General features: G+C 31.8%; 3 protein-coding genes across 11 annotated transcripts; 2 read left to right on the top strand and 1 right to left on the bottom strand.

Annotated features, from left to right (window-relative positions):
- The first annotated feature begins 4,427 nt into the window (after positions 1-4,427).
- LOC127715434 (ankyrin-3-like) lies at positions 4,428-18,755 on the top strand. The gene is made up of 2 exons (XM_052221477.1): positions 4,428-4,500; positions 16,552-18,755. Exon 2 carries the CDS (start codon positions 16,566-16,568, stop codon positions 18,306-18,308), a length of 1,743 nt encoding a protein of 580 aa, XP_052077437.1. The 5' UTR covers positions 4,428-4,500; positions 16,552-16,565; the 3' UTR covers positions 18,309-18,755.
- A 2,060-nt stretch (positions 18,756-20,815) lies between these two features.
- On the bottom strand, positions 20,816-22,891 carry LOC127715433 (uncharacterized). The gene has a single exon (XM_052221476.1). It carries the CDS (start codon positions 22,800-22,802, stop codon positions 20,940-20,942), a length of 1,863 nt encoding a protein of 620 aa, XP_052077436.1. The 5' UTR covers positions 22,803-22,891; the 3' UTR covers positions 20,816-20,939.
- Positions 22,892-50,919: 28,028 nt separating this feature from the next.
- Positions 50,920-128,545, top strand: LOC127715428 (transient receptor potential cation channel subfamily M member 1-like). Of its 9 annotated transcripts, XM_052221463.1 has the most exons (35): positions 50,920-50,985; positions 57,097-57,245; positions 58,201-58,255; positions 60,860-61,025; positions 61,922-62,055; positions 64,966-65,176; positions 67,043-67,268; positions 67,952-68,105; positions 70,071-70,149; positions 71,695-71,861; positions 72,172-72,306; positions 76,333-76,476; positions 78,637-78,780; positions 81,054-81,188; positions 82,235-82,366; positions 84,204-84,326; positions 85,747-85,935; positions 97,076-97,216; positions 97,931-97,975; positions 98,316-98,357; positions 101,159-101,191; positions 103,419-103,533; positions 104,007-104,063; positions 104,792-104,920; positions 106,388-106,487; positions 110,121-110,343; positions 110,715-110,948; positions 112,815-112,955; positions 113,698-113,952; positions 114,573-114,750; positions 117,280-117,436; positions 117,874-118,055; positions 118,980-119,109; positions 122,005-122,188; positions 128,429-128,545. In XM_052221463.1, the coding sequence occupies exons 2-34, from the start codon at positions 57,145-57,147 to the stop codon at positions 122,153-122,155; spliced, it is 4,608 nt and encodes a 1,535-aa protein (XP_052077423.1). In that variant the 5' UTR covers positions 50,920-50,985; positions 57,097-57,144; the 3' UTR covers positions 122,156-122,188; positions 128,429-128,545. The 9 variants fall into 9 exon arrangements, with proteins under 9 accessions (XP_052077423.1, XP_052077421.1, XP_052077425.1 ...); XM_052221461.1 differs by lacking the exon at positions 128,429-128,545 and having other exon boundaries at positions 122,005-122,844; XM_052221462.1 differs by lacking the exons at positions 50,920-50,985; positions 128,429-128,545 and adding an exon at positions 54,290-54,370 and having other exon boundaries at positions 122,005-122,844.
- Positions 128,546-128,887: the final 342 nt, after the last annotated feature.

Here is a 128,887-nt window from a genome sequence, read left to right as displayed (position 1 = left end):
TTTCTTTAATACTATAATAGATAGAGAGAAAGTATAAATGGCAATAAATGTTCAGCTAAATAAGATCTACAAATAAGTCAACATGATCAAAATAGTCAATTGACCCCTTAAGGAGTTATTGCCCTTAAAACGTTTTTTTTTTTCAATTTTTTGTGAAAGTCTAATTATTTTTTCAAAAATCTTCTTCTCTGAAACTACTTGGTCAAATAATTAAAAACTTTAATTGAATGTTCCTTAGAGTATCTAGTTTATGGATTTTATTCGGGGATTTGCATGATCCTTTCAAAAACATGGCGGCAGTTTTTTAAAAATAGAACATAGGGGTCAAATGAAGTTTTTGGCTTTCATCTCAAAAACTAAAGCAGTAAGAGCAAAACTGACATAGGGGAAAGTGTTAAACCGGTTTAGATCTACCTGTCAAGTAATCTTCAGACCAATAGGACAACTTATTGTTGGTTTACTGTCCAGAAATAGTTATTTTTTTGGAAATTTGACAGTTTTGGGTTATTTATTATCTTTAATATTATTATAGAAAGAGAGTAAGTGTAAATGACAAAATTGTTCAGCAAAGTAAGATCTACAAATAAGTCAAATGCCTGAAACTGAAATTACAGGTGAGCGATATCAGGCTCTCATGAGCCTCTTGTTTATGGCCCCGCAACAAAGTTGTCAGCACGAAGGCCATATAGGTTTACCCTTATCCGTCATTCTGCAACGAACAGTTACACAGACTTTTTTCTAAAGACCTTTACATATTGAGCTGGTTTTTAGCATTTGAGTCATCTATGATGAGGTACAGATTCGAGTTCACGTTTGGTTCGGCTCCGCTGATTTTATCCGAAAATACAGGCTTTGGACTTTGAAAATTTCATGAAAATAGCAGTTACACAGACTTTTTTTTCTAAAAGCCTTCTCATATTGTGCTGATTTTTTTTTATGATGAGTTACATATCAAGTTAACGTTTGGTTCCGCTCCACTGATTTTTGCTGACATTCGTGAAAGGCTTTGGACTTAGAAAATTTTGTGAAAATAACAGTTGTACGGACTTTTTTCTATAAAACACCTTCACATAGTAAAAGTTTGTTACACTTCAGTTACTTTGTCAAACCTTCAAAGAGTTTTATTAAACTATTGCAGAAGCTTTTTAATGATTAAGAGATACTGTCTGAAGCAAACCTTTGAAATTTTTTTTTTTTTTTTTTTCATTTTTAGTATTTTCTGATAGATGGACCACGTTTTTAGTTAACATTTATAGAGTCTGGGATAAAATATTTTTGACATGATTAATTTGTAAACCTTCATAGATTGTTATGAAACTTTGACAGAAGATAATCTTCAAGACCAAGAAATAGCATCTTAAGAAAAAGTTTGAATTTTTTTAAAATTCTGTATCTTACTGATAAATGGACTCACTTTTTAAGTCAGCATTACACTTTAACAATGACAGCAGCAATTGCAAGAGAGACACATGGTTCCGCGGAACCCCTTACAAATTTTTAATATGTGGGACTATTATGATAAGTAACAGATCAAGTTTATGTTTGGTTCAGCTCCATTGGTTTTTGCTGAAATTACAGGCTTTGGGCATTGAAATTTCGTGAAGAATAACAGTTGTACAGACTTTCATTCTTAAATTATCGTTAAAAAAAAATAACTTTGGCGGACCGGACCATTCGTGTTGTTTCGACACATCTAGTTTCTTAGATGATTCTGCTGCCTGTAAATTAAGTAAGATATGTTGAAAATTCATTAGTAATCTTCTAAAGAATCAGTTAAACGGTTAAATTAAATATGGCTGGAATTTTCTTTGTCTTAATTGTTGGAAATGATTATTCTGATTCATTTTTAAAGTGTTGCGCAATTTTTAAAAACGTCAATGAAAGAAAAAAAAAACAAAAACAAAAATAAAACAACAGAAATACACCTTTTGTATTTGTTTTTGTCATTTAGAGTGTCTTAGTTATAATTAAATACCCCCCTTTTTACATATTGGAATAATTTAACTGATATTAATGGATGACTATTAAACATTCGGCGGCAATTTAAATGCATAATCGTGACGAAAACATGCTATTGTAATATGACTTCTAACCCTGCTTTGTACAAGAAGGTCACACTGAGTCTGATTTTTAACGTGCTAGTTCACAAGGCAAAAAATATACCACACCAAGATATCAGGTTTATTTTTTTAACGTCAGACTCGCATTTCGTTCTTAAAGGACTCATCAGGGAAGCTCGAACCGAAAAAAGGCAATATAGTACGAAGCTGAAGAGCATCGAGGACCAAAATTCTGAGAGGTTTTGCCAAATACAGCTAGTTATAGATAAACTATTCCTGGGTAGAAAACAGTCGGCAGGAGACATGTCAACTTACTCGGACACATTATACTGACTCTGAGCTGATCAGTCTTTGCTGTTACTCCTTAATGCCGCGTGATTAGCTAGCCCCATGAAGCAGCAATACCAATTTTAAAGTCTGGTTTGATCAGGCCGGGATTCAAACACACGACCTCCCGAATACGATACCACCGAGGTAATCTGTTTAACACAGGCAATTTCTTAATTATCAGTGTCATTAAAACACTCCCAGCCTACACACAGTAAAATATATGTCTACAAACTCCCGAGAAGAAGAGAGTAAGAGGTCATTGCACCTAAAAAGTAAAATAACAAAAATACCAAACTCCAAGGAAAATTCAAAACGGAAAGTCCATTATCAAATGGCAAAAACAAAAACTCAAATACATCAAACGAATAGAAAACAACTGTCATATTCCTGACTTGGTACAGGCATGTCCTTATGTAAATAATGGTGGATTAAACCTGGTTTTATAGCTAGCTAAACCTCTCACGTGTATTACAGTAGATTTGAATCCCGATATAATATATATACTATATTCAAAGCTGTTCTTCTTTGCTCGTGTTTACCTATATCTTAACCTTTTTTGTGTTATCAGCCCTACAATACTTCGCTATTTGCTATTTTGGCGGCTTTGATCAGGAACATATATATTGTTAGATAAACTTTTCCCAGCCTTGATTAAAATGTCTTAATTAAAGCCGGTAAAATAACATATTTCTATAGCAATGGCTATTTTGCCGGCGCCGGCAATATGGTGAATTTGTTATTTTGTCGGTTCTTTGTTAAGAGTGAATTTGATTATATACTTTTAAAAAGTACTACGAAAATGTGCATTACCAACATAAAAGAATCAAATTATCACTCATATAGTTAAATAAGATAACAGCAACAGTATTTAAGATACATATTACCGTTTACAAACATTTATCAATTTTGAAAGTGAAAATAAAAAATTGTAAGAAAAAATAAAAATATTGAGTTTCCATTTCTAGCAATGAAGTCATATCAAAATATGTTGTAGAAATTACTTCTGAAATCAGTCAAATTCTTATCCTACATGTATTCATAAGAATAAAATCTCAGATTTTTTTAACTGTATCATGGTGTTGTAAAAAAATAAAAGTTAAAAATCTCATTGCATATAAATTTGATAAAACATTATACAATCTAACAAAATCAAAAATGTTTAAATCAAATCTGCCTTTGAAATAAGACTCAGTTTTTTAAATTGAATATATCTGTAAAATAAATCATTTTTCCTGGCAAAATTCGCTTCCGCTCACTTAGGCAAAATTGCCACTGCCAACATAAATTGTCGAAATGGGCATCTGGTGCAATAAAGTTTGTATCGTTGATGTTATTGAAAGAAAAAAAAGTCATTTTATTCAGTCTACATTAAATACAATAACTTATGCAATGTAAACATTGGAAAAACAAGTCTCTTTCCCATGTTATGATTAAAGAATTGTTCAGTTTTTTTTATCTCGCCTTGAAGGATTCAAGAAACGAGACTTAAGTATGCTGTTTCCGGCGGCGACGTCACCAATTTGTTAAAATTTTGTGATTAGGTCAGTTTACGGGGAATAAGTAATGGTACTTTGAAGTATACAGTTGTAGCAGTATTCGTGGTATTGGCACGTCATATTCCATGGAGATTATTTGGCCCTGCCCCCTCATGCATGGTTTATTGACTGAAATTTTGCAGAGTTGACATGTTAAAATATTACTATTTTAATTTCAACATTTGCATGTTATCAAAATTGCAGACATATTTCTGTGTCAACAGTTTTTTTGTTGTTGTTGTTGCATTTCATGTCATAAACATTAATTGATTATGTGTTAGCGGTAATAAATACTGTTTAGTTTTCTATTTACTTGTTTTGGGAAAATCTTTACAAAACGTCTTTAAAATCTTTAAACATATCAACATATTTAAGCCTTTACATGCATAATATTTACAGATCGAGATAAATGGTGTTCTCCATAAGTATTAGTTTTAAATATAGTAAATAGGACGAAGGTCATTTATAAATATTTATATTGATCATTTTGAATTGAATACGTCATGATTTTAAATAACTCTGTTTAGGTAATCCCGCACCGGGATAACTTTGACTTCCTTGACATACTATTTGAGGTAAGTAAATATGTAGGAATAGATATATATATATATATATATATATATATAAAGTGCCTAGAAAATCAACCTAACAATGTTAGAGTAGATTTGATTCTTTACTTCCTCCCCAAGCGGGGCTGGAACCTGTACTTTTCACTTCATACTTCTACGGCAACACCGCCTAGCATTGCGCAGACGCCTTATCCCCTCCTCTAACTATAGCTGATATAAAATCAGCTTTCGTTTCGGGAGGTGTTACCTTCTCGTAGGAATTAAACAAGGACATCTAGACGCAATACACAAAGTATTTTAAGTGTACAGAAATGATCATCTACTCATCTCTTTAGTATAATTACAGGATGCTGTTCTATTTTTAGAAGCATACAATCACTGTAAATTTATATATATATATATATATATATATATAATCCGATTTGATATATGCGACTTCATTTAATGTACATACAAACCTGACATTTAGAAATGAATGATAAGAGATGTGGAGAATACGTCGATAAGGCAACAACGATACAAAAAAGACTTACTAGAGGTCAACCTACTGTTTACTGTGGGTATTATATGATAAAACATATTCATTTCAAAACTCTAACACATATATCATGTATATCTATGATATAAAAATAAGGAGATGTGGTATGACTGCCAATGAGACAACTAGTCAGTTAAAATGACGTGGATTTAAGTAATTATATATAGGTCGCCGTGTCACGGAATAGAAGTTCCTTCATAATATAAGTTCCAAATGGAAACAATATTCTGGAATATTATTTCCACTGGAATAAATATTACAGTAAATGTTCCTTACGGAATAAATGGTATAGAATATTTGTTCAAACAGGAACAGATATCATGACATTGTTTATAACAAAGTTTCCAGTGGAACTTCTGTAATGCGGAACAAATATACGTTGACAGCCGTACAGCCTAATAGTTTACCCATTTCAATGTAATGACTATCTTCTATGGGTAGATTTAACCATAACCTCGCAGTATTATGGAGCAGTAACAGTCAATATAACTAAGAACAGGAAATTCACAAATGTTCAACGTTTACCTATTTTTTGTAGCTTCCGATTATTTATGTTTCATATATTATTTGTCGTACATCTAAAACTTTAACAAGATGACCCTAAGGGGGCAATACTAATCGTTATTTGTATGTACACAGCTGACGAACACCAATGCAACGACAAACGTCGAAAGGACAAACAATAAACTACAAAAAAACTGCGGGGGGGGGGGGGGGGACTTATTTGTCCAAGTAGAGTTAGTAGCTCCTGCTTCACATGTACATTCCGTCGCGTTTAGATAATTGATGAATGTAATTGCATGGATATATTACTAAAAAAGATTATAATTCTTTCCCAATAATGCATTCCCATCTTTTATGGAGTTGGGACGACGAATGGCTGGATATATTGTATAGACACGTGAAAAATGTTGGAAGAAACACGTCAAAGAAAACTACTGTTGTTATTTTTTCGTTTGCTTGTTGACGTTTACCTAAACCATCTTCAGATGAAGGTTATGAAAATAGGCAGGCCTAAATGCACTTGTTAATGTTTATGAAAAATTCTGAAACAAAAATAATAAAAGATTTTTTACACAAATTTTGCGGGAGGTCTCATGCTTGTCCTTATCAATAAATATTGATAGCGTGTGTGGAAAAACTGTTTTTTTTTTTTTTTCAAAATCAATGTATATTATTTAACACGTTAAAAATTACGATGGTCATCTATGAATATCTATTTAAAAATAAAAAGATGTGGAATAATTACTAGTTGCTTTATTTAGTCGAGCTTGTACCCGGTCATCTGTTGTTCGATAATTTCTATCTTTTTTATTCTTACTACTCAAAAGGTATAACGCTAATACGTATACAGAACTCCAAGGTAAATTAATAAACAGCTGCGCCATGAGCGCATGATACGCCCGTCGTCTGATACGGTGCTTTTTGTCCGCAATTTGCCTTTTGTCCGCTTTTGCTTTTTGTCCGATAATTTTGCTTTTTGTCCGACACTTTTGCTTTTTGTCCGTTGCTTTTTGTCCGTTTTGCTTTTTGTCCGATAATTTTGCTTTTTGTCCGACACTTTTGCTTTTTGTCCGTTGCTTTTTGTCCGTTTTGCTTTTTGTCCGATAATTTTGCTTTTTGTCCCACACTTTTGCTTTTTGTCCGTTGCTTTTGGTCCGTTTTGCTTTTTGTCCGCTGAATTTGCTTTATGTCCGATATAAAAATGTGTATATTTTTTGCAGGTTTCATTTTGAACTTCGAAACACCATGCCCTTTTTGGAGTTAAATACAGACCATACTCACTTTATGAATGGAGGGGAAGGGGCCTCGGAGAATTTGAAAATGAATGATATAATACATGGTAATAACTTGAAAAGGAAAATTTGCAAAAAAAAAAAAACAATGAATATTCCATCCGAAAATAAATTCGCATGGCCCATACACCCACCTACCACGACCCGAAAATGAAATGATCGATCACAATATATATAACGTTACAATTATCCCACTGAAACTACCAGCCCAATATCATAGTAAATTTGGCCACATTATCCTTTAGTAATGAGAATCTGGAAGCAAGAAGGATTCCGATGAACTCACCGGTCGCCAAATATGACTGCAATGGTTAACATAGAATACAAAGTCGTAAAATACAATTTAAACTTATTTGTATATCAAAACCCTTAAAATTAGAAATTTTGATTAAGAATATCTGACAGAGATTAAGTGTTAAGAATGTGAAGAACGTCTTACTTAAACTACCGCACGACTCCTTTAATATTAGACCTATTGCCCATAACTGAAACTATTTTGATTTGTGTTTGGTTTTTTTGTTGTTTTTTTTTATTGTTGCTAATCTTGAAAACATAAATGGTCAGAAAGAAACTTCGAAAATGTTTTAAAAAGCGTACTATCAAGACGATAACAAAAAAAAGAAGACATTTCTACCTTGGTCGGTTTAGCTCAAGTTGACGTCCTTTATGGCTCAGCTATTCAACATTTTTATCAGATTTTGTTTAGGTCTCCAACATCACTGAAGAGATATTAATTGCTAAAATGGCTGGTGCAATAACATTGGTACCGTTAATGTTATTAGAGACGACCTTAGGATTATTGAGAAGGGGTGTGGTTGTTTGGATAATTTTCATCCTATTTCATAACTAAATCCTGAATTGCCCTGTAGTTTGGAGGACAGACTAGTTATCTTAATGTTGACATGAAGATGGGCTCATTAAGGACATACAAATCCATCCATTTTTAAAATTCTTTTCACCAAAAATGTAAAAAAAGAAAACAGTTGTCATTCCCTTACTGACTTTAATTACGACATTTGAGGGGAGGGGTAATTATCTTAGATAGTATTCATGTAAGTATTCTGGTGAAGATGAAATTCATTTTTGTTTCATTCAACGCCCAAGCTGTTCACTGCACGTAAACATTACTGTGCTGATGAAAAAGATATTGTTTTCTGTTAAGTAATGACGATATAATATATGACAAACAATATGTTAAAGCAACTGTCAAAAGAAATAAATCAATAACTGACGAATGACAAGAGCTGTCTCTCTCTATCATATATATTTTTTTATGTTCCAAATGAAATCCATACTGCAGATTTTTGTTTTATTCAGCAGTATATTATATGAAGTTCTTAAAAACTTAAAACTCTGTGTTAGTACAACATGTATATGCGTGCAGAATTGAGACTGGTACTTTATGTCTTCTTTGATTTTTTTGTGCTATTTACTGACGAGGCGAACCCCTGTTACACTGATTTTAAAAGTTCGTTCAGTGGTTGTTATGTTGTAATACTGTCCCGATTTTTGGGGCAAATTGGACTGATTGAAATGAAAGGCTGTGTCATCTTTATGATGCTGCTGATATCGGTGACGAATTTCACTATACATGTATCTTATATCATGTAGTGCTCTCACTCAAGAGTGGAAAAAGCTGTTGCTACATCAATGCGTGAGTCTTAAATTTAACAAATTCAAGCAATAAATGAGCTGAAATAACCATAATTATCATTCTTGAAAAACTTATTAGATTATAGGAATTATAACAGTGGGAGTCAGTCCTCCTTCTTAGTCTACACAGTTATGTTTGCATTTGTACTTTTGTAGTACTTCTCATTTGAAATACTGAAATCGACCCATAATAATGAAGCAATTTTCACAAATCAAGTACTATAAAATAATGGTACAATGTTATGCATTACCGTTCCTCCATTTTTTTATCATTACAAAAGTAAACATACAAAAGTGATTGTGCATATTGTCAACATAGGCAGAAATGTTTAGTGTTATCGTGCATATTTATAATAAATTTTGCGTTTCTATATTTAAAAGTTTGTAAGAAATAGTTCAAAGCTGAAATTTTAAATTATGCATATAACATAATCTATTACATATACTGAATGCCATAGAAAATGCAATGCTATTATTTTTTTTTCTCCAAAAAAACATACTGATTTATTTTCAGCTCACCTAGCTCTATTGACCAAATGGTTTTTTCTCATCACTTGGCGTCCGTCGTCCGTCGTCGTCGTCGTCGTCCGTTAACTTTTACAAAAAAGAATTCCTCTAAAACTGCTGGGACAAATTTAAACAAACTTGGCAACAATCATCATTAGGGTATATGATTTTTAAAAAATATGTCTGATTAACTCGCCTACCAACCAAGATGGCTAACATGGCTGAAATAGAACATACGGGGTAAAATTAAAGTTTTGTCTATTATTTGGAAAACCATTAAAAAGAGAGAAAATCTGACAACAGCAGGATGTTGAGCTCTACCAATTGTCTTGCATGTCAAAACTGTCAGATGATGTCCCAAAATTGGTTTCCATTCGCTAACTATAGTTTGCTTCAACCCAATTTAACTTAAACTTAAACACAATGCTTAATACCACATAACCCAGATCAAGTTTGAATTTTGGTGGCGTCACTTTTACTGTTCTTGAGTTATGCCCCTTTGCAAATGAAAAAAACTGCTGAATTTTTTATTCCCGTTCTTTAACTTTAGTTTGCTTTGAAAAAATGGTATGAAACTTATGTGCAATGTGTATTACCACAAAACACAAGTCACGTGTGAATTTTGGTGGCCTCACTTTTCCTGTTATGCCCCTTTATAAATGGGGAAAATGCTGACTTTATCGTTTTTGTTTTCTAACTTAAGTTTGCCTCAAGCAAATGTTATGAAACTTATACACAATGCTTATTACAACAGAAGTCAGATCAAGTACAAATTTGGGTAGTGTCACTTTTGCCGTCTTAAGTTGTGTCCCTTTATGAAGTTTTATGCAAACGGGGGCATTATCTGTGTCCCATGGACTCATTTCCCATTTATTATAGGATTTATTGTCCTTAAATGAAAAATTTTACCGTTTATTTTCTTTTTTGCCTACTATCTTGAAAATTATAATAGATACAGAAAAAAACTTTATGATGATCAGCCACATGGTCGAAATCGCTAATCGACTCCTTATTACAGTTAATGTCCTTTGATGATGATTTTGACCATTTTGTTTGGCATTTTTTGCCTTATATCTTAAATCTACAATAAAGACAATACGAAGTCGACTTCTTATTGGAGTTATTGTCCTTTAATGTAGTGTCTTTCGCATTCTTGGATTGTAATTAACAGAGCACCAATTTTTAATCAATGTAGCAAAATTTGATGCAGAAATGCAGATAACTTATGCGAATTTCATTTAAAAAAACATATTTATGAGATTTGAACATATAAATATTAATATTTTTACAAGCGTAGATTTTATTTTCTTTTATTTTTAATGCTTTTAAATTGGCATTTTTAGGGGAGATAACTCTGAAATATTGCATTTTCTGAAAGAGTCTACATAAACTTTTGCTAATTTAAATTTTAGCAGGAAAAAACGCACGGTGACCCTATCTTATCTTTTGATATTCTCAGTGCATTTTCTAAAAGCTATCTTCTCGCATTTTGTTTTCAATTCTATCATTTAGTTTAGCTTCTGATCACATAATGCTGTTTTTTTCCGTATAATCCATACAAAATGTGTCATTTTGTCACAACCTGTAGCTTGAGAAAATGCTCGGTGGCCTATCATATTTATTATATTTTTTAACATTTCACAATATATACTACGTTTTGGCAAAGACTGAACAAATTCTGTCATTTTTAATCTATACTCCCATACCACCTTAAAGACGATTTTCACCTGTTTTTTTAGCGTTTGATCAGCAAGTCAAGATCTACTAACAAGTCAAATTTTGCCGACATAGTTAAGAAGACTGTGACCCTTTATAGGAGTTATTGCCCTTAAATGAGGATTTTTATCCTCTTTTGTGTTTTGAGCAAAACTAAAGAAGATAGAAGAAAACTAAACAGCACATGATCAGCAATACAAGATCAATAAAACAGATTTTGTCATGAGTTCTATTCTTGTTTACAATGTTGGAGAGTGTCCTTTGTTGAATATGCACATAGACCAAGGTAATCACGAAGGCTCTTTAGAGCCTCTAGTTTATTATTATTAGAACTATGTATAGTTGGTTAAAAATGACTTTTAAGACCAATGTCGAATACTTTTCGCTTGATAGATTTTTGGAACAGATGTGGAGTGCCGGGTTATTTGAACGGACGTAATTCGAGTTCGAACGTTTTCTAACTCAAGTATAACTTTCTTGCTTTTACTTTCGACATGTAAAGTTTAGCTTATGTCATGAATTTAACGCCCTTATTTTAAAGAAAACTTCAATAAACAGCAGAATATATGCCAGGTCTTTTTGACAACAAGTGGCAAACAATTTGGGGCGTAATTTAAGGAGGCTTTTCCCAGGGTGCAATTGCTCGTAGACTGTATTAACCCTCTACAGTAGACCAAATTATCCACAAATTCCGCAAAAGGGATCTTTTAATGATAAACCATGTCCAGGGAGACATAAAGCAACAAACGTCCAGCAGGACCGATGCATTTGTCTTAAACATCTCTGATATTGATTCCGCGTGGATTTCTAATTGGCACGAGTATCCATTGGTGTTCCTGGTAAAACCTTTGGAGCTATATCAGTTTGCGTGGAAATTAATAAAGAGCACGGCAACCTTTCCTTGGTGATATTTTAATGGCCGTCCGGTGTACAAAAATATCTGTTAACCAAAAACCATCTTATGTGTACCAAAGTCGTCAGTGATGGTCACACAGACAATTTGCTACCTTCGCGGACCAAAGTCTAGCTTTTCGCGGGATCCTATTAAACATATAGTGTTGTCGCTACCATGTGCTGTAGAGATTTCGTTGCACAACATGACAGAAACATTCTTTGTTAGGACTCTATTTTATAATTCGACATTGCATGTTTCATATACCCATTGTAGCCGAAAAATGATAAAGAAACATTTTTGTTTGATATCTACGGAGCCCCTTAAGTGCCAAAGATGAAATTTAGAATATTTGTGCGCGCGACTTTAAATCTTGTGCGCACAACGTTTTCACAATTGTGTACACAACTTTTTAAAACTTGTGCGCACAATTTTCAAAATTGCGCGCACAACTTTTTTAATCTTGTGCGCACAACTTTAAATCTTTCATGGTTAAATTGAACTAGACTGAGTTATGTTTTAAGAAGCAATGTTTGGTTAAGTAAAACCAGATATCATGGATATCTTTTTAGTACCGGACTCCATGTGAGAATGAAGATGTGGTGTGTGCTTTGGAAAACTTTGCAGAGATTGACAAAATAAACCTTGCAGATTTTCTTGATAGCCACTCTTGTAAAAAATGGGAAAACCTGACAATTTCAACCGAATCATAAAGGAAATTCCTCATTAAGAACTAGTTCAGCAACCAAAGTGCATTGTCCGGACTTGGGAACCTTGATCAATCCAACGAATTAACAACAGCTTTACAATACGTAACAAACGACTGTTAAGAACGTTTTGAGAAGCCTTATCTTTCTTGAAAACATTTCTTCTACTGATAGAGATGCCATGCAGCACTTGAGAAAATGCAACAAAGAAATAGTCCAAGCCAAATTAAAATTGTTTTTATGCTTTTGTACAGCGTCTGACTTAATGTTGATAGAACAGGCAGATATTCCATTCAGTTTCTTTCACAAGATGGTCTGGGTCATGTGGGAAACTTTTGGAGGTAACAAAGAGCTACGAAAATTATCCCTCATTTAGATCAGAATTTAACTGTTTCTTTTCTATTTTGGTAATGAACATCATTTAATTACCAAATTGAAGTCTTGATGAATACATGTTTGTTTGCATATCAAAACGTATTTTTTATTTTTTTTTTATTTATGTTGATCATAATTGACTCTTTTTATTCATAGCCTAGTTAACTTGTACCAGAAACAAATATAACAAATAAATTCATTATGTGTAGAAAATAATTAAAAAAACTACCCTCAACTTTTATATCTTGCACACATATTTCCGAAATGGCTATACTGATGCAAATATTTGATTTATCATAGTATTAATGTGTAGGTCTGTCGTCAATAATTGTTTGGGTGATAAGAAACAATGAATATGGTGTATAAATGCATGACACAAAATTTCTACATACACTTGACAAAGCCCAAAGCAACGGAACAGCAGTTTTATTGCTGTTCTTCATCTCAAAGTCACAGTGATGCTTTCAACGGTCTCACCGCAATGTAAGTTTAAGACGGAATTCTTTGCTGTATGTCTATAACGATACGGGACTATGTTAGGGTTTTTGATTGCATGATTACAAGGGCATTTTGAGGCTTATTATTTTATCACAATGTGTTATTTCTAATGAATAATTGGCTGCGTTATTTCATTGGTGTGATAATTTTATAACTGAAGGAAATGGTTTAATGACAACCAAAGCACAACAATGAGTTATTACATGATTACGCGCACCCCCTTAACAGAGACTCGATAAATCTGCATCTGTGTAAAGTAGTTGGGGCGATAAAGATTAATTTTGGTCCAAACATATAACATACCATCTGGGTATAAAGCAATGGCACACCACAACTAAATATTTTAACATGTTATAAAAAAGAAGATGTGGTATGATTGCCAATGAGACAACTCTCCACAAGAGACCAAATGACACAGAAATTGACAACTATAGGTCACCGTACGGCCTTCAACAATGAGCAAAGCCCATACCGCATAGTCAGCTATAAAAGGCCCCGAAATGACAAAGTAAAACAATTCAAACGAGAAAACTAACGGCCTAATTTATGTACAAAAAATGAACGAAAAACAAATATGTAACACATAAACAAACGACAACCACTGAATTACAGGCTCCTGACTTGGGACAGGCACATACATACAGAATGTGGCGGGGTTAAACATGTTAGCGGGATCCCAACCCTCCCTCTAACCTGGGACAGTGGTGTAACAGTACAACATAAGTATCATAAGTTACATACATTTCTTTTGAATACGAAGTTGTATTTGTTGTGCGCTCGAAGTTTACCGGATCAAGGTATGTCAAACAATGAAGTAAAAGCAGACAAAAATGGACTTTTAATCTGATTCCTTCATTTAAAAGTTTAGTTATAGTCTTGGTTCTTTAAGACATCTACACAAATATGTCCTTTTCATGATAATTTATGTTTAAGCCCTGTCAATATATCTCTAGCACCTTGGAAAGATGAGCTTCAAATGTTTGTAAAATGCTAGGACGAAAAAGGTCCTCTAATGACCCCTATTCTTTGAGGTTTCAGTGGATTGATTTACTTGATGTATAGGAAATTGTTACCAGGACCAAATGCAGATGAGAGTTTGATATTTGATTTTTTTCTTCAATTCTGAAAATAAAGGCACCAAAAAGGGTGGAAAGTCATCATTGTTAACAGCAGAGCAGGTTGTTACTTATCGGTTCGAAGTTAGTTGAACGTATATGTCAGTCTAATTTTAAATAAGACATCCCCTATCTGCCACCTGATAACGTGATGGTTAGATTGATCTGAGAAGGGTGGGTAGCTATATTCTGACAGTCCACAAGTCATACTTCCCTATTTGTCAAACAGCCTTTTTTTCCAACACTTCCTTTAGTCGACAGTCTTTCAGTCAAACAGGGTTTTTTTTTGCTTCATTAACCCTTTTTTCCAGAATATTTTTGGACGACAGGTTAAAACATTGTGTCTGTTTCATTCTTATCTTTAAATGAAAAATGCACGCATTGATTTCTGTATTTACAATAAAAGTAGTTTTTAAGTAAACAAGTTAGTTAAGTTGTTTAAACGAGTTAGTTAAGTCGTTAAAACAAGTTAGCTAAGTTGTTAGCTAAGTCGTTATAACAAGTAAGCTAAGTCGTTATAACTAGTAAGCTTAGTCGTTACAACGACTTAAAAATAAAACTCCAATAAAATAAAAACTAAAAAACTGCTAATTTTCCTTAAAATTACCAATTCAGGGGCAGCAACCCCAAAACGCGTTGTCTGATGTGTCTGAAAAATTTCGGGCAGATAGACCTTGACCTGATGAACATTTTGACCCCCTGTCAGATTGGCCCTACATGCTTTAGTTTCAGAGATATAAGCCAAAATCTACATTTTACCCCAATGTTCTATTTGTATACAAGGCGACCATCTTGATTATTGGGCGGGGTCATCGGATACTTTTTTTAAACTAGATACCCTAAGGATGATTTTAGCCATATCCGCTTTAATTTTGCCAAGAATTTCAGAGGAGAAGATTTTTGTAAAAGTTAACGACGACGACGGATGCCAAGTGATGAGAAAAGTTCACTTAGCCCCCTGGTCCAGGTGAGCTAAAAAAGCAAAACGAACAAAAAGCAACGGACAAAAAGCAAAAGTGTCGGACAAAAAGCAAAATTATCGGACAAATAGCAAAACGGACAAAAAGCAACGGACAAAAAGCAAAAGTGTCGGACAAAAAGCAAAATTATCGGACAAAAAGCAAAACGGACAAAAAGCAACGGACAAAAAGCAAAAGTGTCGGACAAAAAGCAAAATTATCGGACAAAAAACAAAAGCGGACAAAATGCAAATTGCGGACAAAAAGCACCGTATCAGTCGTCTAATGTGTGAATTTTTATGCAATATGCCTAAATAGTTTCTGACAAACGGCGTGACATGCGAAACCCCCCCCCCCTTTTTTTTTACAAAAAACTCAATATCTCTAAAATAAAATTTTGAATCAAAACCAAAAAGTATACAGATCTTTAGATTAATATAACTAAGAAGTGTGTAAAATTTTAAGCAATAATCATAAATCGTTTTTGAGATACGGCTCGACATGTGAAAAACCCCTCCCCTTGTTTTACAAAATACTCAATAACTCAAAAATAAAATTTTGAATCATCACCAAAAAGTATACAGATCTTAAGATTAATATAACCAAGAAGTGTGTAAACTTTTAAGCAATAATCATAAACTGTTTTTGAGATACGGCGCGACATGTGAAAAACCCTTCCCCCTTTTTTAACAAAATACTCAATATCTCTGAAATAAAATTTTGAATCATCACAAAAAAGTATACAGATCTTAAGATTAATATAACAAAGAAGTGTGTAAAGTTTAGCAATAATCATAAATTGTTTTTGAGATACGGCGCGACATGTGAAAAAAAACACACACCTGTTTTAGTTACTAAGTCCCGTAACTCAAAAAGTTTAAATCTTGTTTTCACCAAAAAGTATACAGATTGTTTGACTATCATAAGAAACAACTATGTTAAGTTTCATGAAATTTGGATAAGTCAATCTCAAGTTACGGTGCGAAATGTTTACGCCGGACAGACAGACGGACAGACGGACAGACAGACGGACGGACGCCGGACATTTGTATACCATAATACGTCCCGTTTAAAGTTTGACGGGCATATAAAAACGAGGAAAGTCCATTTAATTGACAAAATCAAAGGTAAGACTTTATCAACCAACGAACGAATGAAAAAACAACGAATTAATACATTAAATAGGGTTTTAATTTTATATTGTAATTAGCTTCTATCTTAGAGGTCTATACAAAGAAACGGTTATCTTTTCGATAACTAATAAATAAATAATCAGTAAGTTTGTAAACTATTTTCTGCAGCATATATCCCTAACATGAATACAGATCTTTTTGAAGAATCAATGCATGGAAACATTAGTGAAGTGGAATCGCTACTACAGAACGGTGCAAATCCAAATCATTTCTCTGCAAATGGCTTTACAGCGCTTCACACTGCTTCTGAACATAATCATGGAGATGTTGTCCAAATGCTTCTTGAAAACGGTGCCGAACCAAATGTTGTGTCAACCGATGCAAACAAAATAACCCCGCTTGGGTTTGCCTGTAACAAGGGAAATATTGACATTGTTTCAAGACTTCTTAGATACTCGGCTGATGTCAATCTTTGCGATGAAAAAAGTATCAGTCCTTTATATGCAGCCTCTCGTAGTGGTTATTTTGAAATAGCAAAACTTCTTATTCAAAGTCGAGCCGACGTACACACAGCCACGATAGAGGGATTTAAAGCCCTACATACAGCTTCAGAATTTGGTCATGTTGACATTGTCAATTTGCTGTTGAATAACGGAGCTGCAGCGAATGAAAGTTTAAACAACAATGTATCACCGCTTTATTTTTCCTCAGCAAATGGACATTTTGAAACAGCGAAGCTTCTTATACAGTTCGGTGCTAATGTAAATGAACGTTCGTCTAAATTATTTACCGCTCTTCACACTGCATCAGCAAAAGGTCACATTGCTATCGTAAGAATTCTACTAGAAAATGGAGCGAACCCAAATATACTGTCCGCATGTACAAATAGAACATCACCACTTCATTTAGCTTGCAGTAATGGCCACAAAAACATCGTTGAAGTTTTGTTAAAATACGAAGCTAATATAAACACTTCAACCGCACAGTGTGTATCGCCTTTATATACGGCTTCCCAAAATGGTCACGCAGAAATAGTTGAATATCTTTTGCAAAATAGAGCAGACGTTAAAAGACGTTGTGTAAATGGAAATACTGCTCTTCATACAGCTTCTGAAAGGGGTCATTTGAGTATTGTAAATACTCTTCTGGAAAACGGTAGCGAAATAAACTTTCAATCAAGTTCTGGATCCACACCACTTTATTATGCGTCGTCCAACGGAAGACTTGAAACCGTCAGTCGACTCATTCAGCTTGGTGCTGACATAAATAAATCCACTGTGACAGGATGCAGTCCTTTTCATGGCGCAGCTGACCACGGACATGAGGCTGTTATTTCTATTCTTCTCACTAATGGTGCAGATGTAAATCTACAGGATGAGGCTGGACTAACTGCATTGTTCTTTGCTGCTCGTAAACCTCACATCGAAATCGTTAACATTTTACTTCGATACAATGCAGACGTCAATTTGTGCACTATCCAAGATTTTAGTCCTTTGCATACTGCATCGGAACTTGGTCATTTAAACGTTGTTCGAGCTCTTATCCAAAAAGGGGCAAATGTGAATCATCAATCAAACACAGGTATCACTTCATTATACTTTGCATCATCAAAAGGACGGAGTAATATTGCCAAGTATTTACTTAGGAATGGGGCCGACCTTAATATTTACACAGTACAGGGATTCAGTCCACTGCATACTGCCTGCGAACAAGGTCAAATAGAAGTAGTGAAAGTTCTATTAAAACACAGCGCAGACCCATTTCATTGTACAAATGGAGGTGAAAATGCCTTCACCTTTACATTAAGGAAACAACATTTTCTTGTATTACTGCCATTAATACAAAACTGTGCTTTGAGTAGAAAATTTATTTTCCTTGCGTTAGCTGGATTTATTTCGTTGATACTGGCCTTTTTGTATGAATAGACGAATAAGTATATCATACACATATTATCAAAATCAAAAACATTGTAAATGTTTATATTTATGTTTACTGGTATTCTTATGTTTTATTTGATAACTGTTTTATCGTGTAGGGAAAGCAGTAGTACTTATTCATCCCTTGGCTCAATACTAACACTTTCTAAATTTTACACGTTTCATGATAAAAAGCAGTACAAAACAGTTATGCAGACTATTAGTACTTTATCATTCTGTTTTGGAGTTAAAGTCAGATAATGGTATGGTAATTTTCAAACGGACATTGTTAATAGTATCCTTAACATTTTTCATTTTACATCACATTTATGAATATTTATAAGCCTTTTATAAAGATTCTCATGATTTGTTTTTTTTCTTGCGTTTAAAATTCGTATTGTAAATATGAACATTGCAGTTATTTATTGAAGAATAAATATTCACATGATACCAATATATCAAATAACAGCGCTCTAAAGATGACTTCCTTCGTCTGCCTTGGGTACACAAAAGACCAACCTTATGTCAAGAAAATAAAATACTTTTATTATACCGGAAGCAGTTAGAAAAGGACAATAAATAGCACGCTATCGAACTTTGCATGTTGTTTGCAAATTAAACAATGTTTCAACTACACTGGCCATAAATTCATGCAATGATTTAATCTGCTACCAGTATGAGAAATGTTAACTAGTTTTAGATGTTATCACTTGTAATTGGAGAAATAATTGATTGGTTGGTGTTTAATGCCATTTTCAGTGGTGGTAAGTTTGTATTTGTGGCGGAAGACGGAGTGCTCGGAGTGACCCACCGACCTTCGACACGAAAACTGATAATCCCAGTCAATTGTAGTCGAGCACACCTCCCACGAGCGGGATTCGAACTCGTAACTTCAGTGATGAAAGGCTAGTTATTCAGTTGTTGGACGACTTTGACCACTTAGCCGAGGAGAAGTGACTTTCACGTTGAAGACACTAAGGACAATACGACTTTAATTCCTGTTGTTTTTTTATTTGATAAAAAGAAATGTGCTGAAGTCATAACACTGCTACAGTTAACATCAACTCTCGTTGAAAAATTTTCCATCATTTGTAAGTGATATCTGATTTTGAGATTGTCAGCAATTACTTCGATCTGATTTTGAGATTGTCAGCAATTACTTCGAAACAACAACAGGGAGCAAGATAACGAAACATACTGTAAACCAACTAATTTTCGTGTGCGATTTAATTTCGCGATTTTCGCGAGTAGGAAAAACCGCGATTATAAATAGATGCGAATATATAAAACTTGGAACTTTCTTATTTAATTACATCAAGTAAATGTGAAAATCGCGAAATTAAATCGACGCGGAGTGGGATTGAAAGGACTAAACACGAAATAATATCTCCGCGAAAATAAGTTGGTTTATAGTATTTCAGTTTAACGTTATATGTCTTTGATTTGTATCTTTATGATGAATTTATGGCAATTAAAGCTACTGTTTACCTCGTATATTAGTTAACAAACCCAAATAAAATACTAGTAGCCAAGAAAAAAAAAACGTTTTAGTATTCATGCTTGGAAAACATAAAAGGGAGGCGAAAGATACCAAAGAAACATTCAGACCAGAAGACAAACAACAGGTAACAGAACACAACCGAAAAAACTAAAGACCGTTTAACACGAACTCTATCAAAAACTGGGGGGGGGGGGGGGGGGGGGAGGGGGGGGGGTGATGTCAGGTGCATCGGAAGGAAATGTAGACACTACTCCACATGTTGGTCATACATCTTACATGTACATTATGTACGATTTTTAAAAAATTCTACAAGTTGTTTAGATAAGTTTTTGGCTGAATAAATGTTGAATGTTTTTCATATTTTTGTTACATTAGAGAGTTTAGACAAATTTCTTTTTATGGTAACTCTGTCGGTTATGATACAATTAATTTGTAGTTGATTCGGTCAAAATAGTCATTGTTATCTCCTGTTTAACGAGAAATGTTGACCATATGTTTGGAAAAAAAGAAGAAGAAAACAGAATTTTTATCTTATTGTCTCCTTGTCGAGAAAACGGTTTTGTTTATGTAACAGATAGAGGACAATAGTGAGAGCGGGACTAATGACCTACTTAAGCCTGGGAAAAATGAAAACATTTACTTTAATGGATTAAGAACATGACAAAACAATGACTACCTTCATGAACAGGGGCAATTCAAAACAACAAACAATAGAACATCATGAACATAGTGCATTACGATTTCTAAAACAAAAGGGATATGCTAGCACATGTACACATATTGCAAGATTTAGATTGAGCAAATCTCTTTAATTAAGCCAACAGAAAAACAAAAAAACTTGACAGAAATAAACGAGTAACACATATGGCATAGAGGAACAAAAGACCACTGAAATACAAGCTTATGACTTGGAACATGCACTTGTGAGGTTTTTGCTAGGGCGCACCCTCCCCCAACTTTTGACAGTGATAGAACAGCATAACATATCTGAATGTTTTAAAAGAATACCAACATAAAAATTATTAAGTTAATCCAAAGAAATACATAACTACAAATAAAGCTGAAATAAAACAAGAAATGTAAGAGCTAAGTCTGACAATCAGTAGAGTCTGTATTTCAATAAACCAATAGTAATGCCTTCACCATATCAATGACAATCTCTGAAACGCAGCATTACAGTATTCATCCGGATCATTTACTATTGAGTTGATAAATCCTAGTCTCGCTGAATCCATGTCTCCTGTCATTTCAAAAGATACCCCTAACATGTTGTAGCATGCTGCCCGCTCAATGTTAAGTGATAAGAAATAGTCGTCCTGTATTGTTCGTTGTAAATTTCGAATAGACTCCAGTAATTTTGTCGTATTATGAAAATTATAATGACATAGGAAACGCAGAAAATAAGCAAATTGTACTGGTGGTATCAGGTATTCTGTCTTTTTTACATCGATTTGCAATTCGGTGGCTATAATTTCAGAGTTCTTAGCAAATATCACATAATCTAATATAAGACATTTCCACAATTTAACAATATTCATTTTCTTAAACAAATGCAAACTGAGAAATTCACTATGAACACGTGACAAATGTTTGTATTGGAAAAGTTTTTCCGGCGAACATTTCAATAGAGAATGCTCGATGATATTAAGAGCTTTGTCGTACTGGTTAGTTCTGTAGAAAAACGAAGCTAACATCAACCATCCAGACACGGCATCATGTCCCATTCCCCGGAGGAGAGTACTGACACAGGCATTGTACTGTCTATACATATTTTTATTGCCGGATTTGTCATTGAATTGAACAAAATGTTTACTTTTGTAACAAAATTTAGACAAATAATATGAGTATAGATATTTAATCTTAGAACTTTTTGACGAGAAAATTCTGTGTATTCCTTTCTCAAAATTACAAGTCAGAAGTACACCATCTGCAGTTTGAATCATTGAAAACAATAATTTTTTAACAGAGTCGACTTGTGAATAAGTTAGTTCTCTACTAAAGTGAAATTGAAAATTATGGAAATTCTTTAATTGGTTTGACAATAAGATACATTGCCAATCACAACATTTTAGACTACGCAACTGATCTAGAATTATTTTCTGTGAAAGTCCTTTTATTTTATTTCCAAACAAATTGTTATCGGGCACAAAGAAATGCGGACAAATGGAGTACTCAACACAGTATGTTAGTCTGTTGAAACATCTCATGAAGCAAGATATCAGTCTTTCCGCCTTCCATATTGATGGTGGTAATTCTTCAGATATCCAGAATACAATAGTTTTCAAGAAGTATGAACACACTAATTCTTCACAATCTTTGTCAATTTTTAATAATAACGGGTTTATCACATCCTTTAACATAATTTTCATGAGAGCATAACATAGCAGTTGCGTATGTGTAAATGTGTACATCAGCAGTTTTTCTCCAACGGAAAAAGAAATTCGCCATTCTAGGTCTCCTAGGTCTTCTTTCATGGATCCTATTGGAACAAAAAGAACTCCATGCTTAAAAATAGCCTGTTTAACATCGTATCCTGGCCATGAGTTATTTGGTCTTGTTATCCATTGTTTAGCCTGTGTCACCCATGATTTACTATGTAAACAGTATGCCATGTCATATAATCCTGCTTTGTCGGATAAACACGGTCCATGCATATTTGACCAAAGATTACCTGAAAACTGGTATTTGAATTTAGAGTTTGAAAAGTAATATTCATCTCCTATCATGTCACACTGTTCAAGGATTTTCAAAGATTTACCATGACCAATGTACGCTAAACGTAATTGAGTGAAACCTGGCTGCGTATCTTCTGTTACAATGGTAAAATATGTTTTATCAGGATCTACACGAATGTTCGTGTTTTCACACACCTCAATATATCTGATGGGTCGCATAACATCTAGATCACTTCCTTTCATCTCGATTCCCTCCCCTCGACTTCCGCTGGTGATTGTTGCCATGTCGTTGTCGTATGACAAATTGTCTCTGACAGTGTTCAACATTCTTAACGTTTTCACGTGCTCCTCAGTTCCAACAATATGCCGATAAAGGTACCGATACAGGGATATTGATTCATCTTGACGTGTGATTGAGTCTGTAAGTATAGTTAATTTAAAAGATAAACAAAGTCTGTTGTAACCAATGTGTAAGTGTGAACTAGTATTATTCATTTATTTATTTAATATTAATTTTATCAGTAATCAAAGCCAGACTTCAAAGTTATTGTGAAACTAACTATTATAGAGTTGCCGTGAATCAGATGTAGATACTAAATAACTCCAAAGATCGTTTAGAGTACATAAAATCTACTACTCTTTCATCTTGCAATAGTATTAAAACATTTGACTTTTTAACACTTTACACGAGTATTCCCTGTCCAAACTAAAAGACAAATTGAAAGAGTTGGTCCTGCTTTCATCAAAAGGAATAACCAACGTAGATACAAGTATCTCGTGTTAGGGAGGGATAAATGATACTTTTAAAAAAAATTACTTTGATTCAAACAAAAAATCTCTAAATATGACATTGTCAAAATTCTTGATTTCTTGATTGACAACATATTTGTTACGTTTGGAGGACGTGTTTTTCAACACACAATCTGTCTTTCCATGGAAACCAACTGTGCTCCTCTTCTCTCCGACTTGTTCCTTGTTCCGGTGTCCTTTAACTTTACTTCCCGCTATATAGATGGTGTTCTGATTACAGCTTCTCAAATGTGACCTTTCCATTTCCATGGAGGAAACATTCTGAAAACGCCTGCATACGGAGTGTATATCTCTCATTTGATACGATATTCGAGGGCTTTTATTTCATATCATGATTTCCTTGATAGAGGTTTGCTCCTTATAATGAAGGTATTTAACCAAGAGTTTCCAGTCTTGAAGTTGAAGTCATCCCTTCGTAAATTTTACAGATGCCATGAACAGTTAGTTGAACGTTTTGGAATAGCCGTTTCATACAGACGACAGCGGATATGTTCCTATTGTAGTACCTTTCTCCCGAATGTTACCCACCGAATTAGACTTAATACTGTTTTTGTACTAATATGAGCAACACGACGGGTGCCACATGTAAAGCAGGATCTACATTTCCTTCCAGAAACACCAGAGAGAGATCACCCCAAGTTTTTGATGGGGTGCGTGTTGCTCAATCTTTAGTTTTTTATGTTTAGTGTACTGCTGTTTGACTGTTGTTATTTTTCTTTTTCAGCCATGGCGTTTTAAGTTTAAATTTGTCTGATGAGGTCGAATGTCCCTTTGGTATCTTTCGCCTGTTTTTTTTAATTCGAATTGATACCAGATATGGGCATGATCCTCGTTTCAAAGGTGAATTGAGTGTATTCTGCTATGTTAGACTGTAAAATAACAGAACACATTTGGTCTAAATCTTCAATCTTAAATATTTAAATTTTGAGACATGAATCCAAATCATGTGCAAGTCTTTTCATTTACAAGAAGGCCTATGTACTTTATCGTATTACCAAAACTATTGTCACAGATACAGGTTATTTATTGTTTGATTCACACGTTTTTGAACTTAGCCTTATAAGAGGCACCTCTGACGATTTTAATTTAAGACAGAAATTTTCAGTAAATTTCCCTTTTTTGTTTCCATAGCAAGAAAACTGGTTCGGTGATCCATTTTTTTATTATTTATTTTCAGAAAGCAAATTATATGAGCTATCTTCCAACTTTCTAGGAACCCGAAATGTGTTTTGTTTTGTTATGCATAAACTGTACAAAATCTGAAAATTGGGAACGACTTATACATTCTAATACATTGTATATGTTTGAGATAAAATTGTTGTTTCAAATAACTAGAAAATTATACCGTTTTTACTATAGACCTCACATACCTTAACTTTCACTTTTATATTTTGTATACCGTGAAAACGTTTGCTATCTAAAACATGATAACATAGAAACATATTTGCTGTAATCGACACAGAAGCAAACGTTTTAGATGTACATTGTTTTTGTAATTATTAAGCTATGTATCTAAAACTAACGAAACAAAATGTTTTCCAACAATACAAATACGTAACAAAAATATAGAGTATTTCCTGGGAAATCGCTATACTATACACTGGCTTAATTCGTAGTAGCATATTTAAATTGGTTGATACTCTTGATTCGAGAAATTACAATGCAGTGAGATACAAATATCATGAACAATGCGTGAGTCCGTTAACATGCACAGTATTTCTCATTTTTTGTGTAAACAAATCGAACTTGTTGTAAATATTCTTTCAAGAATCCTATCGGTATTGAAGATAAAACTGAAATATCTTATGGAATAGTTTTTACCTGCCATTTTATTGTAGGTCTTGAATGCATTTCAATGGGTACTTAACGGGAATTCACCTAAATCAGATTCAGTTTTAAGAAACTAAATATTTAAAATAAAAAGGTTCATCAGACCATGAATGTTTTAAAAGGTTGATTTTGTTTGCTTTTAATATATGAAAACATTTAATTATGCATTAAATGTTTGACAATTTACTAAAACAATACGATTAAAGTTTAAATGTTAAACAGGTACCGTGAATGTATTGTATTTGTTTAATGGTTAATCGTTGTCTTTTGTCCAACAGTTAAAATAATCACAATAGTTTTTTGTTAGCATCACTTCCTTTTCATATTTAATAAACCATTTTTTTCCCCTCGTCACCTCATAATGCATGTAATATTTGGAGCTGTAAATGTGAGAAGAATATAGAAAAGGAATAAGAAATAACATCTACGTATACATCATATATAAAGGTATTTGATATTGCACCTTCATGCAGTAGCCATGCGATTATACATTATCATTTTTATGATAAATAAAAAAAATCAATAAAATCTTAATCAATTCACGATCTACTTAATATTTTCATACTTTTTTCCTGTTCTGCTTAAATTTATTTTTAACTGTCACATTCTCCCAAGATGTCTACGGAGATTTCATTATTTTGATGAAAATAGTAACGAAGAATGAAAAGGGCAACCAATGAATGCTTTATTTTAACGTTCTTATAGGGCAACCCAGTGTATCACCTGGCATTTATACTCTTATGCAGACACAAAGTTTTTTCATCATACTGGTTAGTATTATCAACATAAGGGAAACCTAACACGTACAGTGGAAGAGAGGTTAAAGATACCAACGGTACATTCAAAATAACTTATCCTAATGATTTTGATGCCTGTATATCGAAAATATAACCAGTTCATTTTCTGCGTAAAACGTACAGAGATGATTTATTTCTCTTTGTATTCTACATCATGGGTCTAACTGAATTCTTGCACCATAACTCTTTAAATTCACTGCTGTTCTGTACTCTAAAAAAGAGATAGTAAATAACATAGAGTTCGATATTTATATTAACGATCTCTCTTGTAAATGAATAAATAGAAAAAAACTCCACTTATTTTATACTGATTTGGAATAATTGTTACCTAAAAATTCCAAAGATCTGTTAGAGTACATTCAATATAAGACCCATGTTCATCTTGCAGTAGTATTTGACTTTTCTACCAATCATTGCCCATTCCAAACCAAAACGACAACTTACAAGTTGGTCCTGCTTTATTTCATCAAAAAGAAAGTCAACCGCAGAAAAACGTATTTTGTGTAAAGGGAGGGATAACTCGTACTTTGTAAAAAAATTCTCTTATTTAGACAAAACATTCTCTGATTTCTTGATTATAATTATATTTGTGACGTTTTGAGGACGTTTTCCTTAACAAGCAATTGGCCTCCAATGGAAGCCAACTGTGCTACCCGTTTTATCGACGTATTTCTTTAATCATATGAGGCTAACTTTATACAAACGCTTCTTGGGAATAATGCAAAGAAGCTAGAATTTTTCTTTAATCTACTTTCCGCTATATATATACAGATAAATTCCTCTCACTAAATAATTCAAAGTTTGGTGACTATGTTTAACGCATCTATTTCATCGAACTAGAAAGGATACTGCAAATAAAGTCTGACTCACATCTTGACTTACATCCAAAATTGACAATGAGGGTCGGTTGAGAACTTAACATTACTAGAAATTAGAAAATTTCGGCTTCCCAATTGTGAACTTTTCATTTCTATGTAGCAACATTCTGGCAGCGCTTGCAAATAGAGCATATATATCCCAGTTAATACGATATTCCAGGACTTAAATTTCCTTTTTGGTTATTTTCTTTTCTTTCACAATATCCGATCTACATTCAATGAAATATATTCCTTTGAATTAATGCTTATAAATGTGTTAATCCAAAGCCGTGACAGGAGGATATCGGATCTCTTTGGATCGATTTAGAAAGCATAGTTGGAATTTTAGAAGTATTTAGTTCTTTTCGCTAATTTATGTTCTTCTCTTATCATAAACTTTAACAAACTAGAAAACTGACTGAAATTAGATACCTCAGAAGAATGAACGTATTCTGCTTTTTAAGCATCATGTTAAGATTTAAATCATCCCGATTTTATAAATTAACAAAGAGTTAAAAGATCTGCCATTTATATCCGATTCAAGAATCGACAATACAAATGTGCAGATATAACTATAAAAGAACCAATGATGAATTTTCTCACCTGGGAGAGCCATATAAACGTGTGACATGGTTATAGTCTTTTTAAAAGATACACCTACCTGATACGACTAACAGATTTGTAATGTCATTCAGATAAAAAAAAAATTATACAAACAATTGTATGGGTTTACAATTAAACATTGAAATTAAGTGAAGTCCTATTATTTATAGTGTCATTTAATGCCAAAGTGTACACAACAATTACAGAAATTACATTGTTTAATTCAAATAATGAATTGAACGTATCCCCACTTGCTTTATAAATATAACGCTCAGAGCTAACTGTTCACGAAAACCTAAAATCACCGATAAGGTGACAAATATAAAGTTTCTCAAAAATCCAAATAAAGTGTACATCGAAGATATAGTATGCTACTATGCTACTATTGAATTCGGTCAGGGACATGATACGTGTTTATGGAATAACGTTCATCAGATTAAAACCGATTCTACATATTACATGTAAATATATAATATTTCGTTGTAAACTATACAGACGACATTCTGATATATATATGTGTGTGTAAGAAAATGACAACCCCTTTCTTCATGATTAAGTTCGAGCGTTAGCATTTCATTGGTCGAGGACACTTTGCTACTAATAACAAATCCACAGTACATGTAACATATCATTCATTTTAGTGGTTGTTATTAGTTCATGTCTGTCATAGATATAAGAAGATGTGGTATGAGTACCAATGAGACATCTCTCAATCCAAGTCACAATTTATAATAAGTAATCATTGTAGGTCAAATTACGGCCTTCAACACGGAGCCTTGGCTCACAGCGAACAGCAAGCTATACAGGGCCCCAAAACGACTAGTGAAAAGCAATTCAATATAAGAAAACCAACGGTCAAATCTATATAAAATACGAGAAACGAGAAACACTTATGAACCACATCAACAAATGACAACCACTGAACACCATGTTCCTGACTTAGGACAGGTGCATATTTGTTTTTCTTTTGAATTGTAATAATTTAGATCGTTAGTGTTCTCGTTTGAATTGTTTCACATTTTTCATGTCTGAATCTTTTGTTGAAGGCCGTACGGTGACCTATGCTAGTATATCCATTTGACCTCTGGTAGAATTTTTTTTCTTCATTTAATTGTAATTATGCTACATCTTTTAGATAGTCAAAGCAACTAACGATCAAGTTATATACAATCATGAACATTTTAAGTTGCTGAGAGGTTTCAATTTTTATGTATCTGTGTATACTGTGAAAACACGTCGTTTTATCATTAGGGAACCATTGTTTAAACACAATTACCTGTAGGCATTAATCATAAAACGATATTCCATAGCTTATATAAACTAAGGACTTATTACACAGTGGTGTTCTCCTCACAACTAACTACACCAACACAGTTAGGAGGAAGAACGACTGGAATCGACACTACATAAGTTTTGCGGTCATCATTACTAATCAAATTACCAATATGATGCGTAGGTGTATTATCTAACTAACGGCATCTGTTTGCAGTCTTAGATTGAACTTATGATACCAGTATAGTCAACTGATCTGTAATATTTCTGATTTTGTACTATTCCTGATTGTGACATTTTCACTGAGTATGAATTCGTATGGCTGGTATTGCATGTATAGAAAGGAATGTTTCCCTGTCAATCCACTCGATCTCTCTCCTTTTGGAGTTCATACGATTCCATCATGCATTGTTTATAAATAAGAAGATGTGGTATGAGTGCCAATGAGACAACTCTCCATCCATGTCACAATGTATAAAAAGTTATCAATTATAGGTCAAAGTACGGCCTTCAACACAGAGCCTTGGCTCACACCGAACAGCAAGCTATAAAGGGTCCCAAACTGACTAATGTAAAGCAATTCAAACAGGAAAACCAACGGTCTAATCTATATAAAAAAACGAAAAACGAGAAACACACCAAGAAACGACAACCACTGAACAACGGGCTCCTGACTTTGTTTGTTATCATGATTTACAATATCTTAACATTGGTTAACTTATGTCGCCTTAATTCACAATATCTGCAACGATGATGGACACAATGAAATTTTATAAATTTTGAATAATATACGCAGCAGGTGTAAGAAAAATAAAATGTCCAATGTGCATATCATCAAACAAATTGTATATAAAACACCAGAACTACAGAATAATATTTTCTAATGAGTAAAATTATTTTTATTCTTTTATATTTTTTTCAAGAAAATATAAATTGTGTGAATGTCAGGCAACACTAAACCAGAAACCACTGTCGCTAAAATTAGAATTCCAAATGATCCAATAGCTTTCGATGATGGACGTTGATCCTCTGCGCATGTCAGTTTTCGTTTTTTCTCAGACAAGTCTTCCTTTGCTATTGATAGGTTTTTCTTTATCTTAGCTATAATCATGATAATATCTTCAACGTTGTTCATGTTGACTGTACTGTACTTTGGAGTAGTACAAGTACACGTGTTGAGATTAATATTTGTACCTAAAACATTCTTAAAATGATTATATTCCTTTATAAAACTTTAAGGAACAGCAATAACGAATAATAAAAACGAAAATGTTATACCAATGCTGCATGTTCGTTGTTAAAAATAGTCGTAAAAACTGTAATCGTAACCACATTCATTTTTAGACGTTCTGGTTATTTCATTATTTTTAATAATGGCTTTGTCTACTGTTATCGGACTTCTGATTTTCGATTCCCCCCTGGGTATCTTACTTCACTTTTTGTACAACTTCATTGTACTTATGTCGATTAAAGCCTGCCATAGAGTTTCGTAGGGTCTAATGTCCACCTCTAGAGATCGTCTGGTTGCCTCGACAGAAACTTTGTTGTTATAAACGGCGTTTTTGAGTGTATAGCCTCATTGTCCTCACATCCCTTTAAGGACACTAGTAGTCAAAACTAGAGTAATAATACCAAAGGCCGCAATTTTGAAGAGTACTCAAATATTTAAATACCTGTATACTAGATAGTATATATATTGGTCATGTATTTGTGAACATTAATTTAGTTTGCATAATATTTGTTTCGTTCTAGGTAATATTGGCCACCGACTGAAAAGTCTTTTATATAATAAAAGCTATGTATGACAAATGGTAAATACAATCTTATCGTAAGACCTGACAAACTCCGTAACAATTGCGACATCGCTGCTCTAAACTTACAGAAGAGACGAAGTTACCATTTTTAAAGACCAGCCTATATAATGTATACCATCATGAATGTAGTTTCTAAAATTTAAATGTCTCGTTAACAAACTTCTCAACTTATCAACTTATTTGAAAATTATCGAAAGGTGTTCACATACATTTACATACATTTACTTATGTTAATTAATACTTACTTTGCTTTTCAGTTGTAAAATCGTCAAAGCCTACAATAAATGTATATGCGTATATGTATCCTTATCTTAGAAACATGCGACAAATGATATTGCATTGTCAATACAATTTTCTTGTAAGAACCAACAAGGCGTTGTCGTTTCAAACTCAATTTAACTTAATATGTTCATGATGTAGAACAACTATAATTGTCACTGAATAACAAACAAACAGCTATACATATAATTTTTATTGTATAACACATAAGAAAACTTCAGTATATGCAGAAGGAACACACTCAAATATCATTACAGGACATAGTTCAGCTAATTTTAATAATATTACTTTTATACAATTTTTTTGCATCATGTTTATACTGCAATTCTACATGTTCTAGTATTATGTGCGTTTTGTTATGTTTTGACATAGAATGAAGGGGGAATAATGTTTCATAAATATGTTCTTGAAACCTCTATACTTGTACTATTTTGTGAAACAATTTCATTGATTACGCAAACGAGTGCAATTGAAAGTATCAATAAGGGGGGTTGATGGATTGCTTGATGTTTAACGCCACTTTCACATTTTGGCTATATCGCTGCAATCGTGGTGGAGGAAGAAGAAATAGGGTAAAGTAAGCAATAGTATTACATTTTCTTATCTTATCCACCAGGTTTAACAATAAAGCAGAGAAAGAAATAGTTTTATATAGTCCACAATTGTTTTATCAATATATTGTAAATGAACTAGCTTTCAGTACTTCCGATTACTCTAACATCGATATTTTGTGTCGTTTATCTTTTTGTCAATGTGGTTTTGCTTTGTGGCTATTTGTTGAGTCTAGTGCTTTCCAACTATTTTTTATAGTTTGTATTATTACACCACTGTCCCGTATCAGGGTGTCTGATGAACGCTCACAATCAAGTTTAATAGTCTGTATATGCTTGTCGCAAATCAGGAGATTGCAATTCAGTGGTTGTAGTTCATTGCTGTCTGTCATTTCTACTTTGCGTTTCGTTTATTATTTTGAGCAAAAAACAGTCGTTTTAATTGTTTAACATTTTGTCATGTCTATGATGACAATATATAGCTTTTAGTGTTATATAAATACTGGTTGTATGTGGAGTGTTTGTCAAGTTTCAATATCGTGTAGCAATAGACAAATGTATACTTCAGTAAAAAAGAGGCGAAAGATACCAAACGAACATTCGAACTCATAAGTCGAAAATAAACTGACAACGCCATGGCAAAAAAAAAAAAAGAAAAGGACCAAAGACAAACAATAGTATACAAAACACAACAGAGAAAACTAAAGACTGAGCAACACGAACCCCGCTAAAACAACATTGGTGATGTTAGGTGCTCCGGAAATATAAGCAGATCCTGCTTCATATGTGGCACCCGGTGTGTAAGTTCAAACCCGGTGATTTTGTCATATGACAGTGACGTCATCGATGTTTTTTTTCATGATCTACTTCTTAAGAATATTATTTAGAACTAAATTATAAGGAAAACGACATGAACGACACAATTGCTCACACTTTTCTACAGTTTTTATTTTTCTTTATGCAAATTTTTGAACTATTCCAAATACGCCATTGTGTTGTTGAAAAAATAAAATAAATACATGAATATGTGTTACCCATGACAAGGAATAAGCCCGTATATACAATTGAAACAATCTCAGAAACCGTACCATGCAGATGCATACAAAATTTAACACATTTCGATAACAAAAGCATGTTAGACTTTTTCGAAATTCAATACTTTGACGTTGATACAGTGGTAAATCTTGAAATTCCCGTTTCCAAATGTGTATCTCTTCAGTAAACTTACATTAAGGTAGGTTTTGGGTGAAATGTGTTGCATGCAAAGTTTTTTGTTAATATGTATTTTGCTTCAAAACATTAAAAAACTAAAACATAAACACATAAATAAACACATTTTAACAAACGTTTTCATAGATTTAACTTACCTCTTGAAATGCATATATATGGATGTTTATCTAAACAGTTTCCATATGAAAAGACTCTTAACGATATATCATATAAAAGACATTCTCTGTTTCCTGAGACAGCCGGTAAATTTATTTTATTTACAATGTAGTCCTTCACAGGTTCACATGTGTCCGAGTAATACAGCAAACCAGTGTGCTCTGATTTGATTGCTCCAAGCCAGATCAAGGTATCGTTTAAACTAAATTCGGAAAAAAAAAATATGAAACACAGATATTTCAGTATGAAATGTAGCTGACAAAATATGCTTTTGTTTAAATATGTATAAACTTATTCGTTTCTCATGCAACCCTATTGTAACGCTCACGCCACAAATTGCAGAACAACAATTCGTTCTGCGATTGTTGGTCTACAATTGTTCTCGTTAAGCTACATTTATATTGAGACAGCGAAGTTAAAAAGGGGTTAGCAGGAAACTAACTTTATTAATATTAATTTGAAAATCGATGATTATAACTCTTTTTTCAAAATGATGTTGGTTCCAAAATGATAAAATGTTCCAGTAATCAATGACTTTATTCTCTTTCTTTTTTCCCATCATATATAAGCAAAGCACAACTACAACCTACAAAACACTACATAAAAAGCTAAAAAATAAACAATACGAATCCAGTAAAAAACCGGAGCTGATTTTAGCTGGTCACGAAGGTAAAGCGTATCCTGTTCCACATGGTCCGGTGACACAGTTATCGTCCTTTGATTTTTGTTGTCTACAAATAGAGTCCCTAGGGTGGACAGTATATAACTTGCAAATGTTTTCATACATCTTCAAAATTTATTTCTTTATATCTCATGCAGAAGATGGTAAGTAGTTGGATGAAATTACATGTAAAACAAATTGGGGCATGAATTTTTTGGTGAAGTAGTGATTTGGTACAGTTCGAAAAGGTAAAAAAATTACTATATCTGTAGCTGTCAAACTGAATTACAGACACCCTTAACTTAAAATTGTCCATATTTTGAATTAGAGACGATAGACTTACTATAATTTTGATATAATTTGTCCCAAAAGTAGAACACTGCACTGTAAAAATCTGTTTTGGATAGAGCAGGTGCTATAGTTGTATTTTGCGTCTTTTTTCACTTCGAAATAACTGTGTTTGCGGGCCACATGTGGCACCTATTGCGTTGCTCAATGTAAGTATTCGATAATAAGTCTTCTTCCTTGATATCACAATCGGAGAAAAGAGGTCAAGATTGTTGCTAAAAACTGTGTTTACAAACTAGGTAAGTGATCACTTTAGATGAATTACTCTGATCACTCGATCATAGACATTTCTGTACCACATTTTGTAATGTATTGGACCACTCGGGCACATACTTATCTGTAGCACATATTGTGATATGGAAAGTGAAATATGGAAAACTACCACTTGACTTACAACAGTACAGACCGTTGGTTTTCCTGTTTGAATAGTTTTACACTAGTCATTTTTGGAACCCTTTATAGCTTGCTGTTCGGTGTGAGCCACGGCTCCGTGTTGAAGGCCGTTCTTTGACCTATAATGGTTTACTTTTTACTAGTTGTGACTTGGATAAAGAGTTGTCTCATTGGCACTCATACCACATCCTCTTATATCTAAGCCAAATAGCTCAATATCAAATCTCGTCAATCGAAAACTATAAACTTGTATATCTGTTTTAGTGCTTTTGTTATATCTTGGTCATGCATGCCAATCTGAATGTTCTAAAATAACGATTTGACTCCTCTGTTTATGATTTTAAGACAGGTAACCTACCCTGCGGTAGACATTCTGGTAATCGGCCAAGTAAGAGCAAATAAAAGAAGTAAAATCAAGCTTACAATCGTTGCACTTTGTGGAAAAAAATAACTGTTTTATGTGTTCTATACATGACAAAATCAAAAGAAAACAGGCATCTATAAAAAAAAAATTGTACCGATGGTAAGCTTGATGTTACTTCTTTTCGTTGCTCTTAATTGACCGAGTACCAGAATGTTACAATAGAGTAGATAACCTTTCGAAAAATTATAAACTCCGGAGCCAAAAGTCGGTAATAAAAAAGAAGTATGTTGATAAAATATATTTGTATTATGATATTTTTTAGTTTATACTCTGTGCTAAAATATTTATTATCAATCCGTTAAATCTTAAAAGTAATCCGTTATGTTTTAAGTAATTTTCATGCAGTTATCTCCCCTCTTTTCCTACCCTAAGATTTCTTACCTGTATGCTGAATCAAGGTATATTGCAACATTCATAATGAGGTTTCGTCGGTTGACCACGGTCTTTCCAAATAAACAATCCCTATTGTGCGCCTGTTTAGCAGAATACCACGTTACTGATTCATTTATGTAAAATACTGTACTATTTTCATCCCATCCATCTCCAGCTGCATAGTAAAAATGAGATTTGAATTTTAAAAATTAAATTGGCAACCATTCTAATTAAAATACCTTGTATCGATTAGATATCCTTATAACAATGGCTGAAGACATTCGAAAAGTTTGAATAAGTCGAATTTGGACAAGGAAAGATGATAATGAAAATTAAAAATAATCGTTAAGAAGTGTAAGAAAAGCTAACTTAATATCTTTATCAAGGTAAAGAAAGGCAACAGTAGTATACCGCTGTTCAAAAGTCATCAATCGATTAAGAGAAATCAAATCTGTGTTCCAAACTAAAACCTAGGGAAACACATTAACTATAAGAGGAAAAAAAAACGGAACAACAGAAACACTGAAATGCAACAAAAACCATAGAAACGGACTATTGGATAACAACTGCCTTATTCCTGACTAGGTACTGGACATTTTAAGAAAAAATGGTGTGTTGAACCTGGTTTTATGGCTAGCCAAACCTACCGCTTATATGGCAATGTTAACAAATATCGCTAAAATGACAACACTACGTGACAGGAATACAGTACAAACAAATACAAGAACACTCAGCACAGAGACATGCATAAATAAATAATATATTAATACATTACACCATGTAAACCGCAGAATAACAATGGACATTCCCATTAACGACAGCACAGGACACCACAAACTGCGCGTCACATGAATGGATCAACGCCACAAATAGTGATGAATTTTTGTGACGTATATATAAATCTTGAAATTCATATAAATATATGAAACAAGATCCAAAAAATTCACAATTTTTTTCGCAATACTAGTCCAAATAATTATCATGATTTTAACCATCTTGGGAGGCTATTTTGAATTAATGCTGTGACGAAGTCATGATTATTTGGACTCACACAATACTGTATTCATGAAAAATGGAAATTAACTCGAATATACTGACAAATAAGACACATCTGAAGCACTATGATTGGCGTAAAGAAAATCACATACGCATGTCTGATAAAAATGGACTCAAGCAAAGACATTTTAAGGTTACGATTCTGCGACAGTGTCACTAAATTCCTGTTAGGGGTTTAAGAGAAGTGGACACGAACATGTAGGAACTTGTATTTTAGTGTGCGAAAAGGCCATATAAGAAAACTCCAAAGTATAATTCTGATCATACAATTACGCAAAGCGGTCCAGGAGCATTTGCGGCTACATAAATGAGACAGAAGTTGGGACGAATGGACTATATATACTACTAGTTTCAGAAAGAGATTTGGGTAAAACATATTACAATAGTCATTATTTTTGTTGTCGTTGACATGGATAGTGTCAATCTATCTTTTAATTGGACAAAAACTCGAACAAGATTCACTTGTTCACTACGTTTTAACAAATATTCTTTGTTATTAATCTTTAAAAATACATAATCATGATGGTTAAATCTTGAACTTTATCAGTTTTGTCCTTATCACAATTAATAATTCAAAAATATATGAAAAACATAATAAATAGGGTTTTGAATAAGTCATATGAAACTTCAAATTTAAAAAAAAATATAGTTGAATATGTTTAATATACTTGATTGGCTAAGTTTTACTATAAAACAAGTGAACGAGAACGTTCTTAGAACGGAATAATCCTTTATATTATCAAAATCTTCATAAATATACTTCTGTTGAATTATTGTCTTCCCATACACTAATTCGCCGATATTTCCCCGTATGCAGTAATTTTGACTACGAGACCTTTTGTTAAAACTTCTGCCACCGCACAGCGCAAGGGCTAGGGGAAAACCGTGATGTAAAAAAAAAAAAAAAACAAAAAAAAAAAAAACATGCACTAGAAGGTATTAACTGATTCCTAAAGAACAAACTTAATGCCACAAATCATAGAACAACTGTTAAGGACAAGTTTAACATGTTTAATTAACTAATTTGAACGCATGGAAAGATAAACAAAACATGGCTCTACGAATTAACTTATTTGTCACATGCTCCACTTGCTCTGTGTTGATTGCTTATCAACGACACGATCTGGTAAACTTCGGCAACAAACTCGAAAGTTAATTAGCTTGCAACGAACAATCACTGACTGAAATATTACGTAAGCTTGTTGATTAAACGTTTTAGATTTGTAATAAATATAAAAAAAAAACGTGCATCCAGGACTAACTTTAGTATATATGGATGCCTTTGTTCAATAATTCCGATAACATTAAATTAGAAGAAACTTGTTTCATATGACTTAAATGTGTCAACTCATCACTAGCCTGTCAAGACTGAGGTTGTGAGTTCAAATCCCGCACGTGGTAGGTGAGCTCGACTCCAATCTTAATTGACTACAAATATTTGTTTTCCTACCGAAGATCAGTGTTTTTTTTCGGGCACTCCACCGGCTTCTTCCACCAAAAAAAAAACAAAAAAACTGACCGCCACGAATTAGAACAATTGTGCTGAAAGTGGCGTAAAATACAAATTAATCAATCAATCAATAAAAGATTAACCCTAATACCACAATAATTACACTGATTACATTAATAATAAACTTTTACAAAAGAAGTTTGTTTACTCCAGTGATAACTTAACAAATATTGAATTTAGTTCAAACAATTATTTGTCCATCTGTTCTATATACCTCTTCGTCTAAGTTATTTTTCATAATATAATAAAACATACCACCCGACTCCTCCTTAAGATCAACAAAAAAAAATCAAAACAACAACAAGTAATACTTGGTTCAGATACAGGCACAACACGTGATGCAGTTTTACAGTTTGATGTAAAGCGTAGGTCTAAATTATAAACATTTTCATGCAGACATTAAAGTTCTTTCAGTGACCCGATGTCAGAGTGTTTCTCGTAGTTATTTGTATTATATAATTATTTTATATTCACCCTTTTCACCAGGTTTATAAGCACATCACACTTGTAGTAATTTTAACAAGAACTTTTAATATTAAAGTAATTTGTTCAGCGTAAGATAAAACAATATATTTAGAAAAAAAAAACATTGTTCTAAATGTTTTTCACTATTATATCTTATTTTATGCTACATACGACCGTGTCTCGATGTTTGCACATGCAATCTTTTCAATTTTTATCACATTACATGTGTATATCTAAATACGATCATTTACACTCGCCTAGTGATTAAAATTCAAAATAATTATTTTTTGCTGTATATCAATACATTTTGGTTTTTGTTTTATTTGTGATACACTGACGTTGATACGTTCGAAATTTATTCCTTTTTGCAATATTTTAAACTAGTTTCTCAGAATTGTGTTCTCATCGTTCGCTTTATTCAGAGGACAGTTGACTTTTGCTTTCAAACTTAGATTCAATATCGTATTTGCAGTAAAAAAAATGCACATTTAAAATGAACAAAATGCCCTCACAAAATTGTATATATATTTTTTTCCGTAATGATTTTAAAACTTGTTATGCTCATGATATTTCTAAAAGGTTCTTGTTTTAAATGTCTGATTATTGATTCGTTTACATTTGACTTTAATGTTTCTAGACAATGAATCGATGATCCAATCACACTGATTACGCGCTACGTGAACGATGAAATTGACACCGAAATATTCTTTTCGTTCATTCGTTAACTTATTTACACAAATAAACAATTAATCATTTACCCTGAAGTAGGTTAGGTATAAAGGATTTAAATGCATACACATTAGAAATTTAAGCTACCATCATTTAAAGGTATACATGACATTGACACATTCTTACGCATAATTTGTTTGGTCGTTTTTCTTTGGCATTCAATGTGACTTTCAGTAATGGGTATATTTTTGTTGGTTGAGAAAACAGCCATCATCCTTTGGCAGCACATGCAAAATTGCTTTAAGTTAGAAAATAGAATAAGCACTGTACGATTTTAATGAGACTGTCAAAAAGCAATTTATGACAATAAAAAGTGAAGCAACCCAATAATCACTCTAGAAAAAGAAGTATGTTGAATGAGGACAAGAACTTTGCCATAAAAATGGTTTCTAAAAGACCCCTCACTGGGTTTTTGTTTGCTTTTTTAACGTGCAAAAAGCGTTATACCCTTCTTATACGATTGGATGCAATATCCTCTTTCAAAACGGATGTGACTATATACATCCTGCACACATAACTGGATATCCTCCTTCTGACGAATGTTATGTAATATATATTTGTTTTTTAAATTATTTTTGTATCCCAACGCGCGGGTTATATACTTATATTCAAAGTATTCCTCCGTCGGTTTTTATGTCCGTCTTTTCGTCTGTCTGTCAGTCCGTCCAAACTTAAACAATACTCGGTTTTGCAGAAAATTTGGTTAATTGGTATGATTATTTGTCTTTACATTCTACTGATCTCACTATACCGTCAGTTAAATTGGACATTTCTTTCTGGAGTTATGGGACTTTGACCATATTTTGCCTATTGAAATACAATTCTTCTAAGATAAATATCTACATGGTAGGTATCTTGTCATCAAAACTCGTTAACTGTGATTGAATGAAAATGTAGACACCAAACTGATATTTTATCCGATACATTCTGTCTTTTTTTTTGTCGCTTTCCTTTTGGCTATGGTGTTGAATACTGTTTCAAGTTGTTAATGCCACCTAGATACTGTCTCATTCTTTTATAAGCTATCAAGTTATATAACCGACTCGGCCAGTGGTCTATATCACAGAAATGTATATTTCATTCAATATGTCGTGGAACGTTAAGCAATAATAAAGCAATCACTAACCAAATAAATATGATATTTGTGATCCGAATATCAACACTTGATTGTAAAGATGACATCCTAAATTTTGATAGCATTATTTTGTATGCAGCATTTTCTGATATGGACAAAAAATCAATATCGATTTTAGAATAACATAATTAAAGGGTTTAACTACTACTATGTTGCTGTATAAAGGCTGTAAATTATAGGTCGAAAGCACAATTATTTAGGATAATGTTATTACATTCCGATAAAAAATGCACGTGTAAAATATACTTGATGTATACCTTAAAATGTATAAAAAGCTGAAAACATGGATATGCATGGTAACGCAATATGAGAAGGAAAACGTTTATAAAAAAAATGCTAAGACACAGATCTTATGTGGGGAGGGCAGCATGTATTGTTTTTATTTTTTAGATAAACTGTTTTATTCTAAATTTCTCGTCAAAAGAATGTCTCTGAAAGAAAGAGTTGCACATAGTTTTTTCCATTTGAAATTAGAATCGGAATGGGTTTAGGGGATGGGTAAATACATTCAAAAGAAAAACTGTTTGTCAAAAGACAAAAAAAAAACAAAAAAAAACAACACAACAAGCCCGTTCCACAACAGATAAATGATATGTGACTTTCGCATATGTACTTACCATACACTGTTTCTGTTGTTGTAGCATCGATTGCACCGACGAGTGTATTAAACAACGCTAAAAGGAAAACATTTGATGTATCTAACATATTTTTTAGAAAAACTGTGTTCACACAACAAAAACGTTTATTAAATGTACAAGTTGCATGATTATTTACTAACAATATTTTTTTGTATTTCATCAGAGTCTACCTTCTGTTCAAATCACTATGGGATTTAACCATGATATCTCCAACCTATACCTGTTTCCAGGGAAATCAATTAGTATGATGTTGTAAAATTTGTCTTCCGGAAATAAGTCTAGAATATTTTTGGAATATTGATAATCCACTTATCTCATGCGTGCTTGATAAATGTAAAGGTAAGAAGACCAATATAGAATTAAGGACACTATCTTGAATTATATAATAATAAAATGATTTATTTTAATCGAGATTGCAAATGGAAATGTGGTATTTGTTTTAATTGCAGGTAGTGTGATGTCCAGTGGTACTTTATTCATTCATGGCCACAACGACCTTCGATAGGAAAACTAACAATCCTAGTCATAAAGATTGGAGTGGCCTTTTGATGTCTTCAGCTTCTTTGCGTATATGGGTTGTTGTTATGTTAAGGTCAACTCCACATCTTTTTTTATCAATGCCATGTCGTCTACAGATAACGTGTGATAAATTCATTTGTTCTTCCTCAAACTAACCATAGTTTTATAGAAAAAAAGTCACTATCAATTAAATGTAATGTTATCCTCATTCAGTTTAGATATCAAATAAAGTAACACAATATAAGGTATATTGGACTCTGTGATGTTTATTTATCTTATTATAGTTCCTATTGTTATCCGTAATTATTTCTCATGTCCATTATGATGATAGCAAATGCAATACATCGATCGCTAAGATTTTATAACCTTGATTTAAAATTTGTACATTGTATTAAATGAAACAATAATGATGTATTTGAAGAGTTGCTGTTGTTATTAGCGATACCCTGGATACGGAACCGCCTTGAAATTCCCGATAACATCGTAGAATCTTTAAATAGCATATGGGGGAACATCGAAATTTATCACGTCATCCCTTGTGTTCGTCCGTTCGATCTTTTTAGCACGCTCAGTCGTACAATTATTTCTAGAATTAAAAAAAATCACATCAGAGGTTTATATCGACAAGTGTGAAATTCAGTTCCAATCAACTATTGTTAAAGGAGTAATGCAACCAACGTGCGTCGTTCAGTTCGGTCTTGAAAGCGTCTTCACGCGTAAAAATTCCCCAATTTTGTTTTGCAATTTAAATCATATGTTATATCAGCAATGTCATGGACGACTTCGAAAATCTTACAGCTCTGATCGTTTGCTTTTACAGATATAATGTATCTTGGAAATGTAAATTGTATGGAAAATTGCATTTAAGGTGCCATAAAGGTTTCATTTAGTATTAGATTAGTATTAAATTTATATTAAAGGTTTATATCAGCAATAAGTTTGACTTGCTTGATTAATTGCTTATCATGAGTGTTTAATGGAGTTAAACCCCTCAGAAGATATACATTGCATCAACAGTTACATAACAAGCGCTCTGAAGCCATTTCTTCAAAGACTTTTAGGAAATCTATATCAAAGTTATGCATCAGCAATGTAGTGGACGACTTTGACAACCAGCGTTGATCAATTGCAGACCTGGGGTCAATTGCATTCCAAAGTGATTAAATACAATAGAATAACATGTATAATTACATTATTTTTTTAATGTGATTAATTACATGACAATTACATTGTCAATGTAATTAATCACATTTTGATTTTTTTTTTTTTGGTGCTTAGAACTTTATCATAAAGGATTAATCGTAATTCTAAAATAAAAAAAGGTATACACCCAGAAGCAAAGGGTGCATATATTTGTTGCCTAAAAATAAGTTTTGATTTATGGTAGGATAAAAAAAACATACTGGTTCTTCTAAGCCGGATCAACCAGGTTATGCATTAATTTTGTTACTTGAAAACATAAATCGGTTTTGGAAACTTCTCAAACCTTCTCATGTGGTTTTAACAGTCACCAAAAGCAATATTGAGTCTACATTTTGTTACATATATATTTTTTTCGGGGTACTTTAGACACATTAGGCAGGGCAGGCACGAAACAAACATGTATACGACTACATTTTGTGTTGAATCCTTTTTAGTTGTATATCATTCGTACCAGGAAACAAAAATATGTTATTATGTTTACTGATTTAGATTTTCATGTTTTATAAAATATTCAACATCAGCTATTGTCGCTCCTCGAGCTCTGTATGATTGAACTTTCAAGCCAGTTACATTTTCCTCGTATTTAGCCATAGAGTCTGAAATCAGGATTGCATTCAATTAACCTGTAAATGTACTCAAGAAGACAAAGAATCTAATATTAAAAACTGTTCCACTCAGAATATCTTATCTTCTAGAGAAAACTAAAATAAAGTATGTATGCGTCACTAAACCAAACACCGTGCAGTTTGATTAATTCTGAAGATATATTAACTTGCAACTAAAGGTTACAACTTCGTATCATGATATCTGCGTCGAATATAAAAAGGCACCTCCGAAAAGAGCTCTTAAAATGGTTATAAGTTACTGGTATGCGTCCATGTTAACCCTGAGATAAGAGAATGCTGGAGAATCCACCAAAGGCGGTACTATTCAACACATGTTTCTGAAAGCTGCCAAAGGACACACACACAAGATCTCCTATATTCACGGAGTATATATCTCCCAATTGATACGATATTCACGGGCTTGTGTTTCCTATCATGATTTCCTTGATAGAGGATTGCTGCTCACAAGGAAGCTATTAAACCAAGAGTTCCAAATGGTGAAGTTGAAGTCATCCCTTCGTAAATTTTACGGACGCCATCACGAGTTGGTTGACCGTTATGGAATAACCGTTTCACAGATGATATCGGATATGTTCCTTATGTCGTATTTACAATACCCTTCCCTTTTCACGAATGTGACTTACCGAATTAGACTATTTACCGGATTTGTAATAACATAAGCAACTCGACGGGTGCCACATGTGGAGCAGGTTCTGCTTACCCTTCTGGAGCACCTGAGATCACCCCCAGTTTTTGGTGGGGTTCGTGTTGCTTATTCTTTAGTTTTCTATGTTGTGTCATCTGTACTATTATTTGTCTGATTGTCTTTTTATTTTTGGCCATGACGTTGTCAGTTTGTTTTCGATCTATGAGTTTGACTGTCCCTCTGGTATCTTTCGTCCCTCTTTTTCAATTATAAGCATGATTTTACGAATTCCACCTTAAAGCAGAGTGGTGAACTGTAATGCCACGGCACAGTGGGTAGTTCCGGCTGCACTATTAAATTGTAATAGCAAACTTAAAACAATTAAGTTAAGTAAGTATTTGTGATTAGAAGTTTGAGATAACCATATATTACCTTGACTTGTAAAGTTTAATATATACACTTAAAGTGATTTGATAACAAAACACGAGTACAATCCATGTTCTACATATCAAGGCATGAATGAAAAATCACAGAACAAACACGTTACAAAACTTTTTTATTCATCCGGATCTTTGGAGAACGGACAAGTTTTTTTTTCGAGTTGCGTTTAGGTTTCATCAACTGAAACGACAAAAACATGTGGGTTAAAATGTGATCTGTAATATTTCATGTAATTATGTTTAGAAAAAAAAATGAAAAGGCTCATATCATGTACTTTTAAAATCCCACAGACATAGGATACACCAAACCAATTGCTTAAAAAGATTTTAACTATTCTGCTTCAACACCCTTTTTATATAAAAGCAGATTTGTTCATTTGTATAGATAGGTTGGATAGTTTGTCGGGTGTGTCTTATCTAACGTGTATATGTGTTACCTCTGACATAATACACATAATACACAGTTTTATTTAATTTTAAGATAGAAAGTATCATAACATGTAATTATTACCACCCTATTCACCAAAATGTCAAGTAAACTTCCGTACAAAAAGTGTGCCTTGTAAACGTTATTTTTAGTTACAACAAAGCAACGATATTAGAGTCCTTGTGAAATATTTTCTTAAAAAGATTGTATACAAATAAAATCGATTCTTTCAGTTTACAAATAATTTTTTTTTAACAAAATAAAGAAATTTTAACAAAAAAACAAGTGATAAACAAATGCTGACAGATCAATTATTTACAATATGCACGATATTTTACAATTGATTTCGTTTGTTTTCTAAAAGAACAAATGTATCAATTAAAATGTTTTCATGACAATACCATTTCTCATATCTACAAATATCGGAAATTTAAATAAAACGTATATATAAAAACGTTGATTCAAATTTTCTCCTTTGTAGTGAAATGCGTCTTGATTTAGGTGAGATTTTGATATAGTTTTAAGACTCGGTTTATTGTATGGAATATTTAATTTTTTTAAGAATGATGATTGAATTTCTTTGGTACAAGCATTATCTTTACCGGATTTTTAAGTATGTAACTGTGATATTAATATTTCATCGAATCATTTTATTTCAATGCAAAAACAGGGGCGTAGCTAGGTATCCAATAAACTGTAGGCACAATTTCAGTGCGGCAGGGGGTCTGGGCCGCTTAAGGCCTCCAACAAGTCCAGGGCGGAGCCCTGGTATGGGGTTGAGGGGGGCCAAGCCCCCCCCCCCCCGACGGAAGACGGTTTTCAGCATTTTTGTTGCAAAATTTTGTGTACAGAAAACATAAAATTTACTGGTAATTTTATCATAATACACATGAAGAAAACATCTGACTGATGAATTTACGCAGTACAATCGGAAATCTAAAAAAAAAATTATTTACAATATGCATTAACCAGCGTAGATCAGCGTAGCCCTTTAATTAAGCAGTACATCCTGTTTAGTATTTTCATATCTATTCCTTTCTGATTGAGGATAATTGATATATATACGTCAATCGATAGTACATTTTGACGATCCTTCATTAAAAAAATAGACACGTAAACACTGACACTACTATATAATAATACTATCCTTTGCATTCATCTTTTGATTCTTAAATATCACCCTCCCCGGCCACACATACACATACAAACACACAGTCGATGTCTAATGAAGCCAGAAGTTTGGTTCTGTTCATACTAACTAAAAAAATTCAAGAAATTCATATTTTCTGATATCCTGTACTGTTAAATTCCTACCTAAGGAATTTGAATGATTATGGTAATTACACGTTAATCTGAGAGTATTCGAAGTTACTGAAAGCTAGCTGATTGGTTAATTGATTGCTAAACGTCCAGCGGCAAATAGTTCATGAATGTTCAGGACAAAAACAAATTTACAATAAATACAACAGGTAGGTCCTGTAATAGGTGTCGTCCAGGATGAAGGTCTAGAAATTTGGAAATGCCATTGGAAAATGAGGGTTTATTGGATATATAGGGACAGAAATTTTGCCTTTCAGCAGACGACCTACGGACCCCTCAATGAGTTGTTGCAAGTGTTCTTAACGCGCAGAGAGCGTGGCGTTTTCTCTACACTATAGGCATCGGATTTAACGTCCCCATTCTGACCAGACGTGACTGCGTATTTATACATCCCGCACAGCCAAACGGACGCCCCACTTTGGCAAGAGTTTTCATGATTGTAGGTCGGATGAAGACCAGGTGGAAAGCTAGTTGAAAGCCAACAACAACTAATAAAAAAATCATGCATCTAAGAATAACATTTCATGGTTTTGACCATGTTGAGGTTCATTCATGTATTTGTTGATAAAATTGAAATAATCTGAACCAAAGTAATATAATGTTCATACAATTATTCTATCCAATACTCCATTCACTAAGGATGATAGACTAGTGTACAAATGACATTTGATAATTAAAGAGTTTTGACGACTACACGTGCATCTACAAGATAACATTGTTTGTGAAAAATTTATGTGTAGGCACGTGCATAAAGTGCCTAACGGCAGCTACGCCCCTGAGAATATTAAGAATTTTGCACATCAATGTAAACACGCATATAACATTCTGAAAATATTTTTGTTTCTTTGAATTCACCATTTTCGATCCCCTACAAACCAATTGTCATACGTATCCATTCTAAATAAATTAAACTATCAGTTTTAACAAATACTCTCGTATCCAATAAATAAAGGTATTAGCAGTATACCGCTGTTCAATAGTCATAAATCGATAAAGCGAAAACAAATCCTTATTCCCAGTGGTAGACCGAATTTCCCGCCCTTTGTCACAGTTGGACTACCTATAGTATTATTTGATTATGGTTTCTCGTTTTTCTAAATATGCATGAAATAGTTGACCCTCCGGACGTTGAGAAAAAACTCAACGTCTTGAATGTTATATTTAATTGCTTAATATTTTGTTATTATCTTTGTTATTTTGTTTTTTTATATATTTATTAAAGTTCTGCCTCATAAAAAATAAAGAAAAAAAACCGAATATAACTAAATACACTTAACAAACATATGCATGCCCTAGATTGGATGTTGTTTAATTCGAAGCGCTTCTCTTGATTGATCTGCATAAAAAATGAAAACAACACGTTATAAATTATATGCGTCCGATGCGCTTTTCTGGATGTACCTTCAACAGGAACGCTTATAGCCGAATATTTGAAAGCCAAGGACGTACAAGAACCGAAACAGTTGAAGGGCTATATTACATAAAAGGACCTAAACAAAATTGGCAAAAGCCATCATAAGCAACGCTCAAACCCCTAAATTGAAAGGTGAGAATGTTTTAATACTCGATGAACTTAACGACAAAAGGGAACTTGAAATGAAAATTATATCCTGTAAACCGGACCGTGTGTTTTTCCTAAGAAGACCTAGATGATCACAATTCACTGTAATAAAAAATGGTGATTTATGACAATGTTTCAATCAGGATGGAATGTTTGCTATTGAATCGGCTGTTACGTCGTTGGATTTGTACGATGGACAATTCAAACATCGCGCGGATTTGAACGCTAATTGAATGTGCAAGTGAGAATGACGAGCTTGTATCTGATGATACAAGAACCGATTTTACAAACGAGGATATAAAAAAGTCAGATATACGATTATATCAAAATCTATAATGCAGAGTACATTGGAGTACGAGCAAGAAGGAATTGACAATTCCCTGTCACAAAATTTTACACACACCAAGACACAGCGTTTAATATATTTTTCACCATTTTTATATTAAGTTTTTGTTCACATTGAGAAAGAGCAATTGCATGCAAATAATTTTACACCACAAGTCATTGACTTTCCTCCAATCTACAATCTGCAAACCTGTCCAAATCGGTCCTTTTTAATAGTCTCATATCCCACCGTCTTATGCAGGTGCAAAACATACATCAAATCTATCGCGTCTATAGAAAGAAATCAAATATTTGAAACAGAGCAAATAATTTGTTTTTCGTTATGTGTATATTCTAAAGATTATTTTTGTAATCGATGTATGATCAGATAAATTTTTTTTATTAGTTCAACACCGACGAGCTTTGTTTAAATGGTGTGTACATATCTACGAGTATAGAAATATGAAAGGTATCTAATCAAATTCACTATAAAGGGAAAACATGAATTGGAATCTGCTTTAACTCCACAGAAAAAGTGTAACAATGAAGAGTTTCCCACAATTTATGATAGACGCAAATTCTTTTATTCACAAGTTGACAAAATATTTTGAAGCATATAATAAAATCTTTAAAAAGGGAACAAGTATTATGCTAACGAAAGAAGGGTTGATTAATAATATATCAAAAACCTTTTTATTAAAAAAAAAAAAATATCTGATAACGAAAAATGAAATATTATCGCCTGTTGAAATAGTGGTTAATACAAAAAACTAAGCTTAAGGACAGTATACCCAATCACAGATATTTTAATTCTTCTTAACAAGAACTTGTTCATTGCTTTGTTTTCCATGTTAAATAGTGCCGGAAGGAATATTTTCCTTATAAGTTCTTTTTATCAATATCCGAATATGAAAAAAACAATATAAAAACCCAAAAGACACGACCATGTTTTTGTCTTTACAAGAAACCACATATATATTTAACTAGTTCGGTGGTCAACTCTGATTAGTTGTCCAACTACTAGCCTGTCAACACTGAATTTGTGAGTTCGTACCCCGCACGTGGCAGTTACACACGACTCCTATTTTAATTGATTAAGATAGAAAGCTTTCCTGCCGAAGGTCAGTGGTTTTCTCCGAGCATTTTAGCTTCCTCTTCAAATAAAATCTGACCGACAATAGTGCTGAAAGTGGCATTAAACACCAATTTATCTATTAATCATTTATCAATTTTAATCAGTTCGTATTCATATTAAGCGTTTGAGAAACGATGAATGCAAATAAGGTTGATAAATAAAAAAGAAAATCGTTTAATTGAGACGATACTAATGACATATACTGCCTTATAAAACTCCCAAACAAATTTAGTTAAGCATATATTGAAAAATGATATAACCTGAGTAAAAAAGTAAAAAAAAAAAAAAAAAACAGTTGACTTCTGCACATACAATGCTTTCGATATTTTACTTATTTTATTGATAAATGAATTAGACGGTATACATTTTAGATTGATATTTTCAGTATGTAATTTTTATCATTATTGTCATTATTATTAAACGCATTAAAACTTATTAAACCATGAGAAGGTTCTTTCGCATTTGAACATTTTACGAAAGTGTAAATGATTGCCCTGCACACGATCTTCCGTGACAACATTCTAAAATATTTATAATTTCAACAATTTTACATATTCACAGTAATTAGATAACATGACTGTAAAATATCGTCCTTGCAAATACTTTTCCATTGTATAACGTTAATTGGACATTTAACAAAAAATAAGTATTTAACTGTCTTGATTTAAAATCTGTTCATATTTGCAGAAACGTGCTTCTTGATTGAAGCAAGTTTCTACAAAGCTTTTTGTTTCTATAACCTCTCCTGTATAACATATATTACTTTGCATGTTTAAAAATCAAGAACAAAGATAATTGCTGAAGGATAATACAAAATTATAAATCATTTGCGTCAAATCTGCATTGAAGGTGCTTTGTATTTCATCGTGTCTTTTGTTTCTTTTCTCTGAATCCATATCCTTTCAATTTGATGCAACACTGTAGACATTCAATCATTATGAACTGTAAAAAAAATCTTTCTATTACTTATTTAATGTTATAAAAGACAATAACAAAATCAACTCCAAATGACAAATGTCTGCACAGTGGATTCATTTATTTTCTTGGGTACCAAGTTTTATGCATTCAGGAAAAACTGTACTTTCGTGAATAGTTGATTTCGTGATTTTACCAACCTTTCTATAGAAATTTATATTTTGTTTAACACTCAAATGATTGGTTTAACCTTCACCTGGGATTTAGAAGATTAAAATGACCGTTTCAGACTAAAATTAATTTACTAGTATATTTTTTAATATACCTTACTTAAATTGACAAAAAAAAAAAAAGAAAAAAAAAGAACACAGTGTACGAAATCTTAGTTTCAGCTCCATTATGCAAAATTGACTAAGTATAGGAGAAAGTAGGTATTCATTGTTAGTCCCTTTTAGTCATAAAGCTCATGACGTATTCAGGTATTTTTACATCCTTTGCTTTTAATTTTTGATATTGAGCGTTTTTGATGAAATAATAATATTACTATTTGGGACAGAGAATGTAAATGTGCGACATGATTGATTTCAATTAGCTTTTATAAAGATTATGGTGATTTGTATGAATTTACTATTGTGATAAATTCCGATAATCTCAAATTTGAAATAACTCGTTTAGTTTACCTCTAGAGACTTTCACTGCTATTTACCCATGTTACCAGATCCTCACTTGAGACTTCCAAATTGAAGATTTTTATATGAAATCGCCAATAGATAAAGTGAGTCGAACTATAAGCCAGTAACACCGAAAATAATGTTGATTGTATGTTTTTATATTAAAAAAAAAATATAACTTATTCCAGTTTTGTTTAATACACCAAAATAAGACCAATTTAGAGAACGAACGCCGCTGTGAAATATACTTATGATGCGCACTCAGGTAAACCACTCGTTATTTGGTCATATGTTGTATTTTTTTTTACATCAAAAAAAAGTATTGCTTTCTTGTGTCATATTTAGTGAATAATTGTTTTATGCAGTGAATGAATTCTACATTTCCTATATATATATCATTTATTATAGTTTATCAACACTTGGCGTGTGTTAAGTTTTTCACAAAAATTTGAAATAATTTTAAATAGATATAATAGATGTGGTATGAGTGCCAGCTAGAGTTAATAAACCAGTAAATCAATGCATTCGAATGCGTAAGAATATCGAATTTGTTCGTACTTGAACTTAATTTTAAAACCCCGTTCATAAAGATTGCCTTGTCAACATTTTCATTTATTTACATTTAAACCAAATTACTTAGTTACATAATAATTATTGCTATTGGACAATATCATTTTAAATTAACTTCTTTTCAAAATTGTTCTTTCATAGCACAATGTATACCAATTATTAGACATTTAAGGAAAAAAGCCTGATTATATAATACGCTGATTTAACATTTTTGTTTTTTGCAGGCACGACCCTCTTCGTTCAGGTAAGTCTGTAAATATTTAAAAGTTAAGAAATTATCATCTTGTTTGATCTTAATTACGATTGTTGGTAGCTGTTTTTAATAGTAATCATACGTTATTGCAAAATTATTATTACAATTTTATCACATATACTCAGAAAAAAAGTACAATTCTGATTATTATATATCACTAGAAAAAACCCGCGCGAGCGCAGCTTGAAGACTACTTGAAATGTTTATTTTTATTTTATTTATGCCCCATAACTAACATTTTTCCTGTTTTTGCTATGTTCTAAATTTGAAGTAATTTTATTGAAAATTGTTAACATTTATATGCCAGTCAGTTAATTGGTCAGTAATTAAGGTAATCCTTTAGTGTAACTGAAAAGATAAGCAAATAAATAAAATCACGGTTCTGATACCTTTGGTACATAAATAACTTTCTGTGTTGGTGTTATTCTTTCTGGTAGCTTTGGTGAATATTCACCAAGACCGCATTCCTGTTGGAGGATGAGAGGGGGTGTTCCCAAACTAAACAAAGCATTACCCAGATAAATAAGATGATGAGTGTGTGTATGTGTGTGTGTGTGTGTGTATGTGTGTGTGTATGTGTGTGTGTTGGAGGGGAGGGTAGGGGGGCGGTGGCCAACCTGCACAATGACGATAATCTGTTTTGAATTCTGAGTCCGGAGCTATTTTCTGACTTAGTCTGGCCGATAGTATAAAGATTGCTCCGGACTCAGAATGCAAAAAGAATTACTAAGTACATAATTCATAACTCTGAGGGTACATTTCCAAACGACCGCCCTTCTCATCTTATAAATTTTGCATATTGCAAGTTTAGTTTTAGTTCTACTTTTCAATTCTAGAATATACCTTTTTCGGATAAATATTTTTCTTTGTTGGTACCTTTTGCATAATTAAAAAAAGATACAAAACCATTTCCGCCTGCATATAAAACGTAGACGCTAAAGAACCAGCTAGGGAGTTTTGTTTGGGGTTAAATCTATTAAGTTACGTTAATCAAAGCAATTACTATATAAAGGTATAAAGTATATCACACACACTAACCATTTATTATTATATGATACTTCAGACGATCGTCTGCTCGGAGACAAACCGGCTAAAACATTTTGGTCTAGTTAAGATTTTTTTAATTTTTTTTCAAAATTCATTCTCTGTCCACTTTATTGAATGTGTTCCAGCAAACGAAGAATGAATAATGACGTAAAATCCTTTACAGTCATATGATCAAATATATTAACTGAAATAAAGACGAAAGACATTGCAGATGATTTAGGACTAGATCCAGTAATACTAATTACAAATAACCGTACATGCTTTCTGTTTTTTTTTTATGACAATAAAAAAGCATTACGCATGTTACAGAAACAACTAAAAAGTGAGCAAAAGAACCCCCACAAATACAATTTTGAGAAAAACAAAAGTGATTTGGAAAGAACCTTGCAAAAAAATGTTATTTTCATGATTTGTTTAAAATTTAGAAAAATAGATGCTATTTGAATAACCTTATTTTCAAAAATCTCACGTGCATTTTACGTGAAAATAAACTTTCACATGAAACTAACGTGAGTTTCAGAAAAGATACACGTGAAATTCATGTGAGTTTCACAAAAGATACACGTGAAACACACATGAACTAATTACACGCGAGTTTTACGTAACGACTCGTTTGATGCGAACTTAACGCAAATTTCACGAGAGATTCACATGCATTTTAGATTCACGTGAAATCTATGGGAGTGAACAATCACTGTGTAGCAGGAATTTTGATTAAAGAAAAAAAAGAAAAAGAAATAGCAATTGTTTTTTTTTTAAGTTAAATATTCTCTTTAAAAGCTAAATTCCGAAAATAGAATGTAATCAACTTTCGTTTTCTACTTTCTTATACAAATAATTCAAATGAAAATCGGTCATTGACTGTTTATTTCTGTATAAAAAAAATATGCATTTCGAAACTAGATAGATCTCTAAGAGACTTTTTTTGTCGACGATTTTTAGATTTCTTCGACCGAAAATGAATTTTGTATTTGTTGTATGCAATTTATGGGTGGGTTTGTTTAGAAAATAATGATATTGTTCAGATCGCTTGAACATATGAATATACACAAAACATTTACTTATAACGATTTGGAGTGCGCTGTATTAACGCACTTTACCTGCTTTAAGAAAAAATGAAAGTTTGATATATTTGTAAAATTATACAGTTTGTATAATGTCTAATCTGGCGTATGTGGGATTTTGTTTCTATCGTATAGTCAAAAAAGATTTCATTTACTATTTAGATACTAGTAGATGGTAAACAACAGCATTGAATTATATTTCATTCAATTGACAGGTCAATATTAAACACAAATTTTACCTTTTTAACGTTATTTAGACGTACAAAAAGTATGAAAGAAGCTAGTCCTTAAAAATATTTGATCAAATGATCTCTTTACATTAAACATATTTTTTTTTGGGTTGCAGTTAAAAGAAATATAACAAGAGAGAGAGAGAAAGGAAAAGCAGTGACTATATAATATCGGTGTGTATCTGATTTATTGTATGAACTATTATATTGATAACATCACCTTACGGTGATCAATGATAATTACATAATGGTTTGAACAATACCGTCATATATCTGTCAGATCTTTTTTTATGGGATTTAAAAGGAATTCATTAGTGAATAAACTAGACCAATTCACTCACAAAAAAACAGAAGTCCTTTCACTTTTACGCTATGCTTATGGGTGATTTGTTCCAGTTTATACACCAACAAATCATTTAAACTCCGTTACAAAACACCATAAATATTTCTGATTAGGAAAATGAAGGACACGGAAAGAGGTTTTTCTTTGATGGATGATATACTTTTCGGTATATTCGTTGTAGAAACACGTGGGTCTTGGCAAAGTAATATTCATTTTTACTCGAAACATGTAATTTGTATCTACAAAATAGCGACTGTATGAGTGTAACAATTAGAAGAACTCTCACTCTGATATCTGATACATATACATGAATGGTATATTAAACAGATTTTCTGGAAATCGCAATTACTAGTCTCACATTTTTGTCTAATCATCAAAAATCACAATCATCAATGCACACATTGATTTCTCAATATACAGTAGTAACAGCTGAAGGGCTCTCTATTTGTTTGATATTTTGTTAAATCGATTATAAATCCAATATTTTCGAGAAAATCGTAATATTACTAAATTGACCACAGTTAATAAGTCTTATAATTGACTGATAATCTGAATAGGACTGATATTTATTGTTCAGACTTTTCATATCCTTTTAAGGTCCTTATGATAATTTCAGACAAAGGAAGGTAGAAAACTAAATCTAAGGGAATCGCATAAACTCAAAAAGGAGCAGGATCGGTTGCGTCGAAAGAGTAAGCATGAACATTATAATTTTCATTCAGATATACAATGATGTGTTAGTGTTAGAATTATGTCGTCAGATATTTGAATCAAAACCCTTTTTCTCGGTACATTTATTCGTGACGGTGACTTTCCAACTTAACCTGTGTCGATTGCAGGACGATTCATTACTCTGTTGGAACATCATTTGTACATGGAGCAAATTCTTGCCCGTAAAATTCAAATTATTTCCAAAAGAACAAGCGTAGCGTATCAATTCACTAAATAATTCAAAATTTGGTGACTATGTTGAACGAATCTATCCCATCGAACTAGAGGTAAAGGATACAACAGATACAGTTAAGTCTGCCTCATATCTTGACTTACATCTAGAAATTAACAATGAGGGCCGGTTGAAAACAAAACTTTACTACAAGAGAAAAGATTACAGCTTCCCAATTGTGAACCTTCAATTTCTATGTAGCAACATTCCAGCAGCGCCTGCATACGGAGTATATATCTCTTAATTGATACGATATTCCCGTGCTTGTATTTCCTATCATGATTTCCTCGATAGAGGGTTGCTGCTCACAAGGAAGCTATTTAACCAAGAGTTCCAAATAGTGAAGTTGAAATCATCCCTTCGTAAATTTTACGGACGCCATCACGAGTTGGTTGATCGTTATGGAATAACCGTTTCACAGATGATATCGGATGTGTTCCTTATGTCGTAACTACAATCCACTTCCCTTTTTAACACGAATGTGACCTACCGACTAGACTATTAACCGGGTTTGTAATAACATGAGAAACACGACGGGTGCCACATGTGGAGCAGGATCTGCTTACCCTTCCGGAGCACCTGAGATCACCCCCATTTTTTGGTGGGATTTGTTTTCCTTAGTTTTTAGTTTTTCTATGTTATAACTTTTGTGCTATTGTCTGTCTTTTTATTTTTGGCGTTTATAGTTTATTTTCGATTTATGAGTTTGACTGTCCCTCTGCTGACTGCATTCATCAGTACTCATATTTCTCCCACACTAGTGTCAGACTTTGGTTAACAACACTGTTTGTTTAAATTACCAAAGCATTATGTTATATAATGTCATGATGGGCAGTTTTCGAATGGGGACGACGAAGAAGAGATATCGGGATGTTTAGTAATTTATCTTAGAGGGCCAATATACCATGCACTCTTTTTTAGTTGACAATCTCAAATGGAAATTAATTATAGTTATTTAAAATGACAGGTGAATTTATTTTTTTTTTTTAATCTGTAACGATTTCCTGTACACCCTTGAAAATAGTAATCCACCGAAAAGTGCAGAATATGTGGTTAAATTTGGAGGTGCAAAAACAGGAAATATAATCTGAATGGTAAACAAATAGTTTCTTCGTTTCTATACGAAAAAAACCAAAAAAAAAAAACTAAAACAATGGCAGGTTAAAAATGTATGTATGTGTAAACAAGCAACAACTAAACTAGAGATCAAGTCAGTTTGCTAGTATCGTAATTAAGAGAATGAATGTGCTGGTTATGATTACAAAGACAATAATTGCTGTCATTACAAATTGCCCAACAAAGAATATATGCATAAAAAGTAAAATCACAAAAATACTGAACTCCGAGGAAAATTCAAAACGGAAAGTCCTTAATCAAATGGCAAAATCGAAAGCTCAAACACATCAAACGAATGAATAACAACTGTCATATTCCTGACTTGGTACAGGCATTTTTTTATGTAGAAAATGGTGGATTGAACCTGGTTTTATAGCTAGCTAAACCTCTCACTTGTATGACAGTCGCATCAAATTCCATTATATTGACAACGATACGTGAACAAAAAAAAACAGTCATAATAGGTAGAAATGTCAAAAATACAGCAGTCAACAATGTGTTATAATCTTAATCACTAAATCAACATACAAATATGTAACAAAGAAGCACAAAATGGCATATAGAGCAAGCATATTAGCAAAAATTAAAGACAAGAATACACAATATTTATTTATTCTAAAACCAGTTGTTGGCATGACACGGGTTATGTTCTTCTCATATATTTTATGATGGTATAATACTAAACCCCTAACAGGAGGGATTGTGCCTGATATTCATATGATGAAGACATAATCTTTCAATCAGTTTAATTGAGGTCTGGAGCTGGCATGTCAGTAACTGCTAGTAGTCTGTTGTTAATTTATGTATTATTGTCATTTTGTTTATTTTCTTTTGTTTCCTATTCTGACATCGGACTCGGACTCCTCTTGAACTGAGTTTTACTGTGCGTACTGTTGTGCGTTTGTTTTTTCTACATTGGCTAGAGGTATAGGGGGAGGGTTGAGATCTAAAAAAACATGTTTAACCCCGCCGCTTTTTTGCGCCTGTCCCAAGTCAGGAGCCTTTGGCCTTTGTTAGTATTGTATCATTTTTAATTTTAGTTTCTTGTGTATGATTTGGAGTTTAGTATGACGTCTATTATCACTGAACTAGTATACATATTTGTTTAGGGGCCAGCTGAAGGACGCCTCCGGTTGCGGGAGTTTCTCGCTGCATTGAAGACCCATTGGTGGCCTTCGGCTGTTGTCTGCTCTATGGTCGGGTTGTTGTCTTTTTACAGAGCCACGTCATATATGTAACAAAGAAACATAAAAAGGCATACAGACAAAACACATAGCAAAAATGAAAGACAAGCAACAAACAAGTTTTCGAAGTAACACCAAACGGCATGATATGGTTCGTTATTTTCTTTTATTATAGATCAGGAAATGACAGAACACCGTTGAAACCAGTAGATAACCAATTTAAATGGAGAGACACAAGAACAGAAAATCAACTGTTTTCTCATTTCAATTCCAACCAATTGCGACACAAATTTTCAACAATGATGAACAGAAACAGAAAAATAGGTAATGTACATGTATATGCTATTGCGAGAAAAGACCAAAATGTATATGTTATACTAGTTTGTAACCGTCTATTCATCATTCAGATAAAGTTTGTCTAATCCATGGTTTTTAGAAATCAGAAATATTGAATTATCTAAATTAGAAATCAGTAGTGAAAACATAACGTTTACTGATTTTGAAAAATAGCATTTATTATGGAACTTGGATATAGATCCAACGTGAGTAATATGAGTTGCTATGTGCCACCTGTCCTGATCTTTACTTCAAGTTCGATGCCACAAGTTCTTCCAAATGTTTCTCTAAATGATTTAAGTGATCATGTGTGTTACGCGGTACATGTTTTCCTACCATATCCCCACATAAATTTTGTGGCGTTCATTATTAACAGTCAAGGGAATAAGGCGATACTTAAGGTATGCGATATTAAAAGATGAAATACTTTTCTGTATTAATTATGAGGTTGGATTAAGCGTTTGCACAGGAGTTCAAATGTAATTCTATGTTTTTAAAAGTGTTTGTTCGACGCAACGAGCATGCTTCCTGAACCGAATTATTCTCTGACTTTTTCATTCTGTGCAAAAGTCATTGTTATTGTATGTTGCAGCTAAACTTGATCAGCAACAGCATCGAGATCGTGCGTCTCAATTGGTTTTCTGGAAATCGACTTCAGTTTTAGTCATGTCTCTATGTAATGATGCAAAATATGAATAACATAAAATACTTTTCGCACGCAAAGAATTCCAAGGACAACAGTACATATAACAACATAAACTCCGGTAAATCATAGAGTGATTAAAGGGGTTCCGGAATGATACGCATATCCTACTCCAAATGTTGCACCTGTCGTGTTGCTTTGTAAAACATCAAATAGACACCGACATTCATCACATCTAAGTCAATATCCCTGCTAAGCAGTACTTAAAAAAGGTCTCCTTACTCTGTTTTATACTTTCAGATCTGCCGACCGGTACCTTTATCTTCCAAGGAAATCTAAATTGAGGAAAGTACTCGTGAGTATTTTTTACTTTTTTTTTGTAGATTTTAAGTAATCAACGAGCACGTAATTATTGAAACAGATCATTATGTTTCAATATTCTTAACCTTTATATGAATGCCAATGTATGTCCAATTTTTGACCTAAACAATATCGTACATATATATATATATATATATAAAGGAAGCTGTGGTATGATTGCCAATGAGACAACCTTTCACAAAGGATCAAATGACATACAAATTAATAACTAATAGGTCACCATATGGCCTTCAACAATAAGCAGGCTCCTGCCGCATAGTCAGCTATAAAAAGATCCCGAAATGACAAAGTTAAAAAAATCAATAATGTCATCTTCTGCATACTGAGGGAAACTACATTTTCTCTTCAGAGTTCAATGTTATTGTATTACATTATATTCATATTGATCTTACTTTTTATGGGTGTAAAAATGTGAAAATGTTTGCCAATACGACAACTCTCCGTAACGAACAAATGACATTTTTTTAATGTTTAGTGGGTACAAAGAATTCCTCTTAATTATTGCAACACATGAACAAATACAATGAAAGTCCCAACAATGTACTGGCTTCCGAAGCTACATAAAACACCTTACAAATATAGATTTATTTCGTCTTCAAGCCATTGTTCCACTACTAAATTGTCTATTCTACTTACTAGTACACTTGGTACAATCAAAAACCTGATAATAAATTGTTCAAATAAGGCCTTTGAAAATAGTGGAATTAATTACTTTTGGAGTGTCAAAAATTCGTTGGAAGTACTTGATAAATTGCATGCATATATTGGTGATTTTGAATCTGTTCAAAGTTTTGATTTTTCTAACCTATATACCACTTTGCCTCATATTCTTATTAAGAAAAAAATCACACATTTAATTAAATGGGCTTTTAAAAAGTCAGAATGCGAATACATATGTTCAAACTCTTTTAGGTCAGTTTTTAGTAGCAACAAACAAAAGAACTATTTCAATTGGACATGCTTTGATACTATATCTGCCCTTGAATGTTTACTAGATAACATTTTTGTTCGCTTTGGAGATTCCGTATATCGTCAAGTTATCGGAATTTCCATGGGGACTAACTGTGCACCACTTATTGCGGACTTGTTTTTGTATTGTTATGAGTTACAATTTATGACTAAAATGAGCAAAGACCCATCGAAACATCATTTGATACAAAAATTTAACAATACTTTTAGATATTTGGATGATATATTGGCTCTCAATAATGACGACTTCAGTATGTATACTAAAGAAGTTTATCCTGTTGAACTAACTTTAAATAAAGCTAATACTAACAATGACCACTGCCCTTTCCTCGATCTTGATATCTATATCATTAACGGGAAGCTTAATACAAAAATTTATGATAAAAGAGATGATTTTTCATTTCCTATCGTTAATTATCCATTTTTAGATGGTGACGTTCCCTTGTCACCATCTTATGGTGTTTATATATCTCAACTTGTACGATTCGCTCGTGTATGTAACAACGTATTAGATTTTAGCGAGAGAAATTTATGTATTACTGAAAAATTATTACACCAGGGTTTTCGTTATCACAAACTAGTCAAAACATTTACTAAATTTTATCATCGGTACAAGGACATCTGTCGTAAATATGACTCAACATGGATACATCTTATACGTTCAGGTATTTCACATCCAATTTGTTATGGTAATATTCTTTACAAAGCACAAAATTGTCAGTATTCACCTCAAAAGCTAACAAAACCTTTAAAAAGACTTATTAAGAAAGGATATAGTTACGATACTGTTGTCAGGTCATTAAAGATTGCATATTTTGGCTTTAATATTGATTCACTTATAGGGTCTTTGCATCGGAATTAAACATATTTATTCTAAAACCAGTTGTTGGCATGATACGGGTTATGTTCTTCTCATATATTTTATGATGGTATAATACTAAACTCCTAACGGGAGGAATTGTGCTTGATATTCATATGATGAAGCCATAATCTTTCAATCAGTTTAATTGAGTTCTGGAGCTGGCATGTCACTAACTGCTAGTAGTCCTTTGTTAATTTATGTATTATTGTCATTTTGTTTAGTTTCTTTTGTTACCTATTCTGACATTGGACTCGGACTTCTCTTTAACTGAGTTTTACTATGCGTATTTTTTTTCTGCATTGACTAGAGGTATAGGGGGAGGGTTGATATCTCAAAAAACATGTTTAACCCCGCCGCTTTTTTGCGCCTGTCCCAAGTCGAGTTTAGTATGACGTCCATTATCACTGAACTAGTAACATTTTTGTTTAGGGGCCAGCTGAAGGACTCCTCCGGGTGCGGGAGTTTCTCGCTCAATTGAAGACCAATTGGTGGCTTCGGCTGTTGTCTGCTCTATGATCGGGTTGTTGTCTCTTTGACACATTCCCCATTTCCATTCTCAATTTTAAGGTTTTACGCGTTACTTGACATATAATTAGCATTTACTGCATTTAATAGAATACAAACCTGAAATGACATTTATTCTCCCTATGTTATAGAATTTACTCCTAGTTTGAGTTAGGGGAGTGATTCAAATGACGCCATTATTGATTAAATTCAATTAAAACACATGTTTTACTTCTATTCCAGTATACACAAGTTCCTGACACGAATGATCTGGGACGAGTATTAGAAAACGATTGGCTTGTGTCTCCACCTGAGGCAATTATAGCAATTACAGGAATAAGTCACCAGTTCAACATAAAAGACAAGCGCAATTTGAAAAAAGATTTAATTGAGGCTGTCATAAGCACTGGTAATACATATATAAAAAGAAAAACAAAATCTCATTTTTTTTTACACCAAACATAAATGCAGTTTTGTCCATAGTTTTGTTTTTACGCAATACACATGATACAGTTACCTATTTAGTATACATGCAACTTGAGTAATATGCTCAGTATAGCATTTCGGAACACAATATTCAAAAAGAATTGATTGTATGCAAGAGGATTGTCATTTTCCTGTCGTTTTTATACATTTATGAAGGTAAATCTCCGTAAGGTTAAATTGACGCAGACAATATTTCACTGTTTTAAGTTTAAGCGTATTTAAAGGAAAATTTAGGTCAATAATCACTTGAAAATACAAATCACTACATGTATTAATATCTAATCTATATATTTTGCTAATCGAAACTTAAGATCATCGTCAATGTAATGGCGGCTCTGAGTGAAAATCGATTTTCAATAATTATCTCATCCAGAAAAAAATAGATTGATTAAATCACCGAATGGCAACTTTATATCAGAAACTATAATACATATAATGATTGCATGTTTTGCATTGCAGACTCCATGTTGTGGTCTTAGTCTTTATGATAGACGCCTGCTTAGAAAATTATCAGAATGTTTTCGTAACTCTGTCGAAACATTTTATAGTGAATCATGCATAATTTTGAAAGTGGAATATTCATGTATACCACTTAACGTGTACCCTATTGACAATTCGTTAGTTAAAAGTGCATATAATCTTCTCTGTCATTTCCCTTTGTTTATGGATTTCTAACGCGTAAATGAGTTCTGAAAATTGTTAAACTACGTTTGCCTTATAATAGTGATCTTGCATTGGGTACAATCAAAATTTCACAAAAGAAAGAGACTCATTTCATTATGATTTACGTACCATTTTTATTCACAATTGATTATGTAGGATCTTGGATTGTTACTTGTGGTACAGAATCCGGAGTTGTTCAGTTCATCGAAGACGCTGTTAATGACCATGTTGCATCGACAACTTACAATATTCCAATAGTTGGACTGTTGTCAAAAAGAGTATTAGATGAGGTAAATAAGCTTGTTAATAAATGTTTAAAAAATAGATAAATGCAAACAATACTTTTCAAAGAAATGTCAAGATATCAGCTAACGTATATAGTACGTATGATGAATAACATGTTTACAATATACCTGTTTCATATAACCGACTTTTTTGCGCCTGAATTTATATTTTTATGACAAGTTACCTTCTCATTGGTAGGACATCCTGGTACTCGGTCAATCAAGAGCAAAGCAAGGAAGTAAATTCAATCTTTCAATTGGTACAAATAGTCTGTTTCTATGCTTATTCCCGTTCATTTTTGTAGCAGTTCAGTGTTTTTGTTGTTCCGTTGTTTTTCTCTTATAGTTGACGTGTTTCTCTCGGCTTTTTTTTCGCGTAATTGTTTAATGACTATTGAACAGCCTTATACTACTGTTGCCGTTGTTAATGCTTTCTTCACAGACAAAATTTGCTCACGTGAGTTTCACATAAATCTCACATGAAATTCAAGTGAACGATATCATGTGAGATTCACCTCAAACGAGCTTCTACATGAAACTCACGTAAAAATTGTCATTTCAAATAAACTTCACGTAAACGTTGCAAAAAAAAAAAATAATTGATTGTTATTCAGCGTTGTAATAAATTTGAAAACTTAGATGTTTTTTTTTATTATTTTATTTAAGAAATTCTCATGAATTTCACGTGAAACGAATTCATATGATTTTCACATAAATTTGTTTTATATGAGATTATCATGACACTTATATTAACTGATTGCACGTGAGTTATACGTATAAGCATGTTTGAGGTGAAATTCAGCTAAATTACCTGTGAGATTCACAATAATTTTTAATTCACGTGAAATTGATTGGAGTAAAATTTCCCTTGTATACACGACAAAATAATCGGAAAATAGTAACATTTTCCCTCAAATTGCACAGATTATGATTTTACTTCTTAAGGTTGCTCATACATGACTACTTCTTAATCTTCTTATTAAAATAGGACATCATGGTAATTGGTCAATAAGAGCAAAGTAACGAAGTTAAATCAAGCTTACAATTTCTGGATGGGTGATTAACTGTTAAATATTTTCTATACACCACAAAACAGTACCCTTCCCCCTCCGAATTGCACAGATCTTTTGTTTTACTTTACTTATATTGATTGCACTAAGACGACAACTGAGTACTAGAATGCCATACCACAGATAATGTAACCTGTCGAAAAATGTATTATGCAGAGTCAAAAGTCGGTGATATGAAAAATGTATATTGGGTTGCACTTATTTGTCTTATTTTGGATTAAATTGAAATCTGGAACAATGTTTTACTATTTTCTTACTGAGCCGATATCAACATTTGATATAATTGATTTAATTGATTATAAATTCTAAAAAAAAAAAATCATCGGAATGTACCAAGACCTTGATAAATATTCCATATTAACTTCACAAATACATTTTTGTAATACACGATGGTCTTGTAGTATAGATTCCTGGTACTGGCGTTGTTTTATCATCGTAATAACGTGTTATAGAATTCTTTTATTTGTCTTTATGAATATTACTTTTACTATTAAGTCTATTTTGGGTGGTATCCGCTTGACGTGGCTCTGTACGTGCACATCCTGACGTTGGGTTATTGTTCGTTGATATTTTTTGTATTCTTGTCTTTCATTTTTGCTAATTTGCTTGTTTTTTTTTATATGCCTTTAAGTGTTACAATAACGCGGATCTGTACTTTTACAACGCGTCATTGTTCTATGATAAGTTTTGAATTCATATCTTTTATTTTCGTTAATATGCTTTGTCTATATACCTTTCGTGTATCTTTGTTACATGTAACGTGGCTATGTACTTATATACCCAGCCATTGTGTTAGTGCGCCATGGTAAATATAAAAAAAAAGATGTGGTATAATTGCCAATGGGAAAACTCTCCACAAGAGACCAAAGGACACAGAAAGTAACAACTATAGGTCATCGTACGGCCTTCAACAATGAGCAAAGCCCTGACCGCATTGTCAGCTATAAAAGGCCCCGAAATGACAATGTTAAACAATTCAAACGAGAAAACTAACGGTCTATCTTATGTAAAAAAAATTAAATGAAAAACAAATATGTAACACATAAACAAACGGTAACCACTGAATTACAGCCTCCTAACTTGGGACAGGCACATACAAACAGAATATTGCTTCATGTATTTGTTTGTTTTTATAGTGATTGAGATAATAACATAGTTTTGACTGCTGTACCTCTATTTTTTACTTTTGTACCTATTATGTCTGTTTGTTTTGTTCACACATCGTTGTCAATATAATGGAGATTTATGCGACTGCCATACAAGTGAGGGGTTAAACTATCCATAAAACGATGTTTAGTCAACCATTTCTACATAAGAAAATGCATGTATCAAGTCAAGAAAATGACAATTGCTATCCATTCGTTTGATGTGTTTGAGCTTTTGATTTTTCCGTTTGGTTAGAGACTTTCCTCGGAGTTCAGTATTTTTGTGATTTCACTTTTTACTATTTGCCGATCATGTCTTAGTTGTATCTGGAATAGATTTTGTACAAAACGTCTTGGGTGCAGCTGTCAGTCATTGCAATCGTGTTTATCAGAAATATATTGGTTAATTTTCCAAAATCGGCGGTCTGAATAGACGTTTTTCAAATATGAACTGTTAACATTTCTAAAAGTTCAATATGAATACAATGACACAAAGTAATCAAAGGTTCAGTTTTGCATTGAAAAGAAATAATGGTATCAACGTGTCTCTCATTACCCAAATCGCGATATCAGCATACCACTTACTTTTTCGATCTCCTGACTATCAGATATTTTATTATTTTTAACCGTTAATGATTTGATCTACATTGAATTCTTGTTTCAAATACAATTATTATCATTGTTTGTTTTGTTTTTGTAAGATTAAACCCCTTAAACGAGTTTTAAAAGTAAAGACAAACGATAACGGAGGAAGGATTAGAATTCGTACCAATTCAACAAAAGAAACATTAGATCCAAATCATACACAGTTTATTGTCCTCGGTGATCAAGGAAGAAAACTTCAAGGAGGTTGTGCTTTGTCTGAATGTAGGAATGCTTTCGAAAGTTTCTTATCGAATATCAAATATGCAGGTAAGAGTTTTCTTTTCAAAATCGATATATTACAGATATCGAAATGGGACATACAATGAGTAAAAAAAGGGGCAAAAGATATCAGAGGGACAGTCAAACTCATAGATCGAAAAATAAGTGACAACCCAATGGCTAACAAAGAAAAAGACAAACAGACAAACAATAGTACACAAGACACACTACGGAAAACTAAAGACTAAGCAACATGAACCCCACCAACAATTGGGGGTGATCTTGAAGTTTGAACAGGTGCGTTTACATGGTAGTACTTAGAGAAAAAACAATGACAGGCTTATTTCTGATGATGGTTAAATATTTATTATCATAAACAGATTGGTCTATGTGGACAGTGGCACACTATAACTTATAAAATTGCACAACAGATCACCACACGCAGATAGTTTTACATTGCACTGAATGTCTGAAGGTGGTATCACAACATTTGGCATATTTTTACTGTAAATTTAATGCCAACATTTTTTTCTGATGATCATGGCCTTCTAAAATTAGAGAAAGGTGTATGTTATTTTGATAACGCAAGGCATTGAGATAAATAAATATAAAAAAAATATGTAATATAAATATTACATGCATTAATACTGCATTTTCAACGTCAGTCTGAAGCTAAATCTTTTATATCCTACCTTAATGGTGATTATCTAATTAATCATGCTCACCAATTACTACTCTTGTATTAATTCAATGCAAAAGAAATTATGTTTTAAAAATAGCTTTAAATATCTCAACATATGCATCTTTTGATAATACTACATCAAACATGATACCAAAAGAGACTACTAAAAATTATATGATTTTGTAGTGGTATTTCTAATTAAATCGAACATTTTGTTTGATATGCGTTTTGTTTTCTCCGAAGCATGGTAAAATCTTTCCAAGCTTTCGAAAATGTATGTAAAGCGAATGGTATGACAAGAAATTAATATTAAGATTATATTCTTTGCAGAATTCTTGCAAATCAAAACTTCAGTACAAAATCATTAACAAAATAAAATATGATTTCTAATTTTCATGGTTTAAAAATTTAGTTTAGTTTAGTTTAGTATAGAAAATCATCATACTTATCTTATTTTGTACGAAAAAGACGAACAGTTACAAAACATTACGAATTTTAAGAATGAATTGATCTGTTTGATATAAATCATAACGTTTAGCTAGTATAAAAGTAAAATCTTTGAAATTAATCAGCAACATTAAAAGTGTAGCCTTGTTTACAGTATATTCAACAAAACTTATATGTATATGAAATATAAACAAAGCACATGTTATATCTCTATCACATGTTATATCTCTATCACATGTTATATCTCTATCACATAGATGTATCTTTGGAAATTAGAAATTGTCATTTTTCTGTTCATACAGTTGATGCAAGATATTACTAATATATCATTTGCGTCCATGTTGAAATTTGATTAGTAATACATTGTGTTTGATTGAGACAATTCTTAAAGCAAATACAAGAAGTGCATATATTTCATATATATGATTTAAGGAGCATAAAATAAAAAGCGTATATGATTTTTTTGCATGACATACCACAAACAATCTCGTTCAATACGTATCTAAACATTTTAAAAATGTTTTTCCTATGACATGAAATGTTTGCAATGAATACATTAGTATGATATGTGTACAGGTTTTAAACACTGACAAGTAAAGGAAAATGCTGCTTTAAAGACATCAAATGCACATAATACAGACAGAACATTCAAATAAAATATGACATAAATTATCACAATGCTTTAAAGCATTTGGTTATAATTACATTCATAGATAAAATTAAAAAAAAAGAAAAAAAAAGAAATTAGAAATTAACCGATGTAGTTGTTTCTTCTTCTTTTGTAGATTTCGATACCAAAAAAGATAAAGAGCCTAACATAACAAAATATGACACGCAAAGCAAACACGCTCAGTGTGAAACATTAGCTGTTGTATTAGTACTTGTTGAAGGAGGTATTGAGGCAATGAAAACAGTTTCGAGCGTACTGGCAAACAACAAACATGTTGTTGTAATCAATGGATCAGGAGGAGCAGCAAATTTCCTATCAACGTGTTATCGACGAGATACTAGGTTAACTTAATTGTATTCGCATGAGTTTTGTTTTAGTTGATTTGGGTGTTTTTGTGGTTATTTTTTAGAGTTTTGTTTTGTGAACAATTACATGTTCGTGTCAATTCTTAATTTATATACTCAATTATCCATTACAGTCAGATGATTTTTATTCACACAAAAACGTGTTATCTGTTGTGCTATATCAAGTTCTATAAGTCGTGAACATAAATAAATATCACTAACATTCCATTTAAACATTTGTTTTTCTTTATTCAATGATCGTACAAAATTGACTGTAGTTAGTTTATGGTTATCAATCAGACATTTTGCAAAAAGTTCTGAATGTTATATGTTAACATATCTTACATGTTTTAGGATCGTTAATACTTTAAAATGAGCCTTTCTGAAAAAAAACCCAACATAATAATTGCACTTAGAATGAAAGGTGTACTCCTATGATACTATTTTCCTTAACTAGAAAAAGAAATTATGCGATGTTGAACATGCAATTAATTCAAAGAATGTATAAAATAGGAGAACGCTCAATGATGACCAAATAAGTATAATAGACACAACATTTTGTTGTGTATTTCTCTTAAATATTTTACCAGATTAAGGTTGTTATGCGTATCAACCTGCAATATTTATTCGGTTATGCATAGCGGAACAGGTTTGTTGTTTTTATTTTCATTAATTTATAGTTTTAAAAGGGAGGGCAACCCTGAACCAGCAACATTGTCCGATTATAATGAAGATATCGAGGAATTAATAGATGAATGCTTCGAAAATGATTCCAAAGAGTTAGAAGAGGAGGCACAAAAGCTGGCAAAGCACTGTCCGCAGAAACTTAAATTGGTAAATAACACAGGAAAAGTAATTGCTAGTATTTACATATTGTAAAAGCCTTTTCTCCTGATGTTATATGGACCGATTTCCTCATTTGAATCAACTTTTTGGGACAACGTTGCCGGAAACTTTACCTTATCTTTTCATTGAACAACACGAATAAACGTGTGTTTTCTTTTGTACTGTACTGTCCTATTATTCTAAACACTTAGGATTTTCTTATCCCAGGCATAGATATCTTAGCCGTATTTGGCACAACTTTTTAGAATTTTTGGTCATCAATGCTCTTCAACTTTATACTTGTTTGGCTGGTTTGGCTTTCTTTACTATTTTGATCTGAGCGTCACTGGTGAGTCTAATGTAGATTAAACGCACGTATGTTGTATCAAATTATAAGCCTGGTATCTTTGATAACTATTAGCATGTCGAAATGTCTTATTGTAATGCTTATTTGTGTATTTCTCTATCTGAATGTTCTTGCATTTATTTATACTGTAGTCCTGTCATGTAATGTTGTTATTTTAGTGTTATATTTAACATTGCCATTAAAGCGCGAGGTTTGGCTAGCCGCAAAATCAGGTTCAACCCACCTTTTTTTCTTAAAATGTCCTGTACCAAGTCAGGAAAATGGCAGTTGTTATCTTATAGTTCGTTTCTGTGTGTGTTGCATTTTAGTGTTTCTGTTGTGTCGTTGTTCTCCTCTTATATTTGATGTGCCTTTATTTAAAGAGTAACAATACTGATAGCTGTATAACCTCAATTGTGTGTCATTTACATTTACGAAATATCTTTTTTAAATCACCAATACAAGGGACCAGGTTTGCCTCTGTCAACAATGTTCGCCTATTATCGGGCGTGATTTCAACTCTGAAGAATTGAGTTGCGGTTAACAAATGTGCTTTTTAGACCAAAATTGTTTAGGTTTCTATAGTTTTGCTCAAATTGTCGCAAGTGACACATTTAACATTTCCTTATGCTTGTATTTTAAAGGTTTGGTTGGCTTGCTTGATTTGTTTGTATATATGTTTGCTCAAGCACTGCAAGATTGACATCTGCAATCAATCGATAGGCAAAGATTTAGCTTGTATACATTATACTTAAAATAGTATTGGATGTAAGGTATATTGCATAGTATAATGTAAACAAGGTGATGTCTCGCCAATCTATTTATTATGTATGTCAATCTATGCAATTGTTTTTTCATTTTACACTGTTGCCAAAAGAAGGATGAAACGTTACAAAATACAAATCACATACTAGAAAAAAACATATGTGTATAACACATACATTTTGTATATCAATCAAGTAATTAGGATTCACTTGTATGCAGTTCCCTTGACCGATGACAAAAGGAAAAAGACTGTGTACGTGTACATGTACCTGTTGATAATTAGTTCAATTAATTTATCATTTCAATTTTGTTCTTATGCACTGGTAAGTGAAAGTCATAAAGTCAGTGTTTTGAAAAATAATTTCCGAGAAGTGATTGTTTTTTACTTTTTTTTTTTATTTCTTTCGGAATGAAAGAAAAAATTAACGAATTTTACGATATATTATAACAAGAACAACAATTACATAGTTTAAGATTTCGAAGTACTTTTATACATCTACCAATTTCACTTCTTTAAAGAAACATTTCGTCTAAGATTACAGTAAATCTTCTATCATCTTTGATTTATTATAAAACAACTACGTTCCATGATCTGTGTCATATTAAACGAATTTCAAAATAAGTGCATATAATATAGGAGGTGAATTTGGTATGTTATGAATATGTGGCTTGTTACATAACAGTTTTAAATAATGAAAATAAATAGAATAAGGTTACTTTTCAGTTATTTTTCTTTGATATCTTGGAACATTAAGATCGACATTGAATGGACGGATCATTTGCCCCTTCAATATACGGTGATAATTTGGAGTCCAATGTACTATAAAGAATAACATCAAGTGTTTTTTTTTTCAAATTTGTAGATTCATATTTATTCGTTGGAGAACAAAACGACCAAAGTCGCTGAGTTTATTCAGAATGCCATATTCAACACATATCAAGGTAATCATAAAAACAAACAGTTTTGCAAGAGAATATTTTTATACATTACATTCGACAACTCATTTTGTAAATTAGTCAACATGAAAACGCAGCTCATACTTAAATAATTATACAAAAATACAAAAACAAACAAAGAATGTGCTTCTTTCTTGGTTATGCTGAATTTAAATTAATTGTATATGACTAAGCGTTTATAAATATATGCGACAGTAAACCACTGATGTTCAAATCTTTTCAGTCGATTAAGAAAAGATAAATCAAAGTGGCAATCCCATTATAAGCCTATCGCATTAACTCATTAAGAAACGAGACGATATATACAGTTATATTAAAGACGTTGATTGCATTTTAAATGATACATATTTTGATATTATCATGATGAATTTTGAATCAATTCAATATAAGCTAATCGTATTTCTAATGGCTGTAGCTAAGGTGTCTAAATGTTTGACGATAAGTATTTCTTAAATTTCTGCAAAAAGATTTCTGGGTTAAAATACTTCAATATAAAAACTTGGGGTCACGGACCTTGTTTTTACTTTAAAATATATTGAAATTAAAAGACTCATAGTTATGTTATATGGGATATACAGGGAAAACGTTAGAAGTCCTTATTAGGAAATTATCTAAAGATAAAATTGCTTTAAAATTCAATGCCAGAATAACTGTTCATAAAATACGTCCGAAATGTCAAATAGATATATGGGTCACAGTCTTTATATTCTTTATAATTCCCCAAAACTCTAATTGGTCTTTAAAAAGCAGTTTGATTATTTACCCTTGGTTTTTTAATGATTTATTTTTTTGAAAAGTTAATATACTCGATACTTTATCATTAATGGTCAAATCATAAAATTTCAAGCTCTAGATGTAACTTTTGCATATTAAATGATACTTGGTAAATATGTTCAACAAATTCAGCTCTATCTTTGTGATCTTACTTTTGGTTTTAAAAAAGTTTTTTTCATAAGATATATTTTTATCATTTAGATATCATGAAAAATAGGGATCATAAAAAGTAGAACCGTCACAGAAAATTATTTTTGAATATAATGATTTTACAGAGATTGACCAATTAAAGCAGGCAAAATAAAAAAATTTTGATATTCCCTATTGCATCCAAGCAAGTTAAGGGGGAGACAATGAATATATTATACATGTAATATTTGATCATTCTTTTATAGCTTGAGATTTTTTATATAGTTCTATTTAAAAGGGAAATATACCAGAATAAAAATATATTTCTGTTACCACATCCGATCACACGCCGCACATTTGATAGAGATTTTCAGCATTATATTCGTTTATTCATACATTGTTTAAATCCACTTCATTTGAACTTATGTGGATAGTTGTCTCATTGGAAATCATACCACATCTCCTTAGTTTTATATTGATAAGTATTATATGAACAAAAATTGCTAGTACAATTCATTTAAAAGAAAAATCATAACACAGTTTGATGATATATCTCATTATATTGTATCAGCAGGTACTATGGAACTACACAGACATTTTCATTTAAGTTACCTTATCTTTTAATAGAATACTATAAGACGAAAGTCAAGCATGAAGATCCAAATACAAAAAAAGCTTTGAAAATCAATGCAGTAAAGAAACAACTAAAACTTGTCGAAAAATGGAAAAGATGTGACATTGCGGAGAAAAATATCTTTATAGCCAAGAACCGAAACGAACTCAAGTGGTTACAGGTAAAAGTAAAAAGAAATGAATTTAATCGTTAAATACATAGTCTTATAACTTTTTTAAACGTTGAAAAAGCCACATTTTGTTTCAAATCAGTTACATAAGTGTACAGCAACACAAAGGAGTAAAATAAAAATTAGTAATTACCAATTCTGGTAAACAAATGTTCTGCTTTAATATAAGTTGACAACTAATGAAATGAGGACAAAGGTCATGATTTTGTTTGACCTGCAATTTTTATAAATACTAACGCCTTATGTGGGTAAATATGCCAATAATGACAAAATTTTGAATTATTATTGTTTCAACCTGCAGACACTTAATGAAGACAGGATGAACATATTGCAAAATAAAACCGAAGACGTAATAATAGCGATTCAGAAGGATTATAAAGACATGGCTAAAGATTTGTCAGAATCTTATAAGCAACTCAAGAATGGCATATTACAGGTTTGTATTCTTTGATATTATATTATTGATTTGCACACGTTAAAATATATAAATTTGCAAAGTTTTCGTTTCAATTTAGACTAAGCAAATTATCTGTAACAATACAATTCTCAAAAACTAAATTATACTTACGTAATTACACAAGACAGCCATTTAACGTAAACTTGATTAAATGTAGCTAATATCTGTTAATCGGTTTAACATTGGCACTAATACCGATTTTGTTATCAGCAAATTAAAACATAATTAAATTTGTATTCTTTTCAAACGGGATGTATAAAAACACACACACGTTCATTTTTATCTATAAAGAGGTTAACTCCTAACTATCCTACTGCCGGCCGATACATATTTTTGGCATTGCACTAGTCATGTCTTCTTTGACTGTCCATGACGTTAAAATACTTAATCCCTGGGATGTGTTTTAGTTGATTTTAGTCTCTGATGCATGATTTTTTATTATTAATTGTTTTGGCTTTTAACTAGCTGTCAGTAACAGCGAGTACTCTCAAATCGTACTTACTTTAATTCTACCTGTTGATACTATGTGTAATGCTTTTTTGTTATTTAATGTTAACTTATATCTGGTCTATATACCATCTTTGATAAGTGTTATAAGGAATTACTATAAATTTTCACTTCTTGGTACTATGAACATCAAAATAATTTCCTTTTTCCCTTTATACTGTATATACATCACACTTTCGGCACCTATACACGAAGAACACGAAGTTCATTGAGCACAAATTTTATAGTTTATTGTTGATATTCACTCAACATTTACCAAGTTTTAGAATAGTTTAATTGTTATACAAGAAATTTCTTGGTGTTCCTAAACGTAAGGTTATACAGACAGAAGAAGAAGTATTCTTATCTACAAAATGATTTTCATTAACCTGTGTTTAATTTTGATGTTACAAATGGTTTAATTTTTTTCAAAGCTGATGTTTTTCTGAACTTGTTTAGCATTTCACAGCGGTATAATACTTTTACTATAATTATTCATCCCTTATTTTTATTAACCTCGTATTTACATTGTATCATAGATCAAATTTATTCGTTCAGTGTATGTTCATTTGGTCACTTCGTCTTTTGATTGAGTTAAGCCATTCCAATTGATATTTTATTGTGTTTATTTCTATTTTGTGATGTTACACTATTGTTTCAGATAAGGGTGAAGGTTTGGTACCATTAAAACGTTTAAACCCGCTACAATTGTTTGCACCTGTCCTAAGTCAGGAATCTGACGTTCAGTAGTTGTCGTTTGTTGATGTGGTTCATAAGTGTTTTTCGTTTCTCGTTTTTTATATAGATTAGACCGTTGGTTTTCCCGTTTGAATGGTTTTACACTAGTAATTTTTTTATGGGGCCCTTTATAGCTTTTTGTTTGGTGTGAGCCAAGGCTCCGTGTTGAAGACCGTACCTTGACCTATAATGGTTTACTTTTATAAAATGTGACTTGGATGGAGAGTTGTCTCATTGGCACTCATACAACATCTTCTTATATCTATTTTTAATATCATAACTGATTAAAGAAGAAGTTGATAGAAAAGCACACAATATGTAATCTTATTTTTCAAGATTCAGTTCTATGCCAAAGCTAACCATTCAAATTTATGAAATCAACACAGATTATATTTGTACAAATTGCATGTAGAAGAACTATAGCTGAACCAACAAGTTGCGGGTTAATTTGGTTCCACAAACATATTCTCTTTACAGTTAAAGGCAGACTACTCCTCGGTTTTATCGACCGCGTTTGACAAGTTAGCTGAACATGCCGGCATTATGCCTGTTGCTTTTCTAAAAGATCTAGAAGATGATAAGTATGAAGTTTTAAACGAGATCGAAACAGCATTGGTTGATGTGAGTTCGATAGTAAAGATATGTCTTAATGATTACGATTATCATTGTTATGAGGGTCAGAATTGGGTTTATATAAAAGAAATATTGGTCAAATTGAAAAAAAAAGAAGAGAAAAATGAGCAAAAATATATGAAAAAAATAGAATAACGGTGTACCTATTACAGATATATACTATGTTCAAGCAGAATAAAGATCGAAATCATTCATGAAAAAATTACAATTCAAATTGAAAGTTTTATTCTATTTCTTTTTAAATGAAGACATGCTGAATTATTCTTTAACGAACAAACTCTTTGGAGAGAAAAAAGCTCCTGGTAATCGTATGGCGCTCAGAAACGAGCAAAATATATACCGTATTGTACGTGAATTTTTTTCGGGATGCAAAACGATGAAACAATAAAAAAGACAACCATCGGTGATCTGGTTTTTGATAAAAGCAATACACAAACATTCGATTATGGTCACTGGACTACAAGCTTCTGACCATCAGTGTTAATACTGGGGTAGCATTACATATTTAGTAATGTACAAGAGTAATGAAAAAGAAATCAAAGTGCAACGATACTACGTTTCGTAATCGATGAGATTTACATGTAAATTCTATTTATACATAGAATACGAATAATACGTGTTTTGGTACGCATTTAAAATTACAACTGAAAGGGCATAAATAAAAATAATGTGAAAAAAGTAAAATCACAAAAATACTAAAATCCGAGAAAAATTCAAAACGGACAGTCCCTAATCTAATGGTGAAATCAAAAGCTCAAACACATCAAACGAATGGATAATAACTTGGTACAGGCATTTTCGTATGTGGAAAACAGTGGATTAAACCTGGTTTCAAAGCTAGCTAAACCTCTCACTTCTGTTGTATACCTATATCCCTCTATGGAATTATTATCTTTTTGAATAATATATCTTTCTGTTAAAAGAACCACTCGGAGCACGGTTGAATATAATATGCTTCTAGGCATACGATAATGTTCTGTGTCAGGTTTTTTGTACCAGGTTTGACGGGGATAAAGTTAACGCGAGTTAACTCATGTCCACCGCATGGAAACGCCTCATTTAAATTTATAGTAGACACAAGTATCATTCCTTCGTTAATTTTTCCCTTTATACTGTATATACATCACACTTTCGGCACCTATACACGAAGAACACGAAGTTCATTGAGCACCAATTTTATAGTTTATTGTTGATATTCACTCAACATTTATCAAGTTTTAGAATAGTTTAATTGTTATACAAGAAATTTCTTGGTGTTCCTAAACGTAAGGTTATACAGACAGAAGAAGAAGTATTCTTATCTACAAAATGATTTTCATTAACCTGTGTTTAATTTTGATATTACAAATGGCGTAATTTTTTTCAAAGCTGATGTTTTCTGAACTTGTTTAGCATTTCACAGCGGTATAATACTTTTACTATAATTATTCATCCCTTATTTTTATTAACCTCGTATTTACATTGTATCATAGATCAAATTTATTCGTTCAGTGTATGTTCATTTGGTCACTTCGTCTTTTGATTGAGTTAAGCCATTCCAATTGATATTTTATTGTGTTTATTTCTATTTTGTGATGTTACACTATTGTTTCAGATAAGGGTGAAGGTTTGGTACCATTAAAACGTTTAAACCCGCTACAATTGTTTGCACCTGTCCTAAGTCAGGAATCTGACGTTCAGTAGTTGTCGTTTGTTGATGTGGTTCATAAGTGTTTTTCGTTTCTCGTTTTTTATATAGATTAGACCGTTGGTTTTCCCGTTTGAATGGTTTTACACTAGTAATTTTTTTATGGGGCCCTTTATAGCTTTTTGTTTGGTGTGAGCCAAGGCTCCGTGTTGAAGACCGTACCTTGACCTATAATGGTTTACTTTTATAAAATGTGACTTGGATGGAGAGTTGTCTCATTGGCACTCATACAACATCTTCTTATATCTATTTTTAATATCATAACCGATTAAAGAAGAAGTTGATAGAAAAGCACACAATATGTAATCTTATTTTTCAAGATTCAGTTCTATGCCAAAGCTAACCATTCAAATTTATGAAATCAACACAGATTATATTTGTACAAATTGCATGTAGAAGAACTATAGCTGAACCAACAAGTTGCGGGTTAATTTGGTTCCACAAACATATTCTCTTTACAGTTAAAGGCAGACTACTCCTCGGTTTTATCGACCGCGTTTGACAAGTTAGCTGAACATGCCGGCATTATGCCTGTTGCTTTTCTAAAAGATCCAGAAGATGATAAGTATGAAGTTTTAAACGAGATCGAAACAGCATTGGCTGATGTGAGTTCGATAGTAAAGATATGTCTTAATGATTACGATTATCATTGTTATGAGGGTCAGAATTGGGTTTATATAAAAGAAATATTGGTCAAATTGAAAAAAAAAGAAGAGAAAAATGAGCAAAAATATATGAAAAAAATAGAATAACGGTGTACCTATTACAGATATATACTATGTTCAAGCAGAATAAAGATCGAAATCATTCATGAAAAAATTACAATTCAAATTGAAAGTTTTATTCTATTTCTTTTTAAATGAAGACATGCTGAATTATTCTTTAACGAACAAACTCTTTGGAGAGAAAAAAGCTCCTGGTAATCGTATGGCGCTCAGAAACGAGCAAAATATATACCGTATTGTACGTGAATTTTTTTCGGGATGCAAAACGATGAAACAATAAAAAAGACAACCATCGGTGATCTGGTTTTTGATAAAAGCAATACACAAACATCCGATTATGGTCACTGGACTACAAGCTTCTGACCATCAGTGTTAATACTGGGGTAGCATTACATATTTAGTAATGTACAAGAGTAATGAAAAAGAAATCAAAGTGCAACGATACTACGTTTCGTAATCGATGAGATTTACATGTAAATTATATTTATACATAGAATACGAATAATACGTGTTTTGGTACGCATTTAAAATTACAACTGAAAGGGCATAAATAAAAATAATGTGAAAAAAGTAAAATCACAAAAATACTAAAATCCGAGAAAAATTCAAAACGGACAGTCCCTAATCTAATGGTGAAATCAAAAGCTCAAACACATCAAACGAATGGATAATAACTTGGTACAGGCATTTTCGTATGTGGAAAACAGTGGATTAAACCTGGTTTCAAAGCTAGCTAAACCTCTCACTTCTGTTGTATACCTATATCCCTCTATGGAATTATTATCTTTTTGAATAATATATCTTTCTGTTAAAAGAACCACTCGGAGCACGGTTGAATATAATATGCTTCTAGGCATACGATAATGTTCTGTGTCAGGTTTTTTGTACCAGGTTTGACGGGGATAAAGTTAACGCGAGTTAACTCATGTCCACCGCATGGAAACGCCTCATTTAAATTTATAGTAGACACAAGTATCATTCCTTCGTTAATTTTTCCCTTTATACTGTATATACATCACACTTTCGGCACCTATACACGAAGAACACGAAGTTCATTGAGCACCAATTTTATAGTTTATTGTTGATATTCACTCAACAGTTATCAAGTTTTAGAATAGTTTAATTGTTATACAAGAAATTTCTTGGTGTTCCTAAACGTAAGGTTATACAGACAGAAGAAGAAGTAATTTATCTACAAAATGATTTTCATTAACCTGTGTTTAATTTTGATATTACAAATGGCGTAATTTTTTTCAAAGCTGATGTTTTTCTGAACTTGTTTAGCATTTCACAGCGGTATAATACTTTTACTATAATTATTCATCCCTTATTTTTATTAACCTCGTATTTACATTGTATCATAGATCAAATTTATTCGTTCAGTGTATGTTCATTTGGTCACTTCGTCTTTTGATTGAGTTAAGCCATTCCAATTGATATTTTATTGTGTTTATTTCTATTTTGTGATGTTACACTATTGTTTCAGATAAGGGTGAAGGTTTTGTACCATTAAAACGTTTAAACCCGCTACAATTGTTTGCACCTGTCCTAAGTCAGGAATCTGACGTTCAGTAGTTGTCGTTTGTTGATGTGGTTCATAAGTGTTTTTCGTTTCTCGTTTTTTATATAGATTAGACCGTTGGTTTTCCCGTTTGAATGGTTTTACACTAGTAATTTTTTTATGGGGCCCTTTATAGCTTTTTGTTTGGTGTGAGCCAAGGCTCCGTGTTGAAGACCGTACCTTGACCTATAATGGTTTACTTTTATAAAATGTGACTTGGATGGAGAGTTGTCTCATTGGCACTCATACAACATCTTCTTATATCTATTTTTAATATCATAACTGATTAAAGAAGAAGTTGATAGAAAAGCACACAATATGTAATCTTATTTTTCAAGATTCAGTTCTATGCCAAAGCTAACCATTCAAATTTATGAAATCAACACAGATTATATTTGTAAAAATTGCATGTAGAAGAACTATAGCTGAACCAACAAGTTGCGGGTTAATTTGGTTCCACAAACATATTCTCTTTACAGTTAAAGGCAGACTACTCCTCGGTTTTATCGACCGCGTTTGACAAGTTAGCTGAACATGCCGGCATTATGCCTGTTGCTTTTCTAAAAGATCCAGAAGATGATAAGTATGAAGTTTTAAACGAGATCGAAACAGCATTGGCTGATGTGAGTTCGATAGTAAAGATATGTCTTAATGATTACGATTATCATTGTTATGAGGGTCAGAATTGGGTTTATATAAAAGAAATATTGGTCAAATTGAAAAAAAAAGAAGAGAAAAATGAGCAAAAATATATGAAAAAAATAGAATAACGGTGTACCTATTACAGATATATACTATGTTCAAGCAGAATAAAGATCGAAATCATTCATGAAAAAATTACAATTCAAATTGAAAGTTTTATTCTATTTCTTTTTAAATGAAGACATGCTGAATTATTCTTTAACGAACAAACTCTTTGGAGAGAAAAAAGCTCCTGGTAATCGTATGGCGCTCAGAAACGAGCAAAATATATACCGTATTGTACGTGAATTTTTTTCGGGATGCAAAACGATGAAACAATAAAAAAGACAACCATCGGTGATCTGGTTTTTGATAAAAGCAATACACAAACATTCGATTATGGTCACTGGACTACAAGCTTCTGACCATCAGTGTTAATACTGGGGTAGCATTACATATTTAGTAATGTACAAGAGTAATGAAAAAGAAATCAAAGTGCAACGATACTACGTTTCGTAATCGATGAGATTTACATGTAAATTCTATTTATACATAGAATACGAATAATACGTGTTTTGGTACGCATTTAAAATTACAACTGAAAGGGCATAAATAAAAATAATGTGAAAAAAGTAAAATCACAAAAATACTAAAATCCGAGAAAAATTCAAAACGGACAGTCCCTAATCTAATGGTGAAATCAAAAGCTCAAACACATCAAACGAATGGATAATAACTTGGTACAGGCATTTTCGTATGTGGAAAACAGTGGATTAAACCTGGTTTCAAAGCTAGCTAAACCTCTCACTTCTGTTGTATACCTATATCCCTCTATGGAATTATTATCTTTTTGAATAATATATCTTTCTGTTAAAAGAACCACTCGGAGCACGGTTGAATATAATATGCTTCTAGGCATACGATAATGTTCTGTGTCAGGTTTTTTGTACCAGGTTTGACGGGGATAAAGTTAACGCGTGTTAACTCATGTCCACCGCATGGAAACGCCTCATTTAAATTTATAGTAGACACAAGTATCATTCCTTCGTTAATTTTACGGACGCCATCCCGAGTTGGTTGACCGTCATCGAATAGCGGATATTTTCCTTATGTCGTTACTACTATCCCGTTCCCTTTTCACGAATGTGACCTACCGAATTAGACTTAGTACCGGGTGTTTACAAGCATGATCAACACGACGGGTGCCGCATATGGAGCATGATATGCCTACCTTTCCGGAGCACCTGAGATCACACAGTTTTTAGAGGAGTTCGTGTTGCTTAGTCTTTATTTTTTTCTATGTTGTTTTTGTGTACTATTGTTTGTCTTTGTCTTTTTTAGACATAGCGTTGTAAGTTTATTTTTGATTGATGAGTTTGTTTATCTCTGTGGTATCTTTCGTCCCTCTTAAATTAACGCTTGATTACCTATACGTTAACTGTTGCTTTATCATAAATACTGTGCGGTTTTCTATGATAGTTGCACGTTACCACAAGTGTGCACTTTGTACTAAACGTGATTTCAGGATTTAATACTGTGGGTTCATTGATAAATTATATCACATGATCAGTGTCTAGAACATAGTTATAAGATCGCTTATACCAAGTTAAGACCAACAATTGCTAACTTTAATGATTGTTTTGAAATGCATTTCTTATAAATGCAGATTATGTTATTCTGCTTTTTCTAAGTTTGTGTTATCAAGGATGTTAGCTACTCTGTTTCAAAATAACAAGCCTTTTAAAAGACTGTTATAAAATGATAGTATATAAATAAAGGAAGAAAAATAAAAACAGAAAAAAAAATGAAGGGTCCTTTTGCATGTTTTCGAGATATAAGCCATTGAAAATTTGGAGGGAAATGATTCTCTCTAGATTTTTCATACTTTTAACATTGGCCGCTTTTTTGTTTCAAAAACTGTGAAAAAATAACAAGGATTTTATAAGATTTTCAAAAATGGCTTTTTGAATTATATGTAATAAAATTATGAAAAGAAAAGTAGGGGTTAGTGGGCAAAATGTTTTAATGGCAGTACATTGATAAAACCAGAGGATTCCGAAAAACTGGCAAAAATGAAAAAAACAAGAGGAGTAAACATCCTTAATATCACCAACATCATTGTGATAAAAACTTGCTGATGAATATACTTCTTTTGTTTGATTTGACTTTTTATTTCTTCCGTTATGTGATTCTTTATTATATTTTCAAATTGCAGACACTAAATGAAAAAAAGGTGAACGAATTACAAACGAAAATCGAGGAAATAACGGGAAAGTTTATCCAAATGTATAATGACATGATCAAAAATTTAGCAGACTCTTTTGATGAATTCAAGAAGAGTGTTTTACACGTATTTATTCTTTAATATAATGATATTGATGTACACACTTTTAACTAAGTTAGGACTGTAGTTATCGTTGAAATTTAGACAAGGCAAAACAAGCGTTTACGTCAATAGACATGTATTTGATAATACAATTTTCAAGAGCATATTCATATAGTCGCAATAAAATCAAACAGTCATACACGATGATACTTCAATGATTCGACAAACTAACGGTATAATGATAGCATTGCTTTGTATAAGGTAAATTATGACTACAACTGAAAGACGTAGAACTTGCTGGAAAATATAACAATATGTCACCAAACTCGTCTTATACTGAGGAAGCTGAAAACACGGCAGTCAATTGTCATTGAATCAACCAAGAGTTCCAAATGGTGAAGTTGAAATCATCCCTTCGTAAATTTTACGGACGCCATCACGAGTTGGTTGACCGTTACGGAATAACCGTTTCACAGATGATATCGGATATGTTCCTTATGTCGTAACTACAATACACTTCCTTTTTCACGAATGTGACCTACCGAATTAGACTATTTACCGGATTTGTAATAACATAAGCAACACGACGGATGCCACATGTGAAGCAGGATCTGCTTACCTTCCGGAGCACCTGAAATCACCCCCAGTTTTTGGTGGGGTTCGTGTTGCTTAGTCTTTAGTTTTCTATGCTGTGTCATTTGTACTAGTACTATAACTTTTTATTTTTGGCCATGGCGTTGTCAGTTTGTTTTCGATCTATGAGTTTGACTGTCCCTCTGGTATCTTTCGTTCCTCTTTCATTCATCACCAGATGTCACATAGCGTATATACATGTAGCTAATTTTGACTTTCCTCGTGTTCTTTGTCTATCCACACGTATTTTAATTACTGAACATCTTATTGACGGGACACTACCATATTGTCAAGCATTGAGTTTAATGTAAAAATCTAATCAGCTGTATTAAAAAGCAACTCAGATAATATATATACTAATTGCAGTTATCATACCTAAAGCTGTGCAATCAACTGCAGTGGTGGTTATTTATCCAAGACAAATATTCTCTTTGCAGTTTGAATGGGTTCAAAAGGCAAGATGCTTCTCGGTTTTATCAAAATCGTTTTACAAGCTTGTAGAACATATGCCTGTTGTAAACAAAGAACTCACAGATGAGTTCTATGAGATATCAAAAGAGTTTGTTAATGTGAGTTCGATAATTATCATATTTTAAGAATGATTAGGATGTTTATAACCTGTGTAAGTATTTTTTGTACTATGATTTAAATGGTTGTAGCTCTATCATACTAAACAAACGGCCCAAAAAAATTACGCGGTGTTAACTTATGTGCACTACATATAAACGCCACGTTTCCATATGAGAAGTAACAAATAATAGACCTTTGTTAACTAGCACTTTACCTTATGCGTTAACGCGATCTGTGTGCATTTTATGTTGTTATTATTAAATCAAACGTTTACTCTTGTATTGAAATTGACTCAAAGCAGTTGTTATCTGGATAAATTGATTCATCACATCACATAATCTCTGTATAGTGCTGAATCGGTGTATATCAGATAGATTATCACACATTTTATACTTATATATACGTTTTTGCATGGCCAATAATAACCGGAAGTTAAAGTTGGTTATTTGCCCTCGGGGCCAATATCGATATCAGCCCTCAAAATCCATATCGAGCCCCCGAATATGACTTCCGGTAACCTGTCAATCAAACACTTTTTGTAAACAAGATGTCATCTGAAGCAGCTAGACAACCAGGGTTTCTTCAAGTATCAAATAATGATGCAAGTAAATTCATACAAGAACTGAAAAATAAGAACACAATGAAAAAACAATGCAGTCTTTAAAACAATAGAAAGTTATGAAAAAAATGTGAAAATCAACAGCGGGAATAGTTATTGGTCCGCCATTACTGGACATCACAAAAGTTCCCGTAAAATGTTGACGTCATAATAGAAAATATATGACGCCACAATTGAAAAATGATTGCTGTATGACATCGAAAGTTCAAGCGGAACAGATTCTTGGGTTTCCAAATAGCGTTAGGTGTATTCTTCCTCAGCATTAATAGGAAATGTAAATAAAGGCAACAGTAGTATACCGCTGTTCGAAATTCATAAATCGATTGAGAAAAAAAAACAAATCTGGGTTACAAACTAAAACTGAGGGAAACATATCAAATATAAGAGGAGAACTACGACACAACAGAAACACAACATTAAAATGTAAAACACACAGAAACGAACTATAATATAACAATGGCCATTTTCCTAACTTGGTACAGGACATTTTTAGAAAAAATGGTGGGTTGAACCTGGTTTTGTGGCTAGCCAAACCTCTCGCTTGTATGGCAATGTTAAATATAACATTAAAATGACAACATTACATGACAACATTACATGACAGGACTACAATACAAATAAATGGGAGAACATAAAGGACAGAGAAACATACGAATAATAGCTAACAAAAGGTACCAGGTTTAAAATTTAATACGCAAGACGCGCGTTTCGTCCACAGCTTGAAAATATGTGATAAATAGATTATTACATGTAATTTTCCATATTGGCCCTGGTATCAGCCCAAGACTCCAATATCAAGCCAGAGGGCTTGATATGAGTCATGGGATGATACTAGGGCCAATATGGAAAATTACATGTAATAATCTATAAATATACTTTAAGTTGACAAATAGTAAAATGAATACCGATAACTGCATTATTTTACAATTGTTTTGTAATGCATGTCTTACAAATGTAGATAATGTTTTTCTGTTGTTTCTGAGAATATGTCAAAATTATCACCAACATCATTGTTACAAAGGCGTGCTACTGGAGATAATGCTGATAATGTTAATCTGTTATTTTTGAGGATATGTCGTACATATCACCAACATCAATATGAGGAAGGCGTGCTTCTGGAGATAATGTTGATATGTTACTTGATTTTTTAATTATCATCTATAACGTATGTCGTTCTTTAAGACACTAATGAAATAATGCATTTTTTTAATTTGCAGAAGCAGACTTTTAATGAAAAAAGAATGAACGAATTGAAAAAGAAAATGTCCAAGCAAAGGCGTCAATGCATTTCCGAAGATTTCATTTTGTATTATGAGCAATTTAAGGAGGATTTATTACAGGTATTTATTCGATAATATTACTCGATCAATATACACACGTTTGAATGTGTTAAAACCGCAATTAATGATTGAATTTAGATCAAGCAAAACACATGTCAATGTAATTTGACTTACCTTATTGATTTAATGCAAACGACCAATACCAATCAAAAAAAAAACGAAAAAGCACCAAGAGACATACCACAGTATACAAAACACAACATTATATACTAAAAACTTAGCAACACGATGCCCAACAAAAACCAAAGGAGATCGGAGGTGCTCCGAGCATATATAAAGATCCTATACCTCTGGTGGTACCAATCGTGAAGCTTATGTTAATTAGTAGGTCTTATTCAAACAAAAAAATAGTGGAATTGTTAATACACGATTGGGACGTATCCGTCGTAATCTGTAAATCAGATATTTCATTATGGTCAACCAGCTTTGATGACGTCTGTCGAACTTTCGAAAAGATTTCACCTTCACAACTTAGAAATTTTGGTTTAATAGCGTCCTTATAAGCAGCAATACTTTATCGAAATATTCATAATAGAAAATGAAAGCTCTTGAATATCAAATTTGTAGATACATTCTACATATGCTGGAATGTTGCCACATAGAAACGGGTAGAAAGATCATAATTAAAAGCTAAAATCATCTTTTTTATCGTAAAGATTTGATTTTAATCGACCCTCAGGGTCAATTTCTAATATAAGTCAAGATACGAGCCAGACTTCAGTGTATTTGTCGAATGATTTATTTTAAGTTCGGTGTGATAGATTTGTTTAGTATAGTCACCAAACATTGCATTATTTAGTGCGATGACATCATGTAATTAGCGGAACGTATAGTTTAAGAATTATATCAGTTTCTTTTCATTCTTCATGAGATACTCTTGTATGAATTTAGCCTTAACAAGTCGGCCAGAAGAGGAGCACGGTTGATTCCATTGGGAATGTAAATTATTTCTTATCAAAGCAAGTCCTCCAAACGTTTCAGATATTTTGTTAATCAACTACTCAATTATTTTGATAACATCAGTTTCAGAAAATAACTTGTTTGAATCATAGTGATTGTAACAAAGTAAGATTAACTCAGCTGTAGGACAAGATAAGTGTATCTTTATTTGTCATTGTTTTTATGAAAAAAAGCATTACCAATTATTTGACCATACTTTTGATACTATTGCCAGAGTAAAAGATCTATATTTTGTGTAGTACAAACATATGTTTTCAGAATTAAGGTATTCAGTACGGACTCACACCGAGTTGAATAGTCTTAACTGTTCAGGTCAGTTCAGGTCTATAAAAATAACCAAATTATTCAGATTCTTTAAAATCAAACGGAGATGATATTTGTACTAATTGTTTGTATAAGAATTAAAGCTATAAAAGCAGTAGTAGTTGTGGTTAAAGTAGAACAACATTTTTTATTGCAGTTCATGAAAAAACAAAAGGAAAACTATTACGTGGACGAAAATAGGGCAAACTACTTCATGGTCATAAACAAGGCAAAATACTTCACGGATGTGTCAACATCTTTTACAGCGCTAATCAGTAGTATGGAGATTAAGCCTTCAGAAAAACAAGGAAAAGACTTAAATAAGATATCAAAAGAATTCGTGGATGTGAGTTCGATAACAAATATATCTTCTTACATGTTTTAATCAATAGTATGAAATATGGGCACCCGTATTATACCGCTGTTCAATAGTCATAAAGCGACTAAGCGAAAAAAAATTCCGGGTTACAAACTTTTGTAAATTTTTTTTAGTTTATGTGTGTGATTGATAGTGTTAGTTTTTGTTCCATTTTTTCGTTTATAAACCAAGGCGATGTTCTTTGATTCCACGGAAACACCTATTCTCCAAAAACCAGAGTACAATAATTTTTACAACTACTTGTTATCGTACGGCATTCACCGTTGATAAGGCATTAAAGGTTCCAATTTGACAACTTATGAAATATTTCAACAATAAAAACCAAGGGGTTTCATTTGTGATGAAAGCTGAAAAAACCAACAAAAAAAACCCTAAAATTATGGCAGACAACATTCCATGTCGGTTTTTTAAAAATTTTCGGATTAATCCACTGCGGTAATTTTAGTATAATTTAATGTAACAGTAATCTTTAATGATATCAGTACTGAACATATTACAAAACATATTACAAAAAGACAAAAAACACAACATATCTTTATAAGTGTACAATGAAAGCTTTTCCGATGCGAAATTAACATTTTACGTCTTGCTTAAGCAGCCTTTTCTATCAGTCATTCAATCATTCACGAACGCGAAAGCGAAATTAACTGAAACATACTTAAAATAAACGCAATGTTTACGTTTCCTTAATTTCAAACAATTGATGGATTAGTTGAAATTATCCCTTCGACAGTTTTACGAAAGTAATAACGAGTTGGTTGACAACCTTTTTTTGTCTTGGGGTTAGGTATGAGAATCAGAACTTGAACCAATATTAGAAAAGATAATTTTTTGATTTTCAAAGATGTAACATATGACATTCCTGATAAGAGTTTCAGACAAATTATAAAAACTTGTAAGATTGGTAAAGTTATAAGGATATGAGACCAAATAATACATGTACAATTGATGTGGATACTTAAATGCTGCTTCTAACAAGTGACACTTTTGATCTATTTTGACTATTTTCGCAAGGGTTAAGAAACATACATACTATTTTTCTGTACTTATCCAATCTTTAAAACTTCATTCAAACCAAACATATGTTCCTTTGAGCAGAAACAATAATTTCCAATCCATTGTATCATGGATAGCCAGGAATAATGCACAAAATTATATTCATAGGAAATGAAAACAATAGAATTTCTAAACAAAAAGTACATGGCTGCGATTCTTTTAAAATTGCTTTATAATAAAAAAATAATTGCTGGGTAGAATCCTTTGAACAATCTTAAAAAAGAGATTTTGTAAAATCTGTTGATAATAATTGCATGGCGTAAACAGTACTAGTAGTCTTATCTTCAACCTGCATATTTAAATCTTTTACCAATTTAGTGAGGAAAGATGCTCCTTCATCCAAGCATATCTTGGATGTGCAGGATGAAGGTCATTCTTAGAATATGAGCCTGAGGCTCGAAAGTAATGAATTAGCTTAACTTCTCTATGAGGGGTGAAGCTTACATGTAATATCTCTGTTTAAAGAAACAAACTATAACCACCAGACCATAGATGGCCAGTGACCTTGACCCTAGTATATAAGCACCTGTTCCATAATAACTTGTCATAATTTAAAGCAAGTTTGTGTCGACCATAAAACCCATTGGAAAAGGGTGGGTCTGACTGATAATCCCTAGGGTGCGATTTAATTACTTTCGAGCCTCAGGCTCATATTCTAAGAATGACCTTCATCCTGCACATCCAAGATATGCTTGGATGAAGGAACATTCTTATTCATATTTCGCCTTCGGTCTCAAGTAATGAATTAGCTTGTTTAAAGTGTAGACACAAACTAAAAACAATTTTTACATAAATGCCACATTTAATAAAGCATAAAAATCACAAAATCATCCAGTAATTACAACTGAAGAAAAGTGTTTTAGTACTGATATTATTCACTTCCCTGTTATTGAACTTATAAAAAGTTCTAGCACATGACCAGACTAAGCTGTTGCCAAAATGTCTTTAATAGAACATCCTAAAGCTATAGGCACTTATGAAGAGGTTCCTCTAAATGAGTGAACCTTAAAACGTCGGCTAAAATTAGAACTCTCTCTAACTATCTAAACTTTACGAAACGTTCCATAAAAAATAAACAGACTTAGGTGAATTCCTCACATATTTTGTACAAAAAACATAATAAATCATTGTCTTAACAACACAAAGTTTTGGTTTATCAAAACCCTTGAACACCTCATTAGGTAGACTAACTAACAGATCTAGTATTTTTCAAAAGCTCATGTATATGAAAAAATAAATTGCCTTGTCTCTGAATGAAAGACATAGAATGTAAATCTAGAGCTGATAAAGATTGTACTTTGGCAGCTGTAGTCAAGGCAAATAAAGACACAAGTATAAAAGACAGTCTTCAATGTTAAATCCTCCAATGAATATAAAGAACTTAAAAAAGTTAGCACTAAATTCACCTCCCAAGTGAAAGAGTATCTAACTCTTCAATTGCAGATTCAGGTTTAAGCAACCCTTCACATATAGTGAACAAACAAATTTAGTAACATCTACTTCTTAAAGGATCAAGTCTGTTTCAACATAGACCAAGTAAAATTTACATTGAACATGCTGAATACGAAAAGCTTCTGTTTTACAAAAAATTTCAATAATCAATAACATCCTTTTCAGATGGTGATAAGGAATTGGTTCTCCTTTGAACACACCAAATAATGAAATTTCTCAAAAAATATTGATAATGCTTGATCATAGATGCATGGTCTCCAAGATGAAGTGTAAACATATTTTGCAAATGATTCTGAAATCTTATATTTATAAGTGATTTCTGAATACAATACACATGTTTTTACCCTACCGCACAATCACCACTTCAGGTGTTGGTTCACTTATATTTTTACAATACACACAGTTAAATTTAGTCTCTACCTGAGGGGAAGGCATTCTTCAGTATGCAACATCGTTTCTAATTTTTATGCTTAGCAGTTTAACTGGCAAATAAATTAAAATGGTCTTAGCAAAGAAAACCAACTCTGAGCCGGCCAAAAAGAAATAATAAAAATAGCCTTCTGAACTTCACTAATAATTTTCTTTATAATTATCCCCAACAAGGAAAAAGATGGGAAAATATAAGGTCTTAATTCTGACCATGAAAAGTAAAAACATCTCTGAAAGGAGCTTTTTGGTCAAAAGACAGAGAAACAATTATCTACAGATTTGAAAATGAAAACGTGATAAAAACAAAACAAATATTTCTTCTTTCAATTGCCATTCCGTTGAATCTGTAAAATTTCTAGACATATGATAAGCATCAAAATTTTCTTTCCAGGAATATAATGAGCTGTGATAAAAATGTCCTTTCTTGAACACCAAGCCCAAATAATGAAATATTTGTAGTAAGTCTGTCAACTGACAAAGAGGTTATACCTCCTATTGCAGAATAAAAACTACTGAAAATGTAATTTCTGATTGTATAACAATTAACAAGACTCTTTGTGACTAAAAATCTCTCTCCAAAAGAAAAATATAGCCAACAATTCTAAGTAATCTATATGAAATGAGCCTACGTTCCGAGAAGCTCCATCTACCAACAGAAAATTTTTCTTCAAATTTGGATCCCAAATCCTTCTGATGAGGCATCTGGTCCAATCCAAAAACTTATTTGGATGGGCCTTATTAATTTTCAATTTCTGATTTCAAATTGTTAAAATTTCACCTATTGATGAAAATAATCACTGTAACAACTATTCAGTGCTTCAACATTATTTCTCGCCATGTTTCTGCAATGTAACATTCCCACAGATACCGCATTAAAAGCATGCGCAACAAGACCAATATATGATGCAAAACATCTATAATACAGTTACACAATTCTATTTTAGAAGAACTTCCCAAGGGAGATAATTTTACTATTTTCTCATCTGTCAGAAAAAACTTAAATAACTCAGTATCAATAATGAGACAAAGGAAAACAATGTATTTCCAAGGAATGAGGACCGACTTCTTAAAATTTATTCTGAAGCACAGTTTATCAAGCATTTGCACCATTTTTTCTGTATTCACAGTACAACTATCTAGATTCTGATCCATAATAATAGAATCATCAATGTAACTTTATCATGTATATACTTCAAGTGACATTTTTTCATAAAAATGCGTAGACAGGTTTAAAAGCCTTAGTAAAAACTCTTTATGCAGAAGCCAATCCAAAAACAAAGAACATACATATCATATAATGTCCTTTCCACATGAATCAGGAATTTTTGATATAATCATTATTGATATTAAAATATGCATCTGTGAGATCTATGGATGTTAGCTATATATATATAGATCATCATCCCTATAAATTACATCTAAACAAATGATAAATGATCCTTTTAAATAGCTCTCTTAGCTATCAATGTTAAGACTTCTGAAATTATTTCATCCTAATGTAAAGTGAAATGTATTTTATTCAAAAATGATGAACCTTGTGGCACAACATTAAAAATATTTTTATAACCATTTCTTATTAAAACGAATATCAATAGATCATTAGTAATATTTTCCAATTCATAATATTTAAGTTATCTACTGTATATAGGAACTGGTTGAGAATTGTGACCTCTTTGAGATTCTCTGTTCCCTGTTGGGAAACCTCTCCCTCTCAATGACGGGAATTGCCATACGCCCTGTTGACCGACAGAACCTCCGCAGTTAAAAGACTGATATTGCCTTTCCCATAACTGCTGGGAGTAAAATAATTGCTAGACCTGGAACCTCTTCCAAGGAATCTAGGATTTGCTTAAGAATCTTGGTATAATCACCAAGTTTGCTTCATGCAATCATAACTAAAAACGTGATAAATCAACTATCACATCAGAATTACAAATCGGTTTTATCATCTAGATATTTCTGAGCATCTCCTATGCGTTTAACCAGAAACCCATGGTCAAACAAATAGAATTTGACAATAAATACCTTGTATTATCAAGATCTAATGGCTCATTCTTACAACAAATATTAGCCAACTCAACAATAGGGGTGATGGTCAACCCTTAATAAAGTATCTCTGGGTCACAGAAAGTCCAGAAGAAAATTCAGACCCAGTTTTCTGCCTTTTTAAACAATTTTGGTATTTCCCAAGCAAAATCATGATTAAACTGTTCAACAAACAGGCTGAGATACTGGACCATTAATCTCACCAAGAGAAGCCTTAAAGGCTTCTGAAAAACCTAATGCAGGATCAAAAGAAGTATCAAATTCAGCTCTGGCTGGACTATCATCAGCCATGGCACAAACTCCAAAAGGAGGTACATGCACTGTATCATTACAGTAGTTCAGATCAAAATCTAGAACTTAATCTTCATTAAAGTAAGCCTCTAATGGCAAAAATGGAATAAAGCAGCAGGGTTCTCTACAACCTCTGCTTGAGTGGAAGGCAGAGAAACTGTCTCAAACCTCATGGTTCATACAGGCTCTTCACTACATTTAATAATAATGAGTCAATGTATCAATCTACATGCCTATTTTAAATCTCAAGTGTGCTATCTCCTCTTGAGAAATATTCACAAATCTAGGATATTTTGAAGCTATACCAGTAGCACTAGATTTTAAAACTTCCTTTTGACAGGTTTTGTTGCTTTGTCACTTGTCATTCATTTCCAATTGCAATGCCTTTTATGATTTTTTATAAAACTACTAGGTTCTATAACTGTTTAAGAAGAGGATTTATTCAAAATACCTCTAGTTTTCCTATTAGATTGATCATCTTTAATTTCTAAAACAACCCAGAGGTGATGAAAATCAATGCCATCACCCTCATTAGTGTTAACATCATTCTAAACATCTTGCTAAAGCAATACATCTGCATTATCAAATTCAGCCATTGTAATGAAATAATGTGTACCTGTACAGGTAAAACACGTGCTAATTCTGAAGAGTTCTCACGACCTTCAGGTAAAAAGAAATACTTTTAAATATCTACCTGTTTAACAAACAGGAGTTAATGAATTTAGTAACACATGTGCCTTACATCGTAGGCAAAAACTTAATGAATATATAAAATTGTCATACATCGTAGACAATAAAATTTTTTTTTAATTCATTTCCATCAACACTTGTCATACATTGCAGACAAGAAATTTTTAATTCATTTCCATCAACACTTGTCATACATCGTAGACAAGAAATTTTTAATTCATTTCCATCAACACTTGTCACACATCGTAGACAAGAAATTTTTAATTCATTTCCAACAACACTTGTCATACATCGTAGACAATTGAGAAATTATTATGTCTAATTAACATTAGCACTTGTCGTACATCGTAGACAAGTTAAATGTAATTGAAGTAACTTGCCCCTAAATCTTAGATAACAAATAAAATAACTAAACAGAATTCAAGTGAAGTGTTGTGTTCACTTCACACCCTCTAGAAAAATAATGACAAGTTATTATGGAACAGGTGCTTATATACTAGGGTCAAGGTCACTGGCCATCTATGGTCTGGTGGTTATAGTTTGTTTCTTTAAACAGAGATATGACATGTAAGCTTCACCCCTCATAGAGAAGTTAAGCTAATTTATTACTTGAGACCGAAGGCGAAATATGAATAAGAATAAAGCAATATTTTATTACCTTCTAAAAATAATCTATAAACAAGTTTTCATGATTTTACTTTAAAACTTTATCAACCAATTGATGTTAAAAATTGTCCATCTTAGAAATACATGCTATTATACATTTTCTTCTGTTTGAAATGGAACGAATAATGCTATAAAACTCAACGATATTAGTATTGATATTGTGCGTTTTTGATAATTCTTCATATACATATTATATCATTTTCTGACTACAGACGTAAATAAAGAACTCACAATTTTCAATAGATTTGAATCACAAGATCATCTTGCAATATAGTTGGATCATTGGGTTCATTTATATAAACTTTTCCAGAATATCAGTATTGTTCAACTAAAAACTTATTTTGCAACTTGGATACATTTTCTAGAAAACATGCAAAAAAAGGATTGACTTTCTTTACCAATTTTTAGCAATTCATCGTAACTTAAAAGCAACTTTTTCTCCTCCGAATTACTGTATATGACTAAGCAACAACATTTCGCAAAGCTAGAAATGTTATGGATCTAATAACGCATTCAGCCATTAAAGACATTTAAACACTATAACAAACAAGTTAACAACAAACATTAAAGACCCATCGGTGGCCTTCGGCTGTTGTCTGCTCTATGGTCGGGTTGTTGTCTCTTTGACACATTCCCCATTTCCATTCTCAATTTTAAGTAATTATTAGGCATCTTTTTCCTGTCTTGGGGTTAGGTATGAGAATCAGAACTTGAACCAATATTAGAATAGATAATTTGTTAAAAACTATAACCCTGTCAATATATGTTTTATACTGTTCATCTTAACTATAGAGTTACACAAAATCTTATTTTTTTTTGCAAGCCCAAACAATGTACATGTATCTAATAATTTGAACCTTCTAAAAAGAATTCAAAGCAAGATACTTAATAGAATATATGTTTTACTTATACGATGACATCAGAATGTTGTATTTATCGTAACCACTATAAATTTAAACTAATGAGTTTTACCAAATTACGTCAAATCTGAAGAGTTATTCTTATAAACTACCATTTAACTACAAAACCCTGTTTAGGTCATGATATATTATAGGGAAATATCCATATTTCCGGTTCGTTATTAAGGAAAAGTAAGCAGACGAAACAGAACTTTCGTTGTTTCGCTGGTCCTTTTTTATTGTGTAAAACAAGTGTCAAACTGCTATAGTAGCTACTAATATGAAGATCATTGTCCATCATGTTAAATCGTCATATTATTTTTCATCAACCGCAGTTCACGTGTTCGATAGGTGTGATATATATTGTCTTTATGTTTCCTCCGAAGTTTATAACATGATATTTTCGCAATAATAGAAGTGCATTTGAAACAATGAAAATTATAAACTTGATATAGTTTTAAAATTGCATTCTTCGATAACGAAACTCCTCTTCAATATATATACAGTAAAATTGATCATTTATAATATTAGAAAATAATTGTAATTGACAAGTACAACAAAAACATGACTTTCAATATCATTGCACAAAACGACCAGAAGATGAAAAACCCCCAATAATACCCACAATAAAGAATAATTACCACCTTTGTGTTAAAATTATTAACTAAAATTATCAGGTATTTTTGTTTTTCTTATTCCCCCCCAAGAAAAAATATTTGAAAAAGTTAAAATAAGCACTAAACTATGCCACCATATGCTGCAAGGTCCTCTCTTGTACAATGTTCCATATAAAAATCATGTATGATAAAGGACTAAATTAAATACACTTTCTGAAATTAGATATGTGACTATTTTGTTTGTAAATAGCAAAGCAATTTGGAAAACCGAAATAACAGCGATGTTAGGCAGAATGGAAATGAGAATTACTTTATGACACACTACAATGATATGTCTTCAATGACTTATAATGTTGATAACAAGCAAAAACAAATCAGTAAAGTAGTTAATTAAAGATACAAGCGCAAGAAAACTCATATATATTTTTTTGCGGGACCTAAAAACAATGACAATATTATTTGTTAAATGTCCGTTTGAATTTTTCACGAATGTAATTTGTTTGAGTTTCAAATTGCTCAAATTTTTGTCGGCTTCTACTTGAATACTGTGTACCTGCATTAAAATCTAGTTTTTGTAATACCTCAGAATTTATTGTTATACACGAATTCTGATCTTTATAATTCCACAGTCACTTAAACTCAGATCAACAATAATTGTAAGAAGTACAAAGATTTCTTTTTGTTTTGTTTTGACACAATGTACCGCCACTATAGGTCAGTAAGTCAGTCTTGTTATATTTTTTTATATAAATGCACAAAATTAGTTTAAATCTATTATGCTCGTCAGTTTTCATCTATGAAAGTTACATTTTTACGAAAATCATCTACCAGTAATGGTCAATTTTAAACTAATACAATGCAGAAAGTTCCGTACTGTTACGTATGTGATATATCCAAATCAACAGCTATCGCGATACCCATAAATAAATACAAGTAAACACGATGCAAAGACGAACTGTTTTTACAGTAACTAAGTTAATCGCGAATATCGAAGAAAATTGGATTAGGGATTACAAGAAAAAAGATACAAACCATGACACTATACCGTTATAGCATTAACCGTGTTCCTTTTAATTCGTAATTTTATAAAAAAAAAATTGTAAGAAACAGATACGAACCGAACAAATGAACATGATGATATGTTTTTATTAAATGTTGATAATGTTGATAAGTGGTTAGCAACTGAAATTTAATTTGTAAAATATATAAATTTGTTTTTCTTATAGATACTAAAGATATGTGTTCCAATGACATGTTAAGAGTTCATTTTTTGCTTCTTTTCTCTACATAACCACATTCTAAAATTGTCTACGAATTAAATAATATACATATCATTTATATTTATAAAAAAACAAATCCTGTCTAAATGCTATTTGATATCGAAATAAAAATCATATCGCAATTCCAATTAATTTTCTCTTCTCTTCTGGTAGAAATAAGAAACACAAAGATAGATCAATGCATATATCTGCAATCTGAAGATACCTATATATTAGCAATGCTATTGGTCATATTTTCTCTGGCTTTTATTGACGTCTTTACACTAAATCAGTTATAATTTGGATGTGTACTGATTGATATAGTAGTCTTAGCTTAAAAACATGTTTTTTCAAATAGTTGTTATTGGCTTTAAAATAGCTGTCATTAACTGAGAGTTCTCTCAGATCTGTACTTAATGTATTTCTTGTTGTCCGGGATGAGGAATGGATATATACCCTGCCATGTCCTGTTTGATTTTTTTGTTAGATGTTTTCTTTGCATCGATGTGATGAGTTAATATGAAATCAAGGAGATGTGGTATGCTTGCCAATGAAACAACTATCCACCAAAATTCAAATGAAGTTGATGTAAGCAATTATAGGCAACCGTACGACCTTCAACAATGAGAAAAACCCATACCATATGGTTGCCTATAACAGGCCCCAACATGAAGAATATGAAACAATTCAATTGAGAAAACTAACGGAATAATTTATATCAAATCAATTTACCAAAATTAAAACAATTAAGTTTTTTTGTAAATTGTTTTGTTATAAATAAGCCGTTAGTTTTCTCAAATGAATTCTTTCATATTTTTCATGTCGAGGCCTTGTTTGGTTTTTTCAGGGGTCTTACTTCCACTTTATGAACTTTGGTGGATAGTTGTGTCGTTGGAAATCATAACACATCTCCTTTTTTATATTTATATAGAAGTTGTTGGATAAGATAATGTATGTGTGAATAAAGAATGTGAAACGAAAAGTCCATAATGTTGATAAAACAAAACAACAGTTTAATACATCGTAGAATAACAACACACTTGTAAGAGTATGATGGTATCTTAATGAAAAATAGTTCTCTTAGCTACATCAAGCTGCATAAGTGTGTACTTTGGAACCCTACTTTAAATGTAACATTTCTAAGTATTTTTAAAATACGAGAGCGTTATGAACAGTGGCTTTATGTTGTTTAAAACAGAAATTTCATGATTTATCTATATTTTGCTTTGATTTAAGCCTACGATTGATTACCAACTGGTATTCAGTCCAAAAAAACACTTTTCAATAATCGAACGCAAACGCGGATTGTTGGATATTGATACAACTTTGTTCATTTTATTATGAAATTGATAACTTGTATAACGTCTTTATGCGTTAGTAAAATGTAAATGTAAGATAGTCAATATTTCATTTCGATATGAGATATATATTTTGAAATTCAAAATTAGTTTGAACATAGTGCTGATTCAATGTACAATGTATTTAGTTCTAGAAACAAATATTTCAAATCGTATACAAACAAAAAAGATAATCGTTACTTGCAACGTTATACACAATACTCAATGAGAACAAACACAACCATCAAGGTCTTAAAATAGCAATATATATATTTTGTTTTGACAAAAAAAGTCATGCTGAAGACAAGAAGACCCAGAACGTGTTTGCAAATAATCATAAAAAATATACACATTTTGAAAAACAGGAATATGAAAAAGACAATGTTTCAGAGCTGTTCAAGTCATCGCTTTTAGCTAACAGAACGGACTTTGTCATGTTGATAATGGAGAAAATAGAAAGCATGAGCTCATTTATACTCGATAACTTACCAAATGTATTCAGGCTGGTAAGTATACTGTTTTTTATCTTTCGTATTTAATGTAGACACGATGTTAACTGCTATTACACGGATGGTACTTGATTAAAACTTCCCAAAGTAAACACACTATTATCCACTAAGATTTTATTTTTCCCCAGAAATTTATTAATTAGATATGCATTAAAAATTATTATGTTAAATTACGGACGCTAAAAATAGCATACACGTTGAAAATGTAGATGAAGACATCGATATGATCGCTTTTTATGCAAAATTCTACTTACAACATATCTTAAACGATGATGTTTAGTCGCAAATATTTACATTAGATGTATGTTTCATTATTGTCCATTGTTTTGATTGGCTAACAGCAATCTCTTGTCATTCTTCATTTCAAAATGAATTGCATGAATTGTAACATACATGATGACACACGTTTTTACAATAAAGTGCACAGGTAAATACAAGAAAACCTAGATTGTAATCGTGTTTTCATGATCATAGCTAAAAAATGTATGTATAAGAATTGAATGTTTCTTTTAGTAATTTTATAGGGTTGTAAAAGCGTTGACAGTGCGTACATTTTTAGAATGAAGCACTTTTACACCCCAATGAATTTACAAAAAGAAGCATTCAATTGAAGGGAAGAAGGATTTGTTTCAATTTCGTATGGCTATACTATTTTGTGTGCTGTCTTTATACATTGATCTGTTCAGATGCAATTATAATTATATATTTCAGTGCATTGAAAGCAAAGAAGAATTAGCAATTCAGCTTATAGAAAAGGTAAATTTACAATCATTATGAAAGATATACACAGAAAGACTTGAAATGTGTCAATATCAACGAAACTGCTCTATGTATATTGAAATCATTTATCTCCATTAACAATGTTATACAAGTATCAAAGGTTTATCCAAAATATGAAAACTTGCCTGAATTTACCTACATTTTATTTTGCATTTAAATGTACCTCTGTAGGCATAAGGACCATTACTTGATTATGTACATTTGTATTTCCGGTTATACAACCGTTTATTAGAAATGAAACATGCGTATTATTCATCAGGAAAAATGGTCTGCAGAAACGATCTACATTATATGTATATATTTTATATTCTTTTAGCATTGGAATAAACAACGTGTAAAAGAAGATACGAGCGACAGCGTAAGTTGTTTGACAATATTGTTCTATTCCTAATTATATTATTTATTCGTCTGTGTGGGTGTGGGTGTGTGTATCCATATGGATTCAATTATATTATTTTGGTATGTTTATGACTTAATAAGCATGTGTGAAATGGATACAGTGCTGTTTGATCACACAAACCGTTAATGCAACTAATAAACTGTCTTTGAAAAAATAAATATGCATGAAAAAACAGAGACATATTCAAACAGTTTAATATTCTATATACTTTTCTTAAACACCTAAAGCTAAAAAGATAAAAGGAGTAAGATGGAATTAATTAGTAACCAGGTTTGATTTTTGGCAATAATTATTGTTGTATTTTATATTTCCTGTCTGTACGTATGTGTATGATTATTTGAGTGTATGTGTGTGTGCAATATACATGTATCCGTTTCTCATGTTAAGCTGTTGCTTCAAGTGTGTAGCATAAATATTCGAAACTGTGAATAATTAACTGTCTATAAATCTAGACAGAAATTTAATCTTTACAAAAATTTAAAAAAAAACATTTTTAACATGTTAAACTTAGAAATCCTGTAAACAAACTTTTTTTTTTCTAAATGGTTACCAATTATATTGTTATAAATAAAATTGAAAATGGAAATGGGGAATGTGTCAAAGAGACAACAGCCCGACCAAAGAGTAGACAACAGCCGAAGGCCACCAATGGGTCTTCAATGCAGCGAGGGACTCCCACACCCGGAGGCGTGCTTCAGCTGGCCCCTAAACAAAAATGTATACTAGTTCCGTGATAATGGACGTCATACTTAACTCCGAAATATGCATAAGAAACTAAAATTAAAAATCAGAGGCTCCTGACTTGGGACAGGCGCAAAAATGCAGCGGGGTTAAACATGTTTTTTGAGAACTCAACCCTCCCCCTATACATCTAAGCAATGTAGTAAAAAAACAAACACACAACAAAACGCACAGTAAAAGTCAGTTCAAAAGTAGTCCGAGTCCGATGTCAGAATAGGTAACAAAAGAAACTAAACAGAATGATACATAATTTAAAAAAGTACTACTAGCAGTTACTGACATGCCAGATCCAGACCTCAAATAAACTGATTGAAAAATTATGTATTCATAATATGAATATCAAGTATAATCCTTCCCGTTAGGGGTTTAGTATTATACAATCATAAGATATATGAGAAGAACATAACCCGTATTGTGCCAACAACTAGTTTTAGAATAAATGTGTTTATTTCCGATGCAAAGACCCTGTAAGTGAATCAATATTAAAGCCAAAATATGCAATCTTTAATGACCTGGCAACAGTATCGTAACTATATCCCTTCTTATTAAGTCTGTTTAAAGGTTTTGTTAGCTTTTGAGGTGAATGCTGACATTTTTGTGCTTTGTAAAAAAATATTACCATAAAAAATTGGATGTGAAATACCTGAACGTATAAGATGTCTGCATGTTGAATTATATTTATAAATGATGTCCTTGTACCGATGATAAAATTTAGTAAATGTTTTGACTAGTTTGTCATATCGAAAACCCTGGTGTAATAATTTTTCAGTAATAAACAAATTTCTCTCGCTAAAATCTAATAAATATATCTTATATATACATTATGGATGGGGAGTTGTTTCATTGGCACTCACACCACATCTTCCTATATCTATTCACATTCTTATTTTGAAATTGCACAAGGTTATTTGTTTGTCTTGGCTGTTTAAGTTTATCTTTTAGTTTACAACACATTTAATGATTATTGGATGTGTTTTTTTGGCTTTGAACTAGCCGTCAGAAGCTTCGAGTACACTCAGATCTGTACTTAAGTAATGTGTTTGTTATGGGGATGTATAAACGTCTTGCAACGTTCGGTTAATGTGTTTCGGCTTTGTGTTAATTTGTTAAGGTGAAGGTCTGAATTAAAATCAATAGAATTTTTGAATAATTGGTCAAAGTGTAGTTTCTATCATGCTTTTTACGCTAGATGTGAGACAACATTGTCAGATTTTGTATAGATTATGAATGGAAATCCCAATTTTGTGTGATAAGAAGAAATCTACACCATAGAATTTGAAGATGAAATGTTAGAAGATAGCTCTTACAACGTACACTATGCTTTCAGACTCGTTTTCTTGCTACATTGTAAAATAGGTAAATTTGCAACACATTCCGTTATAAAAATTACTTTATCTGAATTTTTCCCTTATATGGCAAAAGTTAAAATAAATTGACATGATTGAATCAAAACAAAATTTTTTTTTGTGTAAATTAAAGCTGTAAATATGATAAGAAACGTAATTTTCTACTTTAAAGTCTCACACATGAAATACATACACTCTCGAAATGTGCACATTTCATTAAAGATCCAGACCGATTTGTCCTGCAATTTCAAAACCAAAGATAGAGGAAGACAACCCAGTGACCTCCAACACTTTTTAACTATTTTTTTCAAGTTTGTTCTTATGTTGAATTGTTACACTGTTGTGCTAGGTTAGGGAAAGGTTTTGCGCCAACAAAACTAATGTTACCTTGCTACATGCTTTGCCTCTGACTAGTCAGTAGCTTTTTATTATATTTTATTCTATTTTCGTTCATTATTGTGTACACCAATCAGGCCTTTTATTTGTGATGTCGACGACTTTTATAACTGACTAAGCGTATTGATTGTTCTCTTTTTGTTGGACGTACGGTGACATATAGTTGTTTACTTCTGTCGCACTTGGTCTCTGGTGGAGAATTGTGTCTCATTGTTAACTTTGCCCTATTTTCTTATAGTTCTACATAATTCTTTTTTCTTTTTTTTAATGTTTTAGCCAGATGAAATACATGATGAATTGACAAAAGAGGTAATATATTTGACTTTGTAAAGTTATAACAAAAAAATTTAGTCCGAACTGAAATTCTAGTTATTTGTTATTTTATTAATTAAATCCTTAAATTTGACAGCAATTAATCAAACTACCAAACAAACTGGCATTATCTAAGCTCAATGTATAATTGAGATAGCTGTAATGTTTTGTGAAAATCCAAGTTGTTTGAAGAAGTTATGAAAATAATTAAAGGTGACCATGTGAATTTAATCAAAACTGAAAATTCTAGCTATTTTTACCTATCAATTAAATCCTGTAATTTGACAGCAATGAATCAAATTGCCAAATAACCTGGAATTTTGTAAGATCAATATACAATTCAGTTGGATGGGCTGTTTCAAACCTAGACTAAATTTAACGGTCAAGATGTCATTTTCCAAAAATGAAGTCAGTTGAAATGTTGGTGAATTCGTGATTTCCTTTTAAAGAATCTCAATGTAAAATTGACGTCAAACATTAATGATATTATTAGCAGCCTTATCAGACTGGACAAAAACAAATTCCTTGACGAGATCTGTTAGTTTATTTTTGATACGAGAAAAAGGGTTATAATGGTTGTTGTTAGGAGTAAAATGTTCTTTAAAATGTTGTATACGTATATCAACTATGTTCATTACTGAATTAAAAAAAAGAGTCAAAGGATTTCTTGTCAGCTTTTCTCGTTTTATTTATTTCAAACAGTAATTTCTCTAAAACGATTTTTAACCACTTATAAGTTTGCTTATTATCTGAAAAATATCGATAGAAGGAACACATGAAACGTCTTAAATTATAATGAATATAAGATCTAAAAATAAATGCAACAAATTGCACCTTCAAATACAAAACATAACAGATTACACTAAAGTTTAAAACAAAGATTTGAACATGCCACATTTTCATATTAATATAATCGACATAGTGAAACATTTAGATCTGGTAACAATGCACAATGTACGTCAAATCATAAGTTAATTCAAAGTGTGAAAATTTGTATGATTTTAAAATTATTCAATATCATAAATATGTTCATGCCAAACTGTGTATATTATCTAACATGAATTTGATTAATGACATATTTCGACGTTGCCATAGGAATTAAACAAATATGTACCTCCCATATTACAAACACACTGCTTCTGATCCGGATGTATACAACGCTGTTATAGTAAACTAAACATGTTTACTGATCGAACAAAAATAGTTGGCAAACACGACCTATATTAGATTTGTATATATTTTATATATTTAATGGGGCTTCGCTGGCCAATTAACATAAGTAGTAATCACTAGCCAGTCAACACTGAGGTTGTGAGTTCGAACCCCGCACCTACGGGTGCACTTGACTCCGACCTTAATAGACTAGCATTGTCAGTTTTCCTATCGAAGGTCGTTGGTTTTCTCCGGGCACTCCGGCTTCCTTCACCGATAAAAACTGGCCGCCACGAAATAGCTCCAATAGGCGATTAAAAGTGGCGTTAAAACATCAATCAATCAATATATTTCTTTAGCATGGGGATAAACGTCATGAAACCTTTGAAAGAGGAGCTGAGAGCAATAGTGTAAGTGGTTTTACAAGTTTGTTCTATTATGAACTAAATTATGTATTTGTCTGTTTTGAGTAAGTATGTTTCATTTAGATATAAAAAAAACATGTCCTTTTGAATTCTTTAAACGAGATGATTATTGCATTACAACATACACTTTCATTTCCTTCTCTTTTCAGTAGTTCCTGGCTTAAAATAGAAATTTGTTTTATAAAGTTTCGATGTTTTGACTTTATCATAAATACTTAAATAGAAAAGAAGAATCCGTAACCAGAAAAACTTATCAGCCATGCGTGGTCTAAGGAGATACCAATATCAATTAAATCATTGAATACGTTATAAAATAATCTCTAAAAAATCGATTTAGACATAATATTTCTGTTTGCTCATTATCTGGAACATATTGATTAAAATGTAACAGGGAAATCACAAAATTAAGTAAACAGTACAATATCTAGAACATAATGCCATTATAAAGCGTATCCAAATAAGAAAACAGTAAAGGTTACAATACAGTTGGAATAAATATAAGTAATTGACACATATTTTCGATAACTTTACATTACATTTTAGGCTCGTACACACAACAGGTTACATTTCACTTTCTGTTTAAGAGAGTCTAAAATGGTGAAGTGGTTTTTTCTTAATTTTGACTTCCTTTACATTTTACATTGCAGCTTCGTAGAAATAAGAGAAAAACAAACAACAGAGTACTCTTATCTGTTAACAGTTTTATCATAGATTTGTTTGAAGATCCAGAATTTAAGTTGTACGATGTCAAACATATCACAGGTAAGCTAAGATAGCTTTGCTCTATAGAAAACGTCTTCAATTATCGGTAATTTTGATGATAAGTATATAAAACAAATCACGCTTGTCTGCAGTATATTACCTTGTCCTATTACATGCAGTGATCTTATTTCAGAAATCTGTAAATATGTTTCTAAGCATGAATTTCTATAATGTTGGTCGCATTACTACATTTTTGTTGTATTCAATTTAAAGGGCAGACTTTTCCTCAAAATATTGTACCTACAATCAAAATCAGTTGTTTTGATATCTCATATATGTCATAGAAGTGAGAGAATAAGCTAGCTATGAAACCAGGATTAATCCACAATGTTCTAAATAAGAAAATGCCTGAACCAAGTCGGGAATATGACAGTTGTTATCCATTCTTTTGATGAGTTTGAGCTTTTTATTGTGCCATTTGATTAGGGACTTTCCTTTTTGAGTCCAATACTTGATTTTACCTTTTTCTATAGGAAATAATGGAAACACAGGAGACAGTGGAGAAAAAGGAAACAAAGGAGACAACGGAGGTAAGGACACAACGGAGAGGAAGGGGGTGATTGTATATACCCTATTACAGACAATATATATTTGTATACTTCATGTTTACCTGAAAATGTTTTCCGAATATTATTTCATTCTATAGGAAACAATGGAGACATTTTGAAGGAGACTGAGGAGACAAAGGTGTTTTAGGCATCAGTTTTTTTGACAAATTATCTATTAAATTGGAACTAGACCGATTAAGCCTTTCTTAGTTTGAAATATTCTTTTAGATATTATTGTTAACCAATTACTTACCATTCTTTACATTTGGATTGTTTCTGCTCAAATTTGTTTCTATGGTTTTCTAATTTACATGGCAGTTATTTATCATTAACTTTTCTGATGGAAAATTTGTGTTATTCATTGCTAAGATGTGTTAAAAAATAGATAAAGTATTTCTCCTACACAAATAACAATATTCCTTGTCATATAATTTTTGATATCTCATCTAAATTTCAAATTAATTTGACAATGTATTTTGGCTATTATTGTGATTAGTACAATAATGAAAAAGGTAGATAAAATTATGTTTTGCCTAATAAAAGCAACCTTTTTGGAATGATACGAAATACTGATGTGTGGTTATGTGATTTCGTACATGGAATAGATAAAAAAAAATATATTTCTTTTCCTTAATAAAAGCATTGTGTTCCAAGGTCGTTTCTATTAAACTGTTTGATGAATATTTACAGAACATATTTTTTTTTATCAGGTCAAGATCATGAGGAGATAGATCTAATTTATAAAGACAAACCTTTCCATCATCTTTTTGTTTGGGCGGTTCTGGTAAATTGGAGAGAAATGGCTATGATATTTTGGGAACTGGAAACCGACCATACGTGTAAGATGTTATTATCGATAATAAAGAACATACATTTTGTACATCAACATGATTTCAAGATTTCCTCTATTGATTAAGGATGTACACCTCTGAGGAGCCAAATATTTCTAGAATTAAACTTTTTTTCTTAACCTGATTTTTGGGTTTATATAACTGTAAACAAATAGTTGGTGAAGAAAAAATCATATGGTGATGCGCTTCTCTTTTTTTGCTACAGCCCTTTCAAAGTACCTAATTTTGATGATTTTCCATTTTTTTTTCAATTTGTACCCATTTTGTGGCTATTATCGTGAAAAAAATCATAGTTCCACAATTAACCTTTTTTGCATACTTTCAAAAAAGATGTAGTTGACCAATCTGAATAAATTTAACTTAAAAAATTATAGGTAAGTGTTAATTCAAGAAAGTTTTATCATTTTTTGATGATTTTTTGTGTCAAATTTAGCATGCTGTCAATTTTTGAAATTTGTGATTTTCCCTATTATTAGAACAAATGCATATTATTTCAACTTCTTTGTTATAAATGATTGAAACAATACGTATCTGGAAAGAAAAAAGTGATATGGGATGTACATGTTTCTGGTTAAATCATTTCTTGTACCCCTCACCCATTTTCCCAAAATTTTGGCTAAAAAGACTTACTTGATTGGTAATAAAATTTGAAAGATTTATTACTCAAAAACTATTTATTGTTAATACACAATTTTTTCACAGAGTTAAGTTTGATTGTGATATTTATTAAATCCATTGCTATTTTCCACTTGTATCACATGTTTTGGAAATAATTCCAGAACGACATTTCAACGAGACTGAAACGTCATAAGAATACATCCTTAAGTATTATAATGGATACAATATAGGTTCTGAATATCAGTAATGCTTTTTTGACGGAATTTCAGTCCGAACATACAAATGTCCTGTTTGTTATTGTCATATACAACACCTTGTGATGTAGGGAGTGTCCCTTTGTTCGGTTTTTTATTTCACCAAAGACAAAATGTTTGTTATTCAAGTTTTTGAGTATTTGAACTTAATAAATAATTAGTGCGATGTTAAACCTTTTTGGCTGTGTTTGGTTTGGAGTATGTAATCCAGTTATTATCATTAGTTTCTGTCTGAATCATGCATTATTTATTTCTCTTTGAATACAAAAAGATGTCATTCCAGGACATTTTTGGTGAGTAATGAACAGTGCATTTTACATGACCAAGTATACACAAAAGGTTTTAAGATCTTATACATTTCTGGATTTCAATTATTCGTCTTTGAGCGTATCCTGATGAATAAAACTCAAGAAAAGTGCTTCGGACACAAGACATTTTAAAGTTTTATAATCATTTTGTGAGTGATCTATTAATAAGTTAAATGAAACGGATATGAAGACTTTCATTGTATTACATTTTCAAACGTCCTTATCAAGTTATTGAATTATTATGAAATGTCAGTATGGCATTTTTTTTATTGAAGGTTCTGCTCTATTTGCCAGTGCGGTCCTGAACGAATTGGCTGACAAAGCATTATTTTCTAAACATATGCATCTCAGTGTATCATTAAAAGAAAACGCTAGGTAAGACTAAAAGTAAACTCAATACTTTGAAATCTGAACTACTATATGGCATTATTTAATTTCACATCTGTAATCATATTGTACTGCTTCGTTTGTTTTGATTAAGCGTGCTTGTTAACCTTCAAAATTTCATATATCATCATTTGTTTATTAGATAAAAGAGAAATAATCACTATATGGAAATATGTCAATTAAGGCATTGACCATGTGATAAGAAATCGATTTGTACAAGATGTTTTACTTATAAGGGTTTGCCATTTATAATACAAATACAGCATGGACATGTATAGAGCAAGTCAAAAGAGAAAGTAGATCTTTACGTAATGAACATAACCATTAAGGTAGATGGGTGTCTAAATTATAATCCATAGATTTTTTTATAATTCAGTACTATTTTGTTTTACACTAAGTATCTTCAATTAATTTTGTGTATGTTGGTATCAAAACACATGTTGGTATCTTTTTATTTTTCTACTTAGAATATATTAATTTTGTGTGTTTGGTTTCAAATCACAGGTTGATATCTCTGCATTGTAAATTTCCTGATATTTTTAAAAACACCTTAATTCTATATAAATTTGTTTTTGTGACAAAAGTACTTATGAAAAGTATATACTTACCAAACTAGTTTAATTCTAATCCAATAATTTATTTGTAACTACTCCTACAAACACGTGCTTTTTTTGGCACTAGTTCTCGGACAATGAATAGTAAACAGGTTAACTAATCCTGTACAAAAAGGTCAAGTACAAAATAACTGTGTCAATGATTGATTATAAATATAGGAAAATGAATACAATCTCGGAAAGCAAATTAATGTTCCGTAAACATGTGATTGATAACAAATGGAATTCGTTATTCTGTATGTGAAAGAATGTATATGTTTACACTTTAATAATTAAGGAGATAAGAATGTAATAAATTGTAAAACTAACACACGTATTTGTTTACTGAACTTTTATTCCCTGGGAGTTCAGTAACTCATCACAGGGGTATCCAGACTATAGCTGTAATCTGGATAAAATGTCTGACAGCAATTGTTCAATAAAGTTTTGTCTAATTGTAAAAAAAAAAAAAAAAAAAAAAAAAGAATTTTTAATAATTTGCTAAAACGTAGTTTATATCAATCATGCTTTTAAAAACAAATAATAAAAATAATGGGTCACGGTGCTCATTTTCACGCTACAGGTTGTGCAAAATTGACAGATTTGTATAGATTATTCATGGAAAACCCAATTTTCTGCCATAAAACGAAAAACTACACCGTAGAATTTTGTGATAGAATATAAGATAGTTCTAATAGTATGCTTTTAGATAAGAAAAAGAAAAAATGGGGTCACGGGACCCGTTTTCTTGCTACATAAAAAATGGGTAAATTCCTAACACATTCTATTGTAAAACTGTATATGAATTATCTGCCCTTACATTTGAGTTGACTCCCCTTATGTGGCAAAGTTGGAAAAAATTGAATCAAACAAAAGTATTCTGTTTTTTGTAGAATAAAACCAGAAATATGATAAAACATGTCATTTTCTATATTGAAAAGAAAATTCTTACACATGAATTACCTACTACTCTCAAAATTTGCACATTTTATGAAAGATCTAGCCAGATAGTTTTCTGATATTTCAAAATCCAAGATGGAGGAAGACACCCTATCTACCTGTCCGACCGTGCATGGGCTGTATAGCCAATCAAGGTCGTTAAAAACTTCCATCCTCATCATCTACCTTAAGTATGAGTTTTTCAAATTTCTACATAACATTAAATCTTTTGTTCAGCTAAACATTTTGAAACAATAGCTACTTAAAATAAAGATTTGCTGAAACTATTAACTTATCATGCTTTGCTTGGGTAGACGTCCATTTTATTAAAATTGCCAAGGGAAACAGCTACAGATTGTGTCATACAATATCACAGAATCCGTCGTTAATTGGCACATACACTTTTGACACTCTCAATACAATTAATTCATATACGAATAACAGACACTTGATTTTCGTATCATTTTTACAAAATTGTTTGAATAAATACCCTTCCAATTGCTCAAATGAACTATAACATTGCCTGACCATAACCTTGATAATCAATGTTCAATGTCAAATCAAGAGGTAAATTTTCAGATAACTTTTCTTCAAAAACAAACAATAACTTACTGTGAATTATTTTAAAGATTATAATTTTGAAGATCTACTGAATAAAATTGACTTAAGGTGCTAAAATACTCCTTGTTAACACTGTTTAATTTATACATTTATATATTTCCATTTTTTTCATTGTAGCTGGTGGGTCTCCGCTAATCTTAACACGTGTACGGCGGGTCAATTATAAGTCCAACTAATATGATTCTTTTCCCCCGAAACCTTAATTTCTTTACGACTGTAGGTTCTAAACGATGACAGGAACACAAAACAGTGTACTTTTTAACATAAACAGGAACAAGGGTTTAAACAACTTTATCGTAGGAACTAATCGAGTGATACACGTTCGTACCAAGGGGATATTTTTAAACAATTACACTAATCAGGGTGATAAATTGTCACATTGGGGAAACTAACGGTCAGGTTAATGTTACAAACAATGAAAGACAAACAAACAAAACAAAGAGCAAAAAAAAAAAAAAAAAAAAAAAAAAAAAAAAAGCGGCAAGCACCGAATTACATGTCCTGGACATGGGATAGGCACATACAGAATGTGTCAGGGTTAAACAATCGTCTATTTGTATGTCTTATTGATTTATTTACTAATTTTAACTTTGATATAATGGTGTGTCTTCTGAAATAAATAACGTAAAAGAATGTAAGACACATAGTTATGACAGTACTATATATACAGTGTACCTTAGGTTTAACAGACTTGCAAATTAAAGCAACATATGTTTTCAATATCATATATAAGGTTAAGATGGTGAGTATCAAGTTATTATTTTCAAAATGTATTTAACTGAAGACTAAATATTCAGCTCATATACTTTTCAAATTCAGAAAATGAACATTAATGATAATCTGTGTAGCATTATTCCAGCGGCGAATTGAGAAAGCATTTTATCAGATGATGTTATAAAAGAGGGACGAAAGATACCAAAGGAACAGTCAAACTCATAAATCGAAAATAAACTGACAACGCCATGGCTAAACAAGAAAAAAAGACAAACAGACAAACAATTGTACACAAGGCACAACATAGAAAATCAAAGACTAAGCAACACGAACCCCACCAAAAACCGGGGGTGATCTCAGGTGCTAGTCTGCGTTTACCATCCACAGAAGCTGATTGCCACTAGACAAACTTTCATATTGATGGGTCATCACTTCTTAAATTATACGGGTAGAAAATCGTGAAATTGAATCGCACCGAAATTTTTATTTACACTGTCACTGAAACAGATGACAAACCACATGTTTTAAATATCGTAGCCAATTCTTCCCAAGATTCTGGATCTGAGAACAAATCAACCACCAATAAATGGTAATAGTGATTCAGGAACTGGTGATTATTCCGTTGCACCTTTGTTCAACTTACTATATTGGCTCAAATATTTTTCATTTTATTTTTGTGTTTGTAAATTATCCTTTTTTGTCATTACTGAAAATCACGTCGTGATTAACGTTTCTCAATTTTAAACAATTTCAGACACTTTGAAACTCTGGCTTGCAATGTGATGACAGAATTGTATAGCACCGATAGAGAAAGCGCTCTTAAAACCTTGGTTACAAAGGTTGGTAGATATAATTCTACACCTTTAAAGATTGCTGTCTCGCAAAAATTGAACAAGTTTATGGCACATACGGCTTGTCAAGCACAGCTCAACAGTATATGGAGTGGAGATGTTGCGGTATATACACCATTATGGAGGGTACGTTGAATTATATTGGCCATATTGAAACTGAAACCTTAGTACATGTCTGACAGACATCTGAATGTAAAATATTGTAACTTTTTTTGTAAATCTTGCAAACATTGCTGGGATAAAATAACTGCTCATTTTTACATTTAAAAAAGAAACTTAATATATATGACGACTTTCACAACAAAGAGTAAAAATTTGTTTCTAAATATATTGTCTGATGAGGATAACATGTATGTCACTCCTTCACAATATTGAAGATTCGCTCTTTAATGTTTTTTTAATTTTAATTATCTTTCATTATTCTTTAAAAAAATCTAAATATAGTTCACTTGTTTACGGCGTAGTTTGATTAATCTATCATAGATATCATATTTCAGATTGGTATGGTGACATTCTTTCCGATTTTATTAATTCAAAGCATAGGATTCATAACTATGAAAAGAAAATACTTGACGTCAAAGCAAATAAGTCCTTGTCTAGATCAACTTGCGGACCAAAATCCAAAAGACAACTCCGATAACAAGACAGGATTTTTTCTTCGAATATTCAACATTTTATACAATGTATACCGTTTTTACTGTGCACCAGTAACAAAATTCTTTGTCTATATGGTAAGTGTTTTTTTTTAACCCGTCCGTTAACCAAATTAATTATATATGAATATCATATATCTCCCCAAAAGAGGCGTGGTTTGTTAAACAGCTGTATTTACAAAGTGCTATCTTAAGTGGTACATACGATGACGTAAGTAATATCCTGTAGATATAAACCATAACATGTTTCAGTTGTACTTGAATGTATATCCTGATCAAGATGAGACTGTTTAGAAAACATATTGCTTGCATGTAACATGTTCAATGATGAACTGGAAAACCTTGATATTTTGTGTTATTATGTATTTGTGTTGCATAATTGATACAATTTCTTGAAAAAATTTATCACTGGACAGTAAGCAGACAACAATCAATCAAATGATTAACACGTCAACATGTAATTGGACTGATATAAAAAGTCAAAATTCTTGTGATTAAACAGAATTGTTAAAAACGAAGACTTTCACTTTGAACTATATGAGATCCAACGCTATATCTTAGGTAGCTAATTTTTCAGGGAACATGTGAAATGTATGTTACATTTACACAATCAACAATGTATCAGGTTACACATTAAAAACATTATTTCACCTAAACATATATATATATAATATATATATGTATATATATATAATTCGTCTAAACATCAGCCTAACAATGTTAGATCTGTATAACGCAGCACAAACAACATTTTCCAAAAGACCAAAAAAGTGAAAAAGTGAAAAAGTATATTTTAACAAAACGCATTTGACTAACAGATCGAACAACACATGTTCATAAACCCTGCTGACTGCCATTGGCGATTGCCAAATAGACGGATCACCGATGTAATAAATGGATCTTAATTATAAATTTAATACTAAACAGAAAACAATAAACTTGCGGAAAAGATGGTATACCGCAAACAAAAGGTGCAAAGGTTTTTGTACACCATTTCCGGATTTCGACAATTAATGTCTCTTCAGTGATGTTAGGAATCGAAACGGTATTTGGAAAGCCATACAATTGACCTCAATTGAGGATAGACTCTTGAATTTTGAGGAGTCAAAATAGGATGAACTGATTATATAAACCCGAAGGCAAATATAATACAAGCCCAAACGAAAAAATATAAACAAGTCTAAATTGAAAACAACGTTCAAACCTATGATTGCGTTGGATAAAAACCGCAATTTTTATACGTGTGCATGCAAAATAAATTTCTTGTTAGAGGGGTCTAAATGCAGCACAAACAAAATTTCCCAAAAGACCAAAAAAGTGAAAAAGTATATTTTAACAAAACGCATTTGACTAACAGGTCGAACAACAAATGTTCTTAAACCCTGCTGACTGCCATTTGCGATTGCCAAATAAACAGATCACCGATGTAATAAATGAATCTTAATTATACATTTAATACTAAACAAAAAACAATAAACTTGCGGAAAAGATGGTATACCGCAAACAAAAGGTGCAAAGGTTTTTGTACACCATATCCGGATTTCGACAATTAATGTCTCTTCAGTGATGTTAGGAATCGAAACGGTATTTGGAAAGCCATACAATTGACCTCAATTGAGGATAGAGTCTTGAATTTTGAGGAGTCAAAATAGAATGAACGGATCATATAATATATATATATATATATATATATATATTAGAGATAAAGCGATATTCAAAATATTAAATATCATAAAATAATATAAAATGTACAGGGAAGATTTTCAGACAATAATTGTTTGATCAGAAAACAAAACAATAATAAAAGAAAATGAATTACATTTTAAGTACTGTAGAGGCTACGCAGCATTCCTTAAAATGTCAGTAAGATTTATAGCATTCATATTAGAAGAGCTTTTATGAAAGAGTTGTTACCTAATATAGTTCACCATATATTTTTTTAAGATTGCATACATGACATTTGTGGTGATCTTTGCGATATTTGTTTTGACTGATTTGTACCCTTTGTCAGAGAGTCCGCCTTCTTTACTTGAATATGCTTCTTGGGGGTGGACTTTGTCACTAGCAATAGAGGAAATCAGACAGGTTCGTATTATATATTTTCTTGTATTTTAGCACATTTTGAACCTTTTAGCTTGTTAACATATATTAAGTTAACGATAACAACCATTGGTCACGAATACAATATATACCTTTTGTGTTTACAAACGAAATCGATTTTTTTCGAGAAGGCATGGTTTTTGTTACCAGTCAAAAGTCTAACAGATGGTATATATGCAATAAACCAGGCTGTTAAAACAGTGTATAAACCTATAATTATTTACCTTTTACATACTGTCACTTGGATTGAGAATTGTCTCATTGGCACTCAAACCGCACTTCTAATTTCTGTTAGAACGTGATCTCTTTTAATAACCAATTGTTCGGTGTTCCAGGTCTAAACAATAATAGCTTCCAGACGATAAGTCATAGAAGCTAATTTAGGTTTCGACTAGTTGTTAAAAAAATAAATATATTAGTTTATATTTTGCCTGATCGTTAATATGAGTAAATGCTCAGGTTTCCACGTTGATATGGAACTAACCTTTACAACACAAATATTCAAAACACTCCTTGACGACAAGATTGCAATGCAATTGTACGACTATACAACATGATTTGCTTAGACACTTATGTGAACTGATTTTTATATATATCAAATTTCACAAATTCTATCCAAAGATACTGCAGACGAACATATCAAGATGTCTTAAAAAAGCACAAACAGTCAATACTGAACCTTACATTTTTATCCATTAATTTAGTTTGTTAAATTTGTTTTACACAGATACTGCAGACGAACAAGGGCTCACTACTAAAAAATCTGAAGTATTGGGCTAAAGATGTCTGGAATATATTCGACATTGTTATGTATCTCATGTTCTTGTTGTCTGTTGTGCTACGATGTTTACTGAGTTCGGACCAGTTTTACTTTGCACGAATGGCTTATGCAGTTACTTTATCAATGTTTATTTTGCGTAGCATGCATTTCTTTTTCATCGAAAGATTTATTGGACCTAAAGTTGTAATGATAGGTAGAATGGTAAGCATATATTTACATTAATGACAGATCCTTATCATGGATGGACTACAACCTTTATTAACTGTTATATCAAATATACCAGACTTCATATTTGCTCTTTCATATAATATATAGGGTAGAGATTTTTTTATATATAAATTGTTTGATGTATTTTTGCATCAATGTATTTTTTCTTTACTAGTATAATGACATAATACTATACATTTTCAATAATATAAAAGTGAAATGACGAGAAAAACAAGACAAAAGTAGAAGAAACAAAATAGGCATTACATGACATGTACCAGGTCGTGGTAACAAAAACTTCAAAGGAATACATAGAAAGCACAATATAAAAGTCAAATAAGTAAAAAAAGGTATATGTTAATAAGAAATATATCAATCTACTAAATAAGTACATTGTTAAGCTTAGTATGCTTGAGATGGTTAAATAAACTTAATTGAAATAATAATATTGCTAAAGATTACGAGATTAGGTATGCTCTTAACGTAGTTTTCAGCCTTTTTTTACTATTGTTGTTTAAATTTAAATCGTTTGCAATGAAAAACAACAGATGTTTTGCGAACAGTCCATAAGCCGATAAGTATAATCTTAATCTTGAATTTGACATTTTTTACAGTTTGGAGACCTTGGTTTTTTCATTGCTCTTTATGCACTGTTCGTATTCAGTTTTGGAATCATGTACCAAGCTGTATTGTTCCCTAATTCAGTGTCTTCACCTTGGGAGCTGCTAAAAGATCTTGTGTATTTACCATACTGGCAGTTATATGGCGAGCTAAATATAGATCGCATTGAAGGTATCTGTTATGTTTATACTTGTTTTTGTACTTGTTTATTTAGACATATTTGTTTGCATATATTCTGATTGACTGAATAATCGAACGTAGAAATTTAGTTTCCGTGCCTTTCTGTTTTCTTTAAAAGTCAAGCTGTTCATTTACAATTGGCAAGTAAATGAATTCGGATGTATAGCTAAAACATGCTGAACTGTAAAAACAACATAAGATAAAACTGACTGATCATTTCCTTTCTATACAAATGGCATCAGCTCATAAAAAAATGTACCGTATAACTGCTATTATATTCGTTGGATGAGAATTAAACTTTTTTCTCTCGGGAACAATTTACTGTCTTCTTCCTTAATGCCCAAAGAAAGGTTACAATACAAATTATCGGCAAACGCAAAAAAAAAAAATCTCCTCAGATTTGGATAAGTCAAACAAATGAAGAAAAGGTATAGATATCAATCAAATATAAATCATCGAAACAAGACAAATCATATGAAAGACATCTGTTTTGCCAAAAAACATCCTCAACAAAACAGATGTGTACTATATTACAAGGTATATTAATATATAAGATTTGTCAATACATTAAAACGAAATATCAAAAACTTGTCATGAATACTAAATGCTCCAAGTTACACAAAACCATGAAGATAAACATAACACATATCACCGCTAACGTAGTGCAGCCTTCTTAACAACATAGAAATAAGAAGATGTGGTATGAATGCTAATGAGACAACTCTTTATCCAAGTCACAATGCCTATTAATCTGTGGAGGTTATAAACTAGTTTTGGAAAATTAATATAATATCAATTTACTTAATGGAAATGCTAAAATTGAAAATAAAACATTAATAAATTTTAGTTTTCAGAGAATAAAGTATCTATATACAAGTATCTATATATTGACATGTGTTATTATTGGTATGGTAATATTTATAAATCAAACGTTTAAAAAAAACTTTGAGTTGTTCGAAGTACTAAAGATTTTGTACCGCAGTAAAATACATCCTTAACTGTTGACAACAATTACGAAATTATTGGTCAGCATGCTCGTTTACTAGTACTTTATTTGGCCTCATGTAGATGAAACTTTAGTCTGGCGTGCACAAATATAAACAAGGTTTCTTTGATGAGTTTTTAGTTCAGTTTCTGAACATAATAGAGTATTTCATTCAACTACTTCATGAATTGTACAGGAACACTTCAAAGTGTACAACGTGAAGAGTGACCCGTACATACTTTCGATAAACTCATCATAGATACCAGGATTACAATTTTATATTTGCGCTAGACGCGCGTTTCGTCTATAAAAGACTTATCAGTGACACTAGAATCCAAAAAAGTTAATAAGGCCAAAAAAAGTACGAAGTTGAAGAGCATTGAGGACCAAAAATTGCTAAACGTTTTGCCAGATACAGCTACTGTCATCTATTTCTGAGGTAGTAAAGTCTTTGTATTTCAAAAAATCAATGTTTTTAGACAGTTGATTTATAATTGTGACCATATCAATGATAATTCATGTCGACACAAAAGTGCTGAATACAGGGCTGGTGATACCGTCGGGGAATAAAACTCAACCAGCAGTGGCATTGACCCAGTGGTGGTTAATAAACTCATCATAGATACAAGGATCGAAATTTTGTATTTGCAACAGACGCGCGTTTCGTCTACAAACGACTCATCAATAACGATGCATAAAATCAAAATACCATATTTAAAGATAAATACAAATAGAAGATGTTTATGATTGCCAATGAGATAACTGTCCAACAGAGACCAAATGTACGAAGACGTACACAACTAATAGTAACTGTTCATCATTCACAAATGAGCAAATACGACAAAGAATACATGGTATAGCATTGAAAGACCCATACTGCACAAAATAAAAAAAAAAAAAACAAAAACAAAACAATTCCACCGAGTAAATCACCATCTTGATTTATGCAAAAAAACCAACCCAAAAAAAACCAAACAAACAATAGAGGAGATAATTTAAAACAAATAGCCATACACACAGACATCCACTGCTCTACGTGCTTTTGTCTCGGATTATGCCGTTTGGGTAAAGATATTGACAAGAACTTGTATTACTTTGATCTATAAATCAATGAATTGTCGTATGTTCTTACATTCCTATTATACAAAGTAATTGAATTACAACATATTCAATATAAAAAAAAGTATTTATCATAGTTTTTTTCTAAAATGAAAACAACTTTAGTAAGAAAGCTTTGATTTATTTTTCATGAAAAAAACGTGTTTGCTTTTTGAAACTTGCATTACTAGAATTAGTAATTCTACCATTTCATATCTACATTAATTGACTAAATTTGTTTTCACATTGTATATTTCATCCCATCTCCTCATTATATATTTATTAAGAATACACATTGCAAGCGCAACTCAGATTTGTTCTCGTCCTAACCTTGGATAACCACTTACATTTCATAAAGTACATGTATACTGTTAATATGTCTAGATTGTTTTAATTTAGTACTTCTTATCTTATTTATATATGTTGATATTACGCAGGGAAAGAACCTTCAGAATGTACGAAGAACCCTCAGTTATACACGAACGGAACAATGGCGCGATGTGCGGTAACCAACCAGTACAATGCGCTTATGTTGGCTGTGTATCTAGTTCTGACAAATATTCTCTTAGTCAACATCCTTATTGCGATGTTTTCGTAAGTAATTGATACAATGTACATTTATGTTGGATAATTTTTGAAATTATATTGCACTATCATAGTTAGTTTATTTTAAATTTCTTTTTTGAATAAAATGTCAGGTGTTAAGTTATGTTTACTAGTATTTCATTTTCACGAAACAAATGATGCATGTCTCAGAAGAATCGAAAATCGTACGAACAACAATAAAAGAGAAGTAAAAAAAAATCCCAACAAAACAATAACAGTTTTTTTCATTTTTGCATTTGTTGCATTGTAGGAAATCCTTTTGAAAGTACACAATTGAAAGGTTGCTCACACTAGGTTGTCACGCCGTTCATGTTATCTGATACGGTGCTAAATCTTTATTTCGTGCATGTCTAACTTGTCAAGTAAGTGTATCATAACAACAACGGATATGTCATGTATATTGCGTAATCATTTATTTTTTACAGCCAAACATTCCAAACAGTACAAGACAATTCTGAAATCATATGGAAATTCCACAGATATGCATTGGTATCTGAGTACTATGAAAGACCAATGTTCCCCATACCAATAGTAATACACTTATGGAGAATCGTTGTATTTTGTTATGACAAACTACGGACTACTAAGAAGTATGGAGGCGCCTTTGGTAAATATTGTACAAGATATTTTGAGGTTGAAAAGCATTGTAATCCTGTATTATTAATAAAACATGTTGCTAGGTTTACTTGTGTGATAAGCTCCGTGTTGATAGAATATCAAGGGAATAAACATGTTTGTTTTGTTGTAAATTAGGTCGATAGTTTTCTTAATTGAATTGTTCCATATTTATCGTTTCATACGGTATAGGTTTTTTCATTGTTGAAGGTCGTGCAGTTCCTACCATTTGATTTCATCGATTTCATTTGAAATTTGGTGAATGGTTGTTTAATTGCCAATCATACTACATGTACCACATCTCATAATTGTTTCAAGCCTGTAAAACGCAAATGTCTATATAGCTTAATCAATATAAGAAATGTTTTGATCACCTACTGAAATTATAAATCGGATGACAATATTCATTCTTAGTCTTAAAGTTGAAATGCAGAAACAATTTACTAAATATCAAAATGAAATATCAAGTACAATTGGTCTGCATTTCATTGCATGCAACGCACATATGTTTTTTGTCGATGTTAACAATCTGATGCATTTGTCGTTTATTTGATTATGGCAGATCATGATACCAACAATATATCAATACGAACCATTTATCGTATTTTTTAATACATCTATAATATCAAATACTAAAGAAAATCAGTATTGTTTTCTGTATATCTCTTACTTGTTCTGAATAAATCTTGAATGGTGACAAAGAAACTTTTACAAACTTCAATATATCATTTTTAGTTCATTAGATAAAGAAAGTTTCAGGAAGTTGTAATGTTTATTTATCATGTATTCATAAAGGAACAAATCACAATGACCAATTAGCAATGACGTTGGTGTAACGTCTATATAGAAACATTTGAACTACTTATTAATACATTTGTAATATATTTTGCTATAATTAATAAACATTTTTTTGTAGTATATGATGTTAAGCCCGAAGAAATTGAAAGACTACATATTGTTGAAAAAATTGCATACGAAACCTTTCAGAACGGACCTTCTTTTGCTCGTAATAGATATGATGCACGGAACATGATGACCGATGAAAGGTAAAAATACTATTAGTCTTGTATGTTTTTCTTTAAATTTTAGTTCATTTATATGTTTTGGAGTTTAGTATGATGTCCATTTTCAGTGAACTAGTACACATTTTTATTCAGGAGCTAGTTGAGACCAACCCCCGAGTGCCTTATTTTATCGCTGCGTTGAAAACCCATTGGTGGCCATCGGCTGTAATCTGCTCATAGGTTGGGTTGATGTTTCTTTAACATATTCCCCATTTCCATTCTCGATTTTATTTGATGTTTTCGAAACTATCAAATTAAAGTGGACTGCTGTTCGATGTTTAACTTCGTTTGATCATTGATATGGTAATATTTATAAATTAACTGTTTACAAAACTTTGAATCTTTGAAATACTAAGGTTTTTCTACTTCAGGAATATTTGGCAAAACTTTTAGGAATTTTGGTCCTCAAAGCTCTTCAACTTCGTACTTTATTTGGCCTTTTACATTTTTTTGAATTGAGCGTCACTGATGAGTCTTTTGTAGACGAAACGTGCGTCTGGCGTAAATACAAAATTTGAATCCTGGTATCTATGATGAGTTTATTGATATTTCTTGTGTGCTAAAAGGGGAATCTTACTCTATGCTGGTTGTTTTTTTCTTTTTTCTATGTCCAGTTTTTTAAGATGTGAGTTAAAAAAAATATATATTAAAAAAAAAAAAAAAAACACTGATAAACGATGATTTAAGATGTAGATTTTTGCTTTTGAAATCAATAATATTCTGTTCTGAATGTGAAATTTTCAAAGTATTGCATCTTAATAAATCAATTAAAACAAAATATATCAGTACATTGTAACACATATTATAGTTAGTAAACCAAATTTTTAATCGAAACGACCGTTTTTATTTGAACACCTATTATTTCGTTATGACAGTCTTTTCGATAATTTTCAGACTTACCCACAGAAGTTACGTCACTTCCAGTACTTGACAGATAACAAATCTTGGTTGACACAAATGTATCTATTTAAGATGTTTAACGATTATGATTTCTAGCTTTCACTATTGCAATCTAGGATAATCATCTAGCGTGTTTTTTAAATAACCACTCCTGTCGGTTTCTATCATTTTGGTTTATATAATTATTATGTTTGCTGTTGAGCCATATTTTAGATACATTTTTTAGAAATTAAAATTCTGCCTGATAGAGATTGTAATATTAGTCATATTAATGTTTTTTTTTCCTATTCTTACAGTCCTTTAGTAAACATTTTCTAAATTCAACATCACTATTAAATGTATTATTTTTGACAAAATGACTGTGTCAGTCATATAATAATGAGGTCTTTTGTGTTTTTTTCATTTTCATAACAAAGTTCATACAAATGGGATTTTTATAGTTCGTTCTTATGTTGTACTGTTACACCACTGTCCCAGGTTAGGGGGGGGTTGGGATCCCGCTAACATGTTTAACCCCGCCACATTCTGTATGTATGTGCCTGTCCCAAGCCATGAGCCTGTAATTTAGTGGTTGTCGTTTGTTTATGTGCTACATATTTGTTCTTCGTTCATTTTTTGTACATAAATTAGGCCGTTAGTTTTCTCGTTTGGATTGTTTTACATTGTCATTTCGAGGCCTTTTATACTGACTATGCGGTATGGACTTTGCTCATTGTTGAAGGCCGTACGGTGACCTATAGTTGTTAATTTCCGTGTCATTTGGTCTCTTGTGGAGAGTTGTCTCATTAGCAATCATACCACATCTTCTTTTTTATATCATGTGATGTTAAGCATGATAATGGAATGACTGTAAGTGAAATAAACACTTAATACATTCAAAGCATCTGAAGTGCTGATGGGTTTACCTTCATCAGCTGTTTTTTCTAAAAAATACACGCTAGAAAGCAAGAGAGGTGTAAAATATAGAAACGTCAAATGCTTTATGACCCAAAAGAACCTATTTGAACGACAGAGATTTCAAATTCGATATTAAAAACACTGCAACTGATCACAAAAAAAAAAAAAAAAAAATAGATTTTAAATAATCATAAATGTGAATATGTCTCCACGTCATACGGCAATTTCCGAATTTTTCTGATTTTTTACAATTTATTTGTATTATCAAAACTTCAACTTCAAATTTGCAACAGACGACTATTTTACTTTGAGGTAGGCACGAGAGGGAAAAGAAGAACCGACCGGTGTGTTAAAGATTAATTCAATTGCACAGTCACAGTTACATGCTAATGCTTTAAATCAAATATTTGAGTTTTTATCCCTCTGGTTTTATCCAAATCATTTGAAGAACAAATCAGATAATCCAAGATCAAGCATCAACACATGAGAGAAAGCAATTGTTATCGGTTTAGCAGAAGTCGATAACATTAATAGATGTAATACCACCAAATGATATTACGTCACATTCGGTTGCATTCAAAAAAGGGTCGAAAAAAATAATCACTTGAATTTGACAGTTGTGGGAAATAATTCCTACATTTCATTGCAATAAAAAAATATCTGGGTTATTAACATATATCTTGGATGTTTCAAACCACCATTATATTTTATTTGGTGACTCTATAGAATCATTTGGAAACTTGAGATTACATGGTTACTAAAGCATGTACACAGGTAAAACAAGAGGTGAACATTTGATTGGTGAACATCAAGTGATGGTTATTTTCTTATATGCAATTCAATATTATGTGAAATTTTGTCTATGGTGCTAGACAGAATAAAACTATTCTGATACTAAGTATTTTTGTTTTAATTTGAAACAAAGATACATTCTGCACAATATTTTGAAAAGGGCAAATTTAACAAAGGCTTATAGGTGAAAATCAATGTTGGTATTAAACCTAATATATTAGTATTCGATTTTACCTCGAATACTTAGAAACTACCATTTTCTTTGTTATGACACATACTTTTTTTCAGGGATATAAATAAGGAAATCGATTCGACACCTACCCAGCATGACATAAAGGAATTACGAGAAGAAATGCACCGAATGAGAGAATCGTTAACTCATGACATACGTCATTTAGATTACCGACGATCAGTTGTAGCCAATAATTCAAGGCGATAGATTTGAACTAAACATGATTGAACATAACACAACGTGAGAGACTTTTGCTTACCATATCATTGCAACTAATTAAATTTGTTTGAATCTAGATGACGTGTAAGGTTATACAAACCTCTTTGATAATGAATCTGAACAATAGAAGTAACATTGTATGATTTAGAAAAAAAAAAGTTTTTACACAACTTGTATTTACCGTAGATTTGTAAACAATTTCTTGAGTTTTGTGTGTTTATTTGTTTTATTTCTAATGTATTGTATTCGCTATCATGTGTGTTTAAAAGTCAAGATGTAACCTGTTCCTTCGGTGAAATGGGCACATTACGATGTGGTATAAATGTTATGAAACTGATTGATAAAAAGTAAAACGTAATGTATAATGAAAAATAATAACAAAATCAACATATTTAAAAAAAATATTTTACTAGCACTTAACTTTACAAAAAAAAAAGAGTTAAAAAGTTCATTGGAAGTGTACTTCATGATAAATAGAGGTTTAAACAATGAGAGAGAGACGGGTAAATTAAATATTAAGTTGTTTACTTCTTTGTTCCGTTTTTCTAGTTGATTTATTTCACTTCTGTTATAATAGTTAGAAAATAAGTAAGGCATGTGGAATTTACGCAAACTTAAGAGAGATTGCGAATTAACTATCAACAATTTGATTTTATAATAAAGTGTTTAAAAATTTATCAATATTTTTTATCAGTGAATTCGAAAAAGCTTATTGGACGCGTTTTGTAAAAAGCAATGCTTATAATTAAAAAATGTGATAAAAAGATAAAAACTAAAAAAAATATTTTTAAGCAAGCAAGCAATTAAGCTTTTGATACATTTAAGTATATTTTATTCATCTATATCATCATAAATACCATTAATTTTGTATAAAAGGACCTCCATTTTACCTTTACTTCTTCAAGTATTTTAAGACAGACAGCTAGAAACCATAATCATACTATGTATACGCAGGCCAGAGTTTGAGCTTGATTTGCTATATGATATAAAAACTAAACTGACGAAAAAAGGTCATTTATTAAAAATCATAAAATGCAAAAATACATTTTGCAAATAAAACATTTGACATAAAAGTTCATATTTAATATGAAATAATAATACATAATTAATACGAAATTACATCAACTAATATCATATCAATTGAATAAATGACAAAGAATAGCAAAGGTGGGGAGACAAATCTGCCACGAGTCCGCTCTTAAGCTGAACGAGTGGATCCCAAATCCACTCTTAGGCTGAAAGAGTGGATCCCCCGCCGGAGGACTCTGGCGACGTGAATACAATTTATATATAACTTGAAAAATTTACAAGCATGACATTCACATACATGTACACCAAAAAATAACACTTTATTTTTGTAAAACGTTTCCACATTGAGCAGAAATATTAAAAGTTCATATGATCATATACCAAGATATTACTTTTAAATTATCTCTTACTGATAAAAATGATTAAATGTGTAAATCTTAATCCGATCAGGACCACAGCAATAAAATTACAATATAATCGTCGTTAAGTATATGTTTCAGAATTCATATTTCGTCTTACATCTAGACATTTAATAATAGTATCCCCTAGATATTTTAGTACGGACAATTAGTACATTAATTAACCGAAACTTTATCTTTAATCTTAAATCTTCAAACAAAATAGAAGTACATTTTTACGATGCCATGGATTTTTTTTTTAAATACGAAGTTTTATATCTGACTATTTCTATATGGTATCATGAGCAACTGATTATCATACTACACTTGACATTTTTCATTCAAATTGTATAAAGATCATAGATTTATTAAATTTCTTAAGGAAAAAGGTTTTAAATTGAAATTAGTAAATAAGTATCTAATGTAGACCTTTTTAACTCTCAGTTATTTTGTTATTATTGATATGAGACTTCAGAAATATTTTGCGAAACTCATGATTCGGTAAAAAGTTAAGCTTTAGTCATAATCTTGAATATACAGCTTTTTAGAAATTTAATGACTGGTGAATACCACCATTCAATATTAATAGTAATAATTTATATCGATAATACCACTATAAAAATAACGGGAATCCACCAAACTTACTTATCCAGCACTGATAAACTTTGGGCCTTTTAATTTACACTTAAAATATACTTTATATACATCGGGAATTTGAATTTTCTAATGAAAAAAAAAAAATAAATAAAAATAATAAAAATAAATAAACATATAAAATAAATTCATATTCATTTTCTTCCTTGCATGCTACAGAACTTATTCTGAACATACTGATATTCCAATGCAATACATTTTAAAAAGTTTATATTGTATATGGTCGTAATAAAGTTGTAAAATGAAAAATATCTTTGAAATAATATTCCAGCTTTTAGTGATTTTTCGTATAACTTTTATTTACCTTAAATTGCAATGAACATGATGAAAGTTAAATGATGTAAATTTTAACCGAGTAAATATTTATAACTTTTGACACATACTCTAAATTTTTTCTCGAAAGAAAAAAAACCCATTTAATTAATAACCAGTTTAGTTAAATATAAAAACTTTAATTGTGATGGGTTTCCCTCTATAGACCATAGCATTTAGTACATAATTGGGATAAACCATGAAGTCCTTTTATATATATATATATATAATTTGAATAATTACGAATTTGAATTAAATAGGCATTATTAAAAACCATAACATGATTTACGAACAATACATGTATATATACAGGAAGTTAAACCAAGCAATAAAATTTAAAAAACAATTTAATGGTAGCCTATCAAATGTCCACATTGACAGTCTGAATAATGTGTAAAGACAGCATCGGCAGGAGGGCAGGCAATATAGACCCCAATCGTATGAAATAAAGATCATAAACGTTTTGGCTGGCAATACTGGCCCACAACAAGATACGGTTGTAATTATATCAAATAAAGATAATAAACGTTTTGGCAGGCAATACTGACCCCAAAACAAGCATAGCATTTTATTACTAAAGATCATATATTAGTAAACGTTTTGGCAGGCAATGCTGACCCAAAACAAGACATTTGTAATTATATAAAATAAAGATCATAAAACGTTTTGGGAGGCAATGCTGACCCAAAACAGAAGCATAGCATTTTTATTACTAAAAATCATATAAACCGTTTTGGCAGGCAATGCTGACCCAAAACAAAATAGTTGTAGTTGTATGAATAAAGAGCATAAACGTTTTGGCAGGCGTATTGCCTGCCAAAACGTTTATGCTCTTTATTTCATGACCCAAATCAGACGCATAGCATTTGTTTTACTAAAGATCAAAGTAAACGTGTTGTCAGGCAATGCTGACCCAAATCAAGACAGTTGTAATTATATGAAATAAAGATCATAAAACGTTTTGGCAGGCAATGCTGACCCAAAACAAGACAGTTGTAATTGTATGAAATAAAGATCATAAACGTTTTGTCAGGCAATACTGACCCGAAACATGAAGCATAAAGTTCTGTTACTAACTTAATTCTTTTTATGCTGTAAAATTCCAAAAACGCATTTGACTTCACGGATAGGACAATTCCATCCATGAACTGCAGCAGAAGTCTTTGTTTTTTTCTTCTTCTAAAACTAAGTGCTGTATAGTTATGAGAGTCCAAGACAATTAACGACATAGGCAACTTTAACGAGATGGTGGAATAATAGCAATTGGTGCTTTAGACTTTCATTGGAACTAGGGTCCACTTGTGTATCCAAATGCTGATCGAAGTCGTATTTTGTAAATTTGTATTTATAAAACAGTCAAAGTAGGCTTTGGTAAGTCAATGATTCTTGTTGATATGACTCGCACGTCCTGATCAAAATTCTAACCTCGAAATTAGGTAAAATTGTCAAAAACAGTGGCACAGCAGTCTATAATTTTCATCTAAAAATTCGAGGCAGTACGAAGAACCCCGAACACCATGCGACGATTAATCCTATTATTCCATTTTTTTTTTTAATTTGGAAGACAAACTTTTATTGCAAATTTCATGAATTTCAAAGAAAATTGAATCGGTAACTCAAAAACTATTATACATAGTAAACTGGCGTACGGACAGGGAAAAATAACATTTGTCTGTCAAAAAACGTTACACATACACTGACACAACCTTTAACTAAGATATTCTTCACTATTTATATTAATAGTTTCTGCTAACAATGAGATACAATAATTGCATGCACATTATTAGACATCATAAGTCAATAAATTTCTGTCGACCTGTAAACCCCGATAAACTGTATGGTCGTTTGAATAGTCTTATGACTGGCCGGTTTATGCAGGTTTTACTGAAAATGTTCAACGAATTTTGGGACTGACTTTTATAACTATTTTCATGTTTACTTTAATTTGAAGATTTTGTTAGTGTCAGAACCTTGATCATTTGGTAATATGTGTATCATTGAAGTCAGATAAATTAAAAGATTATAAGATATATTTAATCAACCGTATCTTTAGAAAGAAATTATCAAATATTTCAAACGAAAACAATCATTTTGTCCTCGTTTGTATTCTAGCAATTATTTTCTGCTTCGACTGTTGATCGATAAAAAATCTTTTTAAATTTACAACAGAAATGGCCTTAATTTAAAAATTGTGATCATATCTACGAATATATATAAATGAAAGGTAATTTTAACAATAATATATAGATCAATAAGATGCTGTTGTTTTTTATATCATTATTACATCATGTACATGTAAGAGCCAGTCTGTGGTAAAATCATGCAAAATGGTCCGAATCCAAAATTATCCAATCAGACTGATATTTTGTCATTTTGATACCTTATATGTAATAACTATTTGTGCAAAATATTTTGAAAAAATATTCAGCCATTATTTGTGTATGCAGAACATTCGATAATTGTCCATTTCTGTACTGACATTTTAAGCCTATTTTAGGATATTTTGACCTGTTTTTTTGTATCATTATAGAAAAATTGCAGCTTAATGATAACTAATACCTTAACAAACAACTTAAAATGAAAGAATATTAGGATAGTTTTCAAAGTTTGGACATTTCTCAATACCCCTACTGGCAGGTTGATATTGCATGGTTTTGAAAAAGTGCCGATTCAGCAAAATTTGTCTTTTTTAAAGACCTGAATCTTGTAAGATCATGTTTTGTTTTTAATAGAATGTAATACAGCATGTAGCTTATATAGTTATCTACAAAATGCAAGAAAATGGTGCTCGGCAAATGATACCTTCTTACGATAAAATAACAATTTAAGATGGACAAGATGGCAATTTTGCCGTATTTATGAATTTTATATTGGTTACAAGAGAAACTTTACAAATGTATGTGATAGTAAAAATATAAGAAAATAATGACAGATATACGCGGGATGGTTAAGGCCATTCAGTACTGTTTTTAGCTATTTGGGCATAATAAACAATAAGACCACCAAAGCGGTACATAATTGCTGTATGAACGGGAAACGTCTAATCAGTGGTATTCTATGATAAAACAATAAATTATGTTTCATTTTGTTATGATTTACCCTGGGAAAAAAGTCACGTGACGATCACCTGACTACTGTAGTATTTATATATAAAATTATAGTTTTCCGTAAAGTTCTAGTGCGTTCACTTATCGTAAATATTTCCTTTCGGTCTCATTTTAACGGTAAAAGTACGTGGAATAAGAAAAATGCTATACACTGGTGAATACTTGTAAGAGATAATAAAAAATTAAAATAAACAAGCGAAAAATCGTCACGATCAACCTTTTTAAGTAAACAACGCTATCTATTTAATTCACCAATATTGCCACGCCAATTTTATATCAGTTTTCATAATCCTGAGAATGTTCCGATTTGAAAACGCTAATCATATTAGAAAAATACAGATGATTAATTCTAGAACTTTCGCTCTGAAGTTGACCAATGTCAAACTTTTTAATGTACGTCATTACTTTCAAACGTTCAAGTGACGTCAAAGGGACACAACTCTGTAAATTATTCTGGCGGTCTTTTCAACATGAAAATAAATCGACGAGAGGACAATATACCTATATTTTAATAAAATAAGCGTCAATCTCTGTACATATATTAAGTAATACGTTTTTCAATAACTTCTAAAGCTATTTCATACAGAAATTATTGAAATAAAACTCCAGCTTTTGTATAAATGTCGTTTGTTTAGCAGGATTTTTTTTTCTTAAATTGATTTTTTGTGTGAAAAAAAAACTTACCTTTAAATGCATGATGTTGCTGATATATATTACAGCTGCAGAATAACATTTCAGTAAATATTATGTTTTTTTTTCAGTTGCAGATAGTGAGTTATAAAGCCTTCCAGATGACCATATCAGGGATGAAAGTTCCATCACAAGCGACCCAATTTTTTAGCCTTTTTTTTCAAATAAAGAACTAAGTTGTGCTCTAATATTTTATTTTAACCTCCTAAAATGAAATGTTTACTTCATCAACATACACAGAAACATTTAAAACATGCCGGATAGAAAATGGGGGGGGGGTACTGGTGTTTATAGTATGACCAGGTCTTAACATTAACCCATCACATATTTTATGTGTATTTGAAAAAAAAAGTACAAAAAAAACACATTTATGCATCCTCCCCTGAGAATAAGTAGTTTTAATCAATTGATAATCAAACTTTTTATGTGGAGCATCCAGACTCTAGTCTCATATATTTCTTTCCATTTTTTTTTCTGCTTTATTTTGTTTTTTAATCATTGTTGTAATTTTCTGGTTGCATGTCTATCTT

The sequence above is a fragment of the Mytilus californianus genome, unplaced genomic scaffold (genome assembly GCF_021869535.1).
Source record: "Mytilus californianus isolate M0D057914Y unplaced genomic scaffold, xbMytCali1.0.p SCAF_9, whole genome shotgun sequence".
Classification (NCBI taxonomy): Eukaryota; Metazoa; Mollusca; class Bivalvia; order Mytilida; family Mytilidae; genus Mytilus; species Mytilus californianus.
The sequence above is the reverse complement of the archived record's forward strand: the minus strand, read 5'-3'. Positions and strand labels throughout refer to the sequence as shown.

Excerpts from the sequence above, each read along its gene's own strand:
- LOC127715434 (XM_052221477.1), top strand. The coding sequence starts at position 16,566 with ATGAATACAGATCTTTTTGAAGAATCAATGCATGGAAACATTAGTGAA.
- LOC127715433 (XM_052221476.1), bottom strand. The coding sequence starts at position 22,802 with ATGTTGAACACTGTCAGAGACAATTTGTCATACGACAACGACATGGCA.
- LOC127715428 (XM_052221463.1), top strand. The coding sequence starts at position 57,145 with ATGGAGAGACACAAGAACAGAAAATCAACTGTTTTCTCATTTCAATTC. Across the intron at positions 97,976-98,315 it reads CAATTCAGCTTATAGAAAAG|CATTGGAATAAACAACGTGT; the intron begins GTAAATTTACAA and ends ATATTCTTTTAG. Across the intron at positions 104,921-106,387 it reads ACTGGAAACCGACCATACGT|GTTCTGCTCTATTTGCCAGT; the intron begins GTAAGATGTTAT and ends TTTTTATTGAAG.